This window comes from Crotalus tigris, unplaced genomic scaffold (genome assembly GCF_016545835.1).
Source record: "Crotalus tigris isolate CLP2741 ecotype Arizona unplaced genomic scaffold, ASM1654583v1 scf7180000017710.2780689, whole genome shotgun sequence".
Classification (NCBI taxonomy): Eukaryota; Metazoa; Chordata; class Lepidosauria; order Squamata; family Viperidae; genus Crotalus; species Crotalus tigris.
Genome location: NW_024096582.1, coordinates 246,722 through 368,617, shown reverse-complemented (window position 1 = coordinate 368,617; position 121,896 = coordinate 246,722). Strand labels below are relative to the sequence as shown.

At 37.2% G+C, this 121,896-nt stretch overlaps 2 protein-coding genes and 2 long non-coding RNA genes across 22 annotated transcripts; 2 read left to right on the top strand and 2 right to left on the bottom strand.

Moving 5' to 3' along the window:
• Positions 1-3,596: 3,596 nt before the first annotated feature.
• On the bottom strand, positions 3,597-55,177 carry CREM (cAMP responsive element modulator). 13 transcript variants are annotated; one of them, XM_039338581.1, is made up of 9 exons: positions 55,118-55,177; positions 54,409-54,558; positions 38,562-38,682; positions 35,322-35,468; positions 26,146-26,243; positions 25,901-26,043; positions 24,151-24,339; positions 7,642-7,798; positions 4,337-4,720 (listed from the first exon to the last, which is right to left on the bottom strand). In XM_039338581.1, the coding sequence occupies exons 3-9, from the start codon at positions 38,676-38,678 to the stop codon at positions 4,576-4,578; spliced, it is 996 nt and encodes a 331-aa protein (XP_039194515.1). In that variant the 5' UTR covers positions 38,679-38,682; positions 54,409-54,558; positions 55,118-55,177; the 3' UTR covers positions 4,337-4,575. The 13 variants fall into 13 exon arrangements, with proteins under 13 accessions (XP_039194511.1, XP_039194524.1, XP_039194521.1 ...); XM_039338580.1 differs by lacking the exons at positions 54,409-54,558; positions 55,118-55,177 and adding exons at positions 40,128-40,234; positions 40,904-41,078; XM_039338577.1 differs by lacking the exons at positions 4,337-4,720; positions 54,409-54,558; positions 55,118-55,177 and adding exons at positions 3,597-4,283; positions 43,245-43,668.
• On the top strand, positions 35,348-37,689 carry LOC120306027. Its single transcript, XR_005556155.1, has 2 exons — positions 35,348-35,476; positions 36,941-37,689. It is a non-coding gene; the product is annotated as an uncharacterized LOC120306027 (long non-coding RNA).
• Positions 55,178-58,010: 2,833 nt separating the features above from the next.
• On the bottom strand, positions 58,011-61,016 carry LOC120306022. The gene is made up of 3 exons (XR_005556154.1): positions 60,914-61,016; positions 60,026-60,429; positions 58,011-58,069 (listed from the first exon to the last, which is right to left on the bottom strand). It is a non-coding gene; the product is annotated as an uncharacterized LOC120306022 (long non-coding RNA).
• Positions 60,485-111,061, top strand: CUL2 (cullin 2). 7 transcript variants are annotated; one of them, XM_039338563.1, is made up of 23 exons: positions 60,485-60,781; positions 62,356-62,494; positions 65,422-65,524; positions 65,799-65,893; positions 67,618-67,723; positions 69,125-69,207; positions 69,683-69,736; positions 73,571-73,667; positions 73,764-73,874; positions 76,021-76,183; positions 76,888-77,012; positions 79,187-79,294; positions 82,464-82,523; positions 83,193-83,321; positions 83,422-83,508; positions 84,826-84,978; positions 87,426-87,503; positions 95,287-95,353; positions 96,243-96,445; positions 99,151-99,252; positions 100,147-100,152; positions 102,403-102,519; positions 110,765-111,060. In XM_039338563.1, exons 2-23 carry the CDS (start codon positions 62,376-62,378, stop codon positions 111,014-111,016), a joined length of 2,418 nt encoding a protein of 805 aa, XP_039194497.1. In that variant the 5' UTR covers positions 60,485-60,781; positions 62,356-62,375; the 3' UTR covers positions 111,017-111,060. The 7 variants fall into 7 exon arrangements, with proteins under 7 accessions (XP_039194497.1, XP_039194499.1, XP_039194500.1 ...); XM_039338567.1 differs by lacking the exon at positions 110,765-111,060 and adding an exon at positions 103,692-104,302 and having other exon boundaries at positions 60,495-60,781; XM_039338564.1 differs by lacking the exon at positions 60,485-60,781 and adding an exon at positions 60,907-61,046 and having other exon boundaries at positions 110,765-111,061.
• Positions 111,062-121,896: the final 10,835 nt, after the last annotated feature.

Genomic DNA, 121,896 nt, shown 5'->3' with positions numbered 1-121,896 from the left:
GGGTGATCAAAAACATCCTAATGGAACTGCTTCAAAAGTTCTTGAGTGTGTCTAGTGGTATGTGGGCGAGCATTACCGTGAACCAATACTACACTGGAAGTCAGCATGCCCCAACACTTGTTATGGGTGGCTTGTCTGAGTTTTCTTAACATTTCACAGTAGACTTCTGAATTGTTGGTTGAACCACGCTCCATGAACTTCACTTTGGCATCTTCACATTTGGTGAGATTTTCTATGGCACCACTTTCAGTGTGGTGCTGGTCCACGATAATGCTCACCCGCACGCCACTAATTCTGTTGGGATGTTTTTGATCAACCCCCCGCCATAGCCCAAATTTGGCGCTGAGCAATTACTAAGGAATTTCAAACCTTGTTTAAGACATTATGACAAGTGCCTCAATTTGAATGGCGATTATGTCAAAAAATAATGCAATGTTGTAGTTTTCTAATTTGTATAATAAAAGTTCTGTATCTGCAAGTGTCTGTCATAGATAACCAAACAGAAGTTTATTTCTGAATTGCCCTCATAATACAAAGATACTGCCTTGTTTTATTTTACTGGGGTAAGTTTGTCTCAGTCATATATTTGCCCTTACAACATAAAGTTATGTAAGACTCCATTGTATTTTAAAGATTTCGTTTCATTTTAGTTCTAAAAAGTTCAAGGATAAAAGGTTATGAAGGACTCCAAAGTAGCACTGTCTCAAAATACTAGTACTGTTTTTTTAAATGAATAGACTCTCCCTCCTATTTTGCACATAATCCATCACTCAGAAGTTTATCAGAATAGTAATATATTCAATCAATCTTTTTTCTCTAATATGAACCTGATATTACAAAGTCAGACCTCATAAAATATGCTATGACAGCTCTTTATACTTTTGATCAGGGGTCTTCAAACCCGGCCCTTTTATGACTTGTGGACTTCAACTCCCAGAATTCCTCAACCAGGCATGCTGGCTAAAGAATTCTGGGAGTTGAAGTCCACAAGTCATAAAAGGGTCAAGTTTGAAGACCCCTGCTTTTGATTGTAGAATTGTCCTCTAAACTCAGTGAACAGTAATTTGGTTGAAAACAAGATGCAGAAGTGACATCAGTATCCTAACCATTTTTTTCAGGTTAACCACATCAAATATCATTAGCACAGTCATTTGAAGGACAGGAAAAACCCCAACAGGTAACACCACTTCCTTTCTTGCATTGTTGCTACTTCATTTTAAGTAGACTTCAAAAGGCAGTTTAATATGATTTAATTCCCCCTCCTTCCCACCACCATTAATCTGCTTGATTCATATTTCCTCATGACAACATATGTATTAATCATTTGTGACCTGAAAAGTATGATGAGCAATGGTGAATACATTTTGACAGTCAGGTTCAAAGCACTATAGTTCAGAGCAATCCAATTTGGTGCCTTTACCCTGCCAGTACAGTTCACTGGAGTTGGGTAGTTGTAATACATTTAGATGATAAATTTAAAAATGCACTGAGAATTTTGGAAAAACTGGTCTGTTAGCTTGATGCTGATGAAGGCAAATATCAAACAACCATAGAAACAAAATTAGCTGGCATCTCACACAGCAATCCCTTTCATTCAAAAAGTCAGATTAAATATAATATTTGGAAGCTGGGGTAGAGAATTTTAAACCAGTTACTGCCTTTACATTGGGAGGGAGTACCTGTTGAGAACTCAAACAACAATCAATAGCAAGCCTCGGAAGAAGCCACAAGGCTGCAAACATTGCAATTCCACAAAGGGGAAAAAACTTAATGGAAATATTATTTCCTTTTTTAAAAAATAAAATTTGAAAAATGTAGTTGTTTGGTGACTTCTGGGCATTCTCTGTTGGTAAAAGTATAGATAAAAATTATAAACATAATGAACACTGACCCAATATTTTATTACTAGCTATAAATATTTGACACAGAGATGTGAAATTTATAGCTCTTTACTAGATATATTTCTTGTAAGCAATTTTTCTCCAATAGTAGAATATTGTTATTGTATTTTATTGTAGTTTAATTACCATTTTCCTCTTACTTTGCCTACTTTGCTATATACTGAAATTTCACTTTTCAATGCAGCCAGATTTATGTATCAACCAGAAATAGTGTATGTAACTGAATAACAGGTTTGAAATGTATAGGAGTCCAATTCTTTTTCTAAGTTCTTATGAGTCACTGTAAGAATGTAGTTTCTCAGTTTAAAATTTCTTTATTCGAACAGGCATTCATATATAAAGAAAATAATAGTATTGCTATTCGTGTGTGTGTGTGTGTGTGTGTGTGTGTGTGTGTGTGTGTGTGTGTATTCTCTCTCTCTCTCTCTTTCTGTCTCTCATACAGAATTTCAATTTACCACTGAAAAGCAAATGGACCACAGAGAGCCACAGAAACATTTTTCTGTCACAATGTGACATAAAAATGAAAGGTCAGCTATTGTTATTTATTGAACTATTGTTTTAAAGAATGAATAAATTTCAATTTAGATCTGGCCTGTTATCTGTATGGGTATTCCCAATAAAGATCCATTGGGTAGATTTGATGGCAGATTTATTGTAGCTGCTCTGACTACAATGGTTAAAAATTGCCCAAGTATGACATCATGGTAAAAGGAAGTATTACTATATCACCAAACAGGATATCCGTCCTTATAATCATTCATAACAACCATGAAGAATTGCTTGGTGCCAGCAAGACTCCATACTATTATTCTGCATCAAGAAAACCTTTTAATAAAATATGTATTGCATTAAATGACAGCATGTTTACTTTCTAAAACAAAAAAATAAGCATCAGAAGTTCTGCCTTCATTGAGACTTTGATATAAAGACAGAATACACCATTTTTTCCCCAGCCGTAGCTTCCCAAGATGTCCTTCACACATACACACAGTGCAAGGTTTCTAGAAAAAAAGCAGTTTGGAGGTATGAGAGTAATAAAAATTAGATACTGTAGCCACAATGCAAGCTAAGTTAAAAATAAATCAAATTGTAATCAACTGTTGGAACGCCTTGATTTCATTGCCCAAACAATGGGGGAGGGTTATATGTGTACAAAATAAAATCTCACAAGATCAACACATATCATAGAATTTGGGTCATTAACTCATGCAATATCACATGATATTACTTATTCAGCTCAACAAGAAGTGCTTATAGAAGTTGTGAAAAATTGAAATGTATTTTTAAGATTAGAGTTAGCTACAATTCTGGAGAATCCCAAAGATGCTTTTTTTCAAAGGCAATTAGACTTTCTTGGCTTTTGCTTGAAGACATTTTGCTTCTCATCCAAAAAGCTTCTTCAAGTTCTGACTTGTTTAAGAAGCTTTAACAGAAGCCTCCTGGATGAGAAGCAAAACATCTTCAAACAAAAACCAAGAAAGTCCAATTGCCTTTTATAAAAAAAAAAAAAAAAGCACCTTTGGGACAACCATGACCTGATGACTAAGAATCTCCATAGATGATTTTGGAAGAATGCTTGTGAAATACAAAAGACAGTAAATTGTCTAATAAAATATTTCACAGCATATGCAATTAGTTTTACTCTCTAAAAAGATGGGATAGATGATTAAATAAATACCAAACACTACAAAGTTTATGCAACATGGTTCTATTTAAAGTAGTTTCAACCATGGCACTCAGTGACAGCAATACAATATTTTCTTCACAAAGCAATGAATACAAAAATATGCCATAAATTCATTTGTAAACTAGTATTCTAATACATATACGTCATAGCAACGCACATGTTTATATAACATCTTCCTGAGATACTTTGGGTGGTTTTCATTTTATTGTGTTAGATTATCTTTGATCAGTTCAAAATAGTGGTGCAAGTGGGACATTAATATAAAGAAAATGCAAATAATAGGTAGAGGAGCAGCTCTTACACATACTTCCTCTGAAAACATGGAACACACACTGTGTTCTTAAACATTTGACTCTTTCTGGTTGAGAAAAAGTGAGGTGAAGTTTAATTTAATAATCTAGAAAAAAGCAGCAGAGTGTTTCAGGAATGTTAGAGGTGTAGTAGAATACAAATGATAGAAAGGAAAAATCATAATTCTTTTGACTAGACATTTTCTGCAGAAGCATTTGTACATGCTGTACTCAGTTCACAGTTTCAGTTATCAACACTAATCTGTCTTGGAAGAGCAAATGTCTTTTAAAGTTTCTAGCTCTTCTATAAGTTTCTTGTTTTGAACTTCTAACATTGCAACACGACTCTCCAGACATTTCACATATTCTTTCTTCCTTCGTCGACATTCTTTTGCAGCTTCCCTGAAAAAAAAAAAAGGTAAAAAGGGCAAACAGAAAAGCTTTTGTGACATGCTACTGAGATAAGGTTAGGATGGGTATGGTGCAGTGACCACGGTCAATACAATATGGAGGCAGTGATGCTTTCCAAAGATTAGAAATCACACATCTTTTTAGAAAAAAGACCTAAGAAAAGCCAAGATCACAATGACCACACACTGCCCCTTTCTTAAGGGTCACTTGGCAATCTGTAGAATTGCTTCATCTCATGCCTTGATTACTGTTCATAGTAAAAAGTTCCACAGCCAAATGCCAGTTACTCTGCTTTATGGCAATAAAGGTCTTTGAGGGCCTTGAGTTCCTCAATGAGAGTCTTGTTTTGATTTTCAAGCACAGCCACACGATTTTCAAGACATTTGACATATTCTTTCTTCTTCCTGCGACATTCACGAGCAGCTTCCCTGGAACCAATACAAGGCAAGTGACTACTCAAGCTACAAGGCAAAGAAAACCTGGATAGATAGAATAACCTGACACCAGAAAAGCTGAAGTGACTCAGTAAAAGCCAAATCAAGTACAGCATATACTAGTCACAACAAAAATTCAGACCACAGTGCTCTAAATACAATACAGACAGAAGACACCGTATAGCACAGAGTGAGACGAAGCTGTTATAAAATCAATTATGAGATATTGTCACTTGCTTTTGTAAAGCACTATTACCAAATATGCATCAAAGTAGCAGTTCAGTATCTACAACCCCCACAGCATCTATTCGCATATTAAGCTCACATGCTTAAACAAGTAGTTCAATCATCTCGGAGTATACCTGCATAATGTTAGGAAATTATCTTTGGCAAAGAAAACACGCTACCTTCTCTCTTCAGCTTGAAATTTTCACTTCTCTCTTCTGAAATGTTTTGTCAATTGTCCCCATTTTTATCAAAACCAATAATATTAAAGTGAATATAATATGAACTAATATTTATAATTTAAACTTTAAACTTTACTATAATAATTAAGGATGAATAGGAGGTTAAACTTTTATACTTCCTGCTGCTGTTTCATTAATCTCATTCCAGATTTTTTAATTCTCTAAAACCACTAGCCTGTGAGTGGGAGATGAAGAACCAAACCATCATCATTGGTTACCTCTTTAAATTATATATTTTACATATATGTTACTGTTTTTAAGGCCTTTGTAAAGGCCACTATATGGAACCTTTTGTTAAAGCACTGAACAAAAATGTTTAAAATCAATATAAACTCCCTAACTAATATGGAATACTGTGATGACATTAACACATCTGAACTTATTTATCTCAAAACTACACATTTTATTTTGGAGTCATCCCTGCTTTAATTTTTGCAAGGATAAAGCATTTTTCCTTGTACATAGTTATGGGTAAGATCAAAGAATCCCTAAGATCTTTGACAGGACTTTTCAGGAAATACAGTCTGAGAGGGAAGCTCAAAAAAATTACATGAATGAGAAAAGTATCTACAAGTGCTAAGCAAGAATGTTGGCTAGTTGATAGTATGTACTTATGCCAGAATTAAAATAAGCTAGCATATAGTACTTAATTGCCACTAAAATAGATACTAGACAACCTGAAGAGAGAAGAACAAGAGATGGAAACTAAGACATTTCTGGATTAGCAATTTGAAATTAAAAGGCATGAGAAAAAGCAATACCATGAAAACATTAAGCAACAGTGGGGTTAGTTACAAGGAGTTCAGCTTCTTCCAGTAAAGCACATGACAACAATATCCACAAACACTGACAGTTGACAATCAGTACAATGATAACACCAACACACATACAGGAAGTAAATAAACAAAAGGTTAATTTAGCCCGAACAATGTACAAAATTTACTAAATAAGGTGAGAAATGCAACCTAAAGGTCGCACCCAAACTCTTAAAAATGAATCTATTACAAGTACAAGAGGGCATTCCATGGTGAATTTATTTGCTGCAATAAAATATAGACCTGCAAAAAAGCTTCACCCTTCTTCTATTCTATAAAGTTTACAAAATCATAGGCTTCAGTAAAACAGAATCAAAACAGAATTTCCTATTTAAACAAATAACACTCAAATAAATGTGCATATAAAAAAGTAGATGTATCAAGCATTCTTTAAAGAATAGGCATTCCTCATTTAACAAACTCATTCAATGACTGTTTGAAGTTATGGTAGCACTGAACAAAGAATATTTACAGTGAATCCTCATATTGTAGCCACTGCAGTGTCCCATAATCACATGATCACATTTGTGACATTCAGTGCCAATCCTGCCAGCTTCTCTATTGACAAGCTAAGTCAATGAAGAAGCTGGCAGGAAGTCACAAATAGTGATATGACCATGGGACAACACAACTGCGCAAGATTCGCCTAACTACAGTAATCAGGACTTTTAGAACTGCCGCTAGAAGTCAGCACTACCAAGTGCCTTAACAGTGGAGTTCCCAGTCCCAATTACTGTCAGTAAGTTAGAATTATCTGTATTAGAAGATGCAGCTTACAGTATACTGAATGTATGATACTATAATCTGTTTCTGTGTGAGTGAGAATCTTTTATTTTTATTAATGCAATGGACTTTCTAAGTGGAAAATGTGTATAGTATGGGATAGTAGTTAAAGTACTACACTAATGCAGGAAGTGTTTGGGAGATACAAGTTCAAGCATCTCCTGCCATGGAGCTCACTGGGTGATTTTGGACTTGTCACAACTTATTCCTAAGGGTTGCAGGAGAAAAAAATGGAGGAAGAGCACTATTACTATAATTAATATAATAGTTATATTATACTTGTCAGATAATAACTATGAAACACTCAAGATTTATCATTCAAAGCCATCAATAGTTTTCTATGCAAAATATAAAGCTGTTATAAAACACTATATTGTAAGCTATGCCACCATGTGTACAGCCATCTGTAATTCTTTAGAAATTGAAGGAATTAAAAGTCCTTTTTCATACTGGTTGGTATTGGGAATTTGTATTATATTCATAAGTACTAATAATATAAATAGTTTTTAAATATTCCAAACTGCCATCACTACATTGTGGAAAAATTTAACAGGCAGGTTCAAACCAGTTAACAAGAGGAAGTTGGGAGTTGGATAATTTAGACTTCTGATAAGAATTGCTTAAGAGTGTAACTGTATAGTAGCCAACAATATTTTTGGATTGACAATTGAGGTGATGCAGAAAGAGAGATTGCTCTCTTCCCTAGCAGTTACATAAAAAGCTGCATGGCCCTCTGTGTAAAAACCAGCTGAGCAATTTACCTTTGAAACAGTCTTTTTAGCACTACTATTTCTTTGCCGCTGATTCTGGGAAATAAACTCTAGCGGTTAATTTAAATTCTAATTGGTACCTATTTTTCATAAGCCTTAGTTCTCTTTTACGTGTTGCTTCTTCTGCTAGCTGCTGTGGGCTATGCAGTGTTCCTGGGGAAGCTGCCATGACGACTCCTTGAGGTAAGGCTGTGGTTGGAGTACGGATTTGGTAAGTTGGCATGTCACCTGTAGCCGCTGCAATTTCAAAAAAGACATTACAATTCAAAGGAAAATAGCATAGTTTATCATCAAAACAAACAAAAAAATAAGAAATGTTCTAGCATGGCATCTGCCATCAAGATTTCTACGGTTTTTATTTGGATGTTTGGATATTTAAATAAAACAGCCCTAGAAAATCACAATGAAAATAATACATTTATCAAAAACTTCAAAATTTAGAAAAGGTGGGAATTAAGTAGCCTGTTTGTTCTTCTACTGAATGAATTTTATTCAGAAAAAGCAAGACATAGCAGAAATATTATCTTTTTTTTCTCATCAGTTTGCTTTATGTTTCAAAAAAAATAATTTAATCTTAAAGGGACAGATGAAGAAAAGAAATACACACAAAGCATAATGCCATATGAATGTAAAGGAATGAAGAAGCATAGAAGTCATTCATTGTACCTGACTATTGCAATACATGATTTTAAAGAAAGGAATAGTTCAACACTAAGTAAATAGTAAGTTAGGTATGTAGGTGCCCTGCTAAAACTGCAGAATAAAGTTGAACATGATCTATTCCACCTCCCTTCTGATTTGCAGAATCTAGAATATCTCTAACAATAGTGAGAGATCGTTGCCACAGTGTACGATAATTTCTTGGTTTAATAGGGCTGTGTCTCTTCAAATGATTCGATCAAAACCCTTTCTCATTTAGTTTATTTTTTCCTGTTCATTTTCCCATCTCCATCACACACCATCCGTCTTTTTGCCAGGATCCATACTCTCAATGCATACTGAAATCATTTTGCATATCAATAGTCTTAACTTCTTTCCTCTGAATAGATTTTTACACTTTTCTTCAACAAACATTGTCTCTTCCTTCTTAACCAAAGTGTCTATGGAGAGTCTCAGTCACCCAGATCATAGTTATTCCAAAGATGCTTTTTCACGAGCAACTAGACTTTCTTGTCAAGAAAGTCCAGTTGCCTCATGAAAAAACATCTTTGGGATTTCTAACCCAAGCTTATACAACATATAGCCCACAAGCTGCATGTGGCCCACCAAGTAGCCTTGTGCAATCTGCCAACTTTTTATAAAAATTAAATAAATTCACTACTCTACCACTAGACATTGTCATCCTTAGTAAGATTCCAATACCTTAAAAAAAACCTGAAAAACATGCTGCTAAGTATTTCTAATTCCTCCAGACCTTTACCAGCTCCATTATTGCTGCACACCAGGTATTTCCTCCTTTGGACAAAAATCATCCTTAACAAAACCAGAGTCCACATCTGATCATACGACAAATATTTTGGACCTTTAGACTGGGACTTTTTTTTTAAAAAAAATGTATGAATATAAACTAATGGGATTTTTTTAAAAGACAAAATTACTAATCTCATTTACCTATCCTAATCTTGCTGCAAAATATAAGTTCCTATCTATGTTTTTTTTTTTTGTAAGCTTGTGCACAACAGGGCAAATTCTATTTTTATTTAGAATCTAAAATCAACTGATGTACTTTAAATCAACATATAAATTATAGGAGAATGGGAAATGACTATCTTCCTGCATAACGAATAAAGACAAATCTTTAATTCATAGACTGTCTGTATATAGCCATCTGAAAGGGAAGAAAGCTAGATCTGTGAAGCAGCCTCAGATCCCTGAATTAAACAAACATGCTATAATTTCCAAATTATATTCTCTGTAACACAAGAGCAGGTAGTAGGAAGCCATTCTTGGCACTTCATGACAATTGCCCATTGATAATTGGGTTCAGCAATACATAACTTGAAATATGTAAAGTACAAGAAAACTGGGGAGAATGGATTTTATCAATAACAAACAGCTCTCTTTTACTGTTACTTTTCATGCTGAGGTATGTCAGTTTAGTGATACAGTAATTTTAAGTGAATGACAGTCATAAAAGTTAAGACTGTAATTTGTATGGCAGTTAGCATTTTAGATATTATTTAAATAAGCCATAGCAACAATACGAACATAAAGTTCATTTAATATTAATAATGTTACCTAAGAAATGAGAACATGGCATAGATCTGCACAACATATACTAAGGTAAACAAAACCCACTAGCAATGAAGGTCTGTCAAGAGCCACATAGCATTTAGTTTTCCTAGTCCCAGAAAAGCAGCAAAATGAAGCCTGTGATGATCATAATGTTAGTTTCCTCAACAAGGTGTCTAGAAATCCTGGAACATTTGAGGATTCACATTTTGTCCCCAGGAGGCTAATTCCACTTGCTATTTTTAATCTTTCAAAAATTATATTTATTTTTCCCTTCATGAAAATGAACAGGCAGACAAAAAAAACAAAGCAATGACTCCAGCTTCCATCATCCTTATTTCCCGTAATGCATTTTGGACCCCATGTAATCCCAGAGACTTTTTAAAGAAAAATTCACATTCTCAGTTCACATAGCGCTGAAAAATGTCCTACTTGCAAAACATGTTTTTCAAAAAAGGAAGTTATTATCACTCTTGTCAGGAATCGAGAAAAAATAATGTGCAATTTAACATAATCTGAACTTTTTTATATGATTGACTTACCACTTTGTAAAGAACATATTTAGATGTGAAATGATACTGCAGCTTCTCAGATGAAAAACTAATAATCTAATCCTAGCAATTATCTTACATATTTCAATAATCTTAGAAAAATGATCTAAGACACTATCGTTCCATCAGTTTCAAATATGAATTTTCCCATATTTAGGATGTCAAACTGAAAAACTGAATTCTATTATCTTCTGAACATGTTATAGATTTAATATTTATGGACTTTTTATTCATATCCTGTTTACTATTACTGTCCCCTATTCTATTCCTCTTCTATTGTTTTGCTTGGTATAAAGAATTCTGTTTTTACATTTTTGTTACCCCCATAAAGGTATTACGTATTGTGGTGTTGTTTTTTTAATTTTTCCTCTTTGACATGGCTATCTTACAACATTTATAACAGGTTTTTTAATTTTTTTCAGCATAAATGTCATCAGAAAAAATATGAATTATTATTTATATACCGGTACTACATGACATTTACACTTATCAAATCATGGAAAAATGATTGTTGTTGTTCCATCGTTGTGTCCAACTCTTCGCAATCACATGGACCATAGTGTGCCAGGTCCCCTATTCTGTTATCTCCCAGAGTTTGTCCAAATTCATGTTCATTGCACTGATGATACTTTCTAACCAGGAAAACTATTAAGATGTTTTAAAGAGGTTAAAAGATTTTATTCTACAAAGTGACAGTTCTGTATTAAAAAAAGAAACAAAGAATTTGGATTCACTTTAAAGCTCTCAAATTTGTTAGGGCATATGCTCTTATAGGTTTCGTTAATAGACTATAGCCAAATTCATTGGTGGACTCTAGAGAAGTTTATGCCACAATAAACATGCTGTTTGTGTTATGCTATAAGACACAAGCAGACAGACAAGGAGCCTATTAAAAGCTATGAAGCTTTACATCACAGATGATTATAATGATCTTTCTGCAGAGCAGAACAAGACTGACTACATACTAGGAAGAATCCTATTACATCCCTTTCTTTCTCCTCCCTCTTCTAAGGCAGTATCTTACCAGAAGGATTATAAACTTTTCTCAAAAGCCTGTTGCGCAGCTCCTAGTTCTTTGCTCATCCAACCAGAGGTCTTTACGAATAGCTGAGAGTAGTGGGATAAATAACACAAAACACACAAACCAGATTTACTTAGCTCAAGAGATCAGGAGTACAGCCTACAGAATAACACTACAAAACTTGCCAGCAGTTCTAGCTGAAGCAGAAAGGAACTGACTAAATCACAGCATGACTTGCAGCTGACGTCAGTGTTGGTGTTGTTTGTGGAGTTTAAGTTTTCCAGCTCCACCACTGAAACACGATTCCAGGAAATATAGTGACGTCAGCTCTTTGAACTTGATTAGCTGTGGAACAGACCACTTTCAAAGAGAGGGGGCATAAGATAATAAACCACCAGCCAAAGGTTTGCTAGATTCAAGACCCTATTATTGCTGTAGTGAGCTGACTAAATGAATGCTAAAAGAGTAACTGCAGAGCTGAACAAAGCACACATTGCCACTAGATTTCTGCTAACAGAAGCTTAACAAGTAATTTTTCATTCACACCAAAGTTAAATAGAAAGCATTGAGAGAGATAAGTTGCTGGTTTTTCATGCTACCTGATTAATGACTGCAATAAAGTTAAGTGAAGTCTTCACTACTAAAGAAAAATATTTTATTCCAAGCTGAGCTTGCAAGAAAAAACAATTTTTAAATAGCAACCAGTTTCACCTCCTAAATAACATTTTATCATGCACTATAAAAATAAAAAGTAGCAATCAAGTGCTGCCAATCAATAATTCTTTGAGAGCCTTTTAATGAAAAAAGGGGGAGAACTGTGATGAACCTGATTACGTCTGGGCTGTCAAACATCTCACTGAAGCAAACAGGATTGCCGCACCCCAGCCTGAGTTCTGTCTTTGGAAAGAAGCATAGGGAATCACCTACCAGTTTCATCTCTTGTTACAGCCATGACCACAGCAGCTCGTGCTCAAAGGCTTCACGTCTGCCACCAAGTGAACAGAAAATTTTCCAAACAAGCAAACATGTGCGGGATTACAAGCTTCAGGACTGACATCAGAATGACCTCACTAGCCTACCCCGTCATTAATGTGCTTTCTCACTGGAACAGCCCTTTGAAACAGGAACTGGGGGGAGGGGAGACTAACTTGCAAATAACTGCTTTGGCATTTTCAGCTTTGCTCTCCTTTTCAATATATTAAAACACCCACAAACCAAGGGAATCAACCATAAATCAAGCATGCCAGATTTATTTGTAGCAAAGAAGGAAATCTCTGCAAACGCTTTTCAAAATAAGTTAGTCTGGAAGCTGCACTTTAAACAATACTGCAATCCCACCCCAGGAGAAACAGTTTTGTTCCATATCTTAATTTAACAACAGTGAAGACAACAACAGTACCAACCACTATTATTGATTGTAGTTGGTTGCACAGTCAGCTAGATGTTCAACTGGATTAGGCAATTTTATCCACCTGTTGAGTCCTTCCCAAGAACCTGGGATAGGCTGATATTACTTGATGTTCTTAAAGGCATCATCCCAGGATGGAAGCTGTTCCTAGTAAAGCTGCCTTTTGCAATTGACTGATAATGATACTGTCAATGTTAGTGGTGCTCAAGTGGTGCTGCAGATGTTTTGAGATTGCACCTAGGATGCCTATTGGTATTAACTTTGCTTTCCTTTTCCTTTGCTTTCTTTGTTACAGTCATTCTATTTCAAATTTCAGGTCTTTGTATTTTGTGATTTATTATCATCACGACTGACAAATCATATATTTTATTTAATATTGTCTATCTCAGGGTCTTCTTAATTTCATCTCCACAATAATCCTAAAAACAGTCTGAATTACAAAAAGTCATCCATTGAGTTCTATAATTAATTACAGGTTTTTGACTAAGGTTGCCTTCACTAGGCTAAGGAGAGTTAAAAAGGTTTTTAAAACCAGTTTAAATGCAGGTGTAATCCAGCATCCTCAAGCAAATTCTTCTACAATATGAACATAATTATTTCCAACTGGTAATAACTGTTACCAACTGGTAACTGGTATTTGGAGACATGCTTTTTTGGATCAATGAGTCATACATAGGTATCTTGACTATTTGTCAATGATATTCCCCAGGAAACTATCATGTGCAATTTAAATACAACCCTAACCCTAATCCAAAGAAATGTGTAATCATAGGGGGAAAAACACTTCCACAAAATAATTTATCACTAGATCTAGAAATAATTTATTTTGCTCAGGGGCACTTATTTATCCTTGTAGGGATAGTAGGCAATCTCTTCACTCCCACCACCCCCTCCTCATTCACTGACAGTCACATCTGAGTTTCGATCCACATTCATTAATTTTATTTGCCCAAGAGAAAAAAAATGTACAGATTTTTTTTTAAGGGGGTAGTGGAGAACTGAGATTTGAAAGGCAAACAGAGGAGTTTTCATTTCCCCAGCAGCCTCAGATTCAGCTAACTAGAAGGACGTGGGAAGAAAATCAAGGAAGAACTGAGAGGGAAATCTGATTTATAAAACGCATGTTCTTGCATAGGTAAAAGTTGTTTAGGTATACGTTGTTAAGATTACTGACTTAGGATATTTAAGCCTAATTTATTGAATTTGGAATCTAATGCTTCTATATAAGCTCAGATCTGGTGTGTTTTTGTGCAATGTGGAAACTTGTTGTTTCTAACTAAAAGACTACCTTGTCAGCTAGAACTTCAGATTTTCCATTGAAATCTAAGATTTTCTCTCATTTTTGCAGATCTGTATTTTTATCTCCTATATCACTAAATCTTTGCCTACAATTATTAGAATAATTATATATATATATATATATTATATAATATATATATATATACACACACACACACACACACACACATATATACATATATATATATATATATATATATATATATATATATATATATATATACACACACACACACAAAACCTAGCCAAATATCTCGCCAAACAACTACAGCCCTATGCAGAATCCATCACCTCACACGTAAAAAACTCATTCCAGTTTATAGAGATCATAAAGAAACAAAACTTACAGCCCAGCGACCTACTAGTGAGCTTCGATGTCATATCCCTCTTCACCCAAGTGCCTATCAAAGAAGCCTTGACAGCTATTCAAAACAAATATAACCCCCCCAAACACATCTTAGATCTGACCAACCACTGCCTATCCAACACATACTTCATCTATAATGGACAAAAATACAAACAAACAGAAGGAGCACCCATGGGATCACCCCTCTCACCTGTCATTGCAAACCTCTACATGGAACACTTTGAAAACCAAGCTCTAGAAAAATCGGATCACAAACCCAAACTCTGGCTCAGATACGTAGATGACACCTTCATAATCTGGCCACATGGGAAAGAAAAACTAGACAACTTCCTCACACACCTCAACAGCCTACACCCCAAAATACAGTTCACCATGGAAACAGAAGCTAACAACCAACTTCCCTTCCTGGATGTCTTAGTCTACAAGAAATCCAATGGCTCCCTAGGACACACCATCTACCAGAAGAAAACACACACAAACCGCTATCTGCACGCTCTCTCACACCACCACCCAGCACAGATCAACTCTGTAGCCAAGACACTCATCTCCAGAACAAAACGCTTAGCTGACGAACAACACCTAAAACCCGAACTACACACTCTCACCAATGTACTAACATCCAATGGATTCCATAGAAATAAGATTACAAACCTAATCCAAAAAGAAACCCCCACTAAAATCCAAGACAAAGAACAAGAAAACGGCAAAGCCCTCCTCCCATACATAAAAGGCACCACAGACAGAATCAGTAAGATCCTCCATAAACACAACATCAAAACAGCATTCTGCACAAACAGAAAAATATCCACCATCCTTAGAAACCCCAAAGATAAAATTGAATTAGAAAATCAAGGAGTATACGAAATCCCATGCACCACTTGTCCCACCACATACATCGGACAAACCAACAGAAGAATAAGTGCACGCATTGAAGAACATAAGAACTCAGTCAAAAAAGAGGAACCAACATCTTCCCTGGTCCAACACCTTAAAGCCACAGGACATGAAATTGACTTTAAAAATACCAGAACCATTGCCAAAAGTGAACATTTTAATAACAGAATAATCAGAGAAGCCATCGAGATAGAAAAACGCCCACACAGCATGAACAAGCGAGATGATACCTCCCGCCTACCAGCCATTTGGAAACCCGCCCTTATTGACAAACGACTCCCTAACACAAAAAATGATACCAGACCCACACTCACAAAAACCACACAGGAGGTCACCACCACACATCCACGCAAAAAACAAACCCAAAGCCACACCGATGACGAGGCACGACCACAAGCCAGAAGCCAGACCACAGCTGCATCATTAGCCACTTTAAACCCCTCCAATCCATACATGAAGCAAACTGACACCCTCCATGAAGAGGAGACACAACCACGAACGAGAAGCCAAAAAATAGCAAGGCAGCCCAAAATCTTAAACCCCTCTGCAACTCAGACTAACCTGAGCACAACCAACAGAACACTCCCCCAGCCAATCAGAGCACAGCCAAGCCCCTAACCATTCAGAACACACCTCCACCCAATCAGAACACAGCCAAGCTCCCACCCAATCAGTTCATACCCCCACTGGCAGTTAAAAGGAAGAAACAGCTAAGACCACACATTGCTGCTCAAAGCACGAAGCTGAAAACACCAGCCTGAAGATGACGAATGAGACTTCGTCAAAACGTTGCCAAGACACTTCCAATTTTACGCGGGAGAAAACCCGAACAACCAAAGACCTATATATATACACACACACACACACACACACACACACACACACAAACACACACACATATATATACATATATATATATATATGTTTTCTGAGGTTTTCGCAGTGTTTCTTTGGTTGTTCGGGTTTTCTCCCGCGTAAAATTGGAAGTGTCTTGGCGACGTTTCGACGAAGTCCCATTCGTCATCTTCAGGCTGGTGTTTTCAGCTTCGTGCTTCGGGCAGCAATGTGTGGTCTTAGCTATTTCTTCCTTTTAACTGCCAGTGGGGGTATGAACTGATTGGGTGGGAGCTTGGCTGTGTTCTGATTGGGTGGAGGTGTGTTCTGATTGGTTAGGGGCTTGGCTGTGCTCTGATTGGCTGGGGGGGTTGGCTGTGCTCTGATTGGCTGGGGGGTTGGCTGTGCTCTGATTGGCTGGGGAGTGTTCTGTTTCGGTGGGGGCTTTGTTGTGCGCAGGTCAATCTGAGTTGCAGGGGGGTTTAAGATGGTGGGCTACCTTGCTATTTTTTGGCTTCGCGTTCGTGGTTGTGTCTCCTCTTCATGGAGGGTGTCAGTTTGCTTCATGTATGGATTGGAGGGGTTTAAAGTGGCTAATGATGCAGTTGTGGTCTGGCTTCTGGATTGTGGTCGTGCCTCATCATCGGTGTAGCTTTGGGTTTGCTTTTTGCGTGGATGTGTGGTGGTGACATCCTGTGTGGTTTTTTGAGTGTGGGTCTGGTGTCATTTTTTGTGTTAGGGAGTCGTTTGTCAATAAGGGCGGGTTTCCAAATGGCTGGAAGGCGGGACGTATCATCTCGTTTGTTCATGCTGTGTGGGTGTTTTTCTATCCCGATGGCTTCTCTGATTATTCTGTTGTTAAAATGTTCAGTTTTGGCGATAGTTCTGGTGTTTTTAAAGTCAATTTCATGTCCTGTGGCTTTAAGGTGTTGGACCAGGGAAGATGTTGATTCCTCTTTTTTGACTGAGTTCTTATGTTCTTCAATGCGTGCACTTATTCTTCTGTTGGTTTGTCCGATGTATGTGTTGGGACAAGCAGTGCATGGGATTTCATATACTCCTTGATTTTCTAATTCAATTTTATCTTTGGGGTTTCTAGGATGGTGGATATTTTTCTGTTTGTGCAGAATGCTGTTTTGATGTTGTGTTTATGGAGGATCTTACTGATTCTGTCTGTGGTGCCTTTTATGTATGGGAGGAGGGCTTTGCCGTTTTCTTGTTCTCTGTCTTGGATTTTAGTGGGGTTTCTTTTTGGATTAGGTTTGTAATCTTATTTCTTTGGAATCCATTGGATATTAGTACATTGGTGAGAGTGTATAGTTCGGTTTTTAGGTGTTGTTCGTTAGCTAAGCGTTTTGTTCTGGAGATGAGTGTCTTGGCTACGGAGTTGATCTGTGCTGGGTGGTGGTGTGAGAGCGCGTGCAGATAGCGGTTTGTGTTGTTTTTTTCTGGTAGATGGTGTGTCCTAGGGAGCCATTGGATTTCTTATAGAGTAAGACATCCAGGAAGGGAAGTTGGTTGTTAGCTTCTGTTTCCCTGGTGAACTAAGACCACACATTGCTGCCCGAAGCATGAAGCTGAAAACACCAGCCTGAAGATGATGAATGGGACTTCGTCGAAATGTCGCCAAGACACTTCCAATTTTACGCGGGAGAAAACCCGAACAACCAAAGACCTACATACATACATATACATGTACATATATACATTTTATATATATACATATACATATATACATTATATATATATACATATATATATACATATATATATATATATATATATATATATATATATATATATATATATGTATATATTCCAATTTTACGCGGGAGAAAACCCGAACAACCAAAGACCTACATATAAATAATAAAATATACGAACACCAGGAAGTTATAAAACTATAAAAAGTTTTAATAGAATAAAACCAGAATAAAACCGAGCTTTCGCTGGCTTCTGCCAGCATCATCAGGGTAGCGTCCAGTCGATAGGAGAAGCTATTTATAAATGTGGCATTCTTTGCGCCCGGCTTCTTGACCTCGTCATAGGTCCCAGCCAATCCACCTGCTTTTTAATCGTAGTTTCTGTATTGCAAGCTGTAATTTCCTCACTCTACTTGCTTGTGCCGATACCACAGCTCTTCCTCCCTTCTTCGTATGACTGTAAGTCGGGGGGACTCTTTAGTTCTAAGTAGTTAAATGTGCACTGTCTGTGTTTACGTTATTTATTCCCCTCATCCTCCCTCTTAGTATTCTCTATTTTCGTTCTCCTCCCCCTATCTCTCTGTCTACGATCCTCCTTCACAACTACATCCTCATTGTTCGTCCTCGTAGCCCAGGATTCCATTGTGTATATAATAATAAGCCTTAAGGACAAATGCATATAAATGCATATAAAATTGAGAAGACAGCAACAGACAGTAAGTGCCGCCTATGCAAAGAAGCTGAAGAAACAGTGGACCACTTGGTAAGCTGTTGCAAGAAGATTGCACAGACTGACTACAAGCAGCGACATGACAAAGTAGCAACAATGGTACATTGGAAGATCTGCAAAAAATATCATTTGCCTGTAAGCAAAAACTGGTGGGATCATAAAATAGAGAAAGTCATAGAAAATGATAAAATTAAGCTGCTCTGGGACTTCAGAATTCAAACAGACAAGCACCTGCAACATAACATCCCAGACTTAACAATTGTCGATAAGAAAGACAAAAAAGTCTGGATAGTGGACGTGGCAGTGCCTGGAGACGAGAAAGAACTGGAGAAGATAACAAAACACAAAGACCTACAAATAGAAATAGAAAGACTGTGGCAAAAGCAAGTAAGGGTAGTACCGATAGTAATAGGCTCCTTGGGTGCAATCCCAAAACAACTGGAGCACCACTTGAACACCATTGGTATTGACAAATTCGCTATTAGTCAATTGCAAAAGGCGGCCTTACTAGGAACTGCTTCCATGCTGCGATGATATCTATAAATCCATCAAACATCCACATCTGCCTATCCCAGGTCCTGGGTAAGGACTCCATAGGTAGACAAAATGCCAAATCCAGTCTGAACATCTGGCTGATTGTGCGATGATCCATAATAATAATAATAACAACAAAGTTAGAAGGAACCTTGGAGGTCATCTAGTCCAACCCCCTGCTCAGGCAGGAAGCCCTATCATTTCAGACAAATGGCTGTCCAATCTCTTCTTTAAAACTTCCAGTATTGGAGCATTCACAGCTTCTGGAGACAGGTTGTTCCACTAGGTTAATTGTTCTGTCAGGAAGTTTCTCCTTAGTTCTAGGTTGTTTCTCTCCTTGATTAGTTTCCATCTGTTGCTTCTTGTCCTGCCTTCAGGCGCTTTGGAGAATAGCTTGACTCCCTCTTCTTTGTGGCAGCCCCTGAGATATTGGAACATGCTATCATGTTATATATGTTTTAGCCTCCAGTCCCCTAATCATCTTTGTTGCCCTTCTCTGTACTCTTTCTAGAGTCTCAACATCTTTTTTACATTGTGGTGACCAAAACTGTATGCAGTATTCCAAGCGTGGCCTTACCAAGGCATTGTAAAGTGGTATTAATACTTCACGTGATCTTGATTCTATCCCTCTGTTAATGCAGCCTAGCACTGTGTTGGCTTTTTTGGCAGCTGCAGCACACTGCTGGCTCATATTTAAGTGATTGTCCACTAGGACTCTGAGATCTCTCTCACAGTTACTACTATTGAGCAAGGTACTCTCTATACTATACCTGTACGTTTAGTTTTTCTTGCTTAAATGTACTGTAGAATCTTACTTTTTTCACCACTGAATCTCATTTCGTTAGTTAGTGCCCAGTGTTCAAGTCTGTCCAGATACTCTGTATCTTAAGCCTGTCTTCTGAAGTGTTGGCTATTCTTGTCAGCTTGGTATCATCTGCAAATTTGATGAGTTCCCCATTTATCCCCCCGTCCAAATCGTTGAGGAAGATGTTGAAGAGCACTGGGCCTAGAACAGAGACCTGGGGCACCCCACTATAGACTTCCTTCCATGTAGAAGCAGTTCCATTGAGGACCACACACTGAGTATGGCTAGTCAGGCATCTACAAATCCATCTGGTGATGCTGTCTAATCCACATTTTTCTATCTTATCAAGTAGTAGGTTGTGATCTATTTTATCAAATGCTTACTGAAGTCCAAAGAAATTATATCCACAGCATTCCTCTGATCCACTAATTTTGTCACTTGGTCGAAGAATGCAATAAGATTTGTCTGGCATGATCTGTTTTCGACAAACCCATGTGGGCTTTCAGTAATGACTTTGTTTGCCTCTAGGTGTTCGTTGATTCGTTGTTTGATTATCTTTTCCAGAATCTTCCCAGGTATTGAGATCAGGCTGACAGGTGTGTAATTTCCTGGATCCATTTTTTTTTCCTTTTTTGAATATAGGAACTAAATCAGCTCTTTTCCAGTCCTCTGGTAATTCCCCAGTGCTCCAGGATCTTTGAAAGATATAGTTCAGTAGTTCTGAGACCACATCTGCCAGTTCCTTGAGATCCTTGGAGTGTAATCCATCTGGTCCTGGTGATCTGAACTCGTCTACGCTGGACAGGTGCTCACTCTTTCCCCCTTTTTTCTATAAAGCTTTATCTTATTTATACCAGTGAGGCTGATCTATCTACCAAAAGCAGAGGATTGATTTCTATAGTCCCACTGCCAGTAAAATGCAGATTGTGGAAGTCCTCTCTCTCCCCCTTGTGGGGATTGGGATAGATGGTGGTAGCAGTAACTAGCAAATCATTTCACCAAGGCAGAAGTATGACTGGGGTGTGTAGATGCAGAGTGTTTCTGAGAAAAAACAGAAGCTGGAGACCTCCAGCCTTTCACACTCTAGACTCAGCCCTGCTTTTACAACCAACTCTGCTTTGCATCTAGTCTAATTCACCATTTTATTAGCAAACGATCTCAGGACTTCTCTACAGATATAACAGTCATAATTGTTGGAATCACAGTAATAACTGACCTATTTTAAAAATAAACCATTAAAAAACCCATTTTGTGGGCCTGCAGTTCTGTGTAAAACTCACACAAAAGTCTTAGCCACCATTCACATAAGATTTCTATAACAATAATTTCCTTGCAAGTATTCACAATAGCATTCAACCATAACTTTAGCGCTAAAACTAATTATACTCTCCTAATGGTAAGAATGCAGTAAAAGTGCTACACTCAATTTGCCAGCAAATTTGGAAAACTCAACAGTGGCCACAGGATTGGAAAAGGTCAGTTTACATTCCAATTCCAAAGAAAGGCAATGCCAAAGAATGTTCAAACTATCGCACCATTGCACTCATTTCACATGCTAGTAAAGTTATGCTTAAAATCCTACAAGCTAGACTCCAGCAGTATGTGGATCGAGAACTACCAGAAGTACAGGCAGGATTTCGAAGAGGCAGAGGAACTAGAGATCAAATTGCCAACATACGCTGGATCATGGAGAAAGCTAGGGAGTTCCAGAAAAACATCTACTTCTGCTTCATTGACTATGCAAAAGCCTTTGATTGTGTGGATCACAACAAATTGTGGCAAGTTCTTAAAGAGATGGGAATACCAGACCATCTTATTTGTCTCTTGAGAAACCTATATGCGGGTCAAGAAGCAACAGTGAGAACTGGACACGGAACCACTGATCGGTTCAAAATTGGACAAGGAGTCCGGCAAGGCTGTATACTGTCGCCCTGCCTATTTAACTTACATGCAGAGCACATCATGAGAAAAGCAGGGCTAGATGAAACAAAAGTTGGAATTAAGATTGCTGGGAGAAATATCAATAACCTAAGATATGCAGATGATACCATCTAATGGCAGAAAGTGAAGAGGAACTAAAGAGCCTCTTGATGCGGGTGAAGAAGGAGAGTGCAAAAGTTGGCTTGAAACTCAACATTAAGAAAACCAAAATCATGGCATCCGGCCCTCTCAATTCCTGGCAAATAGATGGGGAAGAAATGGAGGTAGTGACAGATTTTATTTTTCTGGGCTCCAAGATCACCTCAGATGGGGACTGAAGCCAAGAAATTAAAAGACGTTTGCTCCTGGGGAGGAAAGCTATGGCAAATCTAGACAGCATACTAAAAAGCAGAGACATCACCCTGCCAACAAAGTGCGTATAGTCCAGGCCATGGTTTTCCCAGTTGCAATGTATGGCTTTGAAAGTTGGACCATAAGAAAGGCTGAGCGCCAAAGAATTGAGGCCTTTGAACTATGGTGCTGTTGAAGACTCCTACGAGTCCCTTGGACTGCAAGGCATTCAAACCGGTCAGTCCTAGAAGAGATCAACCCCAACTGCTCTTTAGAAGGCCAGATCCTGAAGTTGAAACTCAAATACTTTGGCCACCTAATGAGAAGGAAGAACTCGCTGGAGAAGGGCCTAATGCTGGGAAAGATTGAGGGCAATAGAAGAAAGGGACGACAGAGAATGAGATGGCTGGATGGAGTCACTGAAGCAGTAGGTGTGAACTTAAATGGACTCCAGAAAATGGTAGAGGACAGGAAGACCTGGAGGAACGTTGTCCATGGGGTCGCGATGGGTCGGACACAACTTCGCAATTAACAACAATTAACAATAACAATAGTAAGAAGTTTACAAAAATCTAAATATCAATTATAGTAAAATGTTCAAGATTAGAACTAGCCCATAAAATGTATGAAAATATTTTAAGCCTATAACCTATACTGGCAGGTATAATCAAAGTTGCTAGAGAGCTTTATAAAAAAACTGTTGGGACATACATCTGCCTCAGTTGTGTGCAATGTGTGACGTATTCCTAAAGCACTGAATCTCAAATTAGTATTTTTTCAATTTAATAAAAATCTAAAGCATATTGCCCAAAGCCATGAGTCTGAACACTAAATCAAAAATCAGTATATTTTATTTTAGATGAAAAACATGTGAAACACATCATTATGAATGTCATGTCTTCTGCACTCAAATATTTTAAACTAGATCTTCTTCCATTTGAACTTATTCTGCCCATGAAGGATGGGCAGGACTAGAAGGGGAAAATGTAATTCAGAATATATGTGGGTGCAAATGCTGTCCTGTCTGAAGTATTTTAAACCAAAGTTGTCTTTTCCCAAGATTATGCAGTAGTTCCTCAACAAGGCTCTATGAGTCTTGAAGAACTGCTATTAAATGTTCTTGAGAAGCTGTTCATGCATGTCCACATAAAACTCCAAATTTATTTTTTGTTTTAAACTTGGATTTCTGTACAGGTCTGCTACCTATATTTTTGCAGATTTTTTTTCTCCCAACTGAAGTAATTAAGTTATTAACTCTTTAACATTCCATAGTTTCACATAATCAATAAAATAGAAATAAGATAGGGGTCTTTTTTGGCCTTAATGTACAATATCAGTAACATAAGAAGCTCTCCAAATTCTAAAATTTACTTCAGAGATATTCCTTCAAACTTATTCACCTCTAGGAAGAATAAATTATGACTGATGGAAGTCCCATTTTATGGAATCTCTCTTCATAACTAGATAAGAGATACATCAATAATTGTGTCTTTCCAACAAGAATGCATTATTCTCTAAGTGACCAATTCCTTGAGTGCCTTAGTAAGTATTCCTTGAGTGTGTAGTAAGTATTTGATTTTTTTTAAACAGTATTACTTCTTTGTTAGACTTTCAGTCTTTCATTCAGAAGTTCAGCAAGGAACATGTAGCATTTCCTCTTTCAAGTTTTCCCAACTACCCTGTGAAGTAGGATTAAGCTCAGAGTGTCTGCCCCAAATTCACCCAATGAGAGTCTGAGGCTGAGAACAACTTACAAACTAGGTCTTCCCACTGGAAGTCCAATGCTCCATCACTACACTGCCCTGGCTTTTTTATTGTTTGCAGAAGATATTGTTTGTTATAACCCAATTAAGAACTTCTTTAAACAAAGAAGCAAGTAACAGAAGTTGAAAACAAATATAATTATCTGTGTAAAAATGAATTAAAAACCAACAATTTACCTTGGACAACAACCTGACTCCCAGGTACAAAGAACTGTTGGGTGCCATCAGGTGTTTGAGCTGCATATTGCACAATTGTGGCACCAGGTTGAGGAGCTCCTGAATTTGTCATGGTTAATGTTTGTAATCCTTGAACACCATCAGATGCTGGATTAGAGATCTGGATTGTTCCACCTTGGGCTATAGCAACTTAAGCAAAAATAAATACTACATAAGATATTCGCAACAGAGATGAAAACCCTTTAAGTTAATTACTCCCAAAGAGTGTTTAAGGGTTAGGATGATATGAATTACCAATGCCCAGCATGAAACTGGATACAAACACATAAACCAGTCTCCAAAACTGACTCAGAATGCCTATTATTTGAGGCAACACAAATAATTTTTCACAACCTTTTGCAATTAGATTTCATTTTAAATAAATTGAGCACTGAATTCATAGAAATTTTGAAAATCACTGACAGGAAGGAGGAAGGGAGACTATTTAGATTCACCTTCCATATTGTTCAACATCTTGAAGATCCTCCTGATATTTACAGCAAATATTCTAGGGAGGAGTTTCCTTACATCTTACTTTTTTTGTTTGTTTGTTTTAACTCACTGTTTATTAATATATGCTCCATTTAAAACTATGGAGCAAGTACTAATTTTTCTTCTGCTAAGTTGTACAGGAAGATCTCAACCTGCGAACATTCACTTATGACCATTCATGGTTATGATAGCATTGGAAAAAAAGTGACTTGCAACTGGTCTCTGCAATAAAAAATGGAATGCTTTGCAACTACCATATATTTGCAACAGTTACGGTGCCCCGAGGCCATTTAATTGTCATTTGCAACCTTCCCAACCAGCTTCCAACAAGCAAAGACAACTGGAGATGGAAGCTGTAACAAGATTCACTTAATGAGTATGTGATTCACTTAACTGCAATGATTTGTTTAAAAATTGGAGAAAAAAAAGTTGTAAAATCAGGTGTTATTCACTTAATAACTGTCTCCCTGTCTCAAAGTTCCAATCCCGGTTATGGTCATAAATTGAGGAATACCTTGTATCATGAAATTATGATAGGAAACACTGAGTTTCTGGTGATAAAGGGACACTCTAGAGACATTCACAGAAAGAACTGACAGCCAAAAACATGATGTAAAAACTAGGTAGTTTTTCCAAATTCCATTTAATTGCATAATTATTATATCCTAGAATAGGTTATTATAGTTCAGCAGTAGGCAAACTTGCCATGCTTGGCAACCTTAAAATGTGTGGATGTCTACTCCCAGAATACCCCAGCCAGTATGAATTCTGCAAGTTCATACCTCTTAAAGTTGCCATGTTTGAAAAACACAGGCCTATAGCCTGTTTGGGATTACATCTTAACCACAAATAAAAGGCTGTCGAAAATGTGTCTTTATTGGAGATATTTACACAAATATGTCATATGTTCCATAGCCTCTGATTAAAAGTTCTAAAACTAAATGCATGAAGAAACATCAGTAAAAGATGAAAAAAACCCACATAGGAATACTATCTAACAGGGACATTTCTATTTAAGTTATAACCTATCTACGAGTTTATTAAAATAAATCGTAACAAGGAAAGCTGCATCCTGGTTCCAGACCTTATAAGACGTTTTCTTTTAATCTTTTTTCCTGCTATCATTTGTTGCTTAATTTTATTACTTTTCAAAATTGTAATTTCCCTTTTAAGAACAACAGATTATTAAACAGGCAGCCTAATATTGCAGAAGACCTACTGTACTGCCCGGTGCTAGTCTGATAAAGGCTGGTTGGCACGGCCATGGCAGGGATTCCAGAGGCTGCTCCTTCTTCCTCTGGTTTTCCTTCTTCAATCTTAGCAACGCCAGGTGCATCAGAAGAAAGCTCATTCAGAATTTTTCTGCCAGGAATAAATAAATGTTTAAAGAAATATTTTTAAAGATGTTGACCTATGCCATAATGAGTGAAATAGCATAAATAAACATAAAAACTTTTATATTACCGATACGAAGGCCTCCTTGAAAGTATCTCCCTCCGCTTCTGAGAATCAATTACCACCTCTGTTTCGGTAGATTCATCTGTATTTGTAGCTGGTGCTACCTAATTTTTTAAAAATAATCATTTTAGGTATTAAATCTTATGGCCCTTTACATGCAAACAAAAATTTAGTAAGCTGGAATTCTAGAAAGTTTCTTACAATAGTCGGCAATTTCCACTGTATGGAATCCTGATTTCTATTGTAAGATCTAATGTTAATACTCTATTTCATGGAATTTTATTTATTTATTCCATTTCTATCCCACTGCAATATAAGCAACTTTTGATTACTATGACACTATTTTGTAAATTTAAGAGTCTTAAAAAGTACAAACAAATGCAGCAGTTTTGAAGAATTTATTCAAAAATTGAATGTATGTTGACTTGTTTCAAATCTCATTCACAGTTCTGTCCATGCTACTACTTCTACATTCTTGCTATGTTAATAAGGAGCCATTCCACCTATTATATGAACTGTTATCAATTTTTCTATACACATACACACACACACACACAGAGAGACGCCCTGAAGGAAAGAAATGGCAGTGACAACCAAATGGAATGGAGGGAGGGGGAGGAAAAAAAGGAAACTATAGAAAGCAAAGAAAGAGAGAGGGAGATAAAACATAGTCAACAAAGTCAGGAAGTTTTAGAAGTTAAATTTGGAAGTAGATGAGTAAACAGGCCTGATTAATGCATCATGCTCACGCACACAAACACAAACTAGTTTGGTTTTGACTCAGGGTCAAAAACAAACCAATCCCATGAAAGAAACCATTGTTATCAATTGTATCAACAATGGTACAATTCAGAACAACAAAACCAATGAATAATCCACATTTTGACTTACTATGTCAAAACCTGACTGTAAGCATCTAACCAAAACAGCAGGGTTATTAATGGGTAGGCATGAAAGAGGATTACAAAAGAAGCTACAAATTCAAAATTACATTAATTCCAGAATCCAATGGTAATTGCTAGAGATTTTCTTAAGGAGGAGAAATTAAAAGAGCACTCAGGATAACAAATTACAGGTAGTCCTTGACCAGTGATTGTAATGGAATTATGGCCAAAAGTATTTGATAGCCATTAAAGGCAGGGCCCGTGCAATACCCTCACCCAATGATCACCCTCCTCCCATGCAGCTGAGTAGATTTGCAAGCAGTAGGCTTGGGGGAAGTAAACTGAGCTGCAGGCTTGCAAGCGCTCAGAAAAGCAAATTTCTCCATCCCTAGCCCATGTTCCTCTGTTCCAGAAGGGAGCACTATTTTGGAGTAGCCACAATTCACTGTGGCCTCTATGAAAATGGTAGTTACTCTGGAGGACAAGAGCATGTTGCCTACAGACACTGAGCGATAGAACTGCTGCTTCCCCAACCTGAACTCCAGAACTTCCAAAAGGAGATCTACGGTAAAAGATGAGTGATTTGTCGCAGGGATGGGAAAGAGTATGTGGGAAGTAGGCCCAAGGCTTGTGGGGACTCTAAGGGATTTCAAAACCAAATCCTAAGTAGCTTTTGGGGAGGCAACCATTTGTAAGTCAAGGACTACCTATATAAAACAAGAACAATTTTAGTTAAAACATTGTTTTTTCTTATCATTCTCTTCTCTCTATAGATCCCTATCCATCTCTCTGTCCTCCAACTATTTCTCTCTCATTTTTGCTATTCTCATCACACATAAGTTCTATTTATATCCTAGTCTCTGGAATTCATAATTTAACTGTGATTTAATATTAGCAATAGTAGCAATCCCTGACTACACTGAAGAATGCATGTGAGATTTGGTGTCGTAAGTCAAGACTACTGGCAGACAAATGACCAAGGGATACTATGAAGTGATAAAATGTTGACATCAAAAAGTACTTACTACAGTATTTACTGACTGTCCTTCAGATACTGAACATCTGCCCTGAACCAGAAGAACTGAAACATGTTTTATAAAAAAAAGCAAAACTGCATACTTTTTGACACTCTCATCAATATCTATATGAACACATTGTTTCCTGTAATTTGTTCAATTAGATATGGATTAATTTAAAATATTAATAAAATCTGTCTATATAGGAAATTAGGAAAAAGGCAACTACCTAACACTCTCTTCTGATTTGCATTAGTCATATTTTTTTAAAAAGGAACTTGAAACATGTTATCAATTAGGAGGCATGCAAAATGTTTTGAATATCTCCATTCTAAATTCAAAACATATTATACTGTATATATCTATTATATACATCTATTCCCCAAAATCTAACCACCTCTGTTTTTAGAAACCTTTTACAGAAAAGAGAAACACAACACCCCAATTTTCCTAACACAGAGGACTACATACAATTACTGGGTTTCTGCCTTCAAACCTATTTTACTTACAAAGACACTATATATGAGCAAGTAAAAGGCACACCCATGGGGTTACCCATCTCAAGCATCATTGCTGAAGCGATATTACAAGATCTGGAATGTGTGGTAATGACTGATTACCAACCCAGCTTTTGGGTTAGGTACATTGATGACACCTTTGTGGTCATTAAGCGATGTGACACCACCAAATTTTTACAGAAACTAAATTCGGTCCATCCAGACATTCAATTTACAGCAGAAGAAGAGAATAACCTTACCCTTACCCTTCCTGGATGTGTTGGTCCATCGCCTCCCAGATGGCAACCTATCATCCACTGTCTATCGTAAAACCACTCACACCGATAGAATTCTTCACTATCAAAGCAATCATCCCATATCACATAAAGTCAGTTGTATAAGAATATTATTCAAAAGAATCAAGACCCACTGCATCACAGAAACAGCAAAATCTAAAGGCAAAGGATATCTCCTCCGCATATGCAAACAAAATGATTACCTACGTTTCATCAGACGTTGCTGCAAAGATAGGATTCAATCCACAATTCTCCAACTACTACAACTGGGGCAACAATCCTGTATATCAATGGAGTCTCAGAAGCAACTGCCAGGATTCTTGCCCCATACAACATCAACATCGCACACAAACCCAACCAAACATTATGTTGCAAGCTGATGCGACCCAAAGAACCATTTCCAACCAGTGATTTGTCCTCTATTGTATACAAAATCAACTGCAACACATGCCAAAGTAACTACATTGGAGAAACATCAAAAAGACTTAAAACTAGAATACACGAGCATATTCTAGCAGTAAAAAGACAAGAACAACGCTCCCAAGTCTGGACCCATATAGCTGAACATGGCCACACTTTCAACTTTAAAGGAGCAAAAGTCATTGCTCAAGATTCCACCAAAGCAGATCATCTTTTAAAAGAAGCTTGGTTTTCTGACTGTCATTCTATTAACAGACACATCGACCTACTACCACTTTACCAAACCCTAAAAAGACATTTACAACAAGGACAAAGTACCTAAACACTTCAATTCAACCAACAACAACACAAAAACACCACCCCACCCACATACCAAATCCCAAACCAACACGACATCCTTTCATCAAACATAAAGAACTCTAACATAACCACGACAACTCACACAACCAACACACCACCTTATGATATTCTCACACACAGAAACAACAATACCTCTGACCACAACATCCATGACACAAACATACAAAACACAAATCCCACAACCTCACAAGACACTCACACACAACAAACACACACACAAACATACACACACAACACCTAAATAACAATAGAATATTAAGACCAAGACCAAAACTGACCCCTGCAATAAAACATGACTTATCACATTCAATGGAATAAGCTATTGCAGCCCAATTCCAAAATCCCACAAAACCACCCACAACTGACAAACACAACAAACAACCACACACAAACATTCCAAACAATTATACCCAACAAGACATAAACACTCAGCAACCTTGCACTAAAGAAACTATACAATCGAAAAGACTGACTCCTATAACAGTGAAGATTTCACAGCGTCCAAAAAAAGGGGGAGCGAGGGCTGGCAAACCACTTACATGCCCCACGAGGGCATCTGCTTTCTCTCCCTGCAGATCCAGTCCCACAGCACCTGCACGCAAGAGGGCGAGACGAACATCCAAGCTGCATTTCATGGAAGGAATCCAGCCAGCACAAGACTTCATGTGGAGCCCTGAGAACCTCGTGCCAAACAGCTGATAGGCGCGAAGGAGCTTATGTACCTAACAGCTGATAGGCACGACTTTTGAATCTCGGCGGGAGATTGACTGCTGTATACTTGCTGTTATTAATGTGATTTTGTGAACAAGCTTCTTAAGCACGCTATGTACACATGTGAGGTGGTCTCCCATGGAGAATGAGACACGCACGCAGCAGGTATCTCGGGATGGGAGCCCAGAGCTGACTCCAGCACCCTCTTTTATTGTTACTAAGGTTTTTACATCACACAGCGTAATCAAAAGACATATATAGGGGTGGTTACAATGTATCAAATAACAGACACTTTCCAGATGCAAGGCTACTGCAGGTGTTCTTATCAGAGTCTGTCCAAATGGTTGATGAATGCATCCTGTGTCTAGAGTGGTCCGTTTGTTATCTCAAGGACCTTGTGGGAGATGTCCATGGGCATTTGTGCAATTAATCCCACATCTCCTCCTTTTCTGTTTTTTCTTTAATGTTACTCACTTCCAGTTCCAGAAGGGATCTTGATTCACTGATTAAGGCGTCCTTCCTAGTGGAGGGCGTAACATTTTTGCACATTTGCAGGAGGGAGGGAATACATTGAATGCAACAACATAGCAATACAAATAATATCAAAATGGTTACTATAATAGAAATCAAAGATCGTAGCCAGGATCCATCCGGTAGCCAGGACCAAAGGGCACCCCAGATATCCACGGTGCCTGATCCATCGCTGCGTAAGGGATTATTTTGGAGCAAAGATTCCATTTTCCTGGCTGTAGCAGAAATATTAGGTTGAAAATCATGTATATATATACATACAACAATGAGAATGAATTAAAGCACATACACTGCCTTTTGCTGCTAAAATAATATCTAAAGCATTCCGATTTTGCAAAACTACTTCCCTTATTTCCCCCATTTCTTGATTAATCATTTTAATGCTGTTGATTGTTTCATTAAACATATGAACAGTCCAATTGTTAAGCAAATGAAGGTCCCTATAGTTCATGGCAACTCCTAGATTGGGTAGAATCCCTCTGCTGATTTGAGTCTCTAAACTACCATCCAATGTTAGGGGTGGATCCGAGGAACCAGTATCACATTTGTTCCGCAGGCGTCCATCAGGGAGATGAGGCAAGGCATATACAGCAGGAGTCAAAAGGCCCAGTGTACAGGTGCCTTTCCAATCCTTAGGCACCTGGCGATAGGCTCTTCGGCCACATAGTAGCCACATATCGGGTAACTCATAATAACCCTGGTGAGACTCATTAGCAAATGTTATTATGGATTCCATGTCAAGGCAAGCCATGTAGGTACTGATGTTTGTCCATTGATTGCTTTGATAAGTGTCATTTATCTTAGTAAGGTTGCTTTTGATGGATTTGCATTTCTTTGCTGAATTCCATATAATAACTTGTTGACAATTACTATAAGTTCCCAAATAAATGGCAGTACAAAATCTGGCAGGTTCCATTATATGAGCACCCACAGCATATGTCATATTCAATGTCTCTGTAGTTATGCTCCACAGCTGCTTCCATCCTGTTTCATTGAACGGGATGGCATGGAAAATAAGGCCACCACGACTGTCACCAGGAATTTGCATGCAAATCCAACAGTTCGTGACGTTACGTGTAAGAGCAATGCGCCTGGCATCCCGTACAAAAGCATTAAAATCCCACAGTCCCTGATCCTCATATGCCTGGCTGAGGTGGTGTACGTTGAGCCATATAAGGACGAACACAACGAGCTGGAGTCCAAATGATCTCGCCATGGTCGTCTATTGCAGCATAGCCTCGACCCCAAGTAATGAGGGAGGCAGGCCCTTTCCAGGTGGGATCAGGCAAACGTCGATAGTATACCTGGGGGCGTGAAGAATCTGTGGGAGAAGCAGAAAAATGCCTGCTTGCGGCAGTTGAGCCAGGGGTGCCAGAAACATTCAAAAAGTTTAAGGTAAAAAGTACAAGATTAAGAGTGTTTTGTATCCCAGGCAAGCCGGGGGTATTTTCCCCTTTCTTTTTTGCATGCATGTCTAGAGCCTTTTTTACGGTCTGATTGGCTCGTTCCACGATCGCTTGACCAGTGGAGTTATATGGAATGCCAAATTTATGAACAATAGACCAGCGAGAGCAAAACTGCGCAAAGGAGGTGCTGGTATAAGCAGGAGCGTTATCAGTCTTAATTTCTTTTGGATTGCCCAGGGTAGAAAAAGTACGAATACAATGATTAATAACATGTTTAGCAGACTCACCCCTTTGAGGGGTGGCCATAATAAAACCTGAATAGGTGTCAATGGAAACATGCAAATATTTCCAGGGGGCAAATGGCAAATATTGTGTAACATCCATTTGCCAAAGTTGACAGCTCTGCGTCCCTCTTGGGTTGACCCCTTGAGGAACAGAGTGTGCTTGGAGGCTGCAGGTGGGACATTGTTGTATGATAGCTGCAGCCTCCGTAGCTGTTAAAGAAAATTGTTTCATTAAAGCCTTCTTATTTTGATGAAAATATGAATGGCTGTCCCATGGGGTTATGGGAGATAAAACAAGGACAGAAACATCCTGGTGAGTCGAGGCGGCTGAAGCGGCAGCATCCGCCTTGGCATTGTCTTCGGAGATAATACTAGGGAAAGGTTGGTGATTTCTAATATGAGCAGGAAAGAAAACAAGTAGAGCGGGAATGAAGAAGGGATTGGAGTGTGAGAAATAGACTGAGGAGAGAGTCATCCAGTGAGGGTGACACATATGAATCAGATAAAGAGGTGAGAACTTTATATATATAAAGACTATCTAAAATAAGATTAAAAGGTTCAGAAGAAAAAGTTTGTAAGGCCAGAATTGTAGCGGCAAGTTCAGCATGCTGAGCAGAAGTTTGAGGAGGAGTAATTTTTGTGTGCCATTGTTCCCCCTCCTTCCATACACATGAACCATAAGTCTTGCTGCCATCAACATACAGGGTGACAGCGTTAGGAATGGGAGAAGAGGAAATGGGAGAATGCAGAGAAATTGAAACATTATTAAGGAGTTGGAAGCGAGGGTCAGAGGGAATATGACAGGAAACAGATCCTGCCCAGTCAGCAAGAGAAAGCTGCAATACATCTGAAGAGTATAATTGAAGCAAGTGCCTTGGGGTTGATTCCCCTTTTGGACTGCAGCTGCAAGAGTGTCCATTTGAAAAGCATTGGTTCCCACAATGCGACAGGCTTTAAGAAAATCTGCTAAGGTGGCCGTGGGAGTGGAAACAATTGGTTTAAGAATGGACTGGCAGTCTGCATTTGCATATTCATAAGCCAATTTTATGAGGATTTCATTTGCTGCATCTCTGTTTGAAATTTGACGCTCAATGGCAACTTGCAGGCGATTCACAAAGTCTGCATAGGATTCAGTTGCAGTTTGGCGAATGGCAGAAAAAGATTGAATCGGGGTGCCAGACTCATCAACACGAGCCATGGCAGAAAGAACACAAGCATTAATGATAGGAAATGCAAAGGGAGTAAAAGTTTGAGCTTGAGCATTAAGGGTAGCAAAATTGCCTTCTCCAAAGAGTTGTTCTGCTGTTCATTGTGAACCTGGGTGATTAGCTCTCTTTTGTGCCTCTCTTTTATATTCAGATTCAAAAACTACGTATTGCGTTCCGTTAAGAAGCATGCGGAACAGATCTTTCCAATCTTGAGGTAACATTCGATATGCACTAGCAATTGAATGTATTAGTCCTCTAGTATAGGGACTGGTTATGCCATAATCTTTTGTAGCCTTTTTCAATTCTCTGATCATAGCCAGGGGAAGTGTTTCCCAATCAACTACTAAGCCTGTTGCAGTCTGTTGGTAAGTAACAGGGAACAACTCTGTCTCGGATAGTTCAGAAACGCTTAAATCACCATTGTTTAAAGCCTTTTGAAAAGCACCACGGATGATTCCGGGCCGGGAGAGAGGCGGCAACATGGCAGGAACAGGAGAGGCTGTTTGTTGTTTATCAGGATCCATAAAATTTGCAGGGGCAGAAGGAGGGTTAAAACCAGCTCCAGGGGGTAAGGGAGTGGCCAACATAACAGATAGAATTTTATACGGTGGAGGGTCTAATAAAGGCTGATGAGGCGAGTCAGCATGGGTTTGAATCAGGGTATAGGCAATTTTCCAAAGGCACAAAATCTCTGCTGGGGCTCTTGGAGACTGATGGAGAACGGTGCCAATTTTCCTCCATGTATCTACTTTTAAAGATCCAGACTCCGGATAGGATGAGCAGTTAGCCCATACGTAAGCAAGCAATTTTACAGCCTCAGATTTAGAAAGGTGACGGGTTAATTTCTGTTCCTGATCAGTAAGATATTTTTTCCTGCCAAGTAGCCTCAGCTCTTCCACATGCTGCTTTTGAGCGTGAGACATTCCACCCCCCATACTTACGAAGAGGAGTCAGTTGCCAGCAACTTCTTCGGGTGCACCAAGCCTATTCCAGGTGATAAGTAAAGAGTCGGCAGGGACGTATCCCTCAGTGGATCACGTCGGGGTCACCGGATGAGGTGATCTCCCATGGAGAATGAGACACGCACGCAGCAGGTATCTCGGGATGGGAGCCCAGAGCTGACTCCAGCACCCTCTTTTATTGTTACTAAGGTTTTTACATCACACAGTGTAATCAAAAGACGTATATAGGGGTGGTTACAATGTATCAAATAACAGACACTTTCCAGATGCAAGGCTACTGCAGGTGTTCTTATCAGAGTCTGTCCAAATGGTTGATGAATGCATCCTGTGTCTAGAGCAGTCCGTTTGTTATCTCAAGGACCTTGTGGGAGATGTCCATGGGCATTTGTGCAATTAATCCCACACACATGCCACACTGTAACCGTTTTTAACTGTTATGTAAATTATTTTTTAAAAAAAAAATGTGTACCCACTAGTATTATGTTGGCAACTAAAGAAATAAGAACATTAAACCTGGGCATTAAATACAAACTCTTCTGTTTGTTCTTATCTTGGCACAAAAATAATCCATGAAACCAAGGAAAAGTTAATAAAGGAGACAACTAACCTGAACAGATTGCAATTGTGGTGACTGGATAACTGAAGGTTGGGTGGCTTGAATCACTCCCTGTACGTGGACAGTTTGACCAGAAGGGAACTGCACTACAGTTACAGAGGGAGATCCTCTTCCAGTTGTTGATCCCGCTACAGAAACCTGTTGAGGTAAATAAAGCATATCATGAAAATAGCTTAAGTAGCTAGCTCTCAATATTTGTTATCTGACAAAGTAATCCTTATTCAGTTAGGTTTCCACCTTTAACACAGAACAGTTTGTTTTATAATACAAAAATATATTTTGGCTATACTGGCAATTATGGAATCAAAAAGCATGTGAAATATTATTTGTGTGGTACTTCTGCTTTCCTACTATAGCATTATTCATTAAACATTATCAGAGATGCTATGATAATTAAAAAGAACCTCTTTCCTTCAATCAAAAGAAAATGCAGTCTCACATAAGATGTGATGGGGTAGAATTTTGTCAAGATATAACTGTTTTTGTAACACAGCTATATCATATCTTTCTACAAATTAACTGTAATGTTATTCTTCTGCATTGAAACACTGCAAGATCACATGCCAATTTTAATGAACAGAAGGCTGAGAACCAACAACTTGCCAAAAGACAGCCACAAGCTTCTCAGTTTAATCTCACTTTGAAATAGGGATTTCCTATTCTATTTTAATATTTATTAATATTAATAATTTATTATGATTGTCTCAGCAATACTTTAGAGATGCATGACAATAATTATATCCAAATATTGTCAAAGTGTCAAGCCTCTGTCAGCTCGACACTAAGGGGAGGGTCCATTCCAGTACCAATGGGGCGGCCAAACTGGCCAACACAATGGTGGAATGATACCTGTGGTGCTACGTCTCCTACCAACAGACAGACTGGGTTGACCTGTTACCATTTGCCGAAGTGGCTTATAACAACACGGTCCACAGCAGCACCAGATTTGCTCCTTTCTGAGTGGTTCATGGAATGAAGTTTATCCCAATTCCCAAGTGCCTGCAGGGGACCCCTCCCTGCCAAGCCCAGGACTGGATAGATCGCATACAGGGGGTCTGCGGGATCGCAGAAAGAGCATTACAAAAAGCAGCAGCAGCCTCAAAGTCTCAGGCCAATAAGAAACGGGCACCTCAAAAGCCCTTTCGGGTGGGGGATATGGTGTACCTGTCAACCAAGCACCTGTGCCTGAAAATACCCTGCAAGAAGCTAGGGCCAAAATTCATAGGTCCATTCCAGATTATGTAGGTCATTAACCCAGTCACTGTGTGGCTACAACTACCCTGTCTTTTGGAGAAGGTGCACCTGGTATTCCACTGCAGCTTACTGAAGCCAGTGGAAAGGTCCTCCTTTAAGTCTGTGAAACGGATACCGGTCCTGTCGCAGGGGACCACTATGAGATCCAAGAGGTGTTAGACTCCTGAATCCATCGGGGTTGTTTGCAGTACCTGGTATGGTGGAAGGGGTACCTAGTTATGGATGCATCCTGAGTGGGGGAAGCAGACATAAAAGCCCCCCAGTTGTTGCAGCTCTTCCACTGATGATATTCCTGTAAGTCAGGAGGTCATCCGCCACAGCTCATAATTAATCACATGTTTCTCCTTGCCTTCCAGATGAAGCCCTGTTAGAGGGGGCCGTCTGTCAAGCCTCTGTGGGCTCAACACTAACGGGAGGGGGCAGGGGGACAAGGACAGCGGCTGGGGGCATCCGGATGCAGCGGAGGAGGCAAGCAACATAAACGGCGGTGACAGCCCTTCCCGCTTCCGTTACCTGGACTGTTGAAGGGGGACCCGGTGGAACATGGCTACATGGCAGTTGGCTACGTGGCCGTCCTGCCGAACAGCTGATTGGCGCAGGGAAGCAACGGAGCCGGATGTTTGCAGTGTGTCCTTGCTTAGCTGCTCTTATCAGCGCACACACCCAATGCTGGTTAGGTGGGTGGGGGATAGGGCCAGTTGGGAGATGCATAGGTAGAGCGTTGGGAGGCAATTGCTCCCAGCACTAACTTCATTTGCTGTTTCTGTGACTAAACACATGCCAGAACGTTCTGTGATTAAACCAACCACCTGTGAACCCAACAGCTTGTTTCTTGTTGGTGTGGCAAGGACATCTGACACAAAGTATATGAAACAGTTGACAGCTCAATATGTCAGTAGCCCCTATTTCACTTTTAGTATCAGCCAGATATACTTGACAGCAGCACATAAGAATGCCCCTTTATTATAATTTAATATACCATCATGTTTAAAAAATTAGAACCCATCTCTAAGACATATACTTTTATCTTCCTCCTTTTTTCATTTTGATTTAAAACATGTATTTTGAGGCGGATGAAACTAAAATAAAAACTGTATCCAATGGACACTGATTACAAATTATTTTCTGATCTGTTTAAAAATCCAAAATATTTTTGGGTCTGCCTACATTGCTACTTTAGAAACTATGCTCAGCTACATATTCATTGACACTTGATTGCTGGTAAAAATGAAATGTTTTAATAAAGAAGCATGTATGCAGAAGCTGGTCTTTAAACATGATATGGAAAAAGAACAGCATGAGCTGAATTGGGAGATGAAAATTTATCCCCATAAGGGTTTTCTATAAGCAGGGTGTCATGGCCAAGAAAACTCCTGCCTTCATAGGCAGCAGCTTTGCTACAAAGAGCCTTCAAGGGTGGCCTCATGCCAGAGTAATTGTGTAAGGAAGAAAACTAGCCCATTCCTGTACAACATGCAGTTCAACATGCAGTGGGGTGGCCCACTGACATTTTCTAGTCAATCCACTTCCTCTTGTCCTGGAAAACGTGTTACCAAGCATGTCTTTACACCTCAGGGTCTCAACATCACTGCCAGCTCCTGCACTGCTACCCTTTTGCTAGCCACCAAGCAGTTGATTTGTGTACCAAGCATTCCTTTGTAGCTTAGGAAGATTTTTAATTTATCACTATGCTCCTTTCCCGTGTAAATGTTAGGTTAGACCAGTCTTAGCCCCGGGCTGTTTAAGACTTTATAAGATTCTTTATGTTGATAAGAATTTCTGCTTATAAAAATGAATAGTACTATTGGATTCAGTAAATACTCATTTGAGCAAAATTGACTTATCAAAGGGTAACTCAAAACCTAGAATTAGTCCAGAGAGGTTTTTTTCAACACCAGTATAGCAATAATTTCATATTACTTTTCATGTTATCAATGCATAATAGTATTAAAAAATAAACAGAACATTTCATATTACTTGAGCTATAGTGGAGATCTGATTTTGGCCAATTGGAGATTGCATATTAACAGAATCACTTTCTGTAATAGAGTCTGTTGCACTGCCATCTTGTGGTTCAACTGTTTCCATGGTCATTTGTCTAAAAGCAAGACAATAGAGAGAAAAAATGGTTAAGATATGAAATATTTAATAATCCTTTCACTTTTGCTTTTTTACTTACTTCAATTTACTTTATTGTTACATAAAATATAGCACAATAACACTGTAACTTATAAATGCGCATGAATACAAGAGTCAACCATTTCCATGGATGTGTCCAGTGTATTCTAGCTAACTTGCTTCAACATATTAAGTTGAACTATAACAACCATAGTTTCAATAAGCATTGATCATGACAGCTGTGGATTATGGGAGTCTTGATCAAGCATTTGGACAGAGAAATATGGGAGTTGCATCTATCACATCTGGAGATTAAAGAAAGGTGACTTAAACTTTGCAGAAACTGAGACCTTATTTTTCTTCCCCAGAAGAAACATTTTCCAGGTACAATCTTATAATTGAGGCAGAGATATATTCTTAGAGATGCAGCACAATTTCATCACATTTTTATTGTTGTTCATTGAAGCTTCATTTTAGTTTATAAAATAATTGGTTTATTCTTTGCTAAGCAATTAAGTCCCCTCTTTTGCCAACTATTAAAAATTTCTTGCAGATGTCATACTGCACATTTAGACAAAAAAGTTGATATAATTACAAAATTGGTCTTAAATATTGTAGATATGAATTAGTTGCATTTAGAATATTGCTACCTGTGAGATCCTATTTTTGCTTTTTATTGTATTGATTGTATTAATGGTTTGTTATCTAGAAGCCAAAGCAAACTTTGGCAGCAAACATTTATTTCTGAGAGAAGTTTATAGATGGAGCATCAGTTAATATAGAGGGCTTGGCTCTAACTTAAAAGAGCTGTAGACCCAAAAATGAAAGTATTGTTATTTCTTGTAATCAGGTAGAATCATGAACAAGGTTTTGGCTGTTGTGTGGCCATATACATTTTATATTCTTGTTTTTATTTACATTCTATGCTTGACTTATACTCCTGGCATGTTTTATATTACATTCGAAGGTAGTTATATTTTATATTACATTCAAATGTGGTTATATTTTTTAGTTTTACATTTCCTAAATTTATAGAAAAATTCAACTTTCAAATTATAGAAAATAGTTAAGGTCTGTGGCAACAAACACTGCAGAATGCTAGTTAGCCACCAACTAAAGAATATTTGGTTATCTAATATAGTACTTTCAGCCAAAGACAGATAACATTTCATCCACAAAAATTGTTGTAACTTGTTATGATTCTGGGAATAGTATATATACACAAGCCACACAAGTGATAGGTATTCACTTGAGCTTTTGCAATGTTGTTTGAAATTGTACTGTAAATCATTCCTCTTTGTTTTTCATAGTGGTCTTCATTCTAGTAACTCTCACATATCAGAATTTCATTTGGGCTACGTCTTTGTTAACAACTGTTCATAGTATTTCACCCCACCATTTTTTTTTAATATGGTTGAAGCTTACCTCCACATGTTACAAGTCAAATGTAGCATCTAACGCTGCCAAACTCCAGATGTGCTGGTCTTTTGACTCCCATAATTCCCAGTCAGCATAGTCAATTACTAAATTGGCTGTGAAGTTGTAGGAATTGACAACTTAAGACATAAGATTGTCCATAGTTTTACTGTTGCTTAAATTCATGTGTCAATCTTCATCACTATTTCTCAAAATCTCAAGCACTCTCTATTTTCAATCTATAAAAAAGTTTCATTTGCTTGCTTAATACAAATTAAGTAATTACAAATTACTTAATACAATATGTGAAGCTCAATTTTATATATGAAAAAATGTTTGATATATTATGGAAGCCATTTCACTCTTACAATAAAATAGACATGGGTTTTTTTTGTGTATAAGGCCTATATATTGAGATGCATTCCATTAGAATGGTAGAGTTGATCTCTTCTTGGTACTTGTAGAACTAGATAAATGTATATTGAATATACAAATTCATGCTGTTGTAATTTATTCAGCATCTCCCAGAAAAAGATCCCAACTCCCAAATAAAAGATTAAAAATTACTGCGTAAGTCCAAACCTAATGTATTGCTGAAACTAAGCCCAATATAAAAGAATGAACTTGAGTTAACACATATACTGACATTCACACACACTTCTCTAAATGAGATTGGTAACTAGTGCTATGCTGCATTCTCTTTATCAAAACTATTACTGTAATACAGGACACAAGCCTGCTATGCAGAAGCATCTTCTAGTGATAGCTAAAAATATAATGGCTACCTTATATTAATTCTGGCATGCTGTTTTTTGCTACATTTGCTCATGATTGAATTATTATTTTTTTAAAAAAGTACTTCTTCCTTCTCCAGACCACGCTCTTCTAGTGAATCTTGCAATGAAGTTATGTTCTGTTTGTGATGTCATAACTATTGCTATGGCAACCAACATTCACAGTATTACAAACATAGTACTTAGGGCTCTCTGCAGAAAGGAAAAGGATAGGAATAAAGGAGAACCATTTTTAGTGCTAAATGCAAGAGATTTTAAAAATGTTATAGACTAAAACCTTTTGAAACGAGGAGAAAAAAAATTAACTGAAAACTTAAGACTTTTATGAAAACATCATTTGAAGCACTTTTTAGGAAATGCATGCAACACAGCAATTTCAGTGCATTTTCATCACCAATCCTTTTGGTATATTTGGTAAATAATGCATACTCATTTACCATGTGAGAAAGTACATGCAGAGTTAGTACAGTTACAGAGACAGATCTATGGAACTTTAGTAAAGTCAGTGCTGATCTTACATTCCAACATCCCCATGCAAAGATTAAAATCCTTAAAAATGAATTTTTATTGTGAAAATATACAATTTCTGAATTGGGAAGGAAAAATATTGCCAGTAGAAATCTACATACAACTTTATCTTTTGTAGAAATTATTGTCATGCCTGATAAATAGAATGGGATCGTTTATGATTCAACAAACCTGCTAAATTATGCATGGATATTGCTAGTAAATAAAATAAATATACCTTTACAATTTAATTGTCTAAAAAAATAGGTTTTAATTTTGAGTGACACCTGTTCTTTGGAATAGCATCCTAGTCGACATCTAGTTGGCTCCCACACTGCCTTCTGGAAACTGCTCAAAACACCATCTTGGTTTGGTTAGGTTAATTTAACTTTATTCTGTTTTGGTTAATCTGTAGATTCTTTGTGTATTTTTGTCTGCATGTTGTGTGTTTCTTATTTGTAATCCCCCTGCAACTAACATTACTAAATAGATGGGTCAATTGTAAGCATACATCCTGCAGCAGAATATTTTCACCTGCCTATTTCAGCCAAAGAAATCTCCAATCTTCCTATTAGTTTAAAAAGTCCTTTTCCATGAAGAGCTTCTGGATTTGTAAATCATTCTTTTCATAGAACCCTAGTTGGTATCTTGAGATCACACACCGCCTTTCTTCTCCCGGGAATAGAATTCCGTCTTGGGCCTGGAAGTCTTAAAACTATGCAACTAGTATAATGAGTTAGTTAAATTTGTATTTAAAACTCCAATAAAAAAACAGGCTAACAAACTACTCCCAATTTAGGAACTTAATTTTACTGAACAAGGTATTCTATCATTTGCTAAATGGTCTAAGATGCAGGTGGTAAGAATAGAGCATGTAGATAAGTAGAATATAAAAGTAAATCTTGAAATGTAGTTCTGAAGGATACTTTTAATCACCTTGACTGAAAATTATTACAAACAGATTTCTAGATGAACAGAAGCCTTTCAAATGTAGTCTGCAATGAGATTAGAGGGCTCAGCATCTCTGTGTGGTAGGTACAATTGATTCTTGCTCTTTGTTAGACTATCACACAACTTTTTTAAACAGGGAAACCCTTCTCATTTATTTCAAAATCTGCACAGAAGGTAGTTGCTCTCTTCCTCCAGCTTTACATCTTGCTTGCATTCCTTCGTAGCTCCTTCAGCTTACTTATAAAACACTCACACCAATCCTAGGCAATCCCTTTTCATTTACTGGAACTTACTGCCAAAATTGCAGAGAAACCAAAATTTTATAGTAGTTAACAAAAAAAATACATTAAATGATGACTTGTAGCATTAACAAAGAGAGTTGCATTGAGTTGTATCACATCATTTCTTGAAAATAAAACTAAAATAAAAACTTGCACAAAACAGTGCTAACATATTTTATTTATTAAATTAACCAACATGCTAATAAATGCTTTTTTCTTCAGTTCAGTCCGTCCTAATATATGCAGTACTTTCAACTGCAAGAATGGAGCATTTTTATATCCCCTTACTTTTAAAGCAGTTTAATCCTAAAAGCTACAGATCGGAGTTGTTTAAATCAGGCTGTCTCCAATGAAAATCAAGTTATACAATGAGAACTATGGATTAACACAACTGAAGAGGGCAAACTGAAGCTAACTTGGGGCTATTTCTCACAATCCAGTAGCCAAATGGTTTGTTTGTGGCTTGTATTGTGTAAGTCTAACTGTGGTTAGTTTATGGCTTGTTACATATTGGGCAGTTCAACAAACCAGGTATATTAACAAAATACCGATACAATCAGTTAGTGCTTTGTGCAAACACAGCCAATACCTACTTATCCCCAATTGGTGTCCTCCAAATATGGTGAATCTGCTGGCTAGCCATTTCTTGGGATTTACTTCTCATCTTTTCCCAAGCAATTCAAGGCAATATGCATATCACATGCTTCACTAATTTATCATTGCAACAATTAATGTGAGATAGGAGAGCTGGGAATATAACATACTCGATGAGCTGCTTCGACAGGGATACGGCCCTCCCCACCTTGGGTGAGCCCCCAAAGCAGCATATCGGTGCCAAAGATCAAGAACTTTGTCAGCTCGGCCAGCATTAGAGGAAGTTATGATTTGTTGGCCACATGCTTGGAAGCCACCAGTTTCAGAATGACAATATTGCGCTGCAAAACCATGTTGATACAGAATTAAGGTAGACTGATCACCCAAGCAATTAGAATACGGAAGTGCACTATGCTTTTTAAACACCCTAATTCTATTAAACTCACAGTCTCTAAATGTGGCAAATGTCGCTGCAGATAAGCAGCACACTCCAAAAAGCTAAACTCGTGAATCAGGAAGAACCCTTTTTGCACATGCGCAAATCTTTCTCGACTCGACGAAGTTTTCCCCTCCGCGAAGAGTACGCCAGTCGGATTAAGCTCCGGTACTAAGGCACGCTCCGACCCCTCCCTTTAACCAGCCTCGACTCCTCGCCCGCCTGCCCCTCCCTTCTTCGAGTCCTCGGCACCAGTCGCTTCCCCTGCTCGAGAGCCAACCCTCCGCCGCTGCCTCCAAACGCCAGACCGCCTTGCACACACCCGACGTGTCTCCGCCCCCTCCTCGACTCACCCGAGTACGTGGCGCCCCCGTCACAGGGAAAGCAGGCGGGGAAGAGGGATTGGGCCGGGCGAGGCCGCGCGTCGCCTCACGTCAGTGCTGATGCCGCTGCGCCGTCACTGCAGGGGGCGAGGGAAATGGCGGCCGTCGCCGTCGCTGCCCAGTTTTCCAGGGCCTGCAAGGAATAGGAGGCAGGGTGGGGCTTGCCTCGCCTCGCCCACCCCCGCCGCTCCAGGGCCTCCCTCATTGGTCATTCTTGAGACTCAACCGCTGGAATTCACGCCAACCGTCTTTCAAGCCCTCTCCCATTGGCTAACTACGAGGGGCGGACACGAGATTCATAGCCCAGTTCGTTGCCTTTTAGAATCGAAGCAAATGCTGATCCGAGTAAGGACGAACAGCTGTGTCCGGAGCTGTGCGACTACAACTCCCACAATTCCATGTAGCAGTCATAATGCACAAATATCCCTAAAAATAGCACGAGTGTGAAAACCCCCACAAGACTATTCTTTCATGAGACTGCCCTCCATCGTGGCATGTATGGGAATTAAATTTGGGCTACTACATCCGGCCTGAAAGCTTGATACGGTTCCTGGAGAACTGTGGAGATTGTGGCCTATGCATCTCGATGCTGTCATCTAGTCTAGTGGTCGTCCGGGAATGGTCGTCCGGGCATGTGGAACCCAGTTTCGCTACTCTTCATGGAAGAGAGTGCTCCAGAGTCACTTGGGGGGCTTGGCTGCCCGATAGTTATGCTAAACAAAATATAGTTAGCTACTTCCTAGCATAGTTTATTATTGGTTCTTTGATCACTTCCTTTTGGGAAGTTAGTGACTGGACTTTTATGCTGCCTAAACGCTGGGTTCCCATAGTATTGAGAATTACAGTAGCTAGCAAAGCATGTTTGCTCAAACAGTATAGTTGTTTGATTCAGTGCATCATATTGACTTGGAAAATTTAGGTTAATTCAAGACACATAATATGATTTCAATAAATGTGTGTAGTGATCATACAGTATATTGATTATATGATTATATTAAAGTGGGAAAGAAATAGAATAACATAGAATAAAGAAGAATAAAGTAAAATAATAATAATAATAATGAAAAATCACTAAAAGCAAAAATCACGTGTCTGCATAATCTCTGAAAAGAAAGTTGTGTTAGCCAAAAGCTGTATTAACAGTACGTGAATGACCTAATGCATATTTAGAAACATTGTATAAAAGTAAAAACTGCCTTCATTGTATTCCCATGAGAAATGGAGCTAACGTGTGAGAAACTATCTGAATGTTACACAAAAGTAGATTCCATATACAATGTAAGATTCCATCTATGCTTCCTTTGTTCCTGAGATAAAGAAACCTATAAAGCTTTAGTTTAGACCCTCCCCCTTGTTCAGAAATTTGCTGATTGTTAAATCACTTCTGAACCTTTTGCGCAAAAATAAAGATCTCTCTTTCACCCATGGAATTTCGTAAAAGCCCTTTATTTTTTAAGGCTTTATTTTTCCACAAGATTTATGGCGACTTCTCCGCCCGGACAATTTTAAGGGCTTTTAAGAAAAAGGATTTAACCTTCCAAGACGGATTGCCCTGGTGGGCCCCCCCCTCTCCTAAACGACGACAGCTCCAAAGCCGGCTTCGTAGCTCTTGACTACGAGGAGAACTTGACGGGAGGAAAGGGAATTAACCCATCAGGAAGCATTCCAGTCTGAGGATCCGTGAGGGTGACAGACAGATCTTAAATCAACAAAGGAGTCTGGAAAACGCCTGCAGGCAAGTATTGTAAAACAGGGGAAACCTGATCCCTTTTGGATCGGAAGAGGGGACTGATCACCCCCTAGAAGGCAAAGGTGGCGTCCTTAAGCCTTCAATAGGCAGGATTGTGTGGGAGGTTAAACCATTGTAGCTCATGCTGAGTGATCAATGGTAGTGTATTAGAGAAATGGGTGGGAAAAAGTCAAAAGAGAGCGTTGACCAGACGCCACTCCAGTGCATGTGCGAAGTTCAAAAAGAGTTTTTCTAGGGATTATGGAGATCCAAAACCAAATCCAGCCATGTTAAAAAGATTCTGTGAATCTGAGTGGACTGCCCTGGGCGTAGGGTGGCCAAAAATGGGATGGGCGAATCCCGAACTCGTTGCACGGGTTCATCAAATTGTGACTGGAAATGGTTATTGGGACCAGTACCCCTATGGAAAATCAACATTGCACAGAGACCCAGATGGTTAGCAAAATGTCAGATAGAGTGTGCAAAGATATATTTGGCAAGCCAAAAAGCCAAGCCTCAAACAAAAGCTAAGATTTTCAGCCAGGAAGATAGGGAGGAAATCGCCAGAACACCCCCCTACGTTCCTAGAAGAGAAGAAGGGAGAATAAATCAGAAAATTCCACTCCCTCTGCCTGAAAGAGAAGCCCAATTTCAGCCAGAAGCCGGTGAGGAAGGAAAATTAGCAACAGCTGAATCCCTTCAAGAAACAGATAAAAGCTTGAACAACTTTGAAAGTGAAACCTCAGTTTCTAGCCGCACCAGGAGCAAGTTAGAAATAAAAACAGAAGAAAATATTGCCCCTCTAAGAGAGGTGTTGGTTCCTGGACCAGATAACACTAATATTTCAATGCTACAATATGTTCCGTAACTGTGACAGGGAGGAGGAACGCAAATCAGATCAAAAAGAAAAAAAGAAAGTTGAAATGTTAGCCGTGGCATTGGGAGGAACATGCCTAGGACCCAATCAGTGTGCCATCTGTAAACAAGAAGGACACTGGCAAAGGGAGTGCCCCCAGAGGAATGGCCAACCCAGGGGACAATCTCGCCAGTATGGAAGAGGAAGAGGAAGAGGATTTAGAGGGACTTTCCAGAGAGGCTTCAGAAAGAGCTTCAAAGGAAGAGGGCATCCAGTTTATCCCAATCAGACAGAGGAAAGAGAAGAAAACATGATCGGCTTAGCTGACATGGAATGGGAAGACTGAAGAGGACAGGGTTCTATCGCCCCACCCCCAGAGCCCATTGTTAAAATAAGGGTGGGAGGACAGGTTGTCCCGATGCTAGTTGACACGGGAGCCACCAGATCTGTCCTAAATAAATCCATTGGCAAGCAATCAAATCCTTGTGGTAGCTGTATATTTAAAAATTCGCCAACGTGCTTTAGTCAAGCCCTAGCCCAAGATCTTGCTTATCTGAAGTTAGTCAGACAAGAGGATTGTTGCCTTCAATATGTCGATGATGTCTTAGTAACTGGCCAAAGCAGGGAGGATTGCTTTGAAAACACGTCCAGACTGCTCCAATTGTTACAAGACTGTGGTTATAGAGCATCCAAAAAGAAAGCACAATTAGTTCAAGAGACTGTAATGTATTTAGGCTATGAACTTTCACAAGGACAAAGAACTTTGGGCCCCCAGAGAAAGCAAGCGGTGTTACAGATTCCCATCCCAGAAACAAAACAGGAAGTTAGAGCCTTTTTGGGAATTACAGGCTTCTGTAGAATTTGGATTCCTAACTTCGCTCTCACAGCTAAACCATTGTACCAAGCTTTAAGGGGACCAGAAAAAGAACCTCTTTTGTGGCAAGAGGAACAAACCCAAGCAATGAGACAATTGCAACAGGCTGTCACCACAGCCCCTGCCCTAGGACTACCTGATATATCTAAGCCTTTTTCACTTTATGTGGATGTAAGACAAAATGTAGCTTTAGGGGTCCTTACCCAAAAACAGGGAAGTTGGAACTGCCCTGTCGCTTATCTGTCAAAACACCTGGACATTTCTTCACAAGGCTGGCCCCAATGTTTAAAAATTCTAGCAGCAGTTATGCTATTACTGCAGGAGGCAAACAAGTTAACCTTTTCAGCTCCAGTGACTGTTTACACTAGTCATGCCTTGCAGACAATCATTGACAATAAAGGACATTTATGGATAAGTAATCAACGAATGCATAAAATACAGGCTCTTTTATTAGAAAATCCACAAGTTACACTGCAACAATGTTCAACTTTAAACCCAGCAACTCTAATGCCAATTCCTAATTCAACCAAACCTGTTCATGACTGCATGCAAACAATAGAACTACAATATTCTTGCAGACCTGACCTTACAGACCAACCCTTGCATAATCCAGACTATCAATGGTTTACTGATGGTTCTAGCTTTATGGATAAAGGATGTAGATACTCTGGTTACGCAATAGTTTCTCAAACTTCTATTGTTGAATCAGCACAGTTGCCTAGTCAAGCCAGTTCACAGTTTGCAGAATTATATGCCTTGACCCGTGCATTAGAAGTAGCAGCGGGAAGGACTTTAAATGTATATACAGATAGTAAATATGCATTTTTAACAATACACGCACATGTGGCTATCTACAAAGAGAGAGGATATTTGGATTCCACAGGCAAAGTTATCCAATATGCAACTTTGATTAAAAGACTTATCAAGGCAGCCCAATTGCCATCCAAAGTTGCAATCATCCATTGTCCTGGACATCAAAAAGACTCAAGCCTTATTACCCAGGGCAATAGGAAGGCAGACAAAGAAGCAAAAAGAGCTGCATTAGAAGGTCCCCCTCTCCAATCAGATGTCACAAGGTTCATGTATCTAGGATTTCATCAGATAATGGCCCTGAATTTGTACACCAAATCAATCAGGCTTTAGCCCAAGCATTAGGAATTAAATGGAGATTTCATTGTGCTTTCCGCCCTCAATCGGCTGCTAGAGTGGAAAGATCCCATAGAACAATTAAAACACTTATTACCAAATTTTGTTTGGAAACTCATCTACACTGGCCAGATGTTTTGCCTATGGTTTTGTATGCAATCAGACTGGCCCCCCGCACTAAATTACAACTTAGTCCTTATGAGCTCATGTTTGGCTGTCCTCCTTGCCTGTTTAAACCTGACAGTCAAGGATGGCCCGATTTGGCACATAAGGGGGGAGTAGATCAACAGAAATTGTTACATCAGTTACAGCTTCATAATTTGGCCATTTCAAAATTGCGCCATTATATGATGGAACAACAACCCCCTCTAGTGGTTACAGCAACACATGGGTTCAAGCCTGGAGATAGAGTGTGGGTAAAGCACTGGAAATCAGATCCCTTGAGCCCAAGATGGAAAGGACCGTATACTGTTGTCATGTGTTCTCCTTTGGCAGTGAAAACCCTGGAAGGAAAATCTTGGATCCATTGGAGTAGAGTGAAAGCAGCTGCACCTGCAGATCCGGTGACCTACAAGGTGGACAAGACTGACAAGCCTTTGGTGTTGAAATTTACAAGAAATACAGCAACGGGTTCCCAAGACACGGTGTGATCAACAACCTTGCTGAGACACCCCAGGAAGCTGTCTCTCTACGCACGGTGGAAGATATGAGGATTCTACAGCTCGTAATATTTGTTAATTATTTAATATGCACACACATTCCTACACAAATCAGTACAATGGCTACACGAGAGGTCATAATACAGAAACCCTCTAATAAAGAATTATTGAGTAGCACACACCAAGAAAGAGCAGAAACACAGGGAAACCAAGGTTGTCAAAACTGTATCAAAACTACAAAACAAGGAAACCAGATAACCAAGACTTTGATTTACCATACAGTTAAACCAGAAGGGTGTCAAGATAGTTCTCCTGACTCTTGTACATACAATAGAACTACATATAAATTTTGTAGAAAAGGTATCCAATATCAGTGTTATAACCCGAAGTCTGATCCTGATCGTTGGGCCTTACAAATCAAAACACATAGAACAAGAACTAGCTATAAGGACCAGGCACTCTTAGGGATCTCCCAATGGAAATCCAATCCACACTCCAGTTTTAGCGTCACCTTTGATGTTTGCAAAGCAGCTAATTACTGGACTCCAACATATGGTTGCGGAGGGATCGGTAATATTCACAATTTTATCCCAAAACATAAGTACTTGTGCCCACCAGATGGATGTGCGGTCAAATGTAAGTGGTGGTCATGTATTAAGTGGCATACCCAAGACCCAAAAGAGATAGACCACATCTTGTTTGAAAAGAATGAAACAAAAGCAGATTCCTGTGGAACGGATAACTGTAATTTGGTGACTCTCACAGTCAAGAATGGCAGTTGGTTCCTAGAACAAAATAGGTGGGAAGGTAAGAAATGGATGTTTGGGATAGGAATAGATACAAATGGCTATGACCCAATGTCAGAAATAGAAGTCAAAATTATAACTGCAACCAAAAGACCAGAACAAAAATCATTATTTTGGTCATATTATGAGGAAATGGAGAACCTACATATTCCTGAAGTATCTAGACATGTAACCAATACCTTTGTTAAGTTAGCAGAAGACATTGCTCATACTTTAGGCGTGTCTAACTGTTTTGTGTGTGGTGGAACAAACATGGGAGAAAGGTGGCCATGGGAGGCACAAGAGTTAAATTATACCAAGGTACTGGAAATGTCTAAAAATAATAATTTAACCTATACAAGTGGGAAAGATGGTGATTGGGGTCTCACTTCCAATTTGGTAGGACACGTATGTTACTCAAGAAACAAAACAGAATCTTGTGTAGCAGTAAGTGACCTCCTATGCACAGGGATATGGGAAGATGGTAAATGGTGGTCTGGAACCAATGAGACCACTGCTATGGATCCTGGAATTAACAAGGCTGCTATGACTATGAAGGTTTGTAGGCCTGAAAGTTTTGTTAATTCTAGGATGTATTTTAATTCCTTGCTTGATCCCCTGTCTTATAGCCATGATTCGGAGAATCTCAGAAAGTACAGCCCAATTAACAGCAAAACATGAAACAATGTTAGCCTTATGGGAATATAAAGTGGTACCTTCAGGAGATCCGGAATCAGAGGTAGAATAATGGAAGTTTAAGCTGGAAAACTTCCAAAAGGGGGGAGTAAAGTGGGAAAGAAATAGAATAACATAGAATAAAGAAGAATAAAGTAAAATAATAATAATAATAATGAAAAATCACTAAAAGCAAAAATCATGTGTCTGCATAATCTCTGAAAAGAAAGCTGTGTTAGCCAAAAGCTGTATTAACAGTACGTGAATGACCTAATGCATATTTAGAAACATTGTATAAAAGTAAAAACTGCCTTCATTGTATTCCCATGAGAAATGGAGCTAACGTGTGAGAAACTATCTGAATGTTACACAAAAGTAGATTCCATATACAATGTAAGATTCCATCTATGCTTCCTTTGTTCCTGAGATAAAGAAACCTATAAAGCTTTAGTTTAGACCCTCCCCCTTGTTCAGAAATTTGCTGATTGTTAAATCACTTCTGAACCTTTTGCGCAAAAATAAAGATCTCTCTTTCACCCATGGAATTTCGTAAAAGCCCTTTATTTTTTAAGGCTTTATTTTTCCACAAGAATATTTTATTGGATTTTATACAAACAGCATGTTAGGTTGATTTTATATTACAATAAACTTTGAGATTTGTGAAGTACCACTTTTGGCCAGTCCAGCTGAGGCAGGTAAAAAGAATTCAATAGATAACTTTCCTTGAATAACTTGATATAAAAAAACAACGCTCTACAATCATAGAAAATGTGCAGGAGTGCTTTGAACACCATTCAAACAGGAACAATATCTCCCACATACTCACTAAGCAGCTTGATTTTCACCTTCCACATGAGCTTGGAAAAAAGTTCCAGCTACTTAGCATCATCTCATTTGGATGGGAGGTGGGAGGCCGGCGGGCGCAGAGAGGGTTGCTGGTGTGCGTGGGGCCCGGCGGGTGCCTTACCTCCCTTCGGCTGGGCCAGCTGGTGGCCCAGCCAGTGGTTGGCTTGCTCCATCTCTGCCGCTTGCCAGTTATGCCTCGGCTGGCGCAGGGGGCGGCATCACGCATGCACAGTGCTCCCAGGCAGGGAAAGTCCTCAACTTACTACCGGTTGGGTAGTCCTCGACTTACGACTGGTTGGGTAGTCCTCGACTTATGAAAGGTTGGGGGTCGCAGCATTAAAAAGGCTGAGAACCACTGGTCTAGAATGGGAAAGGCAGCATTTGTCCTCAAATGAGTGACTTTTGACATTCCTAACACTTTCTCAGCAGCTTCTACAGACTTGTCAGAGCACAAAAGCACTTGTGATGTTTTTTTTGTGGTGCAAAGTCTACTTCTTTTGGGCATGTGGGCAATATCAGGACCTTCTACAAAAAAAGGTGGTGTGATTTGCATTGTACATTGCTTGTGGCAGTCTGATCCTCTGCTCTCTTATTTGCAAACACCACCACCACTTTCTATCTTTATCCTATTGACTATTACTGGTATAATCATTACAAACAGGGAAGGCAGAGAAAGGTCTCTCCCCTTTCCATTTTATTTTTTTAAATCTGTTCTATTTATCCATCAGTGGAAGAATAATAAAAAACCCTGAGTCTGATACAGGAAAGATAGAATACCATCTTTCTCCCTCTTCATACTATCAGCAAGATAGAAGAAACGTATGATTAATAGTTTCAAAGCATACACATCTGTATGAACTACAATTTGCATCATCTCTCACATTAACCATGTTCAACCATATTTAGATAGCTTTAGGCTACTCTCCTTTGGAAGTTTTTTTTTTTCAGTTTTCATTTTGCCAAACCCTGAGGCTCTCTCCCAGTGAAAACCAGTTTTTGAAGATAAAAAGTTCTGAAACCACTCCACCAATTTTTATGAAAATTGGCCAACACAACTATTTTGTGTGTATGTGTGATTCAATTTAATGTGGTTAACTGATTGCAAAGGAATTTTATCTGGGGAAAAACATGCCTGGGGAAACAGCTGCTCATCAGATAAATGTTTATCTGTATAACAAAGAATGGGGCTAAGAAAGAAGATAAATAATTGAAATTTCTTTCTTGGCTGTATTTTCTCTCAAAACAAAGTGTTCCGATTTTCTTCCAAGTCTACTCTTATCCTTTGTATTGCTATTACTACATTTCTGGTTTTAATAAAATCATCACCCATGTAGTGATTATGGATAAAATTCTCAGGTATTTTTTTAATCTACTGATTATTTGGTAAGAACTCAGAACAGGTCATTTTCCTTCCAGTGTGTGCTATAAATATACACCCTAGAATGATGCTTCTGTCATTTATAGTCAGCATGGTGGAGATAAGAACTGTAAAAAATGCATCTGAGGTTTGAGAAAGATTGAGTTATGTGGTTTAACTTGCCCCAGAAATCTGGCTTCCTGAGTTATCACTAAGGTGATTACTAAACCCTAAGGAAATAAAAGTATCTTCTAGAAAGTAGCATCATACCTTTTTTCTTCCAATTACATTTTGGATATGAGGTCCTGTCTGTAAAGCAATTAATTGCTGCTGAAAACAGGGCTAAATTTGAGGCCCCAAATTCCATCTTGAATACTGACATGTCTCTTTAGGACAACTATGAACCACCATTAAATACTGACCCATTATATTATAAATAAATGGAAGTATTACCAAACTCTACAAAACCCCAGTAACTTAATTGGAAAAGTATCTGAAGTTGGTATGAGCACAGTACTCACAGTATTTCTGTTCTGAGAAGAGTGCTCATAAGTAAGATGCACCTATAAAACAATGTGACTGGGTTCAATTTTAAAAAATGTGTATTTTGGAAGATCACACTATTATTTTTTTTAAAATTTGGTTTCAGAATTAGCATGTCAAGAGAATTTGATAAGACATTTAAAAATATGACATGTGAAATTATATTTTTATTTACTTACTGGATTTATATTATATATTAAATCTGTTTGCCACCCATCTCAATATGAGGTGATTGGCTTACAATGTTAAAAAGAATAAAACTATACAGAAATGTATATATAATAAGAATAAATTACTATAAAATGCAAACTGTCAGGTATAACTGAAAGATGGGAGTAGGATGAGCATGGGTGGGTGGGGAAATGAGATCTGTTGTTAATCTATCAATCACCCCAGAATGACCCTCCCCTATTGGACCAAGCCAACTGGCAGAACCAGGTCTTCAAGCTCTTGCGGAAATTCAGGAAGGTGAGAGCTGATCTCACAGGGGGGGTGGGAGCAAGATGTTCCAAAGGGCAAGAGCAATGGCAGAGAAGGCTCTGGACCCTGCCAACCAGAATTCACTGGCCGAGGGGCCCACACTATGCATTCTCTCATGGAATGGGTGGGGCAGGCCAATCACATTGGGATGAGACAGTTCCTTAAGTAACCACCCATGTCCCTATTCAAGGCAACTCTGGTCTTACAATGTGATAAAATTATAAATATAAAAGCATTAAAATTAACAATTAAATAAAGATTAAAAAACAAGAGAACAGACATTATTCCACAAATACCTCCAGCATAGCATGTCCCCATTGGTTACCCAAGCCAACTGGCAAAGGCAGATTTTAAGGCCCTTCCAAAAGGTCAAAACTGGAGTATTGGATCTCACCTCTGAGAGTAAGATGTTCCAGAAAGCAAGGGGTCATGATATAAAAAGCTCTTCTCAAAGACCTTGCTGGTTGAAATTTCTTGTCCGTTGGGATCTGCAGCAAGCTCCTTCTGTCAGAGCAAGTGGGGTGGGCCAATCCCAGCAAACTAGCTACAATTAAAAAACAGCACATAAAAGCACGCTCAAATACAATGGCAATAAAACCACCAAACAGAATTGCCAATTAAAATGTGCAAATATAAGAAAATAAAACACAATTCAAAGCAAAATAGGAAAAAAATAAAAGGACAAAAGTAAATTCTGGTGACATTATTCCAAGGTTAAGACACCTTGAACATTCTTATAGTAATATCTGCTTATAAAAACTTGGCAACTCTGTGATAATGGCTACATCAGAAAGTTCAACAATATAAGTTACTTTTTCCTCACTGAAAACACAGATAGATAGATAGATAGATAGATAGATAGATAGATAGATAGATAGATAGATAGATAGATAGTAGATAGATAGTAGATAGATAGATAGATAGATAGACCTTTATTGTCATTTTTTACTGTGGGCACATTGGCACACATTACAAATGAAATTTTGTTTATTGCTCTCAAAAGTGTACACATATATAACACACATTTGAACATGCTATATACAAGATATGCATAAATATACATCCTTATATATAAATAACATATAAATATTAATCACTCTCACCTTGAATACATAGTGGAAAGAGGAAGCTTGAGAGTTCACAAGGTTAATACTGTACGGAAGAAAACTGTGACTGAATCTGGATGTTCTGCTTCAGATACCACGAAGCCTCCTCCCAGAAGGTAACAAAGAAAACAGATTGTGAAGAGGATGTGTAGTATCCCAGACAATCTTGCAGACCCTGCCCAAACAACACTTATATGCTACGTCCTTGATGAATGGGAGGGAACAGCCAATGATCTTTTCTGCCATCCTCACCACTCTCTGCCCCGCCTTCCTGTCTGATGATTATCTATCTATCTATCTATCTATCTATCTATCTATCTATCTATCTATCTATCTATCTATCTATCTATCCTTCCAAAACAGATTGTAATGCTGTATGACAGGATGCTCTTGATCATCCCTCTGTAGAAAGTGGTAAGGACAGGAGAAGGAAGATGTACTTTTCTCATGCAAAGCATGATCTGTACTAAGGGGCGGCACTTATTCCAGCTCATAAATTCTTACAGAAAAGTCAGTGAAGAAATACATGCACCAGGATCTCTGGTTCATTTTGATCACAGGGACAATTTGTCTAATTAAACAGATTTTATGAAACCATCCATCCAATATTGCTAAGGGTAGGACACTAAAGTAGCCCAAGAAGTGAAAACAATAGGGATTACTAAGCACGTCAAACTGAATATGTAGTTTGCAGGTCTAAAAGGTTTGCAGGAAGGAACCCAACCCTATAGATTGCCTATAGCATTCAATTCTACCTGATATGCAATACACTTTGGTGAAGGAGGGGGAAGGTGTGTTGGATATGTTCACTGCCTTAAGTTATTTATTTAGCGTATGGGGATGTACAGAAAGCCAGGAGTTTACTGCGTCAAAAAAAGTAGATGTTCAGCAGATGATGGGATCTGGAAACAATCACCAAGGCACTTCTGAGTATTAGCTGGTGTTATCACCATTGCCCAATGGAGGCTCCCCTCTTTCATCCCCACAAGGATTCCAAACAAAGTGGTGTCTATTTATCTACTCACATTTGTACATGTTTTCATAATGCTATATGGGCAGGAGCTGAAATGAGTGGCGGGAGCTCACCCTGCCACACAGTATTTCAAGTCTCAAACTTGGATTTGCTGATCATCAAGCCTCAGTTCTAACCACAGACCCCTCCCCATGCCTCTTTGCCACCTTGAGCTATTTGTAAAAATAATATAGGTGGGATAGAAATTTTGTTGTTGTTAGTTGCGAAGTCGTGTCCGACCCATCGCGATCCCATGGATGTTCCTCCAGGTCTTCCTGTCCTCTACCATCTTCTGGAGTCCATTTAAGCTCACGCCTACTGCTTCAGTGACTCCATCCAGCCATCTCATTCTCTGTCGTCCCCTTCTTCTATTGCCCTCAATCTTTCCCAGCATTAGGCCCTTCTCCAGTGAGTTCTTTCTTCTCATTAGGTGGCCAAAGTATTTGAGTTTCAACTTCAGGATCTGGCCTTCTAAAGAGCAGTCGGGGTTGATCACTTCTAGGAATGACCGATTTGAATGCCTTGCAGTCCAATGGACTCGCAGGAGTCTTCTCCAGCACCATAGTTCAAAGGCCAATTCTTTGTTGCTCAGCCTTTCTTATGGTCCAACTTTCACATCCATACATTCTACTTCTTCTTGTGCCATATCTGTTATTGGACGTTGGTGATCATGTTGGTGATCCTGTTTTTATCAGCAGCCGCACGAAAAAGTGCTGCTGAGTTTTGTCCAAACCAGTCCCTTAGATTTTGAAGCCACAATGTTCTTCTTCTGCAACTGGGAAAACCATGGCCTTGACTACACGCACTTTTGTTGGCAGAGTGATATCTCTGCTTTTTAGTATGCTGTCTAGATTTGCTTTCCTCCCCAGGAGCAAGCGTCTTTTAATTTCTTGGCTGCAGTCCCCATCTGCGGTGATCTTGGAGCCCAGGAAATTAAAATCTGTCATTACCTCCATTTCTTCCCCATCTATTGGCCAGGAATTGAGAGGGCCAGATGCCATGATTTTGGTTTTCTTAATGTTGAGTTTCAAGCCAACTTTTGCACTCTCCTTCTTCACCCACATCAAGAGGTTCTTTAGTTCCTCTTCACTTTCTGCCATTAAGAGTGGTATCATCTGCATATCTTAAGTTGTTGATATTTCTCCCAGCAATCTTAATTCCAACTTTTGATTCATGTAGCCCTGCCGTTCTCATGATGTGCTCTGCATGTAGTTAAATAGGCAGGGCGACAGTATACAGCCTTGCCGGATTCCTTTTCCAATTTTGAACCAATCAGTGGTTCTGTGTCCAGTTCTCACTGTTACTTCTTGACCCGCATATAGGTTTCTCAAGAGACAAATGAGATGGTCTGGTACTCCCATCTCTTTAAGAACTTGCCACAATTTGTTGTGATCCACACAATCAAAGGCTTTAGCATAGTCAATGAAGCAGAAGTAGATGTTTTTCTGGAACTCCATGATCCAGCATATGTTGGCAATTTGATATCTAGTTCCTCTGCCTTTTCGAAATCTTGCCTGTACTTCTGGTAGTTCTCAATCCACATACTGCTGGAGTCTAGTTTGTAGGATTTTAAGCATAACTTTACTAGCATGTGAAATGAGTGCAATGGTGTGATAGTTTGAACATTGTTTGGAATTGGAATGTAAACTGGCCTTTTCCAATCCTGTGGCCACCGTTGAGTTTTCCAAATTTGCTGGCAAATTGAGTGTAGTACTTTTACTGCATCGTCTTTTAAGATTTTGAATAGCTCAGCTGGAATATTGTCATCTCCACTAGCTTTGTTGTTGCTCAGTTTTCCTAGGGCCCATTTCACTTCACATTCTAGGATGTCTGGCTCGAGGTCAGTGACCACCCCATCGTAGTTATCTGGGACGTTAAGCTCGTTCTACACAGTCCTTCTGTGTAGTTTTGCCACCTCTTCTTAATCTCTTCTGCCTCTGTTAAATAAAGTAAGATAAATAATAAATCCTAGCTTTTCCTTTTTTTTAGGTTTAAATGTAGTAATGAGCCACAGGAACAAAAAGAGAAAGACAGAGATCAGCTGAGATTTTTACCCTGCATCTTGATGAAAAGTCACCAAAAGGAATTGGTGTCAATGGACATCAGAAAACCTAAGTGTGAGTCAATAAGAGTTGGCATACAAGGACTGATACCTCTGGTGAGATCATTCCCATTGACATGCAAGTCAAAAGAGTATAAACCATCCAGTTATCCTGTGGTAAGATGGGTGACCAATACATTTTATAAAAAATTAACCCATTTGAAACGCAGCATGAGACCTGGAAAAATTCTTGAAAAAACTCTGAACAGAATCTAAGGACTTTAAGTCATTGTGGATAGATATGTGTGTGCTATACAGCATTTGATTTAGCTTGAATGAGTTTATTGGCTAAAAACATATATCTACTATTGTTAGGATATAAGAAACCTAGGATTGCACTCTTATTAGCTTTAGCAGAAATGACTCTAGATTGTTCTTACCAACTCCCAGAACGTTAACCACTGATCTTTATAGCAGCTAGATGTTCTCAAGAAAAGAAAAGAAATAATTTTGAATTAAGGCTCTTGCCTCTGCAGAATTTTGTTAAGGCCTGAAAATTTTCCTAAGGGCCACCTACGTAAGCAAGAGCTTAGTGAAGTAAATTTTTTTCTTTCTTCTTTTTTTTGATAAGTACAGCAAGTACAGAAGTCTATATAAAATATTAAACTGTAGGAAAGGCCACAAGCATCTCTTTCATTCCTCAATAGATTGGAATATTGGAATATCTGTAGTATATTAAGACAACCAGCTTTATTGCACAGAATTTAACTCCGGTTATTAAGCATTTGATAAAATGAACTGCAGCTCACAACAGCTTATGTCTTTTAATAAATTCTGTTATTTAGAAAAGGTGCTTTCAAAATGTTCTGATTTTTTGCACCTGGTTCTCCTACAGAGAATATAAATTTCTGTGTGCAGCAGGGGGCAGTAAATAGTTTGCCTGATTTCAAGAAAGCTATCAGGATTATACCATACCTGCATGGGAAAAGACAATAGCAGGGTTGTAGAATTGAAAACAATCAAATGGAAGAATCTCTTGCTATAAAGTCACTAAGATAAAGTTTTATTATGCCATGAAATAACAAGACTTTTAAGCTACTTTGGACAGATCGATTCTCACTGTTTATTTGTCCTTCACCACACTCTCTCCAGCAACAGTTCACTTGAGAGCTAACCACAGAGTATTATTAACAGTAGCCCTTCAGAGCCATTCTATGAGATTGGTTATTTTTTTGATTTACATAGTTGCCAATCTCATATCTTGAGAAACAATTATAAATCAGATTACTCAGTATTTAGAGTGAAATGTCAGGGGCTATATTTAAGATGAAGTTTAAAAACTTGCACTCATTTAAATGCCTTTCTATTCCTGTTTTTGTTGAAAGAAAAAAAAATAGGGGGCCAGTTATAAAATACCTGGGCTTTTGATTTATACTAATTTTATAGGACTCACAACTGTTAGTTTGGACTGCAAGGTAAGTTTTTACATAAATTTCAAAATGTCCGTTGACATCTCTTTGTCAGGCTTGTGACAAAGCAGGCTTTCCAACATCGTATTTGATTCTGTACCACAGTATCTTTTCAAACGTTCAATATTTGTAAGATAAATCTCAGCAGGGACCATTTGGAAAAAGAGGTTCATAGAAAGCTAAGCCCAAAAAACCAACCGTGAATCGGAGCCATGATTACATTGCAAATCAGCAACATCCCCCTCCAACCCGCCCCCCAAAATCAGCTTTCCGAGTCTGGCAGGTTCCGATACAGCACAACCCGTGGTTCTTAAACAGACCCGGATGAAGTCCCCCCTCAGCCGCAGAAGCTCACTGAATGACCCCAATGTCCGCGTCCACACCTGAAGGGGCTGCTGTCAGAGAAGCCCGAAGGCGGGTGTGAAGCTTCTGAGGGAAAGGCGAGATATAGTAAATCGAGGAACCGCAGCAGCATTAGCCGGACTATTGTTTTCCTCTGTAGATATAGCAATTTTTTTAACCCATTCTGAAAAAGGCTTCTCTCAAAAGAAAGAAGAGAGAGAGAGAACGGACCTCCACTACACCTGTGGCCAGAAAGCAGTGCAGACTCACCTAACAAAGTGAGAGCCCCGCGCAGATTAAAGTCTGACTGCGCCTGCGCAATCCAAACCCTGTGCTGCGCCGGAGGAAACCGTATTTATTCATTTATGTAAAGGAACGGCAGTGGCGTGGTTGTTTGGCCCTTCTCGTGTTCCATACATGGGGCGAAACCAACTCCCCTCGCAGCCTGGGAGGGGAGGAGAAGTAAAAAGAGTAATGAAAAGAGGTCAGGTTATTGGTGTTAGCCCATGACGTGCTGTCTGACAGAACGACTTGACACTGAGAAAAGGAGGGAAGAAACGGTTGCCTTTCAGCCTTGGAGGGCGTCAAGAAAGAGTGGTGAAATGGTGGCGCCCGCTCTGCCCCCGCTCGCGCTGAGCCAATGGGAACCCAGAGGGTGGGGTTCAACAGGCAGCCGTGGCGGCTGGGTAATGGCAACCCTGTGAGGGGGGTCTGGGAGAGCAGTCTGCGCGCGAGATACACACGGTGCGGCGAGGGCGTGGGGACGCGACGCTGACCCAGGCCTTTCCTGTTGCCAGGTAACAGCAAAAGGGAAGAGGGTGAGGGTAGGGGGATGCTCTTCCTTCTCCGATCTTCCCTCCCCCCGCGACAACTCCTTTCATCGCTCCCCGGAGGATCCGGTGCCTCCCTGCCTCTCTAGTCCCTCTTACCTCCGGCTTCTTTCTCTTGGGGGGACGGAACTGATGCATTGACCCTCGGCTGATCAAGCTACCAGCCTCCCCGGCCTCATTACCTTAGCCGATTATCGCTTGCTTCTCCCCTTTCTCGGTCTCGGTATTAAATGTGAGTATGCGAACGCGTCCGTGCGTGCTTGTGTCTGGAGCTAGAGATGGTGCAACCCGTGTTTAGAGCGGATCGGCTGACATCCTTGCCGAGTTAGTCACTTGAAATCGGCAGGACGTAAAAGCTGCTGGGTGGGGATGCTGGAATAGGCACCAAGCAGGCCCTGACCCGGCAAGGCATCAACCAAATCCGTGCATGATTGAGAAAACTCGGTTAGGATCATCCGGTCCACACCAGTGTTTTTGTTTTTGCCCTCATTGGGGGGGGGGAGATGGCTGCGGGGGAAGAGAATATTTGCATGATCCTGAAAGCAAACCGGCTGATTCAGTGTTAAAAACATGTTATATTTCCTTTAATCTAGGTGAGATAAGGTTATGCCTTCAAACTCCGGGATGTCCCAACTTCTGCCGGTTTCTTGCTTGTCGATCCCGAATAAAGGATGCAAAATGTTAAATGCTGGTTGGATCTTAAAGTTAGAGAGCATTTAAATTTTACATCGAAAGACATTTTTCTATAGCGTTTCCTTCATGAGGATGGCCTCATGCCATTATCTTCCAGACGGATATTTACTTTACTTTCGCAATGCTGAAAAAAGATAACAGGAGATTGTGCTCTAATTTAGAGTTTGTGATATAGAAAGGCAGGCAGTTTATAGCGCATGGGAAAAAGTAATTTACTGACAAGACCATGATCATTACAAATATTATATCACTTATACTCATTCTAATGATGTAATGTTTTATAAAAAAGTGCTCAAGTTGTACTTATGAACCATTACTCCCAATTACATGACAAAAGTGGTTCACCAATTTGTCTTTTTGTCTTGTTTTAATTGGCCATATGAAAAGTTAATTTAGGGGTACCTGCAATAGCCTAGCTATTTGCTTTAATTAAACTATTATAACACCCAACATGCTCTTCAGATATCATTATATATTACAAAATATAATAGATAATAGAAATAAGCTATTTTTCTTGATACTATTATTTTTATACTCTTTCACCTAAAAGGTTTTGCTTGAAATTGATCTATTTGAGTTTCATCCAAAATATCCTCCCCTCTTAGAATTTATAATTCAGGTGGGAGTAGTAATATTATAAGGATAAATCACCAGTAGTTGCAACTTTTTAGTAGTAGTAAAGTTCAGTAGTAGTAGTAAAGTTCAGAGAAGTATTTGAAGAAAACCAGCCTTTCTAGCAATATAGGATCTTTTTGACATAGATATTGTAACAAAAAATTAAGATTAATATTTCAAATATATATAATCATATTTGCAACAGATATAATTAATTTGGATTTTTTTTGCAGATTCATTTTACTTCCCCACAATGTCCTTGAAACCACGAGTAGTTGATTTTGATGAAACATGGAACAAGCTTCTCACAACTATTAAAGCTGTTGTTATGCTGGATTATGTTGAAAGAGCAACGTGGAATGATCGCTTCTCGTATCCTTTTATTAGAGGACAGATATTGATTACACAGGATTAAGTAATGTACAGAAATTGATTTTTTTACAGAATTCAGAGCTGAATAAAATATATTCAGCATTAGCTCTAGCACCAATAGGTTTTATAATATGTCTGTTAAGAATTATGCATTATATATATAGTAGATTAAGCAAAGTCTAATAATTTGCTAAGAATGGTAAATATGTCTAAACTTTAAAGAGTACATTTGGTATATAATTCTATGCAGTCTCTTCTGAATAGAAAATGCAATTTCTAATTAAGAAAATATGGTTCTAATCAAACCCACCAGTTGTTTTCACTGTTCTTGCTAACCTCATTTGAACTACTGTTAAGCTTTATTCTGATCCTAACAAGAAGCACAGCACAGCAAAGGGGAAGAGTCTGCAGGTGGATTTTCATTTAGAATTATTTTGAAGAAAATTAGACTGGCTAGAACTAGAGAATCATGTGCTCTGGAGGAAATGATAGATGCTTGTCCATCTAGCGGTTTTGGATCTTGTAAACTTCTGTTAAAGGGCTATAGATTAGTAAATCATATATTATTTGTGCTTGGCCTAATGTGTTGTGCTGAGTTGGATATAATCTATCTGCAGTTCATAGATAAACTTTATTATTATATGAGGGTGTCCATGATAGGAAAATTAAAGTTGTTTATGGAACAGAAGAACACTATAGCTAGGAAGTGAAAGTTCAGGAAATCTTTCAGGCACTGTATCAGTAGCCATAGATCCAGTCAAACTACTGAACTGGAATTTATACACCATCATTTATACACCATTTTTTTAAATGTAGTATATAATTCTAGCCATTTCAGTTTGTAAACCATGGGTTAAGCTTAGTGTATTATATGTTGCGGGATGCTCTCCTTTATTGATTTCATGTAGTATGGCTAACTATAATGTGAGAAGCTAGCAACTGTCTATGTTAGTACCAACTTTTTAAAAATGTTCCTAATGACATGTATGATTTTTACTTTAAAGGGGTCCTGTGCTTCTGTCCCCAGCCTTTTCTCTAGATTAATATTAACTTAATTCATTAATGTTTTTTAACTATGGTTTGAGAAAGAAAGCAAAAAAGAATGCTCTCAAAGATTTTGATGGATAATTAATACATTTTCAATCATCCTTAGTAGATGTGGCATATATATCTAGGAAAAAAATCTTGTATCTTACTTAAAAATATAGATTGCTTTACTCTCTTTAATCAGATGGAAGCAGTGTTTAATTGTATCATAGATTTTAATCCCTCTTTTAATTAAGAAATGCTCCTTGTGGAACTGAAAGCAAGATTAAGCATGCTTTGGACATTGAGTGTCCCAGTATAGTTTCTAGTCTTTTGGAAAAGAGCAGTGGAAATGCCACATAGTACTTTTATTTGAAGCAGTAACTCCCTTTCTCTTACCTTTTGACCTTCACATCTCCTCTGTTCGAACCACTCCAGAAGTGAGATATTTCTGGCCCTGCTATGTTTGTGCCACCCTCCCAGCAGATGTATGACAACTTAAGTCTGTTTCTAGAAATAACTGAATGTTTTATGATTTCATTTTGTAGAATAATATAACTGTTTTTTATGTATTGGGTACAGGTTGTCTTCAGAATGTTGATTTTTTTTTCACACTAAGGAGCTTTTTTAAAATTCAATTCTACCCTTTCCTTTATTTATTTATTGCCAAATAAATAAGACCATTTCTTTTTGCACATGGTCTTGTGACTTCCCCTTGACTCTGGCTTCATTCAATCGCTTTCCACAAACTCTTGCTATTTATTTACCCCAATATTTGTCAAACTATACAATTGAAAGAGACTGTACAGCCACATAAGTCCTGCCCTTAACCTCCATTTGAACACTGCAATAAATAACACCATCAGTCTTGGTAATTGGTTCATTGTCAACCTGCTGTGTTAAGAAGTTTTTCCTGTCTTTTAGTGAGAAAGTTTTACTTACTATTTGTTAGGTTTTTTTATTCCACCTTTATTACTTTAAGAGTAACTCAAGGCAGGGAACATACATAATACTCCTTCCTGCTCCTATTTCCCAACAACAACCTTGTGTTGAGTTGAGAGAGTGACTGGCCCATTCCTTCAGGCCTCCTGTGAGACTAGAACTCAAGGTTTCTAGCCTGAGCCACTTTAACCACTAGACCAAGTTGGCTCCTGTAGTTTCAAACATGGTCTGCAACAAGGAAAAACATTTCATGGCCTCCCAAGTGTATAAAAAGTGTTATCATATCTTTCTTCAATCGTGTTTTTTCCAAGTCTGTTCCAAATTCTTTGACGAAATCGGGTGTTTTTGTTTAGGAGCTAAGACCATGGTGATCTATAAACTGCAAATGAGCGTGACTTTCAACTTAGCACAGAAGCAAAACAATTTTTGGAGACATATACTTTCCTTCTATGTTGTATTCTAGCAGTAGTGGTAGGTATTCAGGCTAAATATCCACAAAAATGCTAAGTAAGCCCTTTAAAAAGTTGGCACAGGAAGGACAGAATTTGAGCAGCTAGGTTTGGTGGGCTAGTGAGTAACAGACTTGTGCTCCAGAGTTGAACAAATCATTTGGTCTTTAGAAAATAGTGGTTTGGAAGATAATTTCCTTTCCATAGATTCAGTCCAAAGGGCTTTTACACAATATCCCATGAATACATGGATGCTTTGCACTTAATCCCTTGTAGTGCCATATTTTGGAGAAAGTTCTCCTTTCTACCCCCAAAGTGTTCTCTACACTTTCTGAGAAACAGGGATCATGGGATTTTTTTTTCCCAGTAGCCTGAAAATTTTGAAAATTACGGCTCTTCAGCTGGAAAGGCAAATATAAGACATTGGTTTTCTTTTTCCTTTCTATCAATATTTCATTAGAACTTGAGTTACAACAACATAAAACATTGTAACCTTGACTTAATACCCAGGGACATATATGCTTTATGTGTGGCCTATCCCGAACCTCTTGGAGAAAGACTTTATATGGAAACTAAAATATTTTTGGAAAATCATGTACGCCATTTGCACAAGGTAACTATGGAATGGATAAAAAGAAAATGTTAATGCTGCTTGTCAGAATTAAGTAGCGTGCAAGCTATTTTATAATCTGCTGGAAGAAGACAGCCATTTATTTTTATTTTCTGAAACGTGATATAAAGGTGTTAATATGTTATGTATCCCCCAAATATTTGAAATAGTTCATAGAGTTGAATTTATTACACAGAGAGTTGCTTTTTAACATTTCAAATACAGTAGAGCATGAATAATAAAATTTAATCTTTTCCTCTGTTTTTTTTTTTCATAGAAAGTCTTGGACTCTGAAGAAAAAATATTGGTAATGTATTATAGAAATTGGGATGAATACAGTAAAGGGGCAGATTACATGGACTGTTTATACAGGTAAGTGCATTTTGAACTTATTCTGGAATTTGGAAATGTAATTACTCTTAATTGAATTATGGTTTTGATCCATTATTTTGACGCTTGCCGTGAACATCCTTACCGAATTTTCATGGGGAGAATCTTGTAAGTGTATAAAATGGGAGGTTTGGGAGCTTGCCTAATCATAATACCCAAAAGACAATTTATTGTATTCTGGCCACATATTTCCCACTTCCGCTACTATATTGGTAAAACAAAATAGGACCACAAAATAGAAACTTTTTTTTTTTTTTGCCCCATATCTGGTGTGTGTTTGTTGGAAAGTGGAAAATGGAACAGGAATTTTAGAGGCACAGTTCTCTAAAATTACAGAGATGCTTGTTTGTTACAGTGCTTTTAGAAGAATAATTTGTGTTTATTTCTAAAAGATACCATGACCTTAGCTCTGTTTCTCAATCTTGACAATGTTAAGATATGTGGACTTCAATTCCCAGAATTCCCCAGTCAGCCAAGGTTGAAAGGCACTATCTTAAAATTGCCAAGGTTGAAAAACACTGCCTTAGCTTAACAAATTATGAGGAGTCCTTGGTGCTTTCTGAGCTTGGTTGTTTTCTTTCAGACATTTCATTACCCAAACTAGGTAACATCATCAGTGCTAGTATTATCATCAGTTTGGGCATTGAAACCTCTGCGAGAAAACCACCAAGCTCAGAGAACACCAAGGACCTCTCATTTCAACCCTGAGTTACAATTATTCTCTTTATTGGTTAACAAATTATACTTTTCAGTAGAAAAGAATATATATAGCTCATATGAAATTCCACAAACTACACATTTTCTAATACTTTTTAATTGCCTCTTTTCCTCCCTCTCTCATTCACAGAAGAGATTCTTGTTACAGGTTTGATATGCTCTCTCCAGTTCACAGGTTCACTGCATTTACTTTCAGGCTTGCTTTTGGTCTAAAGAAGAGAAAAGGGAAAGAAAAAATAATGCTTTTCTAAATAATTTGGAATTCCAATATCTTTGTCAAGCTATCAAATCATAGTTATCTTGTGCATCCTTATAAAACTGGTATCTTCTCTGTCCTTACTAATGCTTCAACCTTTTCTACCAGCCAGTCCACTCTGTAGAGCTCTCTTTCAGATCGTGCTAGATCCTAAGTTGTGGGTTCCTCCTCCTGCTATACTTGGATTCACACAGTACACATGCAATAGCAGCTAACTACCAACAGTCTCTTCCACTGCCTAACACATCTGCCCTTTTATTTGTTTTCATTAAAAGGCAGAGGTGTCTGCTATTGGGTATATTAAATAGGCAAGAAACCTCAAGGTCTCTACATGGCAGTTTGCCTTAAAACATCTTTAAACTTGAAAACAGTTTATATTATCCCCTGTCCATCAGGGCAATCCCCCTACCAGAGAATGTTCCTTATGGAGGTCAGTTCACCTGTGGGAAGCCTTAAGTGGAAATAGAGACACAGTGATTAGGCTGAAAGCTCAGAGTTGTCAGTGATTGTAAGATTGTATCATGCTTTTATTCTCTATCAACTGATTTCTCCAGGAACTCAGCCAAAATTAAGCACCAACCAAGCTTGGGACATGATAGAGGTTCATTATCTTATATGTATACATATTCCTTGGGTCTAAAAATGTTTTTTAAAAAAACTGCTGTGCATTTCCTGTTATTTCTCTTCCATAGAACAGTTTTAGAAAATATCTGATAAATATTTTTCTTCATAGATATCTCAACACGCAGTTTATTAAAAAGAATAAATTGACTGAAGCTGATCTTCAATATGGTTATGGAGGTGTGGATATGAGCGAACCATTAATGGAGATTGGAGAAGTAAGTAGTATGGAAAAGAACTGTGGAGAGGTAACTGTAAAATACATATTTTCTCAACCATGGCAACCTTAAACTGTGTGGACTTCAATTCCCAGAATTCCCCACCCATCATGGAATTCTGGAAGTTGAAGTTCACACATATTAAAGCTGCCAAGGTTGAGAAACACTGCTTTAGAGATAGGTGCGCTTTAAGCCTATTTTATATTTTTGCTTATTTTTATAAAGGAGATAGATCTGTTTACCTATCTTGTTTTATATTTCTACCAACAAACCGTAAATGGTTATTTTTTTTCTTGGGTTCTTTTTTTTCTATGAAATAAAAGTCACATGGAATTAGTTAAAGATAGAGTCAGGAATAATTCATGGGTAAAAAGTAATAGATAGGATTCCATTGCAATCAATAGGATTGATACCTGTTTATAGTATGTCAGAGAGGTACAGTATGTAGAACAAATAGACAATAAGGGATGTAAGCATGGCCTTTGAAATAGGGAAGGAATGAGCAAATTGTTAAGGAGAGACTCAGGAAAAAAATCATTAGTCTTGAGAAAGTGGAAAGCAGAATAAAAAACTTAAAGATTACTCTGACTTGATTTTTGTTTGCCATAAGATGGGACGTACAGAAACATTTACAGGCTTTCTGCTACAATAACGAGCATTCATAGAGTCCCTGCCATGCTGGTTTACTGATCTGTTTTTAATTTTTTGGTTGAAAGTAAAAATAAACCCAAGGGCTGCTTAATTATTGTGCAACATTAATAATCCTTTCATTGAACACTTTTAAATCTTGCATTTTAAATAAAATATTTACATCATGCAGCCTTAAATTTATTCCCCAGAATTTGGGGTTCCCTCCAAAAGTTCTATTTTAAGTGTGCTTAAAAGTTTGTGTATACCCCATCTCTGCCCCCCCCCCAAAGAAACTGAATGGAACCAAAATAGTTTTTCAAAACCACGGGCAGTAAGCATATTTCATGTAAGCAGTTTTAAATTCAGCATCTGCTAAATTGTACTTAATATGCAGGTTTTCCAAAAACAGGTAAATTTCTTCAGTTCCAAAAAGCTACTTATTTCTGCATATTAGATGCAATTTGGTCAATGTAGAGTAATTTTTTTGAAAAAGAAAAACCAGCAGGATCGATAAATACACTATTTAGCATTCCGCCTTCACTTCTTTTCAAGTGACAGGAAGGTAATAAGGTTTTTGATTTGGTAGATATTCAGTTGCTGGAGGTTTCCTTCATAAGTGCAAGAATTATTGTACTTTATTTATCTATTTAATATCCTTTCAGTGTATTCCTCTATTTTTGAAGCATTTGGGACTGAACATTTTTTAAAAAATAAATATGAGTAAAATGACAGTTCTATTGACTTATTTTTTTTTTTATCATACCATGACAGCTAGCACTTGATATGTGGAAGAGATTAATGATTGAGCCCTTGCAGGCTGTTCTTATTCGAATGTTACTCCGTGAAATTAAAAAGTGAGTATTTTTTTAAAAAAACAAAAATGTATTATGTAGAATAGTTTGTTTGAATGCATATGCCTTTATTATACTATGAGAATTGTATTTTATGCAAACTATGTGAGATACAAGGCTGTTGGTATATTTTGATTGTAATAATTACAGCCACCTTTTCACTACAAGTATTTGCCAAATAAAGCAAGTGTTTTCTGCTATAAAATCAAGACATGTGTTCTCCTAGTAAATGAAAGCTATTGGAGTGTCAGAACCATTCTCACTCTACTAGTTATTGTTGGAACCTTGAGATCCATCTTTTTTGTAACTGGCATAGAACATTTAAATAATTCCATTACTAAATAGCTCTTGTGATTTTAAAATTAATTTAAATTGGGCGTTAAAGAGTATTGTATAAATGTTTTTCTTAAAAAAAAAAAAGAAGAAGAAGAACTGACCCCAGATTAGATTCCTTTCTGAAATTCTGAATGTGTTACAGAACTGATCAGCAGTACAAGCTTCAGCTACTTCTGTCAGTCAGCCTTGTTTCAGGGTAAGGCTTTGAGTGTCAGCAATATAAAAACCTTGCATATTCTATAGCTTATTAGCAAATGTATAGAAAAGTCAAGTTAGGCCATCTGATTATTGATTTATTGTAATTATATACCATTGAATTCAACAAAATTGATTCCTGGTAGTTTACAACAGGCTATGTTTGAATGTATGCTGACATTAAGTTATAATATCTTGTATATAGAATTTGTTGATGAAACACATTAAATTAAAGTTTAATTATTATTTTATTTTAGGATGTCTGTATGTTTATTTATGGCCTGGGTTATATTCAATATTATGTATAGATAAATACATAATAAGCCCAGTATCCTTAGTATCAAATTTCAGGCACATGTCAGGTTTTTTTAATGCCTACTTATTCAAATATATATGTACACTTTTTGTGAAAAATAATTATTTTAGGTATTTTGAGGAATGAGAAGCTATCCATCCATCTCCCCCCTCTGTCTGTCTGTCTCTTTCTCTCTCTTGCCTCTCCTACCTCAAAAAGAGGAATGTGTGTGTGTGTGTGTGTAAAACACTTTCAAATTGAAGGTCAATTTGAAAAAATTGAAGTTGAATTTATTTAATAAGAATAAGAATATAAATATATATATATTTCCTTTTATATAGGAATATAATAGAATATTTTATATCTTATTTTATATGTTTGTGTGTGTGTGTATGAATGAAAGTGGTGCTCCTATTTTTCACTCATTTTTTTCTCTTATAAAACTTTTCTTTGTTTTTTTCTTACAACAAAGGTTTACAGTAGCTTGCAAGAGACTATTTATAACTCTTGGTGTCTGGTCCTTTCTAACCTCTTTTATTTATCTTCTATGTTTTTTGTTGCTGGTGGTATAAACTGCTATTGTATTTAGTGGTTGGTTGGGTGGTTTTGATCTATCTATTGATCTACCTTCATAAACATGTTACTGGTGGAAATAGTAAAATCATATTTAAAAAATTGTAGTAGAACTTCGCATGCTCAGCAACTGCGCTGTGCCTCATGCTCTTCTACTCAGAATATTTAAGAAAAGTAAAATATTTGAATGTAATCTGCCTTGAGTATGCTGAACACATCATTTTAGTTATATGTTGATAACAAAGAAAAAGACATCCTAGACATGAAGGAGACTCCTATACAGCTGAGTCTAAATCTCCAAAGACATTGATTTATAGAAAATTCAGATTTGCAGTGAGTTCAGAACTTAATTCTGTAAGTTATCAGAATTAAGTTAAATAACATTCCAACTTGGGTGAGTTTAAATGATTTCATGTGGAAATGTTGGGTAGTATTAATATTTGGAGCCAAATATTTAATGGCACATTATTTAGCTTCAGCTTTATTTGACATCAACATCATTGAATTAATGAAAGTCTGAAAGGAGATAGAAAGGAAGTAAAATTGGTCATGGCTCCACAGCATTAAACTTTTCTGGGCTGAATATGATCAATTCATGACTAGTTAGAGAATTATTTGCATACAAATCAGTATGTCAAAAGCTGGTGCTCAGTCAGTGCTGTGGTAGATAGTAAGATAGAATAAATGAGATGAGGAATAATTGTAGTAAAGAGTAAATTTGCAGTAAATTTGTTGAATAAGAAAAGAACATTGAAGGCAAAAGGAGAAGGGAACAGCAGAGGGTAAGATGGTTAGATAGTGTCATTGATGCAGTAGGCATGAGTTTGGGCAAACTTAGGAGACAGTGGGGGGCTGGCATGCTATGGTCCATGGGATCGTGAAGAATCAGACATGACTTAGCAACTGAACAACAGCAAAGAACAAAAAAAAGAAGAGTATAGTTTTTAAATTGACCTTTGAACGGTCAATATGAAATAATTGAAGTTGAATTAGCTGAAATAGTTTTGAAGTTAATCTGCTAGCATACTTGGTATGGAAGCCCAAAGCAAATTCACATCTAGATCATAAATCCCTGACAAGTTTGTTTGTTTATTTATTGCCCTTTGAAAATCATCTCTTCCCCCCCCCCGGATCTGAGAAAAAGTCAACATACTGTCTATTTATTATTACATTTTCATATCTTATTTTCACTCAGTTATATCTAAAAGATATCTGCTGCAGTAGCAACATTGATTCCAGATTTTAATCTGCTTGGTTTAAAGAACAGTATAAGTATAGTGTGAGTTGTAGTTGTTAAATATCAAAGTAATCCTTTCTTTCCTGCCTATGTTTAACAGAGGAATATTTTGATGGATGAAATAGCTTTTCTCTTAACTCTTTATCTGTTGGCATGCCCTCTTTGTTGCCTCAGATAATAGTGATTGTAGCTATTTTAATTTCAATCTATTTGATTGACTATTTAACACAAAATTGAAAACTTGAAAAGTATTGATGGATCTTTCTCCTCTTTCTTAGGGTATATTTCTTTTCTTTATTTACCTTCTCCAAAAAACATTTCAGAAGGGGAAAACTCAGGATGTTACCCAATAATGTATCATTGCCAAACATCCTCTATGCCAGTTGTTTATTTAATAAGAAAATAAAATTATTCCTTATCCTTGCCTAAGAAGGACTCTCAGAAGTTTAGCTAGACTGTTACTAAACTGCAGATGAATTAAAGAAACAGCCATTTTCCATTTTTACTTCCTTGGCCAAATCCTAGGTATAAGTGAAACAAGAGTTCGTCTCTCCTACAAGTGTATCATAATTTCTAACAATTTAAGCAATTGTTCTAAAAAGAAATGCAGATATTTGGACTTCTGTTCATCAGCATTTTGCTATGCCTTCAATTTTGTTTAAAGCACAGGAACAAAACTAAGCAACGGTCTGCAATTCATTAAAGTAGCTGTATCTGTTTCCAGGATCGTGAAATGGAAGCTTCCTGTAGCAGTTACAGAATTCTGGAAAGTGATGTAGTTGCTTTAATAAGTCACAGGCAGGTAGTACGTTCACATTCACTCATGTTGTGAAAGACATGTTCTAAATGGAATCTGAAATGTAGCACAGTTGCTCAGTAGAAAAACTAATGTTGATTCCATCTTCCTTGTTTCTATTCAAGGATCGCTGTAATTTTTAATTACCCAGTGTTGAAAAGAATTGCTAAATAACACATCTGAATTAAAGAAAATTCTCTTATCTTGGAAGGAGATAGGAATACCATCCTAGTCACTAGGAGTTTCTAGGATTATTATTATTATTACTATTACTATTATTATTATTATTATTATTATTATTCCAATTTTGGAGATGACTTTAAGATGGTGAGCTGGGATGAGCTGTGCATCCTTTGGATTCAAACTCCTCCTATCTCCAAACTTAATGCTCATATGGTGAAGACTCTTAAGATAGAATAAAAGTTTCTCTTCTCCCCCAGTATGGGTTTATTATCAGAGACTCTAAATATTACCTTGGTTGATCACTTTTGATGCTTGAAACAATTCTCCATCTTTGAACATTAACTACTTAGCACTATTTGCTACTACTATAACACGTAGAGAAGAATTTGGGTGAGATCCTCATTCTCAAAATAAGTACCAATTTTCTCAGGGTCTTTTATATAAACATACTGATTATTTGAAGACTATATTCCAGAGTGTAATATGCTTCTGCATTGAAAGGAAGCTGTTATCTCTGTGAACAACAGCTTTATCATTGATAGTTGGTTTTAGAGTTCAGACCAGTGTCTATCAATCTCAGCATCTTTGAGCTGTGTAGACTTAAAACTCCCAGAATTCCCCAGCCAGAACGCTGGTTGGTAATTCAGGAAGTTGGAGTCTACACATTTCAAGGTTGTTGAAGTTGAGAACACTGGTATAACAGTATACAAATAGTATGAATTCTGAGAGTTTTTATTTTTCCATCTTTCAGTGATCGTTGTGGAGAAGATCCAAATCAGAAAGTAATCCATGGGGTTATTAACTCCTTTGTTCATGTTGAACAGTATAAGAAAAAATTCCCTCTGAAGGTAAAAATAAGTTTTATTTCTGTCATGGGAAACAGTGACAAATATTTGTTCCATTTCTTGTCTTTTTTTGGGCTTGATCCGATTTTCTCAATTTAGTTTTATCAGGAAATTTTTGAGTGTCCTTTTCTGAATGAAACGGGGGAGTATTATAAACAAGAAGCTTCAAATTTAATGCAAGAATCAAACTGCTCACAGTATATGGAAAAGGTAAGATGATCACATGTACTCTTCATTCTGTGTATTTTGAAACATGCTGCTTTCCAAGAATTTCAGGAGCAGTTGTATCAGAGTCACTAGTGTCACAAGGGTTGATGGCTCAGGGGAGGAAAAAAAATCAAAATTCCTTTTTGCTAAAGTAAAGCTTCATGGTGCATCTAAAATGTGTTTTCAGCTGATTCATATACCTACAGATAGTCTTCACTTAGTGATTACAATGGGGCTGGCAACTTCATTGCTAAACAGCATAGTCATTAAGTGTGATATTGCACAACGAAAACTTAACCTCAGTTCTGATTGCAGTCATTAAGCAAATCATTATGGGTCATTAAGTGTGGATTATTGGTTTGTGACTTTCTGCCAGTTTCCCTATTGACTTCATTGGAAACGGCTGCGAAGGCCATAAACGGAGATCTTGTAACCTGCAACTGTTGTAAATATTTGCCGGGTGCCAAGCACCAAAATTGCCAGTCACATTTCTGCAAAGATGCTGCATCAACCGGAACTTCAAGGACCAGTCAAAGTCTCATTTTTTTCAATGCTGTTGTAACTTTGAATGGTTGCTGAATGAGTGGTCAGTAAGTGAGGATTATCTATATATCCAAAGTCAGGTGCAGGCTAAATCGGAAGAAGCATTTGCTCTTATTTCCAAAATGTACTACAATCTTTTTTTTTGAGCTATAGTCAGGTTGTATAATTACTCTATTTGTGATGTGGTCTATGTCATAAGTCAGCAACCTAAATTAGATAGAATAAGATGCTTAAAGAAATAAAAGGCATTCCGTTTGCAAATACCATATACTTCATTTAAGTCAATACCTATTCCCTAGTTTTGAACCATTCTGTGATCTTTTCAATAGATTTTTCTTTCCTTTTTCTCACCTTTTGCACCCTTAAATTCATATAGTTTTAGATAGCCCTTTGATAATAGATTATTTGAGCTGATGTTGTGCCAAACATTTTATTTGATTGTCTACGTTTTAGTCACTGTTACTGACTTGTATATTTGCTTTATTTATTTATTTAAATTCATTTTCCTTACAACATAACCACTTAGCAGGTTCTCTATCAATAACACTGCATCCTCAGGCAAAGCTATGTCTTCTGGGTTTTCTGGAAAGCCAGCTAGATTGGAGTCAGTCTCACCTCAGTGGGGGGATGTTGTTCCAGTGGACAGGTACTGCAGCAGAAAAGGCCTCCTTCTGAGTCCCAGCAAGTGACATTCTTCATGGAGAGAACTTATGACATCTCTGGATCTGATGTAATAGGTAGATGTAATTGGGGAAAGGTGGTCCCTCAGATAACCTGGCCCCATGCCACATAGTGCTTTTTAGGTCTCTCCTAACCTTGAAATGAAGTCAGTGCAACTCGTGGAGCAGAGGTGTAACAATCTAGGTGCACAAATAACTGTGCCATACCATATACCAGATGAAGCGTCCGAATACTCTTCAAAGGCAGCCCATGCATTACAGTAATCCATATAGGAGGTGACCAGGGCTTGCTCTATGCTGCTTGTTATTATTCTGATACATATTTATTTACTGATATTTTGTTACTTGGCCACTTCCAATTATGTATATTTTTACATAAAACAATAAGCAAAGTGTAAATGTTCAGAATGATGCTATGGGTGTGAAGCATTAATCAAATGTAGATAAAAATTATAGTTGATACTAGCCAGGATAACTAATATTAGAATAGGATATAGGGTCACCCTGCTTTATTTCCTTGATTGTTAAACAAGAAAACAAGCCAGAAAACAAGTCTCTAAGGGACCTTCATAGAAGACAGCCCTGATAAATATTTTGAGATTGAAATCTTAAGAATATTTGTTTGCAAAAGTTCCATTACAATTTTATCAGTGTTTTTGTTCGTTCTTAAATTCTTAGAAGTATCTTCCTTTGGCACCACAGTTCACCCTAAACCATTTTTCCACTTTTTTTTTCTAAAATGTTTTCTCTTTGTTATTGCATAATAACATCACAAATAATGTATTTAGAATACGTAGTTTGAAAAATGCACTTTTAATATTTGCCTCGGTCTTGAATTGGCCCTGATAACTTGAAAATATGTATTTCCTTTTACTTTTAGGCTCTTACTATTTGATTGCGTTCTTAATTTGGAAAATTATTTTTAGGTTTTATGTAGGCTAAAAGATGAAGAAGTAAGATGTCGAAAGTATCTACACCCCAGTTCCTACGGCAAAGTAATTAATGAATGCCAACAGCGAATGGTAGCAGACCACTTACAATTTCTTCATGCAGAGTGCCATAACATCATCAGACAGGAGAAGAGAAATGGTAAAATGGTCCTGTGGGATAAAAGTTTGAATATATATTAAAAGTAATATGTGTTCAAAAGTACTTTTCCTTCTAACCAAAGGCATAAGAACGATGGCCATTACTCTCTGAGGCTACTTAACACAGGAAGTAAGCATGGATTAGAGCTAAGAGTTTCATAGAAAGTGTATGCATATCTCCTATTTCTTTTATTAGACCTGGTTTAAAGCTAATTTATAATTCAGCCTTCTGTCATATCCAATGCTAAGTAGTATAGCAATTGCATTTAGACTTATGTACCACTCCATCGTGCTTTACAGCACTCTGTGAGTAGTTTGCAGAGTCAGCATATTGCCCCAACAATCTGCGTCTTCATTTTAACCACCTCGCAAGGATGAAAGGCTGAGTTAACCTTGAGCCAGTCAGGATCAAACGTCTGGCTGTGGGCAAAGTTAGCTTACAATAGTTGTAACCACTGCATCACCGGTGCTTCTAGTCTGTTTAACTAATGGCATAGGTCAACAACAGCCCATACAGTGTGATTTTTATAAATCAGGTTTCCTGACATAAAGGTCACCACTCATTCTCACTCTCTTTCTTTTTAGTGTCTTAGGAAGGAATGATGGTTTCCAAAGCCATCATGCTGTTTATATATTAGCATTTGAGAGCAACGATTTTATTTAAAAAAATGCCTATCCTGAAAATCAAGTTCTTTCTTTACGCAGATATGGCAAATATGTACACACTGCTTCATGCTGTGCCAAGTGGCTTACCTCATATGATTCAGGAACTACAAAACCATATCCATGATGAGGGCCTTAGAGCAACCAGCAATCTTTCTCAGGAAAATGTAAGTTTCTCTTCTTCAGGAGAAGAAAATGATTTGATACATCAAAAGAAAAAGATGTCACTAGTGACTCTAAGTTTGCTTGTTTTATCATAAGTTTTTGTAGTTTGGTAATCTGATAGACCATATTGCTAATTTCATTATAGAAAAAAATGAGTGAATTAGCATTTTATTGGCCTTGAATGATTTACAGTAGATTTGAGTAAGTACTGCAATCCTTGACTCACAACCATTCATTTAGTGACCATTCAAAATTGCAACACTTGAAAAAGTGACTTACGACTGTTTTTCATGCAATCATTGTAGCATCTCCATGGTCATGTCATCAAAATTCAAATACTTGGCAACTGATCCTTATTTATGATAGTTGCATGTCCATGGGTCATGTGATCACCTTTTGAGACCTTCTGACAAGTATAGTCAATGGGGAAGCCAGATTCATTTAACAACTCTGTTACTAAGTTAACGACTGTAATGATTCACTTAGCAATTGTGGCAAGAAAGGTCATAAAGTGGGGTAAAACTCACTTAACATTTATCTCACTTTGCAAGAGAGATTTTGGGCTCAGTAAGCGTAGGTTGAGGGCTACCTGTACTTTAGCTCAGGCATTCAACCTTGGCTGAGGTCAAAAGTCTACGCAAACGTGGACCTAGTACTTGAATGAAAGGCAACCAAGAAATCTCAAGGCTATAGATAAGACTGAGACATTGAAGAAACATCTCAGAAGAAAGTAACATTAAACTATTTATCTATTGGGGTCAAGAAAATAGCACGGACACGTGCATTTAAACCACAGTCAAGCTCAACCTCGGGATCTTTAACCCTGGGTCTTTAATAAAGTCCTTCTCATAGTGTACGTTTGTAATTGCATTAAATTTTCCATTTTATAGAAGAAAATATCTATAGCTCAGGGTTGAACTGTGGAGTCTTTGGTGCTCTCTGAGCTTGGTTGTTTGCTTGTAGACCTTTCATTACCCAACAAGATAACATCACCAGTGCTAGTGAGTGTGGAGTTTGCTCCCTGCTTTTAACAGTGGCCTACCCTGCCAGTGTTAGTGAGAGTATAGCTTTCTTCTTGGTAGTTCCTTGATTAAGGTATTGTTTTCTATTTTCAAGCTTCTGCATATGTAATGGAATGTGTGGATGATCACCTAGGAAACAATCAGACAAGAGATTTAAGAGCCCCTAATGAATTAACAATCAGAAGAAGAAATATAAGAGAGATTTGCCCTAATTGTTCAGATGGTTAAAAATGATAGCAGGAAATTTATGCCTTCAGACTTGCAAAATGCTGTTAAGGTAGCTTTATAATAAAGCAGAATTTGCTCATCTAGTCGGGTTTTCTGTCTCACTTAACTGAAACAGCTTATATTACAATACCTTAATCAAGGAGCTTCTAAAGTGAAAACCGTACTCTCACCAACATAGGCCGGGCAAGCTACTATATAAAAACAGGGTGCAAACCCCACACTTGTTCACACTGATGATGCTACCTAGTTAATGAATGAAATATCTGAAAGCAAAAGAAATCAGATAGCATTAAGAACTCCATTTTCATATTTAATCACTCTGCCCTAAATCTGTAGCCCATCACATCTGGAAGGCTGTTTATAAATATAATATACACTATAAACAAAAGTATCAAGCATGGGTAAGTATAGTTATGGCCTTGCCCAAGATTATATGCCTCCCAACTATCTAGCTAAACCTGAATTCTGGGAATCGCCAAGATTGTTAAATGACCTTTAGTATTCATATATCTGCCAATAAAAAAAATACAGATTTTGAATTGCCCAGTGAGCTTGTTCTTTTTCTACAAAGAACTAGCAATGATCAACCCATTTATCAAATTTGGGCAGTGTTTCTTAGCAATAATAACCATCCTCCCTCCATTCAGATGAATTGAATTTTAACTTGGAAGGCTCAATGAACTGGGAATTGAGGGAGATGACTTCCAAAACATCAGGAGTGTACTGTGTAATAAAAAATCTAGGTTAATAGCTGTAAATTGATGACAGCAAACATATTCTGAGAATTATATTATTCTTTTACAGATTCATACTTTTAACAGGATATGAGTTTAGGCAGTGTTTTTAGTTTTTCCTTCTAGCAAAATTATTTTGCTAAGAATTGTTACAGAATTGTTTTTATTACTCTGTTTGGTTTTTGTCTTTAGATGCCCACTCAGTTTGTAGAATCAGTGTTGGAAGTACACAGTAAATTTGTTCAGCTCATAAATACTGTTTTGAATGGTGACCAGCGTTTTATGAGTGCCCTTGACAAGGTGAGCCCAATGAAAATAGTACACAGACCCAAGTAGTGACGAACATAGGGATTGAATTAGAAATGAACAAATTTAGAACAAATTCATGGAAATTAATTCTATTTGGAAGTAAGCAGGGTTGCCTGGGTAGTATTTTGACAGAAAACCACTATGGAATGCTATAGTGGTTGGCAAGGCTAAGAGGTTGTTTAAAAAAAAAAATCAGAAAGAGCAGCGTCAAACCCTTTTCACATTGTTGTAAAGAAAACTTTGGGTGGCTCCACTGATTCCTCAGCTTGAGTTGAAACAGACTTCACCCTTTTTGATTATTCATACCAAATCCCTTTTTTTTTTAATGGGATCTTAAAAGATGCCCTGAGACACTCCTTAATTTGTGAAGATGATTAATTTGTCCATTGAATGACAATCTTAAACAGCAACAGTGAAGTGGGGGCTTTATTATTTTGGGTTAGATTTCTGTCACTTCTTTTATGCACTTCCCATTCTTAATCCTTTTCAAGTTAAGCAGTGTTTTGCAAAACTTGGAAAAGCATTAAAAAAAATAGAAAAAGAAAGAAACTTGAGATCGTGAGATAAGAAAAAAAGGGGGGAGGGAAAGAAGTGTACTTTAGTAAACTTAATTCCATTTAATTTCCCCTTCCTTGCAAAACCTCATTTTTTCATACCTCTCCATACTTTGCAGCTATTGGATTCTGAAATAGAAAAGGTTCTTTGGATGGACGTGCTGGCTGCTTCTCTCATTGTTTGAGTTACAGTAGCCCTTACAGAGTAGAAGAAGTTTGTCACGTTCTGTCCGTCTCCTTTCGGCCACATGGGTATTTTCCTGGAACGTGCATGAATGTCCTGCAGGTGGCAGAAAGGTGTGGTTTCTTTAAGAGGGAGCAGACATGTATCATTGAGACACCTTTTTGGAGCTTCCATCCCTGTCTCCTTTGTTCTTTTCACACCTTTCTCTTCTGGGAATCTCTTCAATTCCATCCATTAACGATGTTTGTCTGACTTCCCTTTCCCCCTGAACTCATTCTCTCTTTCTTCCAAATCCTTTTCATTTGTTCTCTCATTTTGCTTTTATGCAGCATTCTTGCCCTTGACTCTTTATCAAATAGATATCCTGACCTATTCTCCCTGCATTCAGTTTCATTTTATGTTTCCCCGGATGTTCCCTGCCGCCATTCAGGATTAGAGAGTGGGAAGAATTAAGCTGCCATTCTCCCCTCCTTTTTTTTTTTTTTTGGACAACTATTCTTCCTTACAAGCATATACTGCCATGTACAACAATATTTTTCAAACCTGGAAACTTTAAGATGTACAGATACAGAGTCTGGAAAATTCTGGCAGTTGAAATCCACACATTTTTTTGAAAAAAAAAAAAAAAAAAAACACCCAACCCATTACTATCTCTTAGAACTTCTCCATCCTGTTTGGTATCCATAAAAAGAAAATGTGACCTAAGATTTTTTTTTTAAAAAAAAAAAAGCAGACATCCCAATTATATGATTTCTTTTTTAAACCAAAGGATATATTGCTGTGCTTTCAAGAGGACGAGCAAAGCTTAGAAACAGATGCATACTTAAATAAGAATGTATTTGCTTTGGGCTATTTTTACTCCCACTTAATTACACACTACAAAAGAAGATAAAACCTACTTCAAGCATATGAACAGCTTGGCTACCTGGCTAAAGTCATTAAAATCCTCTGAAAATGGCTTGACAGATTTTAGCTGCACTCCCATGTAGGAAACAATAAATATTAAACTTTCCAGCCCATAAGGAAACAATTAGGCTGTAACTGGTCACAGGATAAAAATGAAGTCACTTATTTGTAGCTATCACTCTGGTTAACAGATGAGCCCTGACTAAGGAACCATATGTAAAACTCCATGGGATAAGGAAATTCCAGACGGATTCATCAGCCAACCAAAAGTGTGGCCTATAAAAAAAACAGATATCATTATAGACATATGATTTCTGCAACTTCTTTTAATTTAGTAATGCTAAGAAGAGTTACATAGACTCAGCTGCATCTCCCATGAAGTAGGAGGGACAGACTACCGCTGAGTTCTTAGGCATAATATTATTAAAAAAAACTTTCCCCTTTCCTTGCTCCAATTTTATTGATATTTTGCTAAATGGGGTTTGGAAGTTATCTCCAAGTTCAATCAGTCAAGATGATTCTTTGCATTAGCCAATTAGCAATCCAGCTTCATGGCAGAAAAGGGTATCTAAATTAAGAGAGATTAACATATTTCTGAGTTAAACAATTATTGAGAGGAAAGGGGCAGCATTGTTTGCTGGTGTGGTTTTTCTGCTTACAAATTGTCCATTAAATAGTAATTTTCACTAGGGCAAAAGTAGTAATTAGTGACCATGCCATTTTTAATTTAGCAAGACACCATTATTCTTGCTTCAAAATTTCAATTGACAAAATTATGAATATACATACTGTATATTTCTCTATCTGTTTTTCTATTTTTAGTAAACATACTCTTAATGTCGACAAATTCCTCCTTTAGTTTTTCCTCATTTATATGCAGACATCTAATCCAACTTGCCCTTCTTATATTAATTTTCAGATCAATATTCTTTACTGTACCGTGCAATCTGCCTAACAATTGTGCATATCATTTGGTTTCACAGCCAGTAATGCAGCAGCATCTGCATACAAAAATACATGTATTCCTGTATCAAATGAGTGCAGCCCCTATTGCCCCTGCAATTTGTCCATAAGACATTAAATCCAGGGGATATCATGTATCCTCGTCCTACACCAAGCACTGGTATAATTAAAGTTCATAATCTAGTCCACTGTTTTATCTTACTAAAAATTTTGTAAATAATGCAGCACATGGTATTTACAAGTCAATTTCAGAAACCATGTTCAGTGTTAAAATTCAATAAGCAATTAATACATTGGTGTCTCTGCCATCGTAGACTATCATACAGATAGGGTAGAGAGGGTAGAGAGTAGGCTGAGAGGTAGTGATTGATTCAGAGTATCAACTTGAATATGAATTTCTCTATTCATAATCCAACTTCCCCAATCATAGCGTTACCCCAGTTCTCCCATGTCAGCGAGAATTTATTCTCAGAGGTATTGTTTACCTATGTGTGGTCAATGCTATGACATTTGCATACCTTATAAAAGTTATTTTTCTTGCGCTCCTAAATAGGCTTTAACATCAGTAGTGAACTATAGGGAACCAAAGTCTATCTGCAAAGCTCCTGAACTGGTAAGTGTCAAATACTATTTATATGCTTAAGTTTAAGTGGAGAATACCAGATAATATTTTGTAGGGTTTTCTGCAAGCAAACAAATAATGAAAATTTCCAAAATGGTGACCAGAATTGTTACGGCTGTAGCTTAGTTTGTCTGGATGACAGATGTTTTGCAGGAATTGCCTGCAATACCAGATGGCTTTGGGATGCAGGTCAAATTCTGGTTGTCACTTTGAAGTCCTACAAAGCTCAGAATCCGGTATCTGCTTCCAACAGTATCTACTGATCCAACAAATGGAGGATCTACTCAGGTTCCTATTCTTAAAAAAGTGTTTCCACCAGGGATCATCAACCCAGGTCTTTTCCATTACTGTCCCATTTCTATGCTTTTGAGATGAGGCCAACCCTGGTCCTGCTGGAATTAGTAAAGCTATTAAAACTTGGCTTTTCTAGGAAGTATTATGGTCTGATTACAATCTATAGAGTCTGTTTGCAAATGAAATGACATGTAAGTTTGAAGAACAAATATATAAATAAATTAAATGTAATTTCCTTTAACTTAGACAATTTCTTCACTATGCCACATTTGATTGCATCACTTAAGTTGCTTACCACTAGTTAATTGTCGTCATAATGATTGCTTTTTGCCTTAATGACTATTCTTTTTTTTTCCTTAACTTGAGTTGGCCAAATATTGTGACAATTTGCTAAAAAAATCAGCAAAAGGCATGACAGAAAATGAAGTGGAAGACAAACTTACAAGCTTCATTACAGTTTTCAAGTACATTGATGACAAAGATGTTTTTCAAAAGGTAAACAATCCTACGGAAGATTACTGTACTTTTATTTTTCCTCTTGGAAAATACTTTTGTTATGCAAGGAAATCTGAACTTCTGCTTTTTTTAACTATAGTTCTATGCCAGGATGTTGGCAAAAAGGCTTATACATGGTTTATCAATGTCCATGGATTCCGAAGAAGCTATGATTAACAAATTAAAGGTAAATACTAGTTTATTGGTACAATAAACCCAGCTTTTCTTGGTGCTTAAATTTATTCATGTTATAAACAGTTACTAACCTGATTGCAAGTCAGTTTTTAACAATATGGTGAGCTGTTTATTCAGGCCGTTAATATAATTATATTCAATACAATTAATAAATTCTGGTTGTCTTCCACCTAGAAAATTGTACTGAAAATTAACTAGCTGAAAATTGCATATTAAGAAGAGAACCTGCAGGTGGTGCTAAGATTATGTAAGAAAAATAGTGATTTCCTGATTTAAAGCTGTGTGCTAAAAAAAAATTTCAGTTAACTAGGAGATGATCTTCACAGAACTTTTATTACATAGAGTACACAGACCATCACCAGAGTCTCCTGTAAATTGGTTCTACCTAATAGAATAGATGAAAGTTTCAGAAGGAATCTAAATCCATGAACTGGGATGATTGGCTATGCTCTTCATAATGTTTATTTCTCTTCGTAATATGCACTTCTTCACTTGTTTACACTACTTATAGAACAATAAAAAAGGTTTGAGGCATGAGAACAAAGAAGCTCACTGTTCAATTATTCTGTGCAGTAATATAGATACTCTCCAGCTGAGTGCCTCTAGCTGGCTTTCATGAATACAGGTAGTCCTTGAAGTTATGACAGCCCTACCCCCAAATTACTTACGACTCAGTTCTGACAACAGTTTTGACCAACCCTGTTGTCACTTGACTGGATGTCAGGTTTCAGCAATGTACCACATTTATGGCTATTTTTGGCAAAAATGGCCCACAACAAACAATGGGCTTATGACTGTAGAGATTGCTTGACCACCACCACAAAAAGTTATATGGTGGCCTGCTTTATGATTGTTACAACTTACAGCTATAATGAACAGATTCCATTATGGCCTTAAACCAAGGACTACCTGTAGTAACTTTTCATTTTTAATTTATTCAGTGTCAGTATGATATACAGCAGTGCTTCTTAAACTTTTTGCTTTCTGATTGCATTCTTACTTTTAAAAATAAGAGCTTTTTGTTTGTATGGTTAGATTTATTGTTATTAAAGATTAAAACTAATGTGCTTGTAGAATATTTATTAAATCATGTTTGATACCACACTATTTTTTCTAAGGTCCTCATTCTCCATAAGACAGAAATAGCTTCTTTCAAAAGTATCTGTCTTTTAACACATTTACCTTTTGGATAAATACAACTAGCAAATACATTTGTTATGGTGTTATAGGCTATTAATTCACCTAATACTTACATCTTTGTCAGTGTCAAGCTACAAATTTGGCATGTGCGTGTTCTTTTGTTTTACAGCAAGCCTGTGGTTATGAGTTCACTAGCAAACTCCATCGAATGTATACAGACATGAGTGTTAGTGCAGATCTTAACAACAAATTCAACAACTTCATAAAAAATCAAGACACCGTCGTAGATTTGGGAATTAGTTTTCAGATATATGTTCTTCAGGTACTGAAAAGGAAATTATCTCTGTGTGTTTTCATTTGTGTGTGTCCACACTTAAGTGTATAATATTGATGGTACAAGAACAAGTGCAAGAGGTCTTCAGATATTAAGGAGAGAAGGTTCACTACCAAGGCAGCGATCGGTACACAGGACTTGAAAATAGTTTATGAAAACGCCTTAGATAGTTTCCCCTCCACACACACACACCTTAATTCTGATGATAATAAAAAGGGGAGGAAAAAAAAGCACGTTCATAGAGATAGTCTTCAAATTATGAGCATACATTGAGTGCTTGTTTGAAGTTATGATGGCATTGAAAAAAGTGACTTATGACTGGTCCTTGCACTTGCGACTGTCACAATGTCCCCAAATTCAAGTGACCAAAATTTGGAGGGTTGGCAACCAGCATGTGTTTTACAACAGTTGCAGTGTCCTGATGTCAGGTGATTTTTTTTTCCCCGTGTACAACTTCCCAACCTGCTTCCACACTAAGCAAAGTCAGTGGAAACGCTGAATTCACTTAATGACCTCTGTTATAGACAACCTTCAACTTTTTATGGCCACTGAACAGAATAAATCTTAGGGCTGTTTTTTTTTTCTCCTCTGTCTTCAATTTATTTTTTTCTAAGGCATTTTGTCAGCATCTACGAACATTGATTGATAGCCCCCATTTTGATTACATTACATTTTCCTAAGTTTGCTCGTAACATACAATGCAGAGCAAATATTCATTGAATGTAGGTCCTGAATATTTTGTAATCTTGTACAGGTAGTCTTAAACTTAACAACAGTTCATTTAGTGACCATTCAAAGTTACAACGACTTTGAAAAAAGTGACTTATGGCCATTTTTCATATTTACGACCATTACAACATCCCCATGGTCACATGATCAAAATTCAGACACTTAGCAACCGGTTCACGTTTATCATGGTCGCAGTGTCCCACAATAATCTAATCTTTTGTGACCTGACAAGCAAAATCAATGGGGAAACCAGATTCACTTAACAACTGTCATTAACTTAATAGCTGCAATGATTTATTCAACAACTGTGGCAAGAAAGAGTTGTAAATATTGCCCCACCAGTTGTATTACCGGTGGGGCAATATTGGAAGAAATACTCTTTGCCTACTATGGAAGAATGGATAGTTAAGGTGTCTAATTTAGCAGAAATGGCAAAAATTTCCACCTATTTGAAGGACCAATTCACAAGAAAAATATATTTCAGTTTGGAGAAGATGGATTGATTATATTCAAAAGAAATATGAGACTGAAAAGTATTATCTTGCTTATGAGTAGATTTTAGATTATTTTTAATAGTTCAATATGGTTGAATTTATATTATTTTTAGTATTATGGTTTAATTATATTATTATTTTTGTTTTTAATTTGTTAACACTTGTTTTGAAAAGGAGTTAAAGTGTGTTATGGATTTGATTGATAGTATAGTCGGGTAATGTTAGTTAGATTATGTTTGTTTATTTTTTACCCTGTAATCAGCTCTGGGAAGTGGGGGAGGGGGGGAAGGGGTGGAAGGGATTTGGGTTATATTGTATTAAATTTGTAAAACTTTTAATAAAAAGAAAGAAAGAGTTGTAAAAAGGGGCAAATTCACTTAACAAATGTTTCGCTTAGCAATAGAAATTTTGGTAAGTCAAGGATTACCTATACCTAAATTTCTTTTTATATTTTATATAATTTCTTCATTAACATAGAACGTTTTTCACAAAAAATGTTAACCCAGTAGCATCTGTACAGATGAGTCAGAGGCAATTCTTCAAGAATATGATGGGATGCTGCAAAAAGAAGTCTTCTCAGACACCAGCAGCCCAAAATCTCTTGTAGGATATTTGTAACATGCCTGGAAGCACCAGCTAAAGTGCCCGTTTTCATATTGTCCATGACTGTTTTTTTTTCAAAATGAGAAGCTCAATTAAATGCTTTGCATTTGTGACTGTTTGAAGAATCTGGTGAGAAAAATAGAATAATAAAGTCTTTTAGCAGCCAGTAGGGAAATGGATATAATTTTCAGCCTGTAGGAATTGTGTGATTGTACCCCGAACACTTGACTTTGCCAAGAATAGAGCTGGAGAACCTGGGCCCTTTCTGCTATTTTGATTATTACCCACTTAAAACCTACTTTTTCTTTTAAAGCCAATTTGTTGAATGTCTTTTTGTAGTATTTTGCTTTGTTTCCAATATTATTGACATAGACATGTTCATGAATTTATCAGGAACCATGGTCAACCAAGGAGATTTTATTTAGCTTTCCATGGATTTCTGTGCTTTATCATTTCAAATAATGTTATTCACAGCTCTGCTCCTATGATTATACTTGGATCTTGGTTTGTTTGTTTTTAAAGATGACAGCTGCTTTATATATATATATATATATTTTGAATGACATAATTTTGGTGTAAAAATAAAATGCTAATATGGTTATTTTTTAGGCTGGGGCATGGCCTTTGACCCAGGCGCCTTCATCTACCTTTGCAATTCCTCAGGAACTGGAAAAAAGTGTGCAGATGGTAGGTTAGTAGGAGATTTATTGCAGATTCAACAATTTAGGAATGACTGGGCAGAAATAAAAGTTGAACTGAATATGTAACTAAGATAGCTTTTGGCTTGATCACAGCAACCCTCTTCAGTTTTAATACCTGGATTATCATTTTACCTTTGTGGTTTTTGCTGAGAATTGTCAGAGTTGGTATACATATCTGGAGAGTATCAGCATTGGGGAAGGTTCTTTACAAAGTACTTCTAATATCCGTATGTCTTCTTTAAGATGTAGGTGATGCAAGCGTATCATTCTTTTAATACAGGGGTCTTCAAACTTGGCCCTTTTATGATGCTGGCTGAGGAATTCTGTGAGTTCAAGTCCACAAGTCATAAAAGGGCCAAGTTTGAAGATCCCTGTTATAATATAATAGTCCAAACCAATATCCTTACATATTCTATAGGTTTCCTTGTGCTAGAGCAGTGTTTCCCAAACTTGACAATTTTAAGGCATGAGGACTTCAACTCCCAGAATTCCACAGCCAGCAACACTGGCTGTGGAATTCTGGGAGTTGAAGTCCACATGCCTTAAAATTGTCAAGTTTGGGAAACACTGTGCTAGATGAAAGGTAGAAGTCTGAACATTGTCTGGCATTACAGAATGAATCATAAGCAAACGTTCCTCAGTTTTCAAATTCTATTGAGTGAAAATCCTATTAAAACTGAGGAAAATTTGCCAACAATTTATTCTGTAATGCTAAACAAGGCAGGTGTACTGACTTATGAGGTAAGGCTAAATAGTCTTTCTGGTTAAGGTAATTTTCAAGAATTCTGAATATCTATTAGGACAAACTGCCTTTGACAAGATTAATTTATATCTTACTATACATGTCTTTTGCTAGGTATTTTCCTAACTACCATGACGCACATGGTATTTGTAACTTTTAATAAATATATTTATTAAATTTATATAGCTGACCATCTCACAAAAAGTGACTCTACATGATGTACAACAATTAAATAAAGCAATAAATATAAAAAAACAATCATTATTAAAAATATTAAACTGTCATTTTTTAAAAAAAACATAAACCACTAGGAGTAGGAGAAAGTAAATATTAACAATGGAGCCATCTTAAAATATAGACAGATCTTCAAGGACTTACGGAACCTACTACGATATCAATTGGGAGAGGGGGCAGGAATGTTCCATAAAGCGGGTATGGTACTCTTATGGTTTGATTATCGGAATATTGAATGAGTCTTTACGCTCTTAGATTAATTATCTTGCCATTTCTTTTTAGCAAGACTTTTTTTTCTTGGTTTCTGACCATAATATGCCTTTTCTTGACTATCAGCCTTTTAGAGTTCATTTTTTTCCCATTGTTTTCTTCAATCATCTCTTCATTGTTGCTCAACAATTTTTGGGTTTAATCAGAAGAAAATATCTCATGTTTTGCTGCAAAGGTTTAACTATTGTTAGCAGTGAATTAATAATAATAATTTAAAGCATACAAGGAGCCTGGGTTGCTAATATGATCCACATGTTTAATATACATATCCTTTTTGTAAATATATCCTTATGATCATGGGATTTCAGTTCATCCAGTTATGTTCATAGCATTAATTTGGTACTCTGGCAGACTGTATTTTCTCTGTCTTTATAAGCTGTAAAGCCTGGCAGCCTCTACTATTTCTATAAATTACAAGGGTGAGTGCTTATAGTTTACCCTAGGCTATTGAATTCAGGATTCTGCCTTTCATAGTGTCATATTTCTTTCCTAAAGATATTAAATTCTACAGAATGTCAAATTTCATATAGGGAAACCACATACATCCCCTTTTAAGGAATATGTTTATACCTGTGTATACTAAAGTAAGGACATTGGTATGTGGGAGAGATAAACTTTTCTCCTGAAATATTTATTTATTTATCGGTATCCCGTTTTTATTATTTTTAGAAATAACTCATGGCAGTGAACATATTTAATACTGTACTCCTTCCTCCTATTATTTTCTCAACATCAACCCTGTGGGTGAGTTGAGCTGAGAGAGTGACTTGCTCAAGATCACCCAGCTGGCTTTCATGGCTAAAATTCACAGTCTTCTGCTTTCTAGCCTGGTGCCTTAACCATTACCATCAGTTTTTTGTAATCTTTGTTGTATAGGAATAGTTCTGGCTTTTTTCCCTTTCATGAAAGATCTTCATTTGAAGGTGTTCTTTCACATCTATTTTACCATTTTTATAATTCAGACTTCATATATCAAGCTCTTGGCTAATATCTACTTATTAGTATTTTTTATTGTGGAGTGGTTTTTCTAACAATATTTTATGTTCTATAGTTCTATAGTTTCTGAAACACCCATTCATGTTTTTTGTTGCTTTGTGATTTGTCCTAACAAGGCTCCTCAACATTAAATAAACAGTTCTCTCTCTTTTCTGCTTCATAGTCTCCATTTTTCATAAACTTGTGAAAAGTTCCAAACTATTTGAAACAATTCTTATATTCCTTCAGTCAGCTGTTAGCCCAAGTTAATATTTTATTTCCAATTTGCCAGGATCAAGAAAGAAGCCTTTGATCTTTGGCTTAAATTGATGACAATTTAAAGGAAGCCCTATATCTGTATATCTTGCCCTAGCCTTCCCTCAGATTTCTGAAAAAATGTATCCTCCTTTCTTTGTCTTAAATTTATTTCCATTACAGTTAATTAGTCAGAGAAACATAAAACTTTTTTGTGATAAATCTGTTTCTTTGACCATGAACTTGTCAGAATCAGCTTTTCTTTTTAGCAAGGATGTTTCTCATAATTCATTCTTTCGGCTTTTTCTCTATCTCATCCTCTCTTTTAAGAGCTTCATCTTTTCTAGTAATCTCAAGGTCAGTAAATTAGGCAGAGAAGGGTCTGTGCTTTGCCACTGAGATTAGTTTTCATTGTTAGTTAGTTAGCTCAATGCATAAGCTAGAACTTGTAAGTTTTGGCTGTCTTGTGACTCACCACATTATTCCTTGTGAGAAAAATTCATTTGGTATTCATCATTTTTGATACTCATCATGCCTCCCAGAACCAATTAAGGATGAGTTTAGCTGAGAAGACCAGTTGACTGGTGAGGAATAAAACTGTCCCATAATAGCAGTGCTTAAAAATCATTTCCACTCCTGATGATCAATTCAACATGTATGTTCTTTTCTCTTTTTTGTTTTTGGTTGTTACCTGTTAGAGGTTTTGCATTGGAGACTGAAAAGTTTAAAACTGCAAATCATGCATCCAAGCCACAATGAATGTAGGAATATTGTGCCATCAATTGCAAAAGGCAGCTTTATTTATTTATTTCCATCCCACCTTTATTACTTGTATAAATAACTGAAGGTAACAAACATAAATAGTACTCCTTCTTTCTCCTGTTTTGCCCACAACAACTATCCTCTGAGGTAGGTTGGGCTGAGAGAGAGTAACTGGACCAAGATCATCTAGCTGGCTTTCATGGCTAAGATGGTTTCTTGTCTAGTGTCTTAATGTCTAAACCAAAGTTGGAACAGATTACACCTTGTGATGACATCTATAACATCATCAAACAACAACATCTGCCTATTCCAGGTCCCTGGGAAGGACTTTATAGGCGAATAAAAATCGGAAATCTAGTTTAAACATCTGACTGCCTGTGTGGCCAATCATATAATAAAGAGAGGAGGAGAATAAAAAGGAGAAGTTGGTCATTATCAGGGCTTTTTTTTGTTATAGAACGCCCAGAACGGAGTTCCAGCACCTTTTTTGGATAGAACCTTGTAGAATACGCAAGGCAGGTTGTATGACGTGTGTGAGTTCTGGCACTTTTTTTTTTTTTTTTTTTTACAAAAAAAGCACTGGTCATTATCAACTTTGTATCCAATTTTTTCATAAAAGAAGCACCTGCAAAATAATATAGATAATTAAATGCTGAGAAAATTCTGAGAGGGACAATTTTGTCATCTGACAATCTCAAGGGCATAAATGTTGCTCTAAGCCTGCAACTCCACTGAATTTCCATTAGATATTCAAAAAATACAGATACTAGAATTGCAGGTCCTAATGAATAGATGGTAGTTAACTAGAGAATGAAAAACAGTGGACAGGAATAGTAGAACTAGTACCATATTGCATCAATTTCTAGCGTATTTATTTATGTTCCTATAACATACCATCCTCAGACTTAACATTTTAACTTCCCAAGGTAGGTCCTTTCTCAGCTCTTAGAGTTTCTCAGTGCCTTCTTGATTCCAACATTTGCAAAAATAATCATTACTATAGAGGTATGCCATATAATCTGGAATGAGTAATACAAACTCTTCATTTAAATATTTTCTGAATTTCCTGATGTATAGTGAAAAATTAATGTAGGGAATTATGAAAAGTTTTGTAATCCAACTAATAAAATGTCATGATTAAATCAAAAGGCATCATGCTTTTGAAGCTAGTTAACCAAAACCTAAAAATCAGAACAATACTTATAAAAGGAAAGCAAATTTATCTGAAATATATTACATGAAACCTTTTAAATGACTTATATATGTATATATATGTTTTCAATGATGCAATCCTCGATCTCCAGGAAGGTTATAAACTAGTTATTTATTGTTAAAACAGTATTTAAAGCAATAAAAAACAGTTATGTACAAGGTTAAAATAACTTAGCTTTCGCTGGTCCTCTGCCAGCGTCTTCAGAGTGGGGCTTAGGGGTGGGGAAGTTCGTTTTACTCTCCTGCCGATCTAACTGCCTGCTCATTGTCCGCGTGATGGGGCCACTCTTCCTGATTGCCTGTAACTGCCATGGAATGCAAAAATGGCAGGAAACATGGAAAATAAAAAGGAGGAACTCCGTGGCAGGACTCGTGTGATGCTGGATCAGAGAGGACAACTTACATTGAGTAGAGAGGAGGGATTGAGGGAGTGTTGGTAATAACAGCGCAGAGAGGAGGAGGCGGCACAAGGGTAACAGAGCAGAAAAATGCAAAATTGGAGTGCAAGAAAGAGACAGCGGAACAGTTAAGGCAGTTACAGGCAATCAGGAAGAGTGGCCCCATCACGTGGACAATGAGCAGGCAGTTAGATCGGCAGGAGAGTAAAACAAACTTCCCCACCCCTAAGCCCCACTCTGAGGACGCTGGCAGAGGACCAGCGAAAGCTAAGTTATTTTAACCTTGTATATAACTGTTTTTTATTGTTTTAAATACTGTTTTAACAATAAATAACTAGTTTATAACCTTCCTGGAGATCGAGGATTGCATCATTAAAAACAAATATGCCTGGGATTCATATCTTTACAACCATTAAGGACATACATACATGTAGGTCTTTGGTTATTCAGGTTTTCTCCCGCGTAAAATTGGAAGTGTCTTGGCGACGTTTCAACGAAGTCCAATTCGTCATCTTCAGGCTGGTGTTTTCAGCTTCGGGCAGCAATTCTCTGAAAACACCTGAAGATGAGAAATGGGACTTCGTCGAAACGTCGCCAAGACACTTCCAATTTTACACGGGAGAAAACCCGAATAACCAAAGACCTACATACAAACACCCGCGAAAACCTCAGAAAACATATATGTATATATGTATGTATGTATGTATGTATGTATATGTATATGCTAATAGCTTGAATAGGTATATTACTTATTCTAAAAACTTTATTCAAAGAAACTTATTTCCTATTAATGTCTTCTACAATCTAATGCAATCGTAAGAATTGCAATTCAGATACATCTGGATGATACCTGATTACAAAAAGTTGCAAAGAAGCTTAATATGGAAATAATTGTCTAAAACATTGAAGAGGCTACCAGGTTCCAAAGAATTTTGCCCAAAATTTCTCTTGTCTCCATTAAATTCCTTACTAAACCAATCTGGGGTACAAATGTGGCTGGCATAATGTCAGTGGGCATTCAAGACAGCTGTTAAAGAATTGACAGAATGTTTAGCTTTTTTTGTGTACTTCTTTACAGTTAGATAAAATTGTGTAATAAGCAAATTCTTAATTGACTTCCTTGCACATTTTGCAAATGGAAAGCCAGCTTGATCCTCAATGAGAACTTTGTGTTTATCAAATTATGTGTTTGCTTTTGGATTCATTAGATTAGAGGTAATTGACTAATATTATTTGAATTTAGCTAGAATTTGCTTTTTATTTTTAGTTCATTTCAGGGAAAAAAGAGCTATAAAATAGAACATTTATTCTTTCTTCTTTTAAATCTCATGATGGCAGCAGGAGAAGACAGACACCCCATATTCTGAGGCTTGGGAAATAAAATTTAAATCAGTTAAATTAAATGATATTGTACTAACTTCCACACTGGGTATTAATTTCATAAAACATCAATTAAGGTGTGTGCACTTGACTTATGGGATTAAATAGGTACTCGTGTAATGCATACTTTTAATATTTCATAGAAAGTCATTAATGTGAGGTTTATCTTTTTGCAATTGCTGTAGCAAGAAATTCAAAATACTTTTTAGAGTTATTTAAGAATCTGTAAAAAGCCTCTTCCATTTTTCTTTCGTCAAAGGACAAATTGTTCTAAATGCTGTTTGAAGTTTCTCAGAAAACAGCTTGTCCTGTTAAAATAAACAGCTAAAGGAATGGCGGTACTATTGTTCCTGTTCTGAATGTTTTTGTTATGATAATAGACTACTGTGCAGTGTGGCTTATTGTTGAGAATTGATTTGCAACTTTTGAAGCACAATTTTAGTACTGGGGCTCCTAAACGTCTTTTAATCATCATCCAATAAGAAATTGCTAGCTAGAACATTTTTCATGTTCTTTAGGTTATGTCTTTAGGAGTTTGAGATGCCCAATGAATAAAAAAGTAAGGTGTCCCATTTCTCCTATCTATGATGATGATGTGGACTTCTTAAAAGTAGTTCCCAATTTCTCTACAGTCTCCATTTTCAAATGGGATTGATGGTGATTTGGGGCACATTGTTGCCAGGTTATATAAAAATGTACAAATTCATTTAAAAGTAGCTCTGAGTATAAAAAACAAAATATTGCTCAACGGGGCCTTGGAGGTCTTCTAATCCAACCGCCTGCCCAAGCAGGAGATCCTATACCATTTCAGACAAGTGGCTGTGCAGTCTTTTCTTAAAAACCTCCAGTGATGAAGCACCCACAACTTCTAAAGTTGCGTAATAAATCTATAGTAGCAAATTGTAATATTATGCGGTGATGATCACCAACTTAACACCAACAATTAGTGTGTAAAAGATACGTCAGCCCACAGTTTCCTATGGAAACTTTCCAGAAAGGAAAAGTTCGGAAAATAAAAGAAAGGGGAGAAAATAACTTTCAGTCTTGCAAGATTCTGTTAATGTACCTTTACAATACAGATAGTGCTAATATTTCTAGTTGTGCTTCTTGACTGGACTACCTTGCAGGGTGCAAATAAATTGGATCCGGTTTTTCAGGTTGGGGAGGAAGAGTTAGAATTTTAAGATGTCTTGGGTAGCTTTGAATAAATCGGGTGTTTCTCATCTCTGTGAAGGTGAATGAATGTAAACTGAGAAGCACTGAAAAATCATTGTTGTTTCTGTGATGTGATATTCAGTTAAGTTTTGCTTCATTGTCCAGGGTCCTGCATTCAGAAGTAGAACTTTTTTACAATATAGAGATGAATATTTTTACTATGTGTAATTCAATTATTCCACTTTGATCTTAGATAGACTATCTAAAATGCTTATTTTTAATTAACCTTTGTTGTGTTTCAGATAAGATCATTATTTTTAATGTTTTTAAAAATATTTTTTTCTGCCCTTGAAATATTTGACCAAAATGGTTGTTTTGTTTTTCAGTTTGAATTATTTTACAGTCAACATTTCAGTGGAAGGAAACTTACCTGGTTACATTATCTTTGCACAGGTAAAATAAATTTATATGATCCTTAGCTTTTGAAAGAATAACTGTTTTGCTTAGTTGAAATGTATATTGCACATCTTTTGAAATTTTGATGAAGATGATGATAAGCCTTAAATTATTTTCTCTATTTTAGCTAATCTGGTTATCTTAATATATCTCAGTTGGATATTTTTGTTATATCTCTTGTGGTTATTATCTGAAAAATCAATTGTTTTAAATTTTATATTTTATATTCTCGATTGATTTTTTTTTCAGGAGAAAAACTAAATCAAGCATTGTAATTTAAATTTAAAAAAATGCTTCTGTATCCCCTATAATTTTCAAAGTACAGGTAATCCTCGACTTATAACAGTTCATTTAATAACTATTCACAGTTACAACTGCATTGAAAAAGGTGACTTAAGACCATTGCAGCATCCCACAGTCATTTGATCAAAATTCAGGTGCTTGGCAACTGACTCATGTTTATGACGGTTACAGTGTCCTGGGGTCATATGATCACCGTTTGTAACCTTCTGACAAGCAAAGTCAATGGAGAAGCCAGATTTGCTTAACAGCCGTGTTATTAACTTAACAATTATAGTGTTTCACTTAACAACTTTGTCAAGAAAGGTCACAAAATAGTGCAAAATTCTCTTTAACAATGGTCTCGCTTAGCAACATAAATTTTGGGCTCAGTTCTGGTCATAAATCAAAGGCTACCTGTAGCATCCTTTTTAAAAATCTAATTTCTCTTCAGGACAGTCTTGCAAATTCAGTTCTTGTTTTGCTATATCCTTGGATCAAATATGGCTTTCTTCCTGCCTCCAGGTTGGAGGAATGAAGTGAGGCTTTATTAATAATTTTTGAGGTTTAATTCAATTAATTCATTATCTTTATACTTAACTTGCAGGCGAGGTCAAAATGAATTATTTGTGCAAACCCTATGTAGCCATGGTTACCACTTACCAAATGGCAGTGCTGCTGGCCTTTAACAATAGTGAAATCGTCAGTTACAAAGAGCTCCAGGATAGCACACAAATGAATGAGAAGGAGCTGACCAAAACTATCAAATCATTACTTGATGTCAAAATGATCAACCATGACTCAGATAAGGTAAGTTACAAAAAAGGACACGTTTGGGGGGGGTGGCGTTTTTCTATTATATGTTTTGAAAAAATAGGAATAATAGATGGTACAAATAAGAAAAACAGGTACAGATAAAGAAATACAGATTAGTAACAAAACTGAACTATTATGAAGCAAATATATTCTAATGTATCTTTAGAAGCTTATCGTATTCTCAGAATATGGTTAAAAAGTCACTGAATATAGAGAGGATAAAGTGAAAATTTATAACTGCTGTAAAGAGCATCAGAAATTATTTCTTTTTTCTTTTCTGTCTTTTTCTTTTATTTATTACCCACATTACTTTTCTTTTTTTTTCTTTAAATTTATATTATTTTTTCCTCTGTGAAAAACCTCTCTAATGAAAATTAGTTTTAAAAAAGAAGCTTATAATATTGTAATATACTTTATAATCATTTTATGATCAAAAATGTTCAAGTCCCCCTATTGAACTTTATGTTAAAAACTTGTTAGTTCAGTTCAAAAAACACTATAGATAGTACCGTATATGCCGGCGTATTAGGCGACCCGGCGTATAAGGCGACCCCCGTCTTTATCGCCGAGTCGCCTTCCTAGAACGTTGTCTTATACTCCGGAAACTACCAGTATTTCTGGCGTATAAGACAACTCGGCGTATAAGACGACCCCCATCTTTGGTGCCGAGTTTAGCGCTTCCGGAAGTCGTCTAATATGCCGGCATATACGGTAAGTAAAGCATTAATGTAAAGTAGGGGTGTGAAACTGCCAGCCCATGGGCTGGATGTGTCATGGCAAAACTGCGCCCACCCCATTGCTGGCAATGGAAAAAAAGTCGCGAAACGTCGCGACACATCAGATGACAAGTTTGACACCCCTGATGTAAAGCATGCATTATACATTAAATTAAGACATGAAGTTTAAAATTTTGGAGATAGCATGATTCTGTGGATAAGGCTGTAGTCCAACAATGGTTTAAAATTAAAATTATATTCTGTATTGAATTTACTTTTTAAATACAAAGGTTTCCTAGACATTGAAGCAGTTTAGCCATTTTACCAAAAGCTGTTGTTTTCTAGAGATGTCTTTGTGTATAAGTTATTTTTTGAAAGAGCTGAATTGTTGCTTCAAATTTACTTTCAGTGGATTTGAAATATTTATTTGTATATAACTGCTTAAAAAGTGTTGTTGGTGTGCTTAGCATTTTCCATTCTTCATTTCTATAAACCACCCAAATGCTTTTTAAGCTTCTTGAACACAGTCCTGATGTACTTGGCAAAGGACTTGAAATTCATAGAGCTTTGAAAATTTATTTTAAATATGACTTTCTCTTCAGAAAAGAAAGAGAAAGGGAGGGGCGACTCCTAAGAATCCCATTGGTCACACTTTAGAATTGTGGTTCTCTGTATTAACTCGTGGACATTTGAAAAGAACTTCAGACGTCAGATACAAATATTTTAAGGACTTGCTTGCGTGCTCTACTGTAGCCCAGAGAGTACCCAAGTGTACCATTTACATGTGATACCATGTAAATTAGCTGAGAGAGGAAAATTAACATTGTGTCATTAGGTCATTCATGAACTGTTTGGTATTGGCTTAACATACGGCATGTATCCTGTCCCATGGCATGTAAGTTAGCATGGCATATCATATGAGCTCATCTAGTTGTAGGTTACTCTACAAATTGTGCCCATGTGATGAAAAAGGACATTGAAACAGTGACACACCTATTTTTGCCTTGTGAATTTTACAGATACATTAGGTCACTCTACATTGTATCCCAAATTGCCTGGGAAGCCATATAAATTTTTACAGGAACCTTCTCCTTCAGGATTTAAAACCATTCATTATAAGTGTCATAGCTCAATTTTGTATTCTACAATAAAAGCAAAATACAATAGATCAAAGAATTATTTATCTTTTGTTTTAAAATACTACTTGGTTTGGTATATCTTAACGGTTAATTATAGAGAATATGTGGTTTTTATTTTATACCTATTAATGTTTTAGATCTATCTCCTGGGCAAAAATTGTATTAATATAGCATTTGAGGAGTTAATTTCATATTGTTATTTACTTTGCTATTGTTAGTTTGTTATTGTATTTGTTTGTTTCACTCAGTTTTTATTTTGTTCTTTTAAATTTTTCTGATCATTGACCGAATACGTCTTATTGATTGATACTCTACAAATTATGATGCAAATGCCGTCGTAGAGCCAATGGTAGTATTAAAATGTGCCTTTTGTCACTATAATTTAAACCTACCCTTAATGTTATTTCTAGCCAATAAACTGAAAGTAAGTTGCTTCTAAAGTCATGCTGTTTTGCTTTTGGGCCTCTTAACTACAAAATATTCTCCTCTGTTGCCAAAAGATATTTTCCAAAAAGATCACATTTACTACATGTTAATCTTACTAACATGAATGTTTCTGTGTTTCTTTTATTGAAAGAATTATATTGGGGTTAGTTTGAAAACATATGGAGTACTTTCACTATCTTAGGCATCCAAGATGCTCTGTAGAGAATTGAAATAGTTCAAACTTGCCAAATTGAATAAGTAGCAATATGTTTATATTTCATCAGTGGAGATGTAATCCATATGCAAGCACAGATTTTCAAAGCAAGATGCTTTCCCTTAAACTGACAAGTTGTTGATATGTTTGGCATCATTTATATGTGTGTGAAAGGAGGAAAAACACTCTTTTTTTTTCTTGCAGGAAGATATAGAGGCAGAGTCCACTTTTTCATTAAATATGAATTTTAGCAGTAAACGAACAAAATTTAAAATCACTACTTCAATGCAAAAAGACACCCCCCAGGCAAGTATTGCTAATGTCAATAATAATGTATATAAGCTGTATTTCACAAGGGACCTAACACTGAATAACATCTCTTTTAAGTCAAGCTCACTTCTGGACATTTCTGTACAGCTTTCTTGGCATCCTTTCCTTCCAAAATAATTTATGGGCTTCCAAGGCTTGTCTACAAAGTCCTTCCTTATCCCAGTACTAACCAGTCCTGACATTGATTAGCAGCTGAGCCCAAACAACTGACTTAGGGTTGCCACTTAATGAAACATAAAAGTGGAACATGGAAACAGTTGCAGACTTTGTGAGATTAGCAATCTGGGAGCATACTTGTTGACATTCCCTTTCTAGGGTTACATTGTCTCAACTATGGGTTGGAACCCCCAGTTAATAATATAGAGAGGAAGCCCATTGAAATCGTGACTAACAAAAGTTCATTACTTTCAGCAGGTCTTCTTTAAAACTACATCAAACATTTACTAATAATATCAGAAATAAATAATCAAAAAGCAGCTTGTTTAACACTTCTACCTAACTAGCTTTTCTAATTTTTTTTTTTTAAAAAAATGTTATATTCCTGAAGGTTTGGGGCAATTGAAGGCAAATTCAGGATTTTTTTTTTATTTTTATTTTTAGTAATTCAGCAGTTAAATACAAATAAATAAATAAATTCCTTCAAAATGAGATGGAAAATATATTTTAGAGGGGAGAATCCGAAATATTTCTAAATGTGTATCTTTTCAAAATTAACAGCCATAAAAAACAAACATAAAAAATAGCATATTCTGTTTTCTGATTTATTGCTGCTTGGTTCTTTTTCATTTCATCTGGTGAAAACTACCTATTCTCTACTCTTTGACATAACTTGGAATCTTTTTTGGAAATGCAACCCCTATGCATTTTTAGTGCAAGGTAAGATCCATTTACCACTTCCAGACACCGCAGGGAGCCAGAATTGTTTATTGCGTATAAGTAAGCAACATGGTGGTTTCTGCTGCCTGTGGATGTTGCTAGTAAATTTAGATAGCTTTATCTGTTTATTTTATATTTATTTCATTCTTTATAATTCTAGCCTATATGATCAGTGCCCATATGTTTAATGGTATTTATTTCCAAATAAGGTTATGACATTAATTCTTCATTTATTTTCTTTACTATCTGTTTTTGTTCAGAACATCTCTGATTTGCTTCAACATGCAATAATTCTATTTATCATTTCCCTTTAACTTACAAGGGATATGTAGGTTTCCCCACAAGACACTTATTTTGTATTTTATTTATTTGTTTACTAATGATTTGGGTATATTTAAATTAGTAACACTATTCAAGAGCATTATGATCATTAATACATTGTCAACATTATTACATTAATAAATATAACAATTCACACCAGATGTTTCTAATACAATTTTACCATAATTATCTAAAATTAATTTTATTAGCCAGTACCCTATTTTGGAAATGATAGCCAAAATGGCATTACCACTATATAAATTATACATTTATCTTCAAATAATTTTTTTTTTGTACAAAGAATGTTTTTGTTGAAAATACTTTCTGAATTTTATCATTTACATTAATTTGTTTTAAACTATTTCAAATGTAGTTATTGTGCTACTTGCATAATAAAATATCTTTCTAGGAAGACATTATTAGCCAAAGTTGGCCGAAAATTTTTTCTTCATAGGATCACTTGCGATCTCATTGGTTCTGTAAGCTAGCAGTCCTGCTTACTTCAACATGTTAATAATGAATGCAGCCTCAAAATTACAAAATAAACTTGGAATGTTTATTTCAGCCATATGTTTTAGGAAATATCTAGAACAGCTAAGAATTAATGTGTCTTGAACTTCAATTTCACAACAAGTATCACATTGTACTTATTATTCCACTGATCCAATAAGAGTCTTTGGCAAAGCAATGCTAAATGTACTTATTAAGGTAGTAAGCGCCTCTAAAATGGTTGAAATTACTCTTTGTTTTTAAGGTGTTTGACCATGTTTTCTCAAAAGTATTTGTTTTTCAATGTACATGGGGGGGGGGTTATTTTGTTCCTTAACTTTAGCAGTTTATAGCACTATACTTCACATTCTGAAAAAGTATTCTTGTTGATTTCATTTCAGATTTTATAATCTGATAATCAGATTTAAAGAACAGTAAAATAAATGTTGTCCATGTTTAAGATCTTAAAATTATCAATTCTTTTTTATCTTTAATGATAGTTCCATAATATTCCATTTTTACTGTGTCTGGAATCTTTCTGGTTCTGATTAAAAGATGAGCTGAACTGAATTTGGCTACTGGTTCATTTAGTTAAACATTCTCTTTTCCATCCTCCCCTGATAATCCCAGGAAACTCGGAAACACAAAATAGTAATTCTCTGTTGTAGTTGCATCTAGCAGTTTGGTATTCAGTGGCATATTTCCTTTGAGTTTAAGATTTATACACAGCTGCTGCAAAAGTACTTAATGTACTCTATGGTGACTTCATTTATCAAAGAGAGGAAAGAAGAATTCTTAGTGTTTTGTCTCCATATAGAACATTATTTGGATTTCTACAATGGGATTTAGGAATATTCAGTGAATCCAGAATTTGTAAGAACATAGGCATAGTTTGTTTGAATATCTGTACTATAATAATAGATAAAAGATTTACTTAAGGTCTGCATCGTATTGCCTGGATTTGAGTAACATTGAAAGCTAAAGCGCAATATAACTGGTATGTGGTCCCAATGAAATTACTTCAGAAAAGTTGCTTTACAGGATCAAACCAAGTATGGCCTACTTAGATCTATTTTTAGCTATCAACCTCTTTGTTTAAATCAGGGGTTTTCAAACTTGGCAACTTTTAGATGAGTCAGTTTCCCCGTGTTGACCGGAGAATTCTGGGAATTAAAGTCCACAGATCTTAAAGTTGCCAACTTTGCAAAACACTGGTTTAAACTCTGGAAAAGAAGCTAAAGCAAAGGATTACCATGGTCCCTCATTCATGTTTCATTTAGTTTCTAAACTAAACCAAAGGATTAGCTTCTTCCATATAGCTTATTAAGAAAATAATAGTTTTCACCCGGATCACAAAAGACTATATACCGTTTGAATAAGGATGGCTCTGCAGGTGATCACAGCTAATAACCCACTGAATTATACTGTCTTGTATTGCAGGAAATGGAGCAAACAAGAAGTGCTGTAGATGAAGATAGGAAAATGTACCTTCAAGCTGCAATCGTCCGCATCATGAAAGCACGAAAGTTGTTGCGACACAATGCTCTCATTCAGGAGGTAAGATTATGTGCCACTTGGCGAGTAGAAATCTTGTTAAGTGGGGTGGTTAGTTGGGCCAATTGAAATAAGCTGGTTGTCCTGTGCAAGATGAAGTAAGGTGTGACGTGTTACATGTTGTACTCCTCGACTTATGAATGTAATGGAATCTGGGGATTTTCTGTCATAAGTCATGATGGCCATTAGTCAAGGCACTCATGAGATCAATTTTACAACTTTTTTCTGGTGATCATTAAGCAAACACCATAGTTGATAAGCGAATCAATGTATCATCAGTGGTTTTTGATGGAAACCAGCTGAAAAAAACAGAAAGCAGCAAAAAAGTCATAAAAGTCAAACAATTACTAAGCATCTGAAATGAAGTCATTTGACCACCATCAAAGAGAGTATGTACAACTCCTGAACCAGGTTGTAAATAGCTTTTGGGGAAGGAGGTCCTCATAATTTCATAATGGCACTAAGCAACATCATTAAGCAAGGACTATAGTGGGTTACAGGTACATATCATGATATATAATGTCATGCTCAGTATTCTTTAACCTCCATCATCTGACCAGCTTAAAATATGTTGTCTTGCATCAGAAAGATTGTTGATGATGCTTGAATGTAAATGGTTTTGTTTATATGCAATTCTGAGCCTGTTCATGGTGATACTAACATGGCATATTAGTATCCAAGCATGAATTGAGTGATAGTATTTTTCCTTTTCCAAAAGTTGTGATCCTAGACATTGTTGCCTCTGCATGAATTAGGAACTTTGCCCCAAGCTCTTCACTTGCTCCAGAAATACACGAACTGGCCTGCAATTTTGGAAAAATGTATCTCTGTTAAAATATATCTATATCTATCTACCGTATATGCCGGCGTACAAGGCGACCCGGCGTATAAGACGACCCCCATCTTTGTCGCCGAGCCGCATTCCTAGAACGTCGTCTTATACGCCGGAAACTATCAGTATTTCCGTTGTATAAGACGACTCAGCGTATAAGACGACCCCCGTCTTTGGCGCCGATTTTAGCGCTTGCAGAAGTCGCCTTCTACGCCAGCATATACGGTATATCTATTCTAGTGTGTGTGTGTGTACTTGGCTTGGTTTTGAAATCCCCTTCCCCCCATCTCCTTTAATTAGGCAGCATTTACATCAGGTTTTCTTTCTTCTCTCCTTTGCACAGGTAATTAGCCAATCAAGAGCTAGGTTTAACCCAAGTATCAGCATGATTAAGAAGTGTATTGAAGTTCTGATAGACAAACAGTACATTGAACGGAGCCAGGCCTCGGCAGACGAGTACAGCTATGTAGCATGAGTTTAATATTCTGCAGATATGGCTGTAAGGAGATTGTTTCTGTCTCTGCTTGGTGTGTTCTGTGGGGAAAAAAACAGGTCTGTGGTGCCTCCATAATTGGTCACTTGGCATCCCCTGTTTTTTCTGCTGTTTACAACATCACCAGTGCCACGTCCTGAGCATCAGTGAAGAAAAAAGCCTATAGTTATCCCGAGCTCATGTCATTATGACATTTCTTAAAACTTTATTAAAAGAGAATGAGTGAAGTCTTGCTGAAATGTGGACATTTTGGTTGGATACCATTCTTCCCCTTCCACCTCTCCATCCTCCCATGTTTGCAGTTGATGTTTTTTTAATGTATCTTAAAAAACAAACTTAAGACAGACTAAATATTGTAATATGGCAGATAACATAATAATTGTATCTACACTGAAATGTAAAAAAGACAAACACAGTACTACTGCTTATCAAATAAATAAAAAATGGAATATGTGGTGCAACTTGTTTTAATTTATAAATTGAATTATTGTTTTCACTGTTAAGCATCTTTGTAGCTCATTCCTGGGCATTTTACTGTTTGATCAGCAGGATTTAGCTCATATTTAGGGATGCCCTTGCTCTGTAAAATTAGTGATTGTATTTCCAAATTACTCTGTTTAGGAGCCAGCTTGCAAAAGGGATAATTCTGTTCAGGTGGTTACTCTTCTGCTGATTGTATCTATGAAAGAATGGATCATGTGATGCTACCTCACTGTGATTGGATTTGTCTTAGAAGGCAGGAATAAGTTTTAAAATGCTCCCCCTTTCCATGTAGTTGCCCTCATAGGAAGAGAAAAATTAAAGGCTACTTTATTACATCAATTTTCATTTATATGATGGCATTTTTGACAACTCAAATTGTGAAGAAAAGTTATTATGAACCAGGCTACCTAACTCACAGTGAGAAATGGTTCCACTTAATAAGTTTACACTAAGATTTCAAGTACTTGAATATTTAACAAAGTATCACTAAACCACTGCTTGGTTTTGTTGCATTAAAATAATGTTGAATAATGATAAGAATTTTTAAAAGTCCTTGTGAATTACAAAATCCAGCCTTCCCTCCCCCCCACCCTTTCCCTGCTTGGCTCCTTTAGACAAAATCTCTGTATAATAATTTTGTCAATGAACATCTTCTAATCCTTATAACATCTGTGTAGAAAGAATAGATCCAAATTAAAATTCTTCATAGCATCTGTGAAAGAAAACTATAGTAAAATTAAATGCATTGATTATTTATTTATTTACTTGATTTTTATTTATTCATATCCCACCTTCATTATTTACTCATACACTGTTACGTGACTCCAGGCAGATTAAAATCAAACATAAACACAAAATGGGCTTAAAACAAAAATAAAAATAGATAGCCACAAGACACATTCTAATCTATAAGCCATACAACCAAGAGACAGGCTCTCATCCATGCCCTTGCTCTATAGGCTTGAGCACAAAACCTGGTTTCCAAGGCCTTGCAAAAGGCCTACAGGGATGGGGCCAATCCAATCTCAGGAGGACTGATTTTCCAAACAGTGAATGATACAGCAGAAAAGAGTCTTTTGGGGGGGGGAGTCCCACCTATCGACGTTCCAGCTGAAAATATCCAGAAGTACGCCCTTTCTGCCATATTAGATAGGATGAGTAGAAACAATTGGGGAGTGAAGGTCCTGTAAGTAACTCAGTCCTAAGCCATAAAGGGCTTTAAAGTGATGACCACATTTTGAATAGCACCCAGAAGCACACCAGACTCTAGTGCAGCTCGCAGAGCAATGTTGTCACATGGTGAGTAATTAGCACCAGGAACTGCCTGCACCATTGCATTTTGCACCAGTTGAAGCTTTCATTTTTCAAGGGCAACTTCGCATATTGGTCATTGCAATAGTCCATTCTGGAAGTCACAAGGGCGTGACTGACCGAGTCCAGGAATACTAATACATAGCCCTAAGCTATGCAAAAACCCTTCTTGCTGTGGCTGCCATCTGCTCTTTGAGTAGGAGCTATGAGTCTAGAAGGACTACCAGATTGTGAATATCTGAACTGGTGTGACTCAATCCAGATTCAAAATAGAAAGTCTCTGGAACCAGGAGGTCCAAAACCCAGAGCCACTTGATTTTGCTTGGGTTGAGCTGAATCTCTTGTGTCCCATCCAGACCTCCACAGCCTCCAGGCACTGAGACAAAACCTAGGCATCACTCAGGTAGCATGGCGATAGAAATATAAAACCAGGCATCATGCTGAGGATACCACAAGCTGTCACCCAACAGCTTCATATAGCTATTAAATGGGACGAGAGAGAATACCGAGCCCTGAGGCACCACACTAAGGGGGGACCACCAGCTGGATCTCTCTCCCTCCATTATCAACATTGAGTGGAACTGATTCTGGAGGAAGGAGGAAAATGGGCAGAACACTGCTGGCCATCCCCAACTTCCAGAACCAGTCCAGAAGGATTTCATGATCAGTAGTACTGAGACACTGAGAGGCCATGAAGAACAAGAGTGAACAAACCAGCTCTATCCTGCTCCCACCAGATTTATCCAAGAATGCAGTCAATACCTTAGTCCAGGCCTTCTCAACCTTTTCACCCATTGTACCACTTTTAGGATATGGCAATATCCGAGTACCACTAGTCGCCTAGCAAGGTGTCAAAAACTTGATAACTAAAAAAAAAAAGAAAAACATGATAAAGTATAGGTAATCCTCGACTTATAACAATTCACTTAGTGACTTCGAAGTTACAACGATACTGAAAAAACTGACTTATGACCATTTTTCACACTTACATTTGGATGCTTGGCAAATGATTCATACTTATGATGGTCACAGTGTCCCAGGGTCATGTAATCACCTTTTGCAACTTTTTGACAAAGTCAATGGCCAGGGGGAGAGTAGACAGCTCATCATTCAGGTTGGGGGATGCCTGTGGGGGGTGAAGGAAGGGATGGGGGGATCTGTTGGTCTCTGGTGGTGGGACTAGCGGGTGTCTTCCCTCCCTCCCATTGTCCATTCCTTCCCTCCCTCCTTGTCCCTTCCTTCCTTCCCTCCCTCACATTGTCCCTTCTTTCCTTCCCTCCCTCTCATTGTCCCTTCCTTTCCTCCTTCTCATTGTCCCTTCCTTTCTTCTTTCTTTGTTCCTTCTCTCCCTCCCTCCCCCCCTCTGTGCCCAGGAAGGGACAAGGGGAATGGGACAGTCTGCCAGCCCCAATGGCCATGACTTGAAAGGCCACTGTAAATTGCTGGACAAGAGCCGCACAGTGTTAAGAGCAGAGTGGCGGGAACATATTTGTAATGAGGGAGGGAGAAAAACAGGCATCCCCTGAAGGAGACCAACAAGTGGCCTTACCCTCTTCACACACCCATGGACTCCAGGGGGGCACTGCGAGCAGCATGAGAGTCCACGTTACCTGCGCTATGCCATCCAGACCTCAGCCTGGTTTCGGCAGGCAGTGGCGCATTCTTCTCACCACGCGGAGTGGCCAGGCGAGGCAAACTGGCAACATAGTGAACCTGCCTATGCGCGCACAGAGGTGGGCCGCTACTTTCCTGCTCCACCCTCTTCCTTCTTAACTACAGATTGTAGCTTTCCCAACAACCTCTGGGCAGTTTAAATGCAATGGAGGGTCCAATCAGCAGGGGCTCAGCTACTTCCCAGCTCCATCCTTCTTGACTCATAGATTGTAGCTTTTCCAACAACCTCTGGACATTTTAAATACAACGGAGGCCCAATCAGCAGGGGCTCAGCTACTTTCCTGCTCCATCCTCCTCGTTCTTAACTACAGATTGTAGCTTTCCCAACAACCTCTGGGCAGTTTAAATGCAATGGAGGTCCAATCAGCAGGGGCTTAGTTACCTTCCTGCTCCACTCTCCTTCTTAACTCACAGAGTGTCACCTGTGATCTCCAGTGCTAGTCCAGTGGTTTATTTGCTAGAATACACAATTTGTTTATGTGGAGGTTTCATAATCCAGTTGGATTTCTATATAAAGAGGGTTTTATCTTTCGGTAAGAAGTGCACTTTTATATCTTGATAGCTTCCAAGAAATCTTACATAATTACAAAAGACAAATATTACCTGTTCCTTTTTATTAAAAAAACATTATTTTTTTTAGTTTCTCTAATAGAATTCCTTCTTCTCTTGTCTTCCTTACTGTGATTTATATTTATTTCTAATGTAATATGCTATCAGAACCATCAGCCTGGGGAGAGATTAGTTAATATGTACTGCTGTTACTCTTCTGGGAAAAATGGATTGTTTGCCAGCTTACTATCTGAGCTATTGATGGAATTCATATGGTGTTATGAATAAGGTGCTGATGAACTCAGACCAGGGCAAATGCACTCAGATCTGGATTTTACTGGTGGGTGCAGTCCAGGCTCTATAACTAGACAGCTTTGTTCTTAGAGAGTGTTATTTTATCCTTATACCTTATGTACCTCTACGAAGAAAACTCACTCTTCAACTTATGATCTCAATTGGAAAAATTGTTAAGTGGTATAGCTATTAAGTGGGGCATCATGTGACCATACCTGATTTATGACTTTTCACCACAATTGTTAAGCGAATCACTGTAGTCATTACATCATTGTGCAATTTGCAACCTTTTCTGATGGCTTCCCCATTGACAACTTGTTGGAAGCTGACTTGGAAAGTCATAAATGGTGATTGCCTGATCCTGGGCCACTGTAATCTTTGTAATTGTGAGCCAGTTGCCAAGCACCCAGAGCATGATCATGTAAGTATGGAGATGTTGTGACAGTTGTAACTATGAGGTCAAAGATCATGTTTGTCAGTGCAATTGTAACTTTGGTCACAAAATGAGTGGTTGTAAGTTCAGGGAGAATTACCTGTAACAGTCTAAATTGGGGATCCCCAACCCTTGGTCTGTGGATGAATACTGGGCCACAGCATGCCAGCAACCAGTCTGCACAAACAAGCAAAGCCCCATCCATGAGATGCAGGAAGCACACAAAACCACATACACTCCGGTCCATGGAAAAATCTCTCTCCATAGACCCAGTCCCTGGTGCCCCAAAGGTTGGGACCTCTGGTCTAAATAATGTCGTTCTCCAGCATGATGACTGAAGAATCCAATGGGTTATTTCAGTCTCCTGCCCAATCAGACTAAGTTGTCACGCCCCTGCTTGACTGGAACCTCCCAGTTTCATCTTAGTCTTTTGCCCATGAGGATGTGATAACTTGACTCTCAGTTCTTTTTTTTTATTGAAAAAGTTTTATTAACAATTAACAAAAAAATTTAACCCCCAAACCCACCCACCCCTACCCCCCCTTATAAAAGAATTATAAATTATTTTTATGTGGGCCTGATTCTGATCTTTAATCTGAATTACCAAATTTTCATCTCCCAATGTTATTCCAACTTTCTTATCTAAAGTCCACCTATCCACTATTTGTAAATACTGAAACCATGACTGTAAAATATTTTCTTGCCTTAATACATCTAAAGATTTTAATTGCCAGTCAGTACCTGACCAAATAAGTAATTCTTTATATGAATTTTTTTCAAAATTCATCCCCTTAGAAATCCCCTCAATTGCATGTCCAGGAATCCTCCAAATAGGTATTTTGTAATTTAACCTGTAATAATACTTCTTCCAGACTCGAAGTAAGGCATTTCTTAAAATATGCGATTTAAAAGCCCGATCTACTTTCTTATTGAAAATTAAATATGCATGCCAACCATATAATAAATCCCACCCTTCAAGAGAAAGAATATTTTTGTTTGTTAAATTAAGCCAATTGCTTATCAAAGTTAATGTGGCTGCATCATAATATAATTAAGCCCTCCTCTTTCTCGAGCATCTTGCAAAATCTTAAACTTCAGCCTTGGTTTCTTCCCAGCCCAAATAAATTTATTGATACCCTTCTGCCACTCATCCAAATTAGCATCTTTTTTTAAAATGGGTATCATTTGAAACAAAAAAAGAAACTTTGGTAGAACATTCATTTTTACAATTCTCCCCAACGACAGTTGTAATTTTTTCCAATCATTTAAATCCTTTTGTACTTTTGTCCATAATAATTCATAATTATTCTTATATAATTTTCCATTAGAAGCTGTTATATATACTCCCAAATATTCTTTTGGATAGTAGGTCAGACTAAATATTGGTAAACCATTGGTGGACTATTCTTTGCTTCATTAGCTTTTCCAAGAATTCAGGAAAGACTTAAAACAAGAAAACAATGCACTGATTCTTAAATAGTTTTTGGGGTGGTCTCAGTACATCATTTTCAGATATACAACATGTAAATCAACTTTAGGTAAATCACTATAGTTCAATTTCAGATAACATGCCAAATATTCGATGCCATTTTGGCCAATTATGGGCCTGGCATTTTGGCATTTTGGCAATTAACTAACTATACTTTTGGGAGGTTTTGGTTACCCAATTAATCAGGTACAGGGAGGAGGCAGGAGGAATAGGTTGAGTGTCTTCCCAGCTGCTTCCAAATCCTCAGTGTTATGGAAAAAAATAAAACAAAAAAAAATGTTTGGGCTAGAATTGTTCTATAGGCAGTCCTCGACCTATGACTGCAACCGAATCCAAAATTTCTGTTGATAAGCAGGACTGTTGTCAAGTGAGTTTTGCCACATTTTAAGACCTTTAAGTGATTCACTGCAGTTATTAAGTGAATCTTGTAGTTCAGCAAATCTGGGTTGACTTTGCTAATTGCAAGCTCTCTGAGAGAGTTATAAATGGTGATCCCATGACCCCAGGATAGTCAACAGTCATAAATACATGCCAGTTGCTAAGCACCTGAATTTTGATTATTTTAAAATGGGGATACTGCAACAATTGTAAGTATGAAAAAAGTCATCAATCACTTTTTCAGTGCCATTATAACTTTAAACAGTTACTAAACAAATGGTTATAAGTTGAGAAACTACCTGTATTTTGCAGGCCCTCCCATCTCTACATCTGAAGGCAGACTCAGCTGCCATCTTATGCTTGCTTGTGCTTCTCTGCTATGAGGTGACAGTCTGCCATGAACTGTGGGAAGGGGAGATGAATGGGGGAAATGAAAGTAAGTGCTGTATCTTCTCAAGAAGCTGCTTCAAGGTCATCCAACTGGAAGAAGGAGGGGGCCGCATACCAAACTGCACTTATGAAAACATCTTGTCTGAATCTGATTGGGCAACAAGAGACAGTTAAGGAATGGAAAAGTAGAACTTAGGGATTTTGTCATGCTATTTTTACTTCTGGCTTTATAATACTGCAATGCATTTGATCTCTAATAAACTATATCTTTCTCAGCAAATGGAACCAAGGATTGTTTTTATTTAGAGGTTTAAGTCGTGACAGATGTTTATATCTAATATGATATACTATCATGGTGTGATTTCCTATGACATACTATGATGTAGTATAATAATATTACATCATAGCAATGCTATGAAAAAATGAGCAGTAGAGGTGTTCTGTTTAAAATTGTCCTATTTCGCAGCCCCTCCTGTCTCAGCATCTGAAGGCATGTATTAGTAAGTGAATCAGGTCAAAGGGAAATACAGTATGCTACAGGTGGTGGTTAAACCACTCCTTAACACTGCTTTTAATCCAAGGATGTCTATTAAAAAACAATATTTAACTTAGTCTTAAGATCCTAGCACTCAATGAGGTTATCTTCTACAGAAACAGTTGATCTACTCCAGTGAAGTCTTTGACTCTGGATAGAAAAATATATTGAATAATAATTGCAAGCTAAATTGTTTGGGCTTCGTAGGATACACACAAAAAAAATCAATTTATCTAATCCAGAAGCAATTATTAGGTTTGCAGTACATATCTCATGATATCTGTAACCTGAATTTTCCAGGGATTTCCAGGGCAAAAGCAAGATTTTTTTCCCCAGATCCCATCCCCTTTTCATTAGGCTGGTTAGTAAATAGCAATATACTACTGCTGCTCGTTCTTAACTACTTTTATTTGATTACTCTTCTATTTTTATGTCCATATTTGCTGTCCCACTTTGCTCGAAATATATTGCAACTATATGAGTATCGGTTTCCTGCCAGGAATTAAATCACATTTGTTTTGTTTTAGCAGCCATGAATGTCAACGTTTCATATTAGGAGGTGCCACAGCTGGCTGATGCCTGAAGGTTTTATATGCAGCCATGTGCAGCCAATTGCACATCCCATTAAAACTTTTTATTATAAACAAGTAAATGAAATGCAAAATAAAAAGCTCTATTTTTTTTTCCTGAACCAAAGATTGAAGAATAGAAGACACAGAGCAGTGTTTTTCAATCTTGGCAACTATAAGATGTGTGGACTTCAAACCTGCTGATTGGGGAACCTTGGGAATTGAAGTCCTCACGTCTTAAATTTTCCAAGTTTGAAAAACACGATCTATATGAATGTACAACTCTTCCATGCATTTTAATTTTATTAGTAACATTTTCCTCAGTATGGACAGAAGATTATATTCGTACACCACACTGGAATAGGTCTGTTTGTAATTCAATTTTAACCTCTGCAAACCAGGCCATTTTATCAAAGCATAATACAGGAAATCCTCAATTTACAACCATTCATTTAATGACTATTCAAGATTACAATGCCACTGAAAAAAATGGCTTACAATTGGTCTTTGCAATTATGTCCGTCACAGCATTCCCAGTGTCATGTGATCGAAATTTGGGTACTTGGCAACAAAAATGTATTTACAATGATTGCAGCATCTGAGGGTCATTTGAGGTTTTCCCAGCCAACTTCCAACAAGCAAAGTCAATAATGAAAATGGCAAAAAAGTCATAAAATCTGGTGATGACCATTAACAGCTGCCTTGCTTAGTAATGGAAATTCTAGTTCCAACTGTGGTCATAAATCAAGGACTACCTGTGTTGATTATTCAGGCATAGTATGTTATATGGCCATAACAAATGTGTTCTGTTACCCTGGATTTAGGCTTGGTGCAATGTGTGAACCAACTTAATGAAGAAAGTTGCTGTGGCCATTGTATGCTTGCAGAATCTGTTTAATTTTGCTATATCAACGGTTGCAATTATCAAGGAAGGAGGAAAGGTAAAGATTAAAGATAACTTGAACTATAAGATGAGTAAAATCTACATTAATTTGGTCCCTCATTTGAGTTTCATTATGAAGGAACTGAAGTCAGAAGCTTGCTTGTCTGTAGTACATTTCTTCTGTCACTTCAGTTTTCCAACTTCCCACTATTGTGGAACACTTGTCAAGCACATTTGATACACAGTACATAGTTATGTTCCCCATTAAAGATGCATTTAAATTACTGCTGGGAACTGTTAGATTGATAGTGAAAAAACAAACCACTTCATGCCCTTTCTATTCTGGCTGACATTAGATGTGCTATTAATTTCCCAGTGATAAATAATGTGGATTTATTGTTACTTCTGGGAGGATTAAGCCAAGCTGCCAATTAATGCCAGCTAGTCTTCTAAATCAAGCCTCTGAATAGAAGCGGACAATGATCTGTTGTGAGAAGTAAATACGAAGATGTAATTCTGCTGTAAGGAATTCTCTGTTGCACAACTAGCATTAGCCATCTTTCTTTCCAGTCAGTTCCTTGTTTTGTGAAATGAGACAAGGAATCTGTAACAAAAAGTAAGAGGATGGAATGATGGAAGAGAAAAAAATATACTGCTCACAAAAATAAAGAGAACACAAACATATAGGATCCTATATGTTTGTGTTCCCTTTATTTTTTTGAGCAGTATACTGTATATAGACTTTCATCTTTGTAATGAAGCTCTGAAAACTTTTGACCAACCACATAAGGGAAAATAGTTTCTAATATTCCAGGAACCAAGGATTGCTTGAAGAGAAAACTAAAGTTGGAAAGAAAACTTTAGAAAGTATTAACAGGTGCTAATAATTGCTTTTGCTATGGGAGATATCTTTGAAATTAAACAAGTTATCTCCGGATACATTATGTCAAAATTGCTTATATATTCAGTTTTTGATGGATAGACGAACATCTCAAGATGAACATCATATTCTACATCTCTAAAAGTATTTTTGGACAAATTTAGATTTTTTACTGAGCTAATTTCAAACATTTCCTATTTCAAGAGTGCTACATATTTTTTTTATTTTTCTTTTACCTTAGGCACAATAAATCTTATCTTTGGGGCTCTGTCCTGACCATGCTCAATATTTTAACATTTTAAAGGATATCACGTCAAATAAGCTTCCTGCCTTGTAGACAGAAATGTTGTTATATTTGTGCTGCATATATGCATGTTTATTTGGAAATGAAAAGAGCACTAATGAATTTTGTGTTCTTCCTTGAGCAACTCCAAACTCTGATCATTTAGTCCGTAACTGTTCTTGAGGGACCATTTTCAAATATCAGCCCTCATGTCTTGAACATTTAATCTATTTTCTGCATTTCCTTGCCTGTTTCCACTGTTCTGTTTTCTGTAACATTTAACTTAACAAAAAGTTCTAGGAAACTCTGAAGCTTACCCATTATTTTAGTTATTCCCAAAAATAGCAGCACCCAATTTGGAGATTGGTGGTTTGGGTTTTTTTTAATTTCTTAGGGAATGTTATAGCAAGCAATGTCCTTTTATTTTCTACCTCACTGTATTTTATTTTATTTTTTATTTTCCAACTCACTGTATTAAATCACAGATGTGTTGATTCCTATTTCCACTGTAGCCCACTCAACATGCTCTCGACTGTTATCCTCTGGCAAACTGCCTCTGGACCTGAAGTAGAACAGAAGAATAAATATTCTTGGGTGTTTCTAACCAGCTGACAATTAATTATTTACTGCTATAGTTATGCCCTGCTTTTGAATTAAAATGGACACTCTAAGGCAGGGGTAGGCAACTTTGGCTCTTTTATGACTCGTGGACTTCAACTCCCAGAATTCCTGAGCCAGCCATAAAAGAACCAAGGTTGCCTACCCCTGCTCTAGGGTCAGGTAGAAGAGGCAAAAGCACCAAGATATCTCCAGGCAGAATATAAAATTTCTGAGTAAAAAATATAGCTCATGTATGTTTTCTTCTCTTACTGAACTGATGAAGCTTTTTAGATGAAAAGGGAATCTTCTTCTCCTATAAAAACAGCCCAGTTGCCTTTTGAAAAAAAAAAAAAGCACCTTTGAGACAACTATGACCCGGATGAACGAGAATCTCGATAGACAGTTCTCTCATACAGTTTTTTTCTTTTTTCTTTGTTTCTTTTTAGTTGTCTAGTGCTACATTTCAATTACATAATGGAAAACTGGAGAAGGGGGTGCAGGGAGGACACCCCATGAGGAATTGCTTCTTGAAAGAGGTGTGAATGCATAACAATACGAGGATTGCAACTGAGATTATCATTTTTTTTCAGCATGCTTGGTGGATTAGAAATACTGTAATTATTAGTATAACGATTATGTTATTTTCTCCAATATGCATAAAATGGCATTCTTTGCAGCTGTGAAGGAAGTACCCAACACATACACCAACACACACACACACACGCACAAATCATGCAATGCTTGTCTGCAAATTACTTTGGCACCAGTCCTCCATGCTTTGTTTTCAGCTTTATGCTCAGCATAGATCATACTGCCTTTTATTTATGGCTTTGTAGGAAAACCTTGTCATTCATTCCTGCCAGAACAAAGTCGTGGTCTTCTCTAACGCTTAACAAAATGCAGCTGGCAGATGAACAGACATATGATAGAGGCAGGTTAAGATGTGTAAATATTTGGGTGTTGTTTTCCAGCCCCTGGGATCTTGGAAGGCTCATTCTGCTTAGGTTATAGAATCTGCTCAGAAATGTGACTGATTCTCTTTTTCATTTCTTTTTTTCCTAATGTGAGTGAGCATATTGTCTCTCCCATTAGTGTCTTTCGTGGCAAGCTGGTGATTCAGCTGTTGCATGGTGTATTGGACTTCTCCTCCATGTGGATAACTCAGCCCATATTTTTGAAGGCTACCTTTGAAGGCTCAATGTTGTATGCCCTTCTTCTAGAGTGGCAGGAGTTGAAAGTTGTCCTTGCCTTCAAACATAATTGGGTCCATAAATTCTATGGCCAAGTAACATGGTTAGGTTAATCATGGCCAATTTTACAACCATTTTTGTCATCGTTGTTAAGTGAAGCACATGGTCATTAGTGATCTAGCTTCCCTCATTAACTTTGCTTGTTAGAAGCCAGCTGGAAAGGTTGCAAATGGCAATCATATCACCCTGGGACACTGCAACAATGGTAGTACATACTGGTTATCAAGCACCCAAAATATGATCGCATGACTATAAGGATCCTGCAAAGGCTGCAAGTGCATGGGCCAGCGATAAGTCACTTGTAGCTTTAAGAGGTTGCAAAACAAATGGTTGTAAGTTGAGAACTACCTGCATTTCAGCTGAGGCATGAAACTGGATGTTCAGGATTTCTTATTGTCTTAAATCAAGTTTTTGCCTAAAAGCTAGTCTCCTTGATTTCACTAAAGCAGGGGTGTCAAACTGCTGGCCCACGGGCCAGATGCATCATGGCAAAACCGCACCCACCCCATTGCCGGCAATGGAAAAATAGTTGCGATACATCACAACACGTCATGTGACATTGCAAGTTCTGCATTAAAGTATATGGAGGAAACCTGTGAGGATGAAACTACATAACTGTAGTGTTTCTGTAATTAACCCCACAGTCCTGGGATTTTCCCAAAGCTAACAGGAATAGGAAACAGTGCATAGTGATTTGTAGGGAAGCAATACAAAGATCTTTTGCTTTGAGAACAGAAAACAGCAATGATTTTGCAATATCATTGTAACCTGGATATTACCAAATATCACAGTGTTTGATCAAATCACCAGGACCTGAAAGATTGCATCCCAGAGTTCCAAAGGAGTGGGCAGATGAGATCATGGAACTATTGAACCAAATATTTGAAAGATTCTGGAGCACTGGGGAACTACCAGAAGACTGGAAAAGAGCTTATGTGGTTCCTAGCTTAAAACAAACAAACAAACCAGATCCAGGAGACTACAACCAATTACCTTGACATCACCTGGGAAAATCTTGGAAAAGATAATCAAGCAACAGATCTGTGAACACCTAGAAGCTGGCAAAGTTATAACCAGATGCTAACATGGGTTTGTCAAAAATAGATCATGCCAAACAAATCTCATTTCATTCTTTGACAAAGTGAATAAATTAATGGACCAGTGAAATGTAGTAGATATAGTAAACTTGGATTTCAGTAAGGCATTTGACAAAGTAGACTTTATCCTACTTCTTGGTAAGCTAAAAAAATGTGGGTTAGACAGCATCTCCACCAAATCGTACTCAGCATGTAATCCTCAAAGGAACTACATCAACATGGAAGTAAATAAGAATTGTGGTACCCCAAGGTTCTGTCTTAGGCCCAATACTTTTCAACATCTTCATAAACAATTTAGATGAGAGAATAGAAGGGGAAATCATCAAATTTGTAGACAACATTAAATTGCCAGGAACAGCCAACACTCCAGAAGACAAGCTCAAAGTCCAGATGGATCTCAACAGACTTGATTATTGGGCCCTATCTAATAAAATGAAATTCAGTGTAGAGAAAAGTAAAGTTTTACATAGGCAAAAAAATAAATCAAATGTACAGGTACAGATTAGATGAAACTTTGCTTAATAGCAGAAACTGAGAGGGATCTTAAGAGTCCTAGTGCATAATCACTTAAATATTAGCCAGCAGTGTGTGGCAGCAGCCTAAAAAGTCAACACAATCCTAGGTTGCATTCACAGAGGGATAGAATCAAGTTCATGTGAAGTGAACTTTATAAAGCCTTAGTAAGATCACAATTGGAATTCTGCATCCAGTTTTGATCACCATATTATTAAAATAATGTGGCAAACCTGGAAAAATGCAAAAAAGAGCAACAAAGATGATTAGGGAGCTGGAGGCTAAAAACATATGAAAAATGATTGCAGGAATTGGATTGTCTAGTCTAGTGAAAAGAAGGACTAGGGGTAACATGATAGCAGTATTCCAATATTTGAGAGGTTGCGGCAAAGAAGAATGGGTCAATTTATTTTCCAAAATATCAGAGGGCAGGACAAGAAACTGTGGATGAAATTAATCAAGGAGAGAAGCAACCTAGAACTAAGGAGAAATTTTCTAACAGTGAGAACAATTAACCAGTGGAATAGCTTGACTTCAGAAGTCATGGGTGAGACTGGACAGCAATTTGTCTGGAATTGTATAGAGTCTCCTGCTTGAGCAGACAGTTGGACTAGAAGACCTCCAAGGTCCCTTCCAACTGGTTATTCTGTCTTCTTTCTATTCACCTGTAGAGAAAATTTTCCCATTATTTACTATGTGTGGATATATTGTGATATTGTATCACAGATTTTATACTATATTTGTCATTGCTTCATTGCTCCAATTCTAAGCACATTTCTGTAGATCAAAAATATTTATAACCCAAGTCCCATCCTGGGATCTATTGGGGAAGCTCTTTCTCAAATGGTCAAATTCTGTGCTCCTGTCATATAAATTGTAAAACTTAGTGATTTTATGTTTTCCATGATTGATTGTTATTGAGAATTGTTGACTTTTATCATAGGATTGTGTAAATGTTTTTGTATATTAACTAACAAATTGATAGTGGATAGGGACAAGGTTTTTTTGTTATGGATTGTAAGAAATTAAAATTTTTCCATCATTTCACAGTAACTTTTCAATATCTTCATAAATGAGTTAGATGAGGGAATAGAAGGGGAACTCATCAAATTTGCAGATGACACTAAACTGGCAGAAATAGCCAACACCCCAGAAAACAAGCTCAAGATCCAAAAAAATCTTTTTTATTGAAAATTTTTAAAATTTTACAAAATAAGAAAGAACAACCCTCCCCAACTCACCCCAACCCTCCCACTCCCTCCCTCAACTTTCCCAAAGCTGAATATAGGCTTAATTAAATTTTCTTGAATTCTTAAAAAAAAATATATATATAAACCATAGATAAGTCTAAATACATTACTTAAACTACTAATAGAATAATTAACAATAATATATATATATAAAAGAGATAAATATTAAAGAAAAAAAAGAAAAAGAAGATACTTAAAAAAAGAAGAATAAAGAGAAAGAAAGAAGAAAAGAAATATAAGAAAGTAAAATAATAATAAAACATATAAAAAAAGAAAAAATAATACAATCTATAAAATATTAAAATTTGTATATAAATTATTGATAAACTAAGTAATATTTTTTTATATCCAACTTATGTTGTATAAAATCTATCCATTTTTCCCATACCACAAAAAACTTCTCTTGCGATTGATCCTTTAAGAAAGCCGAAATCTTTGCCATTTCCGCCAAATAAGAAACTTTGAGAAACCACTCTTGCAAAGTAGGCAAAGATTCCTTCTTCCAGTATTGCCCTACTAACAACCTTGCGGCTGTAATTAAATTTAACATCAATATAACCTCCTTGGTATCACAATCGGTAACAATACCTAGCAAAAACAATTGTGGGTAAATTTTACCCTCCTTCTAAAAATTCTTTGAATATTCCACCATATCTTAATCCAAAAGGCTTTTATATTTTTACACGACCACCAAATATGGTAATAAGTAGCATCCAAACAACAAGATCCAAAAAAATCTTGACGAATAATAGGCCCTATCCAACAAAATGAACTTTAATGTGGAGAAAAGCAAAATTTTACATTTAGGCAGGAAAAATCAAAGGTATAAGTACAGATTAGGTGAGACCTGGCTCAAAAACAGTAACTGTGAGAGAGACCTTGGAGTCCTAGTGGACAATCATTTAACTATGAGTCAGCAATGTGCAGCAGCAGCCAAAAAAGCTAATACAATCCTGGGCTGTATAAACAGAGGCATAGAATCAAGATCACGTGAGGTATTAGTACTGCTTTATAAAACCCTAATAAGATTACACCTGGAATACTGCAGCCAATTTTGGTCACCATATCACAAAAAAGATGTTGAGAGTTTGGAAAAAATTCAGAGAAGAACAACTAAGATGATCAAAGGCCTGGAGACTAAAACATATGAAGAATGGTTGCAGGACTTGGGTTTGGCTAATCTAAAGAAAAGAAGAAACAAGGATGACATGATAGCAGTATTCCAATATTTGAGGGGCTGCCACAAAAAAAAAGGTGGTCAAATTATTCTTCAAAGCACCAGAGGCAAGAAACAATGGTTGGAAACTAATCAAAGAGAAAAGCAACCTGGAATTAAGGAGAAACTTCCTGACAGTGAGGACAATTAACCAGCGGAACAGCTTGCCTTCAGAAATCATGGGTGCTCCGTCACTGGAGATTTTAAGAAGAGGCTAGACAGTCACTTGTCTGAAATGGTATAAGTTCTCCTGCTTGAGCAAGGGGCTGGAATAGACGACCTCTGAGGTTCCTTCCAGCTTTATTCTATTCTATTGAAAAGTAGGCCTCAACTTAACTATCATATGGAGCTCTGTTTCCATCTGTCCTGTTTGCCATCGTTTGCTTCCTAGAGACTAAAATGGAAGATCTGTAACTTGAGATGGCCACGAACAAGGAGTGCATATCAGAGGTGGTGACCCTTTGAGAGCTGTATGCAATGAAATTTCATTTTTAGGTATGCCGATTGGTGTACATTCAAAGTGACAATAAAGTAGTAGTAGTTGTTGTTATTGACTTAGTGACCGAACAAAGTTATAGCAGCACTGAAAAAAGTGACTTACGACTGATCCTCGTCTTATAACAATTGCTGCATATTATTGAAATTTGAGAACCAGCATGTATTTATGATGGTTGCACCATCCCAGGGTCATCTAATCATCATTTGCAGTCAGCTTCCAACAAGCAAAGTCAATGGGGGAAAGCCAGATTCACTTAATGACTTCATGACTCACTTAACAACTATGGTGATTTTCTTTACAACAGTGACAAAAAAAGTTGTAAAATCATGTGCAACTCACCGATAAACTGCCTTGCTTAACAATGGGAATTCTGATCTCAGTTGTGGTCATAAGTGAATAATCATCTGTATATTATTATTATTATTATTATTATTATTATTATTATTATTATTATTATTATTATTATTATTATTATTATGGATCATCGCACAGTCAGCCAGATGTTCAGACTGGATTTGGCATTTTGTCTACCTATCGAGTCCTTACCCAGGACCTGGGATAGGCAGATGTGGATGTTTGATGGTATTACAGTATCGTCGCAGGATGGAAGCAGTTCCTAATAAGGCTGCCTTTTGCAATTGACTAATAGCGAATTTGTCAATGCCAATGGTGTTCAAGTGGTGCTCCAGTTGTTTTGGGATTGCACCCAAGGAGCCTATGACTATTGGTACTACCCTTGCTTGCTTTTGCCACAGTCTTTCTATTTCTATTTGTAGGTCTTTGTATTTTGTTATCTTCTCCAGTTCTTTCTCTTCTATTCTGCTATCTCCAGGCACTGCCACGTCCACTATCCAGACTTTTTTGTCTTTCTTATCGACAATTGTTAAGTCTGGGGTGTTATGTTGCAGGTGCTTGTCTGTTTGAATTCTGAAGTCCCAGAGCAGTTTAATTTTATCATTTTCTATGACTTTCTCTATTTTATGATCCCACCAGTTTTTGCTTACAGGCAAATGATATTTTTTGCAGATCTTCCAATGCACCATTGTTGCTACTTTGTCATGCCGCTGCTTGTAATCAGTCTGTGCAATCTTCTTGCAACAGCTTACCAAGTGGTCCACTGTTTCTTCAGCTTCTTTGCATAGGCGGCACTTACTGTCTGTTGCTGTCTTCTCAATTTTGACTTTGTATGCATTTGTCCTTAAGGCTTGGTCTTGTGCAGCCAGAATTAGTCCCTCGGTCTCTTTCTTCAATTTTCCTGCTCTTAGCCATTGCCAGGTTTTATTATTATCTGCTTTCCCAGCTATTTTTTAATGTATTGGCCATGTAGTGCTTTGTCTTCCCATGCCTCTATTCTGTTCTTCATTTGGTCTTTCTTGTAGGCCAGTTTGGTCTCTCCAGTAGTTAGTAAGCCTTCCTGATATACTAATTTCAGTGCATCTTCATCATTGTTCTTCAGATATTCTTCCAAAGCCATTTTTT

Bases quoted from the DNA above. Each gene is read 5' to 3' on its own strand.
- CREM (XM_039338577.1), bottom strand. From the start codon at position 43,315: ATGAGAAGTAAATCCCAAGAAATGGCTAGCCAGCAGATTCACCATATT. The intron at 24,340-25,900 runs GTAGGTCTTCTG...TTTTTGCTTAAG, and splicing joins GACTAGCACCGGGCAGTACA to TTGCTATAGCCCAAGGTGGA. The intron at 7,799-24,150 runs GTAAATTGTTGG...TTGAAATTGCAG, and splicing joins GAGTCAGGTTGTTGTCCAAG to CGGCTACAGGTGACATGCCA.
- CUL2 (XM_039338564.1), top strand. From the start codon at position 62,376: ATGTCCTTGAAACCACGAGTAGTTGATTTTGATGAAACATGGAACAAG. The intron at 65,525-65,798 runs GTAACTATGGAA...TTTTTTTCATAG, and splicing joins ATGTACGCCATTTGCACAAG to AAAGTCTTGGACTCTGAAGA. The intron at 102,520-110,764 runs GTAAGATTATGT...TGTATTTTGCAG, and splicing joins ACAATGCTCTCATTCAGGAG to GCCCTCCCATCTCTACATCT.